The sequence below is a fragment of the Dunckerocampus dactyliophorus genome, chromosome 6 (genome assembly GCF_027744805.1).
Source record: "Dunckerocampus dactyliophorus isolate RoL2022-P2 chromosome 6, RoL_Ddac_1.1, whole genome shotgun sequence".
NCBI lineage: Eukaryota > Metazoa > Chordata > Actinopteri > Syngnathiformes > Syngnathidae > Dunckerocampus > Dunckerocampus dactyliophorus.
This window is the reverse complement of record NC_072824.1, coordinates 1,788,571-1,932,749: the sequence shown is the minus strand read 5'-3', so window position 1 is coordinate 1,932,749 and position 144,179 is coordinate 1,788,571. Positions and strand designations below refer to the sequence as shown.

Sequence of the window (144,179 nt, the reverse complement as noted above, 5' to 3'; positions counted from 1 at the left end):
TCAAAGCTCACTTCGTGACGGGTCGGCGATGTCACTGTTTTCCGAAAGAAGCGCGTTGCTTGTCTACACAAAAACAACAAGCCGGTGTTTTCAGATTTTCCCAGTGTGGAAACCATTTTCAAAAAATACAATTTCGGGTCACCCAGGCCACCCACGCCGTTTCTGTGTGGATGAAAGGCTGAAACCATAAATACTTTGTTTCCGTGTGGATAGCCCCTCGTTGTCAGTGGTGTAGTGCTACTACTCATGTTTGGCCTCTACTTGCTAGCTTAGCAGACAGACATGTTGTCAATAAAGATTCCATTTCAGAGCCTTTACTTTGAAACGTCAACAGAGAGAACTAAAGCATGTCAATCATGACCAACATACAAATCATTTCATCAATGAAATGTGCTCTAATCTTGACTGACGTAGTAGCAGTGGGTTTATGCTAATCATCACAGTAGTGGAGTTCAGTCTTCCTCCTTGAAATGTAACGCGTGTCGCAGACCAACTCGTGCCGGTGGCTGCGTGGGCCGACCGTTGGCACCTTTTTGCAGCCTCATTGTTATCACCTGGAAATGTGCACTCATCCATGGCTCATCGGCGTTCCTCAGATCTGGCCAGCATCCTGGTCTGAGCACTCTGACAAGGACGTGCCAAATGTGGCACCTCTTTTCAACTGCTCCTCCCCAGCCTCCTCCCAGCATCCCGCCATCGTTTCTTCATCCTCATCGTGCCTTCTTCAGATTGGACTTGACAATAACATGACTGCAGATCTCATGAATAAACAATACAGTGGTACCTTGGTTAACATCCGCCTCCGGTTAGTACGTTTTTCGGTTAACATCCCATATTTTTTTATCAAATTTTGCCTCGGCTTGCGTTGCTTCCTCCGCGTCCAAAATACCGTCCGGTTTGTTTACGCCTCCATCTTGGATCACTCACCCAAGACGAAATCTCGGAGACTTCCAATCGTGGGCCGCAGGCACCACTTTAGGGCAGCAGCATTTGTTTCTATCAGAGTTGTGGAGATACACGCGATGGAACTGGATCGTACCGAGGCAGGGGTGCAAGACCTCCCAATTTTACGCCTCAGAAGAGAAGAGCGTCATCAGTTCAGAGGGATGTAAATGTGACGGGTGCGGCTCATTTCTGCTTCCAACAACAAGTAAAGGCATCATTAATTATTGGCGTTTTCAGGTCAAAACAACAAAGTATTTTATCCTTTCAGCCTCTCATCCACACGGAAACGCCGTTCTGGCGGACCTGAACCTATTTTTTGAAAACTGCTTCCAGAGTGGGAAAAACTGAAAAGACTGGCTCGTTGTTTCTGTATAGACGAGCAATCTGCTACTCTTTTAAAACGATGACGTCAGCGGCCCGTCGCCATCACAGCGCCACACGTACTGTAGTATGGATGCAACTATTTACTAATGCAACACTGTGTGGACACCATTGTTTTTCCAGAAAATAATCTCTGGAGCGTTCCCATGTGGACATGCCTTAAATGGGACGTATCCATACTCGAGTGTTGTCTTTCCTTTAAAAGCAGTGTTGGTCTTTGGTAGCCTTGTCTTTAGTAGTAAGACTAGTGGAGGTGCGTAATTCCTGCCAGGCAGGAATAGTCGAAGTGAAAGGTGCCTGATCAGTCTATTGTGTTAAAGGGCCCTCTCACACAACACAAGTGTTTACACACATTGAGGGCTTCATTATGCAGGAATGCGCAGCATTTCTTTGTGTGGAGGTGCTGCCATGGAGCAGAGCAAAGATTTGTCCTCTTTAGAATCTCCCGGACATTTTCCTCTGACTAATGACACTGGAGTCTTCCCAGTACCCCCTGATAACCACTGACACCACCCAGTCAGTCTTCCATGTTCATCTGCGTCCCTCAGACAGCAGGTGAGCAGTGATGTACTGTAGGTAGCACACTACATTACACTACAATCCATTATTGTTTGGGTGAGACACACACTTTTTAGCCTTCTGTCAGTTTCTGCGTTGTGTCACGTCTGTGTTGCGTAAGTACTGGAATGAAACAAAACCAAAAGCACAATCTAATAAATTGTTGAAGTATAATGTCATGATGCAGCGCTGTACTGGGTCCTGTGTGTCTTGCAATATTGAAATAGCTGATGGCGCTTCATCAGGGTTTACCTATCAGAACTGAGCACCACCGCAGGCGACTTTGCACTTGATCTATAACCATCCCAAATATGCCTGTGAATACTGTCATTCATCCGGGCCGTTGTATTCTCAGGACATTGAATCTATTGCAACGTGACTGTTCAGGTTGTCTTAGAAGACATTTGGCCTCTCATCTGAACAGGCTTCATCCGTTCCTGCTCAAAGACCAGGTGGGACACACACTAGTCAGACTAGATAGGATACCTCGTTCCAGTCTGACGGGTGTGTGTGATGAAGCTTGCTTGGATGAAAGGACAAACGTCTTCTAAGACAACGTGAACAGTCCATTTGTGATGGATTCATTGCCCTAAGGATCCCAAATATGGAAACAAGCTAGTTTTCTGCAGAGTACTAATGATTTAGCGAGGGCACACGGCACTGTTATTCCTGTTCCAATGGACATGCACGCTATCTGCTTTCTACTTATAATTTGCCATGTTCTTCCTGGTGTATCAGACTTCTTCTTCAGGAATACACAGTGCACTTGAACGCCTCATTAGCGTAAAGCGCTTATTAGGAGGTCCGAACACACATAATGAATTTGTCTTTCGCACATGTGTCAATGGAGAGCTGAGACACTGCAGGTTTTCTCTCCAACCAGTTCCTCCAGCAGGTGATTTCATTGAGCTCCTTCCCTCAAATTTGATGGAGGTGTTGATCATTAAAATCACCTGTTTTAGTGGCTGGTTGGAAAGAAGACCTGCAGCGTCTCGGCCCTTCATGGCACGAGTTTGACACCCCTGGTCTATTGTCTCCCAACTCTAAAAGAAGCACTATCCATTCTTCAGAGACTGAGTCACCAACGTGTGGATACTTTGTTTGGGCACTGTTTGGCTGTACAATAACTGAAACATCCCCCAATACATCCATCTTCTTCCGCTTTTCCGCGATGGGGTTGTGAGGGCAGCAGCCTCGGCTCCTCCCGGCAGATCCCTCGGCATTCCCAGGCCAGTTGGGAGACATGGTCTCCCCAATGTGTCCTGGGTCTTCCCCGAGGCCTCCTACCAGTCGGATGTGCCCAGGGGGGCGTCCAGGAGGCATGCTGGCCAGATGCTTTGTTTGAATACTGTTTGGCTGTACGATAACGGAGCCATATTTTTGTCAAAAACTGGGCTGTACAAACAGTATCGGTATAGGTGATACTGGCCCTGCATTCACTTGATATTACATTGATACCAAAAATTGTAGTAAAGTCGTCCCTCGTATATAGCAGTTAATTGGTTCCAGGCTCGACTGCGTTAAGAGTTTCCACAGTATAGGATTCAATGTTAACAAACAAAATATTTCTGTAGTTACTACTTTCTAAATAAATTTTTTTAACATTATTAGAGCCCTGTGGACATGAAATAACACCCCATAGTCACTTTTACACTCCTATTAGAAGCCAGAAACTTACCACTTCCACACGGAATGGGAGGATAACTTTTTTCCGGTCTGTGATGTGGGACATACCATGGCTGACTTCATGCAGTGTTATGGTAATGTCATGTAAGCTATCGTGTCATTACTGCCACCTAGTGACCACAATCCTACATATCACTTGTATTTACATGACCAATAATAATAGACCATAGTCAATTGGATATACTGTAGTATTGCCATGCCTGTGGAGTGACACACGTGGACTCCTGCGCTCACAGTACGCTCCACACCTTGACGCTAGGCCCGCCCCTGCCCCCCTTGAGTAAAGGTGTATGTTTAGGGCGTGAGAATTAGAGCTTTAAGTGCAGGATATTGCAGCCCGTAACAACTAAGTGTGGGTTATAACAGCCCGTGTGTGTGTTTTTAGAAGAAGGTGAGGTTTGGAGAAGTGTAAAAAGTCATTAGGCAGTGCAGGCAACTCTCGCTGCTCGTTGGTGTGCTGATTTGAAAAGGTTTCATTTCATTTCACCAGTCATAGTCATGCGCTTCAACGCCGACCGAGCCACGCCTGACGTCAGCCAGGAGGAACACTCGCACAACTTCAGTGTCAGCAGCCTGCCCACGGAGACCGGCTTCAGGTAGGTAGATATGCCCCTCCACCTCCCACCCCCCCAACACACACACACATGATTGCAGCTGTAAAAGCGTCTGGGCCGTGCTTGTTTACACAGAAGTTAACAGGGCAGCTAACAGTGCTAAAGGCTGCATGGGACTTTTTACTTGGCTTTTATTGCCATCACTGCTCGCTCACACCGACTTGGTTCCATGCCGGCTACCCAAAAATGAAGGCACAAGTATAACTGTATAGACGTACACCTCCAAAGAAAACCTTGGAGCCAACAAGCCGAGGTGTAGTTTGTTCAAAGTGCCCACGCCACAAGCTTGACCCTGATGAAGAACCACAAAAAAAAATATATAAAAAATGTTTAAAAAAAACCAGCAAAAATGGTAAAAAAAAAAAAAAAAAATAGAGCAAAAGACACAATGAGGAAAAAGCTGAAATGTTGATGCCAGCAACCAATAACACAAAGCTTTGTACTTAAAGACAAAGCTTGACATAACATCACTTATATTTACTACAAAATAAATACACACACACACACATATGTATATATATATATACATATATGTGTGTGGTCACCAACACACACACATATATATGTGTGTGTGTGTGTTGGTGACCACTGTGCTACAGAATACGGCAAGAGACTTTCGTGCCAACCTTAACGAAAGCCAACATTGCCGCATGTCACATAGTAATTGTGCCTTTCAATGTAACTTTTCAAAGAATACGATTAACATGCGCTTCACTTTAACTTACGGTTTGCTTTCTCTGCTCCCGTTCATTTGACGCTGATCCTGTTCCCACAGTACTTCCAAGCGCACCAAAATGCATCACATCCCCTTATAAATGCCACAGGATGTCAGCAGCTGCATTTTGAAGTATCACCAGTAGGGATTGTTCATAAATAATGGCCTTGTGGTCAAACGAGAGCTGGCTTTCTCCTTGACACTTTCTCATGCACTCCAAATCCTGATTTATTTAAGCGTGTGTGTGCGTGTGTTGCAGAGATATCTCCAGCCTGGAGGAGGTGGTGGAGAAGCAAGCGGACCTGATAGAATACCTGAAGCAGCACAACCGCTCGCTAAGCAGGAGGCTTCTCAACCTTAGCGCTCAGCACTGACTGACCACTTTTTAAAGACCACTTCAGGGAACAATGTGAACGCGTACAACGCGCCCTCGCCTGAGATGGACTCATAAGGCTGGAGGGGGAGGAGCTGCACTGAAAGTGGCGGACTGTTAAAGAGAGGAGGAGGACGAGTCGCGGGTCACAGATCAGAGGTGAGGTGGGGTGGGGGGTGGACAGGGTGGGTGTCCCATGGATGCTGCTGCTTGCTACCGGGAGAAACACACCCCCAAATCCCCATTTAAAAAATAAAAAAGAGAAGACATGATCTGCACTGAGAAGGATGCCATCTGACTGAAAGATGACATGGAAATAATGCTGACATAGCACAAACATCCTTTTATTTCTATCAATATGTTTTTGTATTGTTGTTTTTGACATTGATGCTAATAAATATTTTCTCTCTGGCGTTTGTACAAAGCAGCAAAATCGGACTTCTGACATTTAAATCGATGCCAGCTGGTTGGGGTTGCATTTGTTTTTTTAACATTTATATCGGCTTTGACCGCGTGTCACGCAGGAAACACCATTGATCAGTCTTTACTTTTACTGGCCCTCCCATGAGCTCACCACTCACGGGAGGGGCCCAAGGCGTCGGGTGCAGAGTGAGCTGGGTGGCGGCCGAAGGAGGGAACCTTGGCGGTCCGATCCTGGGCTGCAGAAGCTAGCTCTCGGCACGTGGAATGTCACCTCTCTAGTGGGGAAGGAGCCTGAGCAGTCAGGCCCTGTAAGTAAGATAAATGACATGACAGGATTATATATGCAGCATATTTGGATGCATTAACAGCTCCAAATCAACTGAAAATGTCAATCCAGCTAAAATGTGGCACACATCTGAAATTCTAATGACCTAAAACTAGTTTAACAGTAGCACAACATTGGAATGACACCTGAACCATGTTACTATGAGCAATGATGGGTTGCATTCAGACACTACGACACCACGTCATTTTTTAAGTTGCATGTGAAGTGTGTTTCCCTGGATGTGCCAGCATACCGAAATGCAGCAAATTGTACTCGTGCAGTAAGAGTTAGCTAGTGAGCGATAAGAATATCCACTTAATGGTTTTCTTTCGTCTTTCTGGTTATTTAGACCACACATAATAAAGATGTCGTGATATTTGGAGTGTCTCATAAATTTACGACTTGTATTCTCGAAATCTGATTATTTTAACACTCGGTCCTAACAGGCATTTTCTCGTAAATGTGCGACTTTTATTCTCCCAAATGTACAACTTTCATTCTGGAAATCTCTGATTTTTTAATTTTTTTTTTTCAATGTGGCCCGAATACTCGCAGCCCGTCGTAGCTCCGTCCATCTGTCAGCCATTAGAAGACAGGAAGTAGCCTGCTAGCTAATGATTGTTTTCCCACATTGACGTTGTACTTACATTATGGCAGCGTTTACTGTAAGTATTGATAGCCTACGATATATCGAGCATTGGCCATTTATGTTTTATTAAACACGCTAAAGCCACAGGTTAGGTAAGTGGTAATTATTATTGTTAGTGTGCTATCTTGGTCAAACATTTCACCTTTTGCTCTTTGCAACGTGGCTTAATCATTGAGTCATTTTTCTAATTTGCCACATATGGAGAAATGGTGTAATATGGTGGAATATCTAATACCTCAGGCTGTGAATAGAAACACATTAATGGCGGTAACTCATTTATGTTGTGACTTAGGTTACATTTTTGTAGTGTAATTTACACATGCGCACCAGAGCTAGCACGCTTCCCTGTTATGATGGCAGCGTCCCACACGGTCACACTTTTCTAACCTCACTGTGACCTGGACACGTCGACAGCAGTGCGATTCCAACACCACATACTGGTTGTATCTCCAACTCGCACACGTCTCTAGCCCCTTCATCCTGGGAAGCACACGTCCTCATTCTCATTGCAAGAACGCCAGATGCATTCAGGGACACTACGAACATCACAGAAACGGCTTTATAATGCGTGTGTGCGTGTAAACAGGAAGATAAAGAAAAAGATGAAGTGGATATTCTTATCATTCACTTTGTAACTCTTAATTGGGATGTACAATTTGCCACATTTAAGTATGCTGCAAAATACACTGAAAACAAGTACATTTACCCTAAATTACGTGAAGTCTTTCAACGCAACCCCCTCATGACGCATAATAACACGGGTTAAATTGTGGTTTAAATGTTCTGCTGCGGCCACACGGTGGTCTAGTGGTTAGCATGTTGGCCACACAGTCACAGTCTGGAGATGGGGAAGACCTGGGTTCAAATCTCCCTTTGGCATCTGTGTGGAGTTTGCATGTTTTCCCCGTGTGTGCGTGGGTTTCCTCCCACATTCCAAAACATGCATGTTAGCTTCATTGGAGACTCTAAATTGTCCATAGGTGTGAATGTGAGTGTTTGTCTATATGTGCTATAGGGTGCCACCAGTTCAGGGTGTACCCCGCCTGTCGCCCAAAGTCAGCTGGGATAGGCTCCAGCATGCCCCCGACACTAATGAGGAGAAGCGGTATAGAAAATGGATGGATGTTCTGCTGCTATGAAAGAGACTAGTGTTAGACAAGCAGATGTTTAGGCTTGTGTGCTATCTTTTAGGCTGATGGACATATTGGGTTGGTTTGGAGCTGTTAATGCATACAAACATACTGTATATCATCCTGTCCTGTCTTGTAGCTTTCTCTTCATTAAATACAGAACAAATGGCCATGTTTCACACAGTTGCCAGATAGTCTTGCCTTTGGAACCCCAAAGACTTGTTGGACAGAATCATTAGTCTTTAAAATGTAGTAGTGGTCTTTGGAGCAGAGGGTGCCGGTCTTTAAACCGGAGGGAGGGTTAGTCTTTGGACCATACGGGTCGGTTGCTGGGCCAATCTGTTCAATCGATTGGATTTTGAACAAAATAGCTTTGGTCTGTAGGATTTGTCTTTAGAGGATGACTCTTTGGGTGCAACGATTGCTTTTTGGACAAAATGATTTGTTTTTAAAACGTAGAGTCAGTCTTTGGACCAGGTAATCTCTCGTTGGATGATTAATCATGATTAATTCATTCAAAAAAACTGTGATTAATCTGATTTAAAATTAGACAGCCCTACTAATAACATATCGTGGAAATAATGAATAATATTTTTTAACATGCTGAGGGCCAATAAAAAATGAGCTGTGAGCTAATTTAGCCGGGGCTGCATGGCTGAAGACATTGCCGTCTTGTGTAAAATATCCAATAACCCATCACAGCACCGAGGGCCCAAAATGGCCCCCGAGGCCGCACTTTGGACACCAGATTGGGACAGAAGACACGTAAAGATTTTTAATTAAAAGGTATTGAATAAAGATTACAAGTGCATGGAATGCATGATGTATGAAGACTGGCAGGAATACATGAGGTCGACGGGGCGGCGAGCAAGCCTTTTTGGTCCGTGGCTTTGTCATAAGTGGACTCCTTGTTTCTTTGGAGTTCCGATTGCTTTTTGTCTTATCGAGGAGGAAGCTGAGGTGCTGGGATCAAACCCATGAAGAACATGATTGTCTCTTTGTGGCACCGGTGTCATGCAACGCCCCCCCCAGCACTCCTTCTTCTTCTTCTTCTTCCATCCGTCCGTCCATGTGTGATGTTTGGATCTCCTCTCTGCTGCAACACAGGAAGGAGGGATCAGGTGGTAAGTGACTGACAACAATGGAGGTCAAATGTGCACAGAAATGAGGCCTCCCCCTGCGTTGTTAGCCAGATTTATGTCCGAGGGAGGGGGCGTGCTGCTCTGTGCAAAGGCGCACCTCTGCCCCTAATCTCACACACACCTACTTAAGCACCACCTGCTTCTTCATTCCTGCAACACATGTGAGCAACATGTCTGGCCTTACCGGGTCAGGGGAAGGGGACCCTGGAGTGGAGCGGCAGGCAGCGTCTATGCAGGCAAAAGTGTCTGTGGTACTTTCTCCTCAGGTTCAGGAAATCTGCAGGAAGGAGCGTGGAAGCGTGAATGACGTGGGTAGAAATAAGTAGCTTAGTCACCCCCTCCCACAAGGACCAGCGTTTTCCCACCTAACACCTGATTATTTCTCAACGTCCCTAATAAATCCACTTTGTGCTTCACAAGCTGCCGGCCAAACCCAGGAAGAGCATAAAGTGCCAGATGACTTTATGACTCCTTCCTCCTCCTCCTCCTCCTCGCCTTTAGGGGAGGGGGAGGGGGAGAACCCCATGCCTGGAGGTATGTATGCGTCGCGCTTTACATTAGGCAGCGCTGCTCCATGTCATGTTAATAAAGGCTAGGCTATTTGCAAGGCATCTTTAACACCCCCCATTCACAAAAGCACCTTCTAGCTTGCAGACAAAGGGGGGGGGATCACTGGGGCCTCTGCGCGTGTGTGTGTGATCCCTTGGCAGCCTCCTCCCTCCCTTCCGTCCATCCTAACATGAACCTAAACACGACCTCAAGGCTGCAAGGTGGCATCAAAAATGGAATATCACACCTGTTCAGGTACTGCAGGTGTGTCATTAAACCCAAATGCACACACACGCACACACACACACTGCTTCCCACTGTTTCCCACCTGCTTCATTCTCATGTTGACTTATTTACACTTTGGTATGAGGCTCATCTTCAAACCAAGCACATTTGCCGTAATAATTTGCTTTATCGCTTTGACGGGGAGGCAACCGATTCACCTTTCATATTTACGTAAAGCTTGAACGCAGCGATACTTCTCAGCAGTCGCACATACAGTATACGTGTAAGCAGCACGACGAGCGATGGGAATTCCGGCTCTTTTTAGAGAGCTCCGTTCACTAAAAACAGCAGGCTCTTTAGGCTCCAAAGTGGCTCCTCAGATTTGTGTTGTCTTCTGTCTGGTGTAAAAAAGAGTTACTAATATGAAACATACATCATATCAAACGTTTATTATTTAAATGCATTAGGTTTACAATCAAATAACACAACATCAACAAAACAATTAAAAAGTGCAAAACAAAAAGAAAAAGCAGAATCCAGGTGACAGTCGTGTCCTGACTGAAGACTGGCAGCCAAAGATACGACTCGTGTGTGCGTGTTTAACCCTGCACTGGCTACGGCGACACACTTTAGCAGAAAACAAGATGAGGGAAAAAATAATCGCCTCTCAATTGGCTCCCAACGGCGCGAGCCGGCTCCTGTCGTTCGTTTCAAGGAGCCGATTCGTTCGCGAGTGACACATGAGAGGACGCGTGAATGCAGCGATATGACTGGCAGCCTGTCGCGTATGCGTGTAAGCAACTTCCAAATAAGCCATTTGAAAGATAGTATTTGCTGGTGTATTATATTTGTCTTCATATGATAGCCTATTCTACGTGTTATTTAGCAAAAACGTCCATCCTTTTGGTTCCCCACCCCCTTCCTGATTGGATCGGATTATTTACAACGTTAGCGGTGGAGTTTGAATGCATCCAAACACTTGGCAAGTTTGAACACCTACCTTTTGTTATATAAACACATAAAAGGCCAAGTGTTAAATAATGTTCTTTCGTGTTGTGGTCCTAAAACAGGCGGCGTTGAGCAAACTTGGCTTTATGTAAACTCTGGGCAGTGAGTAAGCTACAGGAACATCACATTGCTAGCCAGCAGACTGTGTTCTGCGCATGCGTAGACCTACGGTACACCTGTAGGGTCAATACTATCATTAGTGTCCACAGTCCAAATGTTCCAAGTATTGGACTTATTTAGCCTTTGTATTACATTGGTCCCTCGTTTATAGCGGCTAGTTTGTTCCAGACCCGACTGCTTTCAAGGATTCATTGTTAATAAGTAGAATATTTTTGTGGTTGGAGCATAGAAAGCCTGTTTATGACTTTGTAAATCTGACTTTTAAACATCATTAGAGCCTGGTAGACATGAAATAACACCCCTATAGTCACATTTACACTCCTATTATTCATTGTTTACACCACATTGCAAGCGAGCTAACCGGTTAGCCTCAAATGTAGTTTTTCTAAACTTAAGAAGCCAAAAACAGAATACCACCAAATACCCATCATTTATTAATAGCGGCGTCAAGATGAGACGATTCACGAGAACGAGACAAGCTTCGCATGTTAGCTAATTTATAAATACCGACTTGGCATGATTTAGGGACACTTTTGTTGCTGCTATCTTGCAAGGTGATAGCATGCCAACTGTTAGCATTTTAGCTAATTACCTCATGTTTAAATGCCAATACACACATGGCATGATGTAGGGACACTATAGAATTGCTTGGGCACTTTCTGTACAGAGTGCTATCTTGCTAGGTGCTGGCATGCTAACTGTTAGAATTTTAGCTAATTTTCTCATGACTAAATACATGTACTGGTAGAGACAAGGCATGACGGGCCGACACTATAGGACAGCCTCGGTGCTTTTGATACAGTGTGGTATCTTGGTAGAATGCTAACTGTTAGCATGTTACAATTTTAGCTAATTTCCTCATGCTTAAATGCACATATAGACAAGGTATGATGTATGGACACCAGAGGACCGCCTTGGTGCTTTTGGTACAGAGCGCTGTCTTGCTAGGTACTAGCATGCTAACTGTGAACATTTTAGCATTTTAGCTCATTTCTAACTGCAAATAGACTTGGCAGGATACAGGGACACTATAGGACTGCCTGGGCACTTTTGGTACTGAGTGCTGTTTTGCAAGGTGCTGGCATGCTCACTGTTAGCGTTTTGGATCATTTTCTCATGTCTACATGGCAGTGCTTGCTGGCATGGCACAGCATGCTAGCAAACACCGGGTCAGTGGCTTAAAAAAGCGTTTTTAAAAAGTGATTTTGTTCCTGCTGGTCGTGGTCAGCTGAGCCGTAAAAGTGGTTAAGCCGAGCGGAAGTAGCTTTTTGTTGTGTGTTTTGGGGCTTTCGCGTCACAGGGAGCTGAGTTTACACCTGCAGAAGCCCCCCGCCCCCATGGGGAAGAAGATGCTTACCTGGCCTGGCGGAGGAGGCTGGGACCACCACGGTCGCTAGCAAAAGCAGGAGCAAGGTGAGCAGGTAGAAGATCCTCATGATGCTGCTTTTGATGATGATGATGATGATGATGATGATGGTTCTTCGTGGCTGCAGATGCTCTCTGCTCTTTCTCCTGGGTATGAATCCAGGGCGGCCCCCTCCCCACCAAAGCTGTGCAGTGTGTCCCAGGAGCGTCCACGGTGTTGTCCAGTGGGGATCGTCTCCGTGACTTGAGAGCAAAGTGACAAAGGTGACTCTTCCCCCCACCGTCTTTATACTGGCTTTTGGGGGGGAGGGATAGGGGTGGGCACTCCTCAGCAACCCCCCACCCTCCACCTCAACCCCTTAAAACACACACACACAAACATTGCACATGTTGACCCCACATGTAGAGGGTAATTCAACCGACAGGAAGCCCCCTCCTGACCCTGCCACTACCCCTTCAACACACACCCCATACGTGTGTGTGTGTGTGTGTGTGCGCGCGTCTATGAGTGATTGATGTACAGTATTTGAAGAAGCTACCGTGGATTTATTTGTTTGTATGTATATACCACCCCTGCCCCCCCACTGCAGACACACGCATCTGGGCGTGTGGGTGGTTTTTCAAGAGGGGTGGGGGACAAATGGATGGTGCATAGTTGCACATTTGCATAGTTTAAACTCTTTTTTTTTTAATTTAACCATTTTTGTGTGTAGTGGTTACATACTGTGCACTATTCTGCGTAGATTTTTTGTTTCTTTTTTGGTGCTTTGTTTTTTTTTACAATTTGTATGTGTAGTAGTTACATATATTTTTTCTACTGTTAAATTTTTATTTAAATTTTTATTTAAATATTATTCTGTATAGTTAAAAAAAACAAAAAACTTTTATGTCTAGTAGTTACATAGTTTATTTTGTTTTTTTACTATAGGTTAATTTTTAGTTTTTTGGGTAGTATTCTGCATTTTTATGTGTAGTAGTTACACATTTGTTTTTGGGTAGTATTCTGCATAGATTTTTTTTATTTTATATTTTTAATTTTTATGTGTAGTGTCGTAGTTACATTTATACCTTTTTTTTTTTTTTTACAATTTTTATATTTAGAGATTTCTTTTTTTTTACTGTTAAATTTTTAGTTTTTGGGTAGTATTATAGTCTAGTTTAGAATTTTTAATGGTCTGGAGTACCTTGTACGTAGTGTTTTTGTTGTTTTTTTGAAGGAAAAAAGTAATTTCCAGGTAGTATTTTGCATAGTTTTGAGCATTTTGTAAACATTTTGTGTGTGAAGAAGATGCATCGCTGTTGGTGTACAATCTTTGAAGACGCTACCGTTGATTTACATGGTGCCTTTCTTTTTTTGGGACGTTGTGGTACCCGTTGTGGGTGTGTGGGTGGGTTTTCAAGAGGGGTGGGGGTTGAATCCTATCCAAAAAGGTGTGTGTGTGTCTTCTGTCTGTGCACAAACGTGTGCGTGTTGCTTTTTATGCATCTACGCTATTTCTCATTTAGGGATGAGAACCCCAGCAACCAAACGGGGGTGCGGGGTCACTAACGATATACTATTTTTAGTTCCTGTGTGTCTGAGCTGTAGGAGCCATGTTTTTAGTAAGATTTCAGCACATTTACAAGTGTAAAAGTAAGTGTAGCGCGGTGTTGGAGTGCATGTGACAGTAGGTCTGTCACCGCAACAAATGCTACTGGACCATAATTGTCCTACAAATTGTTGCTGGTTAACAATATCATTGTCAACTTGCCAAGTGTGTCATTGCCACTCTCACCATGTTGTGCCTCCCTGCCGCTTTTGCTGCTGCTGCGCTGCCAAAAAGGTTTGCTCATTCCTGTGGTGGTGAGCGCCTGTACCTGTGCCCGTGCGCGCTGGCGCAAAAACACATTTTTGTGTGACTTTGGAGGCTATTTTTGGTCCATATTTACACCCTATAAAGGATGTGTAAGTATTGCTATGGAAACCACATTTTAGTCATCCTTTGACACAAAACTTCATGCTACATACGACGAATTAGCGTAGATGAAATATGAAATGCTGAACTAGATGATGGCAATGTCAGAAGACGTGTGTGAATCCTGACGGGCTGAAGACAAAATGAGGTGAAAAGGCATGAATGTGGAAATGCACAATGAATTTAAGATTAGTTTGTGATGAAATGTAAAATGATACCTAGCATGATTAGTTTCTACTTATAAACATGGCTACTATGCTAATATTCGCATGCTAACATTAGCATGCAACATGTTACGTGGTAGCATAAAGTGTCTGCGTATGTTAATACTTACGAAAATGCTACTGTGGGTAGCATGGTAGGTGTTAGCATAGTAGCAAAGCATAGCATTTTGTTGAGTGCTTCATAGCTGAAGAATACATTGAAACGAAGTGGAAGGGCATGAATGTGGAAATGCACAATGAATTTTAAGAGTAGTTTGTAAGCCCAAGAGCTGAAGCTGTGCTGAAATGTAAAATGAATGTATGAACCATACGTAGCATGATAACTTTCTACTTACGATGCTAATGTTAGCATGCTAACATTAGCATGTAGCGTGGTAACAAAGTGTCCGCGTATGTTAGTACTTACGAAAATGTCTAAAAATGATACTATGGGTAGCATAGTAGCATTCTGTTGAGTGCTTCATAGCTGAAGAATACATTGAAACGAAGTGGAAGGGCATGAATGTGGAAATGCAGAATGAATTTGGAAGCGGAAGAGCTGAAGCAGTGCTGAAATGTAAAATGAATGCATGAATGATACCTAGCATGATCGTGTTTATATAGGTTTCTACTTATGAAAATGACTAGCATGCTAATATTAGCATGCTAACATTTGCATGCAACATGTGGCATTGTAGCACAAAGGGTATGTGTAATGTAAATGTCTAAAAAAAGCTACTATGCTAATGTTAGTTGCTATAATATATATATATATATATATATACTGTGTATATATATATATATATATATATATATATATATATATATATATAATTGTTGTTTGTTTTTTTTACTGTCAGCCTATTGAAAGTGTGTCCAATTAGAAAAAGAAATGGTTTGTGTTGAATAATTGTGCGCGTTAAGTGTAAATAGCATGTGATTAAAAAAAAAAAGCCTGTAGCTGGAGGCGGCGAGGCTTTAGCTCGGTGTCGCACGAGAGGGCCTCATTAGCGCGTCTGCTCGCGGCCGGCCGTCTCTCCGCCGCGGACCCGACCCTCCCGGCCCTCCATTGAGCGGGGGCCACCGCTAATTAATGAAGACATTAAGATGAAATGTCAGCCGTTGCATGTGAATGAGGATTAAGGGAAGCAGCGGGGCGCTAATGGGGGGCGAGGGCTTCTGAGACTTTGAACAAGCATCTGCACCCGTAGTAGAAACACACGCCATGCCTTCTTCCTACTCTTGTCCCTCAGTGTGTGTGTGTGTGTGTGTGTGTGTGTGTGTGTGTCTACAAACATGAATGACTTTATAGTATTTGCAGAAATGTCAGAGATTTCCTGGCAGGTTGGGGACACCTGGCAAAAAAACCCCACTCTTTCCAAGCCCTGTAGTAGTCATGTTTGCATATCAGCTGCCTTTGTCTTTTAAAAAACTTTTATTTTGTCCGTTTGAATATGCTAATGGGGCACCAATTGTCATTCAGAAGCACCCGGTGTCTAATAATGAAGCAAGCGGCTGCTTCTGCTTTGTGGATCTTCTCTCCATCCGTGAAAACCCAAAGGCTTGTTTTTGGGGTTTTTTGTTTTTTGCTGTGAGTAAGGAGAGCGTGTTGTAATATTTGCTCTTCCTGGGGGATTAAACGTCTTCAGCCGGCTCAAATACACACACACACACGCACACACACCTGATATGTGTGACGTGCGAGAGAGTCCAACCAAACCTGCAGGGAAAAGCAGGTAATAATAATAATACTAATAATGTAATAATAATTAATAATAAGCGGTTTTCCTTAAAGTCCGAGCCCTGTGGAGACAAACTAATAAGATTCAATCAAATGGCTGCTGGACCAGCGCAAGGCGTCCCATCCCGCTGGGCACCCTAAGGTTGTCTATGGTCGTGTAGATCAGGGGTGTCCAAAGTGCGGCCCGTGGCTGTTTTTTTTTTAATTGGCCCACATCACAAAAATATCATTTAATAACAAAACTTACTTAAGTAAATTTCATAAAAAATAAAAAAATACAGCAAAAAACGAAAAAATCAGCAATCATTTTACAGAAATAAAGCAAAATAAAATATTATGTAACAAGAAAAAGTCCTAATATTTTGAGGAAAATACTGTTATTTTAATAGCATAAAGTTGAAAGTAAACTTTTTTTTTAAGTCGTTAAATTAGAGAAACAAAAACAAAATAACAAAGTTGTAATTTTTGGGAAATTAGGCCGTGGGAAAAGTTATGTTACCAGAATAAAGTCAAAATTATGAGAAGAAAATTTCCAAGAAGAAAGTTGGAATAGATGGAAAAAACTCACAATAATAATAAACTCATAATATTCTCAGGAAAAATGTCATTTTAGGAGCATAAAGTGAAAATGTTCAAGAAAAACAAGTTTAAGTCATGAGATGAGAAACAAAGAATAACAAATGAAGTTGTCATTTTTGGGAAGTTACACTTTGAAACTTAGAGTATGTTATGTTATGTTATATACATGTACACACATGATTGATGATTAGTTGTATTAGTTCACGTATACATGTACACACATGATTGATGATTAGTTGTATTAGTTCACGTATACATGTACACACATGATTGATGATTAGTTGTATTAGTCCAAGTATACATGTACACACATGATTGATGATTAGTTGTATTAGTTAAAGTATACATGTACACACATGATTGATGATTAGTTGTATTAGTTCACGTATACATGTACACACATGATTGATGATTAGTTGCATTAGTTCAAGTATGCATGTACACACATGATTGATGATTAGTTGTATTAGTTAAAGTATACATGTACACACATGATTGATGATTAGTTGTATTAGTTCACGTATACATGTACACACATGATTGATGATTAGTTGTATTAGTCCAAGTATACATGTACACACATGATTGATGATTAGTTGTATTAGTCCAAGTATACATGTACACACATGATTGATGATTAGTTGCATTAGTTAAAGTATGCATGTACACACATGATTGATGATTAGTTGTATTAGTTAAAGTATGCATGTACACACATGATTGATGATTAGTTGTATTAGTTCAAGTATACATGTACACACATGATTGGTGGTTAGTTGTATTAGTTAAAGTATGCATGTACACACATGATTGATGATTAGTTGTATTAGTCCAAGTATACATGTACACACATGATTGATGATTAGTTGTATTAGTTCACGTATACATGTACACACATGATTGATGATTAGTTGTATTAGTTCAAGTATACATGTACACACATGATTGATGATTAGTTGTATTAGTTAAAGTATGCATGTACACACATGATTGATGATTAGTTGTATTAGTTCAAGTATACATGTACACACATGATTGGTGGTTAGTTGTATTAGTTAAAGTATGCATGTACACACATGATTGATGATTAGTTGTATTAGTTAAAGTATACATGTACACACATGATTGATGATTAGTTGTATTAGTTCAAGTATACATGTACACACATGATTGATGATTAGTTGTATTAGTTCAAGTATACATGTACACACATGATTGATGATTAGTTGTATTAGTTCAAGTATACATGTACACACATGATTGATGATTAGTTGTATTAGTTAAAGTATACATGTACACACATGATTGATGGTTAGTTGTATTAGTTCAAGTATACATGTACACACATGATTGATGATTAGTTGTATTAGTTAAAGTATACATGTACACACATGATTGATGGTTAGTTGTATTAGTTCAAGTATACATGTACACACATGATTGGTGGTTAGTTGTATTAGTTAAAGTATGCATGTACACACATGATTGATGGTTAGTTGTATTAGTTCAAGTATACATGTACACACATGATTGATGGTTAGTTGTATTAGTTCAAGTATACATTAATAACTAATCCTCCTATTGTTGCGAACTATGGTTCATATGAATCATTTTAGTCTTGGCATTCTCTGGCATGGAGTGCCATCCTGCTGGAAGATCTGACCCCTCTGGTGTTCTGGTGTTCTGGAAGGCTGTATTGCAGCACAGAAGCCAGCATTGAAGAAGAAGCAGCTGACTAATCGAGTTGTGTTTGCTAAAGACGACACCCCTGAGAAAGGCTGGACCACCAAAATGTGGGGAAAAGTTGACTTTTCAGATTAATTTTCAGTAGAACTGCACCCTAAGTGTTGCCAGTACTGTCGCAGACCTACAGGAACCTGCCTAAATCCAAGGTACACCCAGAAAACGGTCAAATTCGGAGGCTGAAAAAGATAATGGTGTGGGGGGTCATCCGACATGGAGGAGGAAGGAAGATCTGCAAAGTAGATGGAAACATCGACAGCATCAAATATCAACATATTCTTGCTTCCCACTACATTCCAGAACACCAGAGGGGTCAGATCTTCCAGCAGGATGGCGCTCCATGCCATACATCGGTCTCTACCAAGAAATTTCTGCAGCAGAAGAAGATCAAAGTTCTCGAAAAGTGGCCCGCACAGTCCCCAGACATGAACATTATTGAGCATGTTTGGGCAAAAATGAAGGAAGACACCTGGAAGACAAAGCCAAAGAATGTAGATGACCTGTGGAAGGCATGTGAGGCCGCGTTTTATGCCATCCCAGATGCCTTCATCAACCAATTGTACGAGTCCCTGCCCAGCCGAATGTCCACCGTCATCCAAGCAAAGGAAAGCCACAGCCGATACTGAAATGATCAAATCTCTCATGGTAAAAATGTTCAACATGCTTGTTGCTATGATGCTTTGATGTTGTTCTAAAACAAAGAAATGTTTGTTGAATAAATTTCAATAAAGTGTAAAACGTGACAAGACTTTTGTCCAGCTAATAACCTGTCTATTTCTATTACGTAACTGATTCAAGACTGTTTGAAGACACGTCGTGTCATTTTTACCAGAGAATGCCAAGACTAAAATGATTCATATGAACCATAGTTCTCAACAATAGAAGGATTAGTTAGGGAGTTATGAGGTTTTTACTTCATACTGTCTACCTATAACAAGACTTTTGTCCATGACTGTACATGTACACCACATTATTGATGATTAGTTGTATTAGTTAAAGGGCACCTATGATGCTTCTCCCTTTTTCTGATGTTGTTCCAATGTTGTATTCTGGTGTTAAACGATGCCAACGCGTCAGATAATGAGGTTTGCGCATTTGGAAGGGAGCCCTGAAAGTAGTTTGGACAGAGTTTTTTTTGGTTTTGTTTAGCAGCGAGTTCCATTGACGTCAATGCAACCCAGACTTCCTTATATGGGCATGCCCAGCACCCCTGCTCTGCTGTGTTCACGGTGTTAGCACGTCGAGCAACTGCTCCCCGGAAATGTTTGTTGGGGTGTGCCTAAAGAGGCGGGCGTCAGGCAGAAGTGGTTGGGTCGCCTTTCCAGCGTTACTTGGTGTTGTTGAAGAGCAAGCTGTACGTAACAATTTGACAGCGTCCTAACTGTCTTTATTTTGTCGAAGTAATCGGACAAAAGGGGTTGGGCAGCTGTCCGGAAATCCTCGGGAGCACTCGAGAGTGTGACCGATCACGTTACCTCTTCGGGCCATGCCCGACCGGTCCCCATGGGTGCAGACACGGCCACCAGACGCTCGCCATCGTGCCCCACCTCCAGGCCTGGCCTCAGAGCGGGCCCCCGGTGACCCGGGCGAGATGTCTGGGCTTCCCTGCTTAGGCTGCTGCCCCCGCGACCCGATCTTCAATGAGCGGAAGAAGGTGGATGGATGGATGGATGGATGGATGGATGCATACAAAAGCCTTCCATCCATCAGTTTCTTGATCATTTCACCATCAACCTTTTGTGCAGCAGCAACCGAAGCCTCCCAGACACTGTTCAGAGAAATGTACCTTTTTTTCTTCACTGTAGAGCTTACGTTTAAAGGCCCACAAGTACTCAATAGGTGAGCAAGGAGGTCATGTCTTTATTTTTGAAGACTTTTACTAGCTTGCCATGTGGTGGAGTACTTGGATGCATGAGATGGAGCATTGTCCTGCATACGAATCACGGTCTTCTTAAAGATGCACACCTTCCTTTACCACTGTTGAGTTGAGTTGGAGTCCATCTTCAAGATGAAAAGTCCCAACAAGCTCATCTTTCAATCATTCCAGCCCTTACCAGCACCCCACCTCCAGCTTGCTGGTGTCTGAGTTGGAGTGGAGCTCTCTGCCCATTGCTGATGCAGCCCTCTGGGCCATCAAGACTCACTCTCATGTCATCAGCCCATAAAACCTTTGAAAAATGTGTCTTCAGAAAGATTGGCTATGTAGTATAAATATCATGTATTAAGAAAAAGGTGCATGTTGAAATGGCATCCGTCCATCCATCCATTAACTAGTACTTATCCGGGTCTAGGCTGCAGGGACAGAAGTCTAGACTTCCTGGTCATCAGCCGCCTCTTCCAGTTCCAGGGTCAGCTATGAGACATAATCCTTCCATAAGCCCTCGTTTACAACATGTAAAAAAAACAAAAACAAAACAAAAAACAGACTGGCCTACAAATCAAAATGTCAATTTTACAGCAAATGTTGCATGGGTCCTTGGGCGCATATGGGTCCATATGGATCCTTGGGTGCATATGGGTCCTTGGGCGCATATGGGTCCATATGGGTCCTTGGGTGCACATGGGTCCCTGGGTGCATATGGGTCCTTGGGCGCATATAGGTCCATATGGGTCCTCGGGTGCATATGGGTCCATATGGGTCCTTGCGTCCATATGGGTCCCTGGGTGCATATGGGTCCCTTGGCGCATATGGGTCCATATGGGTCCTCGGGTGTATATGGGTCCATGGGCGCTTATGGGTCCATATGGGTCCCTGGGCGCATATGGGTCCTTGGGTGCATATGGGTCCTCAGGTGCATATGGGTTCATATGGGTCTTTGGGAGCATATGGGTCCATATGGGTCCCTGGGCGCATATTGGTCCCTGGGCGCATATGGGTCTTTGGGCGCATATGGGTCCATATGGGTCCTCGGGTGCATATGGGTCCATATGGGTCTTTGGGCACACATGGGTCCATATGGGTCCTTGGGTCCATATGGGTCCCTGGGTGCATATGGGTCCCTGGGCGCATATGGGTCCTTGGGTGCATATGGGTCCTCAGGTGCATATGGGTTCATATGGGTCTTTGGGAGCATATGGGTCCATATGGGTCCCTGGGCGCATATTGGTCCCTGGGCGCATATGGGTCTTTGGGCGCATATGGGTCCATATGGGTCCTCGGGTGCATATGGGTCCATATGGGTCTTTGGGCACACATGGGTCCATATGGGTCCTTGGGTCCATATGGGTCCCTGGGTGCATATGGGTCCTTGGGCGCATATGGGTCCATATGGGTCCTCGGGTGCATATGGGTCCATATGGGTCCATGGAGGCATATGGGTCCTTGGGCGCATATGGGTCCATATGGGTCCCTGGGCGCACATGGGTTCTTGGGTGCATATGGGTCCTCGGGTGCATATGGGTCCATATGGGTCCCTGGGCACATATGGGTCCTTGGGTTCATATGGGTGTTTGGGAGCATATGGGTCCATATGGGTCCCTGGGCGCATATGGGTCTTTGGGCGCATATGGATCCATATGGGTCCTCGGGTGCATATGGGTCCATATGGGTCCCTGGGCGCATATTGGTCCCTGGGCAACATATAGGTCCTTGGGCGCATATGGGTCCTTGGGTTCATATGGGTCCATATAGGTCCTTGGGCGCATATGGGTCCATATGGGTCCTTGGGCGCATATGGGTCCATATGGGTCCCTGGGCGCATATGGGTCCTTGGGTTCATATGGGTCCATACGGGTCCTTGGGCGCATATGGGTCCATGGGCACATGAGTCTATGGTCGCATGGGCCCCTGGGCGCATGGGTGCACGGGCCAGTGTCATGTCGTTGTTGTTTACATATTAGAAAGAGGTGGCGTGTGGTGATGTGGATTCTTCTATGGCAGGAGATGGTGCAGGTGTACCTAATGTAGTGTCCACTGTTCTGTGCAGCATGTTGCATGGCTTGCCATGTTTGCGGGTCGCCTAAGATGGTTACAAAAAAAAACAAAGTTGATTGAGAGATCCTTTTTCAGCAGGTCTACAGTAGTTGACAGTAGTTTAGTGTCTTCTTCCTCCTCAGATATCTTTCTGCTGCTGTAACATCTACATTTCCCCGTTGTGGGATAAATAAAGTACAATCTAATCTAATCTAATCTTCAGAAAAGATAGTTCCTCTCTGATAAAAGTCTGCAAGAACAGTGCGTCATAAAACACTTCTCTTGCCTCCCCCCAATAAAAACACACTGAAAGAGCACATGTTTTTGTAGTTTGATTTCAAATACAAATAACCTGAAACCACTTGATTTGATATCTTGTGTTGGGTTTACATACATTCATTGATTTACTTGATTTCTTTACTGTAAAACCAAAAAGAATCACTAGAAGTGCCTTTGAAATCAGATCGAAATACTGAAAAAACACCATTTTTATTTGATTTGGATTTGTTGTTTATTTTGTCAGGTTTTATTTCAGGTTTTTGCATACATGAATTTATTTAGTTTGTTTTATAAGAAAATGAAACAGCGCATATGAAATCAGAAATGAAAGAACGCTTTATTTTATTGTATTTTGTGCTTGCATGCCTGAGGTTTTTTAGTAGTTGATTTCACATGAAAATCACCTTAAATGTGTGTGGAGCACATAGAAAGACTGAAATGATATTCATTTGAAAAAAGTCAGAGATCCAGATATAAAATACTGTAATTGGCATTGCAGTATCAATCATCTTTTTTTTTTTTTTTTTTTTTAATTTCATTTTATTATTTTATTTTTCATTTTATTAAGCATGGAGAAAAAAGGAAAAACGTATTTTTGTTGGTTATATTTTTTACATTGGGCATTTAAAAAAAAAACCGAAAAAAACAACCAAATTGCTCTTTGATTCTCCCCCCTCCCTAAAATGTTTGCCCTATACACCACCTCCGCCCACCACCACCATCATCACCATTGTCATCGTGTGCGTTTGGTTGGTTGTGGGCCCCGGCTGCTCAGTACAACATGGCTAGTGTCAACTAAAACAAGACCAGCAATAAAGAAAATACAAAGAGCCGGACCTCAGTGCTAAATAAGCTGTATTGAGTGTTAATGAAGGGAAGAGACTTGGCCCCCAGGCACACATTGTCATATATATATATATATGCTAAGATAGATATATATATATATATATATATATATATATATATATATATATATATATATATATATATATATATATATATATATATATATATATATATATATATATCTATCTTAGCATACAGCAAGCTCACTTGGATATCGACACTCCCAGTTGACAAAAAGCCCCATGAAGTCCACTTGAAGGGAAGGTTACACTTATGTGACATTTAAGGGCATTTAAAAGTGACTTAAAATTGACTTCACTGCGGCAAATGCCATCGGAGGTTGGCTGTGGAACGTGCCATCAGTGTGGCAAACGCCATCAGAGGTTGGCTTATAACTTTTTTTTTAACACTTGTATAAAAGTGAAGGCTGCTTAAAGGTGCACTGAAGTCGACTTGACTGCGGCATACGCCATCAGAGGTTTGCTGCAGCAAACGCCACCAGAGGTAGGCATTTAGCTTCTTTTTACGCTTGTATAACGCTAAAGAGTGTTTCAAGTTGTGATGTGGTTGACTTGACTGCGGCAAATGCCATCAGGGTAGGCGGTTCACTTCTTTTTCCACCTGTATGACAGTTAAGAGTGTTGAAATGTGACTTGGAACATTGTCTGCACACTTAGTAAAAGTAGTAAGATGGCCACGGTTTGACCCTGGAACAGACTATTTCCACTTGCATTATTTCCTAAGGGGGAAAATGTTCTTTGGAGTATTTTTTTCAGTACTTTTGAGCGAGTAGTACTTTATTTGGAATGATGAATATACAGGAGGTAGGCTAGTGGCATTTGCTGAGATGCAGCAGTGTCGTGTGTGTGTGTGTGTGTGTGTGTGTGTGTTTCAGGGCGTGGTGGGCTGTGTCGCTTGTGCGTGGTTAGCAAGTGTATTGTCACAACATGAGCTCGTCAGTCTTAATGAGGCCAGCCACAGCCTAATGACTCTTAAGACCACTTATCTCCAATTGGCCAATCCCAGAACCCAATGGATGCATATGCACATCAACAGCAGCAACACACACACACACACACACACACGACACACACACACACACAGTGGAGTGAATAGCTAGAAGAATCTGGCGCCGCGAGTGGAAGCCGTTGGTCTTTACTCAGCCTCCCTGACATCTAGACGCCCGACTGTGGAGGAATGACGCAGGGCTCAGGGGTCAAGGGTCTTCTCAACAGGGAGCAGCCCTACACCCCTGTCCCCCTCCCCCGTTGTCAGGATGTCACCCCAGAGGCCAAAAGTCAGCCCAACTCAGACACAGCGGCCACTGTGGACCCACTAAATGCTTTGGAGGGACATCTTTAAATGATACACCACGTGCTGATCATATCTTGAAATGGTGTCATGAAAGCAGAACCAGTATTACAAATATTTCATTTTTAGAGCATCCGCTAGTCTTATGTGATTCATCCAAATCAAACATTTTATAAGAACGTAAAGGTTGCAAAGTCTAGCTGATGCGTATGTTGGCTGTGCATTATTGTGCTAGGAAAATGAGATGATCATTTAGTTTCAGGGTGAGGTTGTGTTTCTTTGCTTTGCTTTTCTGTGTACTGGAGGTATTTAATATAGATGCAACTAAGCATGCCTTGACTCTACATTTGATATTTCTCTATCGTTTCCACTCAATGCACCATATGATGAGGTCCAATACTAAATCAAAAACTCTGCCTTTGCAAAGACACTAAGGCACGCTTCTTTTGCAAAAGCAAAATATCAGAAACAATTTTATGTCTAGCAGGGGTGTCCAAAGGGGCTGGTTCTCTACTGCCCCCAAGGCACATTCTGGAAATATCATCTAGTAAGAAAACTAAAAACAACAACAGCAAAAATGGAAAAATCAGCAGTCATTTGAAGAAGAATAAGGTCAGAATATTAAGAGCAAATAGTTGTAATCTAACAAGGTAGTAATATCATCATTTTAGTAGCAGAAAGACGACATTCTTTTAAAAAGTGGTAACCACAGCGACGCAGCAGCGGCAGCCGTCCGCCTCCCATGCAGCCCACCACCACAGCTTCAAAACATCCTAGGGGAATAAATGCTCCCCTACCCCCCGCTGTGTTGCTATTATTTTTAGGATCAATCCACCACATGGTGGCGTTGCTGTGACGTTACGGTGTTTTTCCAAACGTGGTGCACATCTTTACGGGACCAACAAGCACAAGTGTGTTGAGTTTGAGCAAGATTGGTTGGAGAACATGGCCGCTGTCAAGCTAAACGTCTTCGCAGGGACGCCTATTAACTAATTGTCCATAAGTCAGTGGTTCTCAGTTATTTTCTGTCATGCCCCCTCGCCCCAGCAGACAGAGACTGATGATGGTGATGATGTGTCTGCTTGCAGGCCAGCAGAGGAACCGTCAAAGCCAGCGCCAACTTCAACGCCAGCACGGATGCTGAAAGCCTGTACAAGTCCATGAAAGGCCTCGGTAAGAAGTATTCAAACTGTCATGTGACCTGCGGCAGCCCGGGAACACGATGAGAGCAAACATGCGCTCTGGTCTGAGATGATGAAGATGATAGTAAAATCATCAGCAGACAGCAGGCCCGTTGTTACGGCGCCAGTCATGACTTGTGCTCGTCGTAGGCACCGACGAGGACGCCATCCTGCAGCTGCTGACCTCCCGCAGCAACGCCCAGCGCCAGGAGATCTCCTCGGCCTACAAGACTCTCTTTGGAAAGGTGGCTCGAGTTGGGCTGGAAAGCAAAGACGGGAAGGAGCGGGCGCTAATTAACAAACACTCACTTGGTCTGGATTCCAGGATCTGATCCACGACCTCAAGGGGGAGCTGGGGGGCAACTTCGAGACGCTCATCGTGGCGCTGATGACCCCGCCCGTCGCCTATGATGTGACGTCGCTCCGCAACGCCGTCAAGGTAGGTTGTGGGTTTTTAATATCATTTAATCTTTGATTGACACCATGCGTCGTCCGCATATTCCTACATTTCTCTTCTCAGTTTTAAATTGTACATATTTATTTGATGGTAAACCTCCAAAGTCACTGACACTGCACACAGAACACATGTAAGGATAGAAAACACAAATAAAACACTAAATGCAAGAATAAATGAAACAGTAATAATAAATATATACAAGCTGAAGCACTGGCGAACTTTCCTTGGCAATATTAAGAGCGCTACACCTAGCTACACTAGCTAGATTCCTGCCATGGTTCATCAGCTTTGCTTAAATGTGTTATATGTTGTTTGTAGTTATGTTCTACATTGTTTCATTTTCAAAGCCAATGGTGAATTTGCAAAAATGAAATCTATAGTTGGTGGCGCCAGCTATGACGAGCAAGCTCTCTCTGTTCAGCCTCGTTCCTGAAGTGACGTCATCGGGGTGACACGTCTCAGCTAAAGCAGAGTAAACACACGCTTCTCGTGGTGGACTTGGTTCAGTTTATTTTTCATCCAAATAGTAGTCAGGCCAAAATGTTGTGTTGCTGCTGGATGTTCACAGTATCCCAGTGATGCTGTAAGTTTGTTTTCTTTTCCAAAAGAGGAAGTTTAAGACAACAATTGAAGAGGCAAATGCAGAGAATGAGAGACGGATGGACACCCACCTCGACTTCTGTTCTTTGCAGCGATCATTTCACTGGTGACTGCGGTGAAGGAACACCTTTACAAGAAGCATTTAGCTTGAAAGTACGCTATAAACACATTTTGGAAAAGGGTGCTATTCCGCCGGTACACAGGAAAAAAAAAAAGACAAGAAGAACGACGTCAAAGTTGCCACAGAACAGAGCAAGTCATGTCTTGTTTACATAATGTCTTCTAAACCCTATTCCATGATAGCGACAAGGCTGCAAAGCATTATACATGTTGTATAAACATCTTGTCATACCAATTTAAAAGAATAACTGAAGTTATAAGCAACTCCAGAGTAACTGACACTTACCTTTCTGTGTTTTGAAGGTGACCAGTCTTCATCTCATGTCTTAAGGCTTAAGTCCATGTTCTGCAAGTTCTCTATTTCATCTCCAAATGTTTCTCCCTTCTTTTCTCCTCAAAAACGATTGACACATGGCTCAAATCTCAGCTATAATCACTGTAAACATCCTCTATCTTGAACGCCGCCAATTCTGTTGACCTGTACTCCGGTGGTGTCATTTCTGCAAATTTACCATTGGCTTTCAAAAATGGAACACTGTAGAACACAATTGCAAACAACATAAAACATTTAAGCAAAGTTGATGAATCATGTCAGGGACCCTTTAAGCCATCTGTCTTGGTACAGAACCCCTGTGATGAGCGTGGATCTACTGAATTTGTTGTAGAACTGCACTGTCTGCATCATACTGAGAGCTGTTTCTAACCAAACTACAATAAACTATGACTAGGCCTGTCATGATAACACATTTTGCTGGTCGATAATTGATATCATCGGCATTGTCGAGCCCATTTTTTCATGAACTATATGGCATAATAAAAGCCGGTGTGTCTGGCTCGCCGCTTCCCTCAGCTCACTGTAATCGGTTTTATCTTTGTTTTATCGTTTGTTGCAAAGACCATCACTTCTGTGCCATCATTCATTTTAGCACATATGCTTCTTCACGAGGCTAGCACCCTGGGAGAGGACAGGAGGGTTCACTCTCTGCGTTCATTCCACCATAGAACCAATGCACACAGACACGTGCAGAGTGAACCCTCTTGTCATCCAGCGTGTTTGGTAGCGAGAGGACATGTCGATATATCCACGCCAACAACATGATCCACTTCCTTTTTATTAACTGTGTGCTTAATTGATGTATTGGTGATGGTGACAGGCCGACCTCTGACAAAAGTCAAAATAAGAGTCATTTAGCGTTGTAGAAAAACCCTGACAAAGCCATCTATGACCACCAGGGGGCAGGAACCAACAAGAAGGTGCTGGTGGAGATCCTGGCCTCTAGAACCGCCCAGCAGGTGAAGAACATCGTCGCTGCCTATAGGCAAGGTAACACACACACACACACAAACACACACGCTTGTCCAACATAATAGATGCCGCATATGGCATACAGGCCATGTAAGTGACCGACAGATAGTTGGCAGAGCTTTAGGATGTGTAGTGAAGCCTGCTTTTTTTCTTAGCAAAGTGGTGGGTGTGCAGCGAGGGGCGGGTCAGAGGAAGGAGGTTTATCCTTCATGACGTCATGAAAAGTTTAAAAAACAACAACTTCACAACAACGTGAACGCGTCTTCTCTCAAAAGTGGAGCAAACAAATCAAGGAGATGAAGGATTTTTCTCATGTTTGTCATGTTTTCCACATATTACCTCATATTAATATTACTATTATTGTTATTATTATGTTGCTGTGTTGCCCTTGCCCAGAGTATGATGACGACCTGGAAGAGGACGTTGCAGGAGACACCTCAGGTCACTTCAAGAGACTTCTGGTCATCCTGCTCCAGGTCGGCTTCCTCCGCTATCATCCTGTAGTGCCTTTCCAGCCATGAGCTTCTGTGTTGGAATTGTTTTGTCTTGAATCATGCAGACAAGTGGAAATATTGGTCCATGTTGTCTTTGCCTTGGTGCGCTATTCAGTGATTGAAAGATGGAACCAATGCAGGTTCTCCTCTCAACAGGCCAACAGGCAGACTGGGATCCAGGAGGGAAACATCCAGACTGACGCTCAGGTGGGTGTGTCCTTCATTCATCAGTAAAAATATTTATGAGAGAATTAAGAGGTATGATCATGCTAATTCAGGAGTCCTGCTCCATCGGTGGGTCAAATCTCTGAATCGTTCTTTAAAAAGAAAAAGAAAAAAGATCAAATGTGCAAAAGAAAGGGTTGCAAGCTGGTGTGCTAGACATGCAATGCCTGTTTGCGCCGCTAGAGGGAGCTTGAGCATCCTTCTGTTTGGAGTCTACTTCAAGCCTCTCACTAAAGCCCCCTCTGGTTGTTTCATGGAACCACAGCCACCATTTGTGGTTGAGAATCATGTCAACAAGTCATTATTAAACGATGCCACCTTGTCGTTATTTCTATCCCGTATTTGATATGTCTATGGCTGATTGGCTGGGTGGAATCACATGGTTCCACTGAGGCATGTGATGTCTATTTTCACCTCAGTAGAAATGTACATGTGCAGAGTGCATCATTAGGGACAAATAGCATATGGAACTTTAGAAGTGCATCCAATCCTGTGAAAAAACGGGTACATCCGCCAGCACGCTTTTATTTTGCCGTGACCGGAAATGGCGGTAGTGGCGCCCCTTACGGGGCGTAGTTAAAATGCTTTGGAAGTCACATCAGCATACACGTCACCCAGATATCCTCAAAGTTTTATCATCATTACACAAATGATCAATGACTTCCGAACAAGTAGTTGCCGAGCCCCGCCCCCTTGTTGAGGGCGTGGAGCTTTTTGAGAAATTTCCTGATGGCGTCAAACCTTGGGGTTTAAGAACAGCACCGCCATGCGGTGGGTTTGTCCGAAGCGTCATCGCACAGGAAACACAGTGGGGGTGCACTTTTTGACACATCTTCTGTTGCGTGCAGCGCTTGAGGAGTAGAAGCTCGTTGTTTCACACGACTGCACATGAAAGTGGCGTTGTTGTCGGCGTAGGTCCTCTTCAAGGCCGGCGAGCAGAAGTATGGCACCGATGAGCAAACGTTCGTCACCATCCTGGGAAACCGCAGCGCCGAGCATCTCCGGAAAGGTGTGTGTGTGTGTGTGTGTGTGTGTGTGTGTGTGTGTAAGGGAAAGGTGCAGCCTGACTTGTGTTGTGTTGCTTTGCAGTGTTTGAGGCGTACATGAAGCTGTCCGGCTACGAGATGGAGGAGAGCATCAAGAGGGAGACGTCCGGAAGCCTCAGAGCATTGCTGCTGGCCGTCGGTACCGACGCACACCCTAAACAACGAGCGCTTCGTCCATAACGATCCTTGTTGACTATCGTCCGTTTGTTTGTCCTTTTTCAAGTCAAGTGTGCCAGGAGCGTTCCAGCCTATTTTGCTGAGACTCTCTACTACGCCATGAAGGTAACACTGCAGTATATGCTTGGGATGCTCCCATCAGGGTTTTATGCTGCCCATACGATGCCCATCATCCATGAGTGATATCGCTCACATAGATGAAATGTAAACGTTTAAATGTAAAAAAAATGTGTCTTTGGGGTCGGGCGTTGGGGTTCCTTAAAAGGTATAAATATGTCTTTGGTATAGAATGAGTTAAGGAGGTTCAAAGCAGAGCTTCAACATGCAAAAAGAAGAAATGGGAGTGAGACAAAAAAGAAGCATTCAAGTGCAATAGGCTGTTCATCAAAAGCCTTTCAAAGACAAAATGTTGGCATAAATGTGGCTTGAATGTGATTTAGTGTCAGGTATTCACACTGTCATGACCTCTTGATGGCAAAGGCAGAAAAAGACGCAGCAAGACAGTCATTCCAAACATCTTCACACATCCTGAAGCTCATGGAACAAAGAAGTCGAGCGGTAGACCCAAAAAACGAGCCGGAGGATCCCATTGGCTGTCCATCAAGACACGGGACCATCCTGGGCCCAAATGAAGGTTGTTAGTGGTGCCGAGTGCCGTCCAATAACCATCAGAAAAGGCTTTTAAGAAAAACCCATCTTCATTTGGCCGTTTCAAGAGAGCACCAAACATGGGACATTGAAAGGTGGAAGAAAGTTTTATTCTCCCTTGACGGTCCTGATGGCTTCCAGCGTTACTAGCATGACAAGGAGATCCCACCTGAGATGTTTTCCACCATCATGATCCTTCAATGGAACAATGGAGCTTCAGGTTGCGCAGGGGCGTCAAACGGCAGCCGTCTATGTGGAGGTGTTGCAGGGGGCATCCCTCATGACTGAAGGCCCTCGTCTGTGTGGTGATGACTGGCTTTTCAACAGGACAACGCTGCACTTCACAAAGAGGAATAAGCTCACTCTTGGGGATGGATTTCCAAACATGGACATGAGTTCCAGACAGTGAAGCCATCTTTAGCACCTGGAGCAACATTCCCACCAGCCTCCTGGAAACACTGGCATCAAGCATGCCCAAAGCCATTTCTCACCTCATCAACAAGAATGGCACAGCTACTCATTACTCACTCCTTTTTTCATCATTTTATTTCTATTTTAGGCTTTTTTGAGCTGCGCTCTTCAACGTTTGATCAGCTGATGAACAGCCTATTTCACGTGAAAGCTTCTTTTTTGCCTCACTCCCATTTCTCCTTTTTGCATGTTGGAGCTCTACGTAGAACCTCCTTAAGATCCAGCATGTACATTCTTGGCATCTTCCAACCGTTCTTAACGTGTTGATCCGTGGTGTGTAGATTGGAGCAGATCATGCTTGGCTTAAAGTCATGATGTTGGTTTGTCTCCAGGGTGCAGGAACGGACGACAACACTCTGATCCGTGTGATGGCCACTCGTAGTGAGGTGGACATGTTGGACATCAGAGCTGAGTTCAGGAGGATGTTTGCATGCTCCCTCCACTCAATGATCAAGGTATACACACACACACACACACACACACACACATACAGGTGCTGTGTAACTATCAGTGTCACAATAAACATAAATGTAAACATAACAATCCTAATCATTGATATTTATTTGTATTATTGTTACAAGTACAAACTTTTCCCACCAACTCTCGAACCTTTTTTCACCGGAAAGACGTCACGGTTGCCCTTTTTTCGCCCCCAAACAATCAAGCACCCCCTAGTGACCCAGCAAAGTAGTGAAAGTAAAAGAGATGAGCATCATTTCCCATTCAAATGTTGTGGTTTTTGTTGCAGGGTGACACCGGTGGTGACTACCGCAAGGCCTTACTGCTTCTCTGTGGCGGGGATGACACGTAACCACGACAACAGCGGAGCCTCCACCCCCCCACAGCGTCGGGAGACCGGCGCCATTATCTCGTACGAAGTCAATTACCGCAACAGAAGTTTGTTTTTGAAACCAGGATCCCAATTAACGTCTTTGAGAGGTAGCTAACATTTCACTCTTTGCTCCACTAATCATGTCTTTAATGATTCCATCACACGTTTGTCTTTGCACGGAGCCAATTAACTCAATAATAAACATTTCAATGGATGAAGTACAAATCTACTTTCTTTGTTGGACACGTGAACGTGCAGGGTCCAGTTTGGGCCTCTAGGGGGAGACAGAGCAGCTTCATTTTATTCCAGCTAAGTTCGCGCCAAGCACTGAATAGCATCAACAAAAACATTCACATACACAGAATACATGCAATGGCGTATGAAAACAGATATAGATCAATTATGAAATAGCATGACAAGCAAGTACCAACAAATAATAAATAGGGAGGTCCCAAAAGGAGGGTGTGGGGGTCAGCTTGGGCCACAGGGGTTCCTCATCAAGTACGCTGCTCTGACTTCGTGCCAAAACGACAAAGACTTGGTGTGGCGGGGCTGGAATGCGTCCTTGAGCTTTAAGACAAACGCACTGGTGTCCAAAGTAGAGGTTTTTGTCCCACAGGAAGACGGGAAGCGGCACGTCCCGCCTTGCCAACCTTTGTTCACCTTTCATCTGTGTCGACTCGGTAAATGTTGAAGGAGCGGCCCTTGGAATCGGATGCTTTGCCATCGTGCTTTTCGTATTGGTGGAAAAGAATTACGGAAGGAAAACATTTCTTATCATTTGGTGAGTCATAAGCTGGTGACGTGTCCCGTCTTGTCCAAATCTGTCCAAACATTCCGAGACGCATCCGCTTTTACTCCTCTGTCTGAAGTACAACAACATCCCTGATTGATGTGCTTGATACTCCTCGTGGGTCCGTACACTTATTGTATGTGTGTGCGTGTGGGGGTGTGTTTTAAGCTAAGGGAGACGCAGCAAGGAAGCCGCTTGTTGCTAGGCAGAATTCATAGGGCTCAATCGCAACTGCCCCATAAGCCCATGATAACGTTTGTTGCAGTGTTATGAACTAGCACATTTTTAACTCATTGTTTTTCTTCCAACACTAGTCAACACAGCAAAGAAATAAATGTAAAAATAAAATAATAACTAAAGTCATTTAAAAAAAATTAAAATCTAGTCAAGGCAGCCATGAAAAAAAGTTGGTTGCCATCTTGATAGAGGCTGCAACAGTAGCCCGTCTCTTTATTAGAGATTTTTATGAGGGATTATTGTTCCTGTTGTGAGATCATTCAACGCTGTGCTTTATTGCTACAACGCTTTATTGCAGCGTTGTATTATATGTACAAATACATATAATACAACGCTGGAATAAAAGCCATCAAGTCTGGTGCTTGAACAAACGATGTGATTGTTTTTGTACAGTGTGTTGTTTTTGGTTCCTAACTGTTTCCCAAGTATATTAGTGCATGTGTGAATGTTTAAACGAGAGGAATTCACTTACATTTCTTTGTAGAAAGGCGCTTTATGAAAGTAAGTACACTGGCTTGTATTCATTTACAGCGCAGCCTGACCCATCCAATATGGCGACGACGTTGACGTATCTCGCAGCAGTGGACAAACCACTGATCTGTATAATATATCTGGATAGCTCATTGGCGCTATACGCGGCCGCCATATTGCTACTCGCAAGAAACACTTCTCGACAAGCTTTTGCATTCGTGGTGAACTTATTTTATTAATTCGAATTGCCTTAAGATGCCTGCATGTGCAGCTATTAACTGAACAAATCTCCAGTTCAAAGGCTGTGAACGAACATTTCACCTGTAAGTATGATTGAAATGTAGATTTATGATCGATAATTTAAGGGTTTTGCACTGTCGATCTCTCAGATATTTTCGATCGTGTAAAATTCCTCTGATTAGATGTATGTCCAGAATTGATACGTTTATATAGCTCTATAATAGCTAAATAGCAGAAATGTACGTACTTTTTTGTTATATCATGATATATGTATTTCTTTAAGGGACGAAGGTGGCGTTACTTGAAGGAATGGGAGAATCTCCCCGCTTTTTAATTTAAAATATAAATGTTCTGCGAGCCTCTTCATCTGCTTTGTACACTATGAACGCTGTGCGAATGTAGTCGAGATGTGAGTAGTAAGATACGCCATCTTACTACTCTGTGGCTTCAGCGGCTTGCACGGGCGGGTGTGACGTACGAGCTATCCAGATATATAATACAGATCAGTGGGACAAACCCACTCCATGCGGCGTATGTCTATGTACACACTCCCTTGTATCCACAATGAGGTCCCTCTGGTGGCCCGGCAGCGGTCAGCCCATCGGCCAATGAACGTCTCTGCTTGAAGCAATGGATTGTGGGTTCGACTTAAAATAGCATTTATTTCTTATTTTAAACTCGTATTGGTATTTGTCTTGCATATTTGAAAGCTACCTTTGAGTGTTGGTTGTTGTGTGATAAAGTTTGTAAGGTAAGGTTGTTAAATGAACCCGTGAGTCAAACTTAGCCTCATGAGTGTACTGACTCGTCTTCCCGACAATGGCGACGTTTGTCTCCAAAACTCCACAGACAGCTGTTGCTACACTGACCTAACTCTCTACGAACCTCTCCGGCTCGGAGAAAACAGTTGGCTGGATAGGTGATAACTATGTAAAAGTTCGTCTCTGCTATTTGTGACCAGCGGAGAAGCAATATGAAGTTTTTTTTTAAGTGTAAAAAACACACACAAGCGAGCGAGTTGCCGAGACTGCCATCTAAAGCGCCATGTTTCTCACGACACTGGTACAAGCATGGTTGCCATCTTTTCAGTAAGAAAAGTAGCTATTGGCTGTCGAGAAGGCGCTAGTTGACGTCATATTTTGATTTACATATCATTTGCATGATGTAAAATGCTGTAGGAAAAAAGCATTTCTACTTAGGAGAGACAAAAATGTAGAGTAAAACCACCTTAATTACTTTTTAGAATTACAAATAAACTTGATTATTGGCTTGTCAATTTAAAATTGGCCATAATTTCATCAAAATATAATAATATTTTATCTCGGCCAGCGGCTCTCAAAGTTTTCCCATCACACGTTGGCTATTTGACTTTTTTACATGAGCACAACTGAACAGCTAATAACAGATTATTTGTGTTTATTTGATGGCTCGCATTACATGACTCCGTGTGCTTCGAGAGTAGCACCCTCTTCTGGTGAATATATGTAATAGCAACTGGGCAATTGGGTTGGAATGTTGCCAGGTTGGCGTCAAAATCTCCAAGTTGGCAACACGAAGTATAAGTCTTGTGTGTGTCATGTTCTTATTGTTGGAAGAATTTATACCGGTATAGAAAAATGACGGCCCAGCCTGACTGATGACAAATTCATACATGCTGGCAGGTTTGCACTAATATTAAAGTCCTCCCCGCCTCTCACGTCCCCCCGGACAGTACACCGCGCCTACCCGGGGGGCCCCGCCTCACTACAGCCATGACGGACGCACGTGTCACCCGCATCACTCCCGTAGCCTCAAAGTAGTGACGGGCAGTATCAATAAGATCGATACTCCATACACGAGGAGCAGCGTAGCCACTTGTTGCTAGGCAGAATTTAAAGGGCTCAATCACCAACTGCCCCCGAGGCCAATGAAAATGTGTTGCGGCGTTCTTAACCAGACAAACCCCAAAATGGGATTTATTATGAAACCTGAAAACAACAGACATGACGTTTTAGCGAGCAAGCAGACCACGTGGCCGCCTGTTGTGAGGCAGACTTCCGAACAATCAGACACATGCGTGAGAAATGAGCCCAAAAACAGCGTTTGGGATTATGAGAAGTTTATTGATACACTTTGACGTACAATAGAAATTCTACTCTGTATTAAATATCAAATCCATATTGGAAAGAAAGACTGCTGTGTGTTTCCAAGAAAGCAAGCAGAGAAACATCATCAAGCAGCGAGTGTCCTAACAGGCGTCCTTCTGCAGGACAGACATGAAGAAGGTGCACAGGTTGGCCCAGGTGCTGCCGCAGTACTCCTCTGCCCGCCTCTGGGTCTCGGGGCAGGGCGTGGGTCCGAGCGGGCCTGCCGTCACGGAGCCGGGGCGAGTCGGGCCCGGCGGGAGATCGATCCCTCCGGACTGTGCGGCGCTGACGGAGCTGCTGATGTCCAGCCTGAAGTGAGCGTCACGGGGGGCTCGCTTGCACGCGCTGGCCCTCACCGGCGCCGTCTCATCCAGGCACACGCTCGCCTTCAGCCTCTTGAAGGAGCGCCCCACCTGCTTCCAGAAGCTCTTGGGGTCGGAGCGGTAGGCCGGGCAGCTCTGCGGCCTCCCCTCGTAGGCGCACTCCATGTCGGTCACCCCGCCGTGGATGCGCGCCACCGGGTCCTCGCACTTCACCGACACCCTCACCTTGTCTTGGTCTCGGTTGCGCTCTCGAGCCACCCAGGTGCACTTCATGGTGCCTTGGAGGCGGAACTTCCCCCGGCCGCCCGCCGCCGTAGCCGCACCGGAGGCGAGCGCCAGGAGGGACGCGAGCAGCAGAGTTTGTTGAAGCATTTTCAACATGTGGAGCAAGTAAGCGAGCGTGGAGATGATCAGCACGATGTCCCAGGCGTGTTGTGGGGCCCCTCTGTGGGGCTCACACGCTGCTTTTCATAGGCTGCCGCACGTTACACGCCCACACAAGACTCACCCACGCCTTCCCGGCGCTTGTTATTTCCACATGAATGCATAAGAGTGGGGGGCGTGGCTTTGCAGGGACATGACGGGACAAAGAACCAGAGAACCCGCGGGGTTCCGTGTGTGGGAAACAGCTTCCTGGGTCCTCGTGAGTCACAGTGACGGAAGAAGAGACAAAGCGGACGTGTTTCCGCACATCCGTGTCATCTTACTTACAGTATTTCATTATCTCCAAACATGACACTACATGCTGTACATATATTTGACCTTGTGTCCTTCTTGTATATGCTGTGTGGGGGCCATGACACCTTTGGCCCTCAGTTTGGAAGGACAGAGCGTTGGCTGGCGTGTGCCCATGAATCCTGCCTAGCAACAAGGGTGTCACGTGATGGATTATTATGGGGGGGGTGTTTGAAAAAAGACCTTTTGATGTGCCCGCTGCAGTTGTGTGTTCTCACCATCGGAACTTTGTCGTACAGCCTCAATGAAAGATGCTAGTTTTCCTGAGGCGGGCGGAGCTACTGGACGAGAGCGGCTGCGTTCCATCAGCACTTCCATTTATTCACCTCAGCTGCTTCAGGAAGGTTTAGGAGTATTCCTGCGTTTGGACGCTTCTAGCCTTCCCACTCACCTGTCTCTCTGGTACTTGTTAGTGCCCTTTTTGCCGCGGTGCATTCGGACTCTTATTTTCGCACCGTACCGGCGTGACAGAATACTCCTACCCAGTCCATGGATCCCGCAGAGCAGGAGCAACCTCAGTTTGCCCTCAGGCCCACAAAAAAAATCTTAAATGTATCACAATAAAGTGGTACATTTATGAGAAAAAAAGTTGTTGTAAATTTATTAGAATCAAGTTGTAACTGTATGGAAAAAAGTTGTAAATTTACAAGAAAAAGGGTCGTACATTTCCGATAACAAAATTCATGCATTTACCAGAAAAAAGTTGTACATGTATGGAAAAAAGTTGTAAATGTATGAGGTGCGAGAAAAAAAGTTGTAAATTTACTAGAAAAGAGTCGTATATTTATGAGAATAAAGTCCTATATTTATGAGAATAAAAGTAGGAAATTTACAAAAAAAAGTTGTACATTTATGAGAAAAAAAAGTCATCAATTTATGAGGTACGAGAAAAAAGTTATACATTTACAAGAAAAAGGGTTGTACATTTACGAGAATAAAATTCATACATTTACAAGAAAGAAGTCGTACATTTACATTAAAAAAATCACAAATTTGCAAAAAGTTGTAATTTACAAGAATAAAGTTGTAAATTTGTACAACTGTTCCTTAGTATTTACATATACATATACATATACATATTTAATGTATTGTGTGGAGATATGGGAAATAATTACAAAAGCAATCTTCACTCACTCACTGTACTGCAAAAAAGATGGTGAGGATCATTCATAATACCAAGTATAGACAACATACAAACCTTTATTTTTAATATCACATATTAGTGAGGATCATTCATAATACCAAGTATAGACAACATACAAACCTTTATTTTTAATATCACATATTAGTGATGATCATTCATAATACCAAGTATAGACAACATACAAACCTTTATTTTTAATATCACATATTAGTGATGATCATTCATAATACCAAGTATAGACAACATACAAACCTTTATTTTTAATATCACATATTAGTGAGGATCATTCATAATACCAAGTATAGACAACATACAAACCTTTATTTTTAATATCACATATTAGTGATGATCATTCATAATACCAAGTATAGACAACATACAAACCTTTATTTTTAATATCACATATTAGTGAGGATCATTCATGATACCAAGTATAGACAACATACAAACCTTTATTTTTAAAATCACAGATATTAAAATTAGCAGATTTTGTATTCTTTCAAACCGCTAGAATAATGCATAAAGTTAATAATAACTTGTTACCCAAAAACCTCATACAGTATTTCTCAATCAGAGAGGAGAAATATGATGTTAGAGGAAAATGAAAATTAAAACATTTATATGCCAGAACTACGCTGAAAAGCCACAGCATTTCTGTATGTGGAATTAAATGATGGAAGGGATTGAGTAAGGAACTCAAACAATGTACAGAGATGAGCACATTCAAAAACAATACAATATACACATTCAAATAACTATATATATATATATATTTTTTTTTGGGGGGGGGGGGGGGGGGAGAGATATCTTACCGATATCTATTATGTATTATTCTGACTATCACAGAAAACATGACATGGAAAGCAGGAAGTGAATAATATGTACTGTAATAGATGTAGAATAGTTGGGGGGTAGGATTAAATAAGCTTTGCTTCTTCCTGCTCCTTTTGGACATGTGGAAGTGTGAAAGAATGTTTCATGAGATGTATTCCATTGGAACCTTCATGTTCAAATAAACGAAACCAAACCAAACATTACTGAGAAAAAAGTTGTAAATTTATGAAAATAAAGTTGTAAATCTACGAGAATAAAGTCTTACATGTACAGTCAAACTTGTCTATAGCGGCCACTAGAGGGAGTCTGCAAAAGTGGCCCCTATAGACAGGTGGCCTCTATAGACAGGTTGACGTCCTGTTTGAATGTTGACCAGTGGAGGAAAAAAGGGAAAAAAAATAATAATAATAATAATGTTGACCAGTAGAGGGCACTGCGGACTGCTGATAAAAGTTGTACAGCACTACTACACAGCAAATTCAGCAGGACTAAATTGACACTGTAGGAGTTAATCTCAACACTTTCAAAGTGTCCCATGGGGTCCACTCTACAAAGTGTTATTGTTCAGTCTCCTGAGCAGAGCCTATGTTTTCTTGTGTAATGGCACCCCCTTGTGGACGTATTAAGCAATGGTCCCTATTGTACATACGGGTCATTTTCTCTTTTTTCTCAACATTACGTTAACGTGACTCGTCAGTTGTCTATTCCTATCGCTGCTCTCATTGACTTTTTCTCAGTGAATACTTCCACTCCTGCCCTTCATGTTCGGTTTCCAGTTACACTACCCTGTCTTTCCTTGTTCCTACAGCTAAAGCAACGTCTGTAAGTGCAGTTTGTGTTTTTTCATATTAAGTAGTCTTGTGCAATGGTAGCTGGTGTACCCCTAGTAGGCTAAGCCAGCTTTCCCTTTGGTATTTTTGCCTATGGAGCTTTAACTTTATTCTTGTTGTTAATTCTACATGTGGCCAACCTTTGTGATTCAAGATTCAAGAGAGTTTTATTGTTCTGTTCTTATTTAAGTTCTGTATTGTATTACAGTTTCACAAAATCCTATAAAGGCTAAAGAAGAAAGACCTGCCTCTTTCATCTCCTTTCGGGAACTGTTTAACTGGTTGGCTAGCAAGGCCTGCACAGTTATTTTAACACTTTTGAAAGTGTAGCCATTTTTACACCATTGTAGAGTCAATATTAACTATTTATATAGTTAAAATTTAACACTCCTCGACACCAACCGGTGTTGAATTTTTTTAACACTAGTGTGAGGTGTCACAAATTAATTCTCTTAAGAGTCATTTAGTGACTCTTATAGTGTCATTTTACTCTCAAAAGGAGTTGCAACATTAACACTATAAAAGTGTTAATATACTACTTCAAAATAAAATTTAAATTTTTTTTAAAAATGACTAGTTGACTGCTTCATACATTTTATTCAAAAACGTTTCATTTCCAACAGACAGTAGCTTAAATAACAGCAGGCACTACAGTATGTATGCTCCTTGACACTTGTCATTAGAGCACTGCTTGTCAAATGGTCTGAAATGAGTCAGTTCATTTAAACATGACAGAAAACTCAAGCATTTGGTCTTCTATGCAGTACGCGTTAAACAGGTCATCATAGTACATTGTTTCTACATTACAGCTATTATGAAAGCACATTCTTTGTGTTTTATTATATCACAGATCTTCTTGAACACAGGTAGATCAAAGCTACATCCAGTACATATGAACACACCAACATGGTACTCTATACCGTAACTTCTCACCCAGTTGGTACTTGACACATTTGGAGGATGCTTGCAGACATACCTGACCACGCTCCTCCCCTCCTTTCAAGTTGCAGATTGTTTTTGATGTAGGGCCAAATTCAAATCTTCTAAAATAATAATTTTCATAGTGAAAGGCCACGACAAACGGCTGAGATTTTTAAAAATTTTAACCACGCCTTTTGAAAAAATTGTGTTTGGCTTCAAAAACGCATTCACCACGTCTGGAAAAGAGGGCCAATTTTTTGTATGCGTCTTGGATAGTGTATCATCAAGCCGTGCTTGGGAATCAACTTCTTACCAGGCAGCAATGCTTTGTACCGAGTGTGGTGGTCACTTATCAGATGTTTCAAGTAAAGGATCATTCCATCAGTTATGGTGTAGGAGAACACTACAGGTATGTTGACAATCTGCATCAAAAGGAGGAGGAAGTTCCAGTGATCATTCTTCCTTTCAATGACATCACCAAATATAAGTGGAGTGTTACATAGAAGACACCATGACTGGGCAGCATTCAGACCCAAATGTTTGCTCTTATCCATTTTTAACCATATGAGAGACTGAAGACATAGTGAGCTTTGAACAGTTCATCAAAAGCTGCAATAAATGTATGTGCCTTGCATGTAATCGGCTTTTGGTCAATCATGCAAACCCTCTGGATGTCACCTTCGCTCACTGATGCAGAGGAGAAATGGTTGTCTTGTGTCAACAGTCATGGAAGGGGGTCACACTGGCTCCTTCCTGTGGGTGAAAAGGGCAACAACAACAATTAAAACCCCTTTGCATGGTTTCCATTTCTCAGGCGTTTAGCACACCTTATTACGAATACGACATTGAATCAACGCAATTAGCCGATTCAAGAACATCTGCAACCTAAAATGAATGCTTTTAGACAGAAATCATATTTTGATATGTAAAAATGGACCTTTGCATACCTTAAGATGTCTGAGAAGATGGTTGGCTGCTTGACAAACTGATCTTTGCTGGGTTTTTTTCCTGGCCTCTAGAGGTCAGAGGGAGCAGATGCAGGAGTAGAATGATGGAGGATGTATCACTGCCCCAGCCTAAAAGGAAAAAAATCATTTTTAAAACAGCTGGGAAAAAATATTTGAAGTTATTTGCGTAATACAGAACTGTTTCTACTGACCACAGCTGTCATCAGGTTGAGGTTCAGTTCCTGACAGCAACTCATCGATGTTCCGCTTTTGCGGGAGAGTCTTGAAGTCTGCAATGACTTTTGCTTTGAAGACAGTTGACCACTTAGCCAGGAACCTCTGAGATACTTCATCAGCAAACATCATTGAGAAATCCTGGTCAATCTAGAAACAAGACATGAATATTTCATATCCTGTAGGCCTACAGGTTTACAAATGGTTGATGTAATGGGTAATCTAATACTGAACTAGTCTAAATACTAAAGATTTCCTTACCAATCCTGGAACATCAAGGAAGCGAGTGAACACATCAAGGACAGACGATGATACATCTTCCGCTTGGATCATATTCTGTCGATACTGGAAAGTTGCTCTCATCTTCTTTGACCATGGATTCATCGGTTGAATGTCTTATTGTAGATAGTGCCTCCTTGCACTCCTCACCAAACAGCTGTTGACCAGTTAACAGATATTCTCCTCTGGTTTTTGGACCATCATGAAGAAACAGTCTTGGAACGGCTTTGAGAGCCATGTAGGACACAACAGTGACTGGGCGCAAGGATCGAACCAACCTTACGATTTCTGGACGACCTGCTCTACCTCTTGAGCCACTGCGGCTAAGCTAAGCATCCTATGAACATATTTGAAACAAGATTTGAATACAAACACACCTAAAGGAAAAACAAAAACAGTACTTTGGGTTTTACATTGAAAAGACACTTGCATATCCAGGTTTGGAAAATGGATCTTTGAGGTATGGAAAACAAGTCACAATTCTCAGGGCGTAATTTCTCATCACACATGATGGCGGAACTCTCCTTTCAAAACAAATCATAGTTAATGATCACAGATAGAACCATTCCCACAGTACATGGTCTTACATGGAATGACTGTTCTAATGGAAAGGGGGAAGTTCTTCTTACCCATGCAGCTCCATCATATCTGCAACCAGGATGTTCACCATCTGTTTACACCTTGCATCGGTTAGTGTTTCAGTCTTGGTGCACTCCTTGAAGATTTCCTCACCTTTCGGATTGGCCCTCAAAACACCACGGACTTTGTTCCAAAAATATTAAAATGATATATAGTGTGTTCATGGGAATTCAAGAGGATTTTTCAATAAAACAATGTCATGCATAAAAACACTATGTATCATTGATAATATTAATTTTACATTTATTTGCTCAAAGCTTACCTGTCATGCTTCATCCTGATCCATTGGTTCTGTTGGGTTCCTCTTGTGGGCTGAAGGATAAATTGTCGAACCTGATGAATGGGATGTAGTTGGCAAGAGTGGAGGCTCGCACCAACTGGCGATAACTGGGGTGAAGGGATAGTGGAGTCTACACATCTCCATCCACCTCTGAGAATAAGAATAAATAAAATAATAATATAAAACATCCTACTAAACCAATAAAATAAATATGGAATTGCCACAGTTGCAGGGCTTATTATGCCTTGATTAAAAAAAAAAAGATATTACTTACCACATTCATGTAAGACTCCAGCAAAGGTTTTCTGTGAATCAAGAAGAAAAATAAAGATGCATCATTCTAAAAAAAAATTGTGTAGTTCACTTCCAACACATGCCTGACAATTATTTTTAAGTTAAAGTAACAATTACAGTTGCCCAACCTTGATATCTTGTATCTTGTACAGCATATCAAGTCCTTTGCTGGGGGCCAGCAGGTCTACATGTGGGGGCTCCTCGTGCCAATTAGCTAGTTAGCCATTAGCTCATTAAAAATGAAGATATAACGTAGCGTTCACTTACTTTGCCAAATGTTGCACAGGCAGTGCCGATTCAGCTCACAGCAACACTAAATAGAAAATATAACTTAGCAAAAACACGAGCTAACATTAGCAAAGGCTTTGGGTGGAAACAGCTGCCTCAGTTTATTAGTCTTAAATATCACATCAAAAACTAACGTTTTTTATGTGTAAACAAGGTACAACACAATTCATTAGTTCATCTACAGTATTTAAACGTTCACTTACCTACTGATGCAAAATGATTCCTAATTGTCAACTTCTTCCATCTGCTTTTCATTTCAGCAACGGGAAGTGAGGGGTGGAGTCTAAATGAAATGTCCGTGGGCGGAGCTTAAGACAGTGAACACTGTTAGGTGTTAAATGGAGTGTGGAAGTGTTGAACGTCTTTATTGTGACACTAACAAGATTTGAACATTTTCAACACTCCATTTTAACTACAACACTTTCATGATCCAGTGTTAAATTTAACATTTGTAAGAAAATGCAGTGTTAGATCAACTCCAAATAGTGTAAAATTCACACTCCAACTTCAAGATTCTCATCAACACCAAAAAATTAACACTCCTCAATTTGCTGTGTAGGCTTGTTATTATCATGGTTCATGGTTTTAATTCATCCTGAACATGCATGAGTCAAACAGTAGCACATCACATAGTACAATTTAGTTTTGCATGTCCAAAAAGGAGTAGGAAGAAGCAAAGCTTATTTAATCCTACCCCTCATCAGTTTCACATCAGTTGCAATACATTTATTCACCTCTTGTTCTTCCAAGTGTACTTTGTAAGTCTACATGACAATGTAGTGCAATCATAGCCAAGGTTTTTACTTACTAAAAGGAAGCTAGAGGCTTAATAACAACTGATAACTGATAAAATACTTCAGTTAAGTACAACGGAACTCAGTTTTGCTCCCGCTGCCACATGCATGCTAGCATATGTTTTTTTTTTATTGTATAGCGTCTCTGGGAGCACGTCTTGTTCCCAGCCTACTTTGCGGTAATGTTTTGGTGCAAATGCTCTTAAAGTTATATGTTTGACCAGGAAGTAGCAAGCTCAAAAGAAGACGGCTTTTTTATGTGGAACAACTGACAGTTTGTGTGGATCTTGTGAATGATTGTGACTGAGCTAGGACTCACTAATTAAAGTCTACACACAACGCCTTCATTGATTGAAAAACGAAACTTTTTTCGTGCATGAAGCTTCTACTTGAGTTGGTAATTTGGCCGCTATATGCAGGCAGATATTGACCAAGGGAGACAAAATGGTTGGCCGCTGGCCGCGTTGGACAGGTGACTGCTATACACAGGGTCTATAACATGTAAATTTGCTGGGGGGGATTTTTCAGTGGCTGCTATAGGCAGGTGGCCGTTCTTTAAAGGTGGCCGCTAAGACAGGTTTGACTGTATTAGAATAAAAGTCGGAAATTTACAAAAGACAGTGGGAAATTTACGAGAATAAAATTAATACATTTCCGAAAAAAAGTCATAAATGTATGAGAATAAAGTTGTAAATTTACAAGAAAAAAATCACTAATTTGCAAGAACAAATCACAAATTAGCAAGAAAAAAAGTTGTACATTTACAAGAATAAAGTTGTACATTTCTGAGAAAAATGTTGTAAATTTACGAGAATAAAGTCATAAATCTATGAGAATAAAGTCCTACATTTACTAGAATAAAAGTCGAAAATGTACGAGAAAAAAAGTTGTACATTTACAAGAATGAAGTCGTAAATCTACGAGAATAAAGTCCTACATTTACTCAAATAAAAGTCGTAAATTGATGTCATACGTTTGCGAGAAAAAAGTTGTAAATTTACAAAAATAAAGTCCTACATTTACTAGAATAAAAGTCAGAAATTCACAAAAAATGTCGAAAATTTACAAGAAAAAAGTTCTACAGTTATGACAATGAAGTCGTAAATCTACGAGAATAAAGTCCTACATTTACTCAAATAAAAGTCGTAAATTGATGTCATACGTTTGCGAGAAAAAAGTTGTAAATTTACAAAAATAAAGTCCTACATTTACTAGAATAAAAGTCAGAAATTCACAAAAAATGTCGAAAATTTACAAGAAAAAAGTTCTACAGTTATGACAATGAAGTCGTAAATCTACGAGAATAAAGTCGGAAATGTACAAAAAAAAAGTGGTAATATGACCTTTGCCCAAAGCCAAAGATCACATAAGTCCCCCTTTTCAAAGCTGTCTCAGGCAATGCCTGTTAGGACGTATTGAAATATGTAAGACACCTAATATTACCTCCTATTTCTCCTAAATGTACTTTTTTACTTTATTCTCAAAATCTCAAAAAGATTTTTGAGATTTTTTTTTCTTTTCAGTGTGGCCCTACTACTCTGTGATATCTTTTTTTTTTCCCAAAATGATACCAACTAACTTTCTGCTTCTCAAGACCGATATGATACCGATGACCGATGAACCTTTTGAAATGTGGATGTAAGTGTGGTTTGTGCACACGCGGAGGTAAGAAGGGCTGGAAGAAATGAGGTGTTGTTGATTTGCCCTAATGAAATATTAATGAAATATGATGACATGACTACAAGCACATCACTACTATCAGGAGAACCAGAGAAAGGAGGGGGAGGAGCCACCTGGCGTGGCCCAGCATCTCGCCGGATTGCAGCGTTTTTTTTTTTAAATTAAGGTGAATCGGAGCCATTTTTAATGCTGTGGGATTTATCGGTATGACGTCATAATTCCCTCACATCGGCCCAATTTTCCAAAAGCAGACATGAAGATGATAGGTGACTTTATCAAAAGTGTGTTCATTTCCAGTGTTTGTTTTTATTGGAGCGGCAGAGAAGGCGTCTAGTCTTCTAATGCTTGATTTCCATCTCGGCCGTGGCCTGCCTGCTGATGGCTCCCTGCGTCCCGGTCCACTTCACAGCCTTGCCGACGCGCACCTCTGGAAGAAAGTGCACACATACGGTAAGGGCGTGTCGTTGCAGGAGTGGCGTGTTGAACAAACCACAGCAGCTGTACCTGGCCGAGCTCTGTCTGGCCGGATGCAGACGGAAGCGATGCTGAAGAGGGAGAAGATGACGAAGGCGGCGACGATGAAGGTCAGCTCAAAGCCGGTGAAGGGCAATTCCATGGACGCAAGTGTACAAATGCAGCTGTAAGGTATGTATTTTATTATTTATATTTAGCATTTAACCACATGGGACACTGGAGTCCTATTTTGTTACTTCAGAACTTTTCTTAAGCTTTCACACAGTCAACGCGTCCGAATGGGCGACAGCACATTAGAGCTTGCAGTACCGAACCCTTCCACCAGAGGGAGACATGGCCTCATACATTATAGCAGGTTTTAATTGCCCTTCGCACCTTCTAAAAATACAATGAAACATGAAAAAAGGACCTGTACTGTTTTCAAAACTAATTCATTCATTTCTATTGTGCTTAATTTGTTTAAAAAAAAGAGTAACAAATATTTCAGTGGGGTCTTTCATTGTTTGTTTTTGTGCGGAAGGACATCCAACATGAACATATTGCATAGCTGCTCCACTTCCAAATATTCCTCCACTGAAATAAAGCACTTTTATAGAACACGTGAGTGCTGGTGGAAAACATGGTAGAACACTGCAGAAGCGTCTGCGTTCTGCATGAACACGTTTCAAAAAGCGTGAAAGCTCTCCATTAGTATCAGCTATGTTCCACTTGAGGCTGCCATCGTTGCCCATCATCCACAATCCTTATGTGAGACATGAACACACACGTCTTTCTCTTTTCTGTGTGTTCTAAAGATATAAAAACAGCTAAAAAGAGGCAGCTAAGAATGCACGTAATGGGGCGCACCTAAAAAAAGGGCACTTTTCCTTAAAAGCCATAAGCGGTGTTTACACTTGCCCGTCATTTGCCATGGCAACGCATGTCATTTATTTTATTTCATCATTTATTTATTTATGGCACGCCTAAAAAGTGCGTTCTGTTTACACACAAATTACACACTTGGCAAGCAATTTGTGACCGAAAATGGTGCGCATTGTCACGAACTGACATATTTACACCTTATCTCGTAGTGTTTATGTGCCGTGCACGACAATAACATGCGTGACGCGCAGTGTTCCCACGTGGGTCTGCATTGTCACCACCACTTCCCACATGATTTGGTCCCGCCGCGTCCTGCGTGACGCCGTAGAACAGCAGGCATCAGCCCTATGGCTTCATGAATTCCCATGTTTGCAAGGAACCTACAAGATGTTCAACTCCAGAGAAGAAGCAATACATGTGCAGTGCAAGCGAAAGACGAGGAATATACTGGACTCACCTGTTGCAAAGCAAAACTGTTCCAGCAAAGCAGCGGTAAAGTTCACCCACACTGCACGACTCGGCTGCCGAACAGGACGGCTTAGAAAAAATAAAAAATGTCGTTTTTCCAGAGTAGCAACACCGGCACTCACTTCGTACCGCCTCCAGGACACAAACGGTAGCGGATCCTAGTGCGAGGCACACGCACTTCCTTTATGTCACCGTGTGGACTTTGGTATGGAATAAAGCAAACGTGACTTCTGCTCCCTTCCTGGTCTTTCCCACCAGCCTCAGACAATCAGCTCCTCACTTTGGACGTCAGCTCCTAAACAAGATGGAAACACTGCAATGGGAAAATGAAGGGAAAAAAAGATTCCCAACTACTGTGCAGCGAGCCATCGTCGGGTGTACCGGGGAATGATACAAACGGGGGGTGTATTTAGTCATCTGGGGGCCCAAAGGGGCCCTCCACATCCCATTACTGTCTCATTCTGAGAATCAGTTTGTACAAAAGGTGACTACAATCGTCTATCGTTAATACTTGTGGTAGTTAGAGCATAGAAAAGCTGTTTATGACTTTGTAAATACAGTTTTTTAACATTATTACAGCCCTGTGGACATAAAATACCACCCCTATAGTCACTTTTGCACTCCTATTATTCTTTCTTTACGCCACATTGCTCAAACGTAACGTGCAGGCCACGGGATCACCGCAGGGACACAAAGAGCCGGCCACGGATTTAAACATTAGCAAGCTAGCGAGCTAACAGGTTAGGCTCCAATTCATTCACTGCATTCTAAACATAAGAAAAGGTTTAACACGGAGTGGGGGGAAGAAAGACAAAGTACGAAGCCAAAAACGTACCACTTCCACACAAAACGGGAGGAGAACTTTTTTTCTTCTTCAATCTATCATGTGGGACATGCCATGGCAGTCAGAATACTACATGTACCTTCGTCGTCAAATGCCTTTTGACATTTTTGACTAATAATACACCACAGCCAACCACGAAACAGCAATCATTTATTCATTAATTTCTGAAAAACCTGTATTCTAAATATGCCTCACTGTTACGAAAGGCATTTTAAATGGAGTTTTACACGTGAAGAAACCACTGCAGGCAGACAGTGTACAGTCCTGGAGTTCCAAAACGTGCAGTTACGCAACGTCAAAGCATCGGGAGTGAACGCCAAACGAACGGTCCACTTGCCATCAATTCAATGCCCTGAGAATACAAAGACGCGGAATAATGAGAATGTCTACGACTGTGTGAGTATGTTGCCTTGTGACTCATGAAAATCAACAAACTCCCACATTTTTGTGATTTATCCACAAACAAACACTATTTGTGTTTTGGATAAAATGGAGACGTGTGAAAATTCATGCTTTTCACTGTACAGCGATTAATTCAACTCTTACATACTTGTATGTCTTTTGCTGTCATAATATGAATGTGAATCGCGGGTTCGCTGTTTTGCGGGTTTTTTTAGTGCTTCGTTTTTAATTACAGCGTATGAAATGTTACAGGCGAGCCTGGCCCTTTAAAAATGATTGCATTGTGGGAAGTTGAGTATTCCCTCTGTCATCTGTCTGGTCCGCCCATTGTTTTCTCCGTTCCGATTGGCTGTCGACCTTTGTCAATCAATCTCCTTCCTGATGTGCTGTAGCTAGCTAGCTGGCTTGCTTGCTTGATAGCTTGTAATGGAATCTTCGGTTCATCTGCAGCAATATGTTTTAACAAGGATACAAAAACGCTACAGGAGTGAAATATGCGTGAGTGACTTCATTTCTTGTGTTGATCATTAAAATTCAAACGAAGGTTTGAACTTTTTTGGGTGTTTAAACGAGATAAATGTCAGAAAATGTTCTTGCCTTTCTGAGAAACGTGTATAAAGTGTTTGGTGAGGGGTTTTACAGCCTTAACACATATGTAGTCATTGTAAAAAATATAAAGTTGGCTACTTGGCGAATTTCACTTATTGCAGGCTATTTTGGGAACCTATCCCCCACCATAAACGAGTGAACACTGTAATCATTTTATTAGCTACACCATAATTATGGGGGCTATATGAGGGGATTTATGGCGTAATACCGAGAAACAACATAACATTAAAAATAGCTCAGATAACCGATCAATTTAAAAAAAAATGCTAATAGATGCTCCAAAAGCAGTGGCTGTGCTTAATCCCCGCGACCCTAATAAGGATGAGCGGCATAGAAAATGGTTGGATGGATGGATGTTGCAAATTTCACAAAACATTTTTTCCTAGAATAACATACATTTAGCAGAAATGTATGTGAATAAAGTCGTAAATTTATGAGAAAAAAGTTGTAAATTTACGAGAATAAAGTCTTAAATCTACGGGAATAAAGTCCTCCATTTACTAGAATAAAAGTCGGAAATTTACGGGAAAAAAGTGAAAAGTGCAAAAGGTTTGCCAGAGGCCTCCATGGTGTCACACCGGCTGCTCAGAGCGTGTGCCCGAATACAGTGCACCGTGCTGGGCCACAGCAGGTGGCTCCCTCCCTCCCTCTACTCTAGTTCTCCTGATAGTAGTGATGTGGTAGCAGTCATGTCATGATGTTTGATTAGGACAAATCAACAAATCCTCATTTCTTCGAGTCCTTCTTACCTCCAGGTGTGCACAAACTACACTTACCTCCACATAGTATATAGTAATAGTGGAAGTTATCGGTATCATATCGATCTTGAGAAGCAGAAAGTTATCAGTATGGGTTTGGACAGGAAAAGATACCGTGCATCTCTAATTGTAATTTCCAATGGAAAGCAGTGTTTTTGCTGGTTTGTTTTTTTTAATCCCAATCGAGTTTTGCAGCAGGAGTCCTACCGGTTTCCTCACTGACCATCCCGGCAAGGGTGAAGAGGCCAAAAACCACCAGGGACAAGACGACGATCAGCTCCTCCAGTTGGCCAAACATAGATGCCATGGTCAGCCCCCCCAAAAAAGGAGCTTTCTTCTCTCTTTCTTGTGATGTAAGCGCTCCACCATCTCTCACTTGGGAAGGCAGTGAAGTGCAGACTTACACCTGTCAAGGTGGAGCCAGATCATGTTAACCCAAATAATTCATGGCCTGTGCGCCTGTGTAAGGCCTCCAGTGCATCAAGTACAAGCGCAAGAGCAAACATGGTCTTTATAAAATACCTCACTCACGGTGTCAAAACGCAGCCTTACCATAAAGCAGCGGTGTCCAGATTGCAGCAGTCCGTGGCACGTTCTAAAAATGGAAAAAACTGTCATTTTCCAAGAATACAGTATAGTCAAAATGTTAAGGGAACAAAGTCGTAATCTAACAAGAAAAAACTCTGCTAGTATTAGAAAAATTAATGTAATTTTAGTAGCACATTATGTTTTTAAAGTCTAAATTTCAAAAAATAATAATTTGGGGAAAATTTGGTTATTATCTCTGCCAAGGTGGTTATGTTTTTGCCAGCGTTTATGTGTTTGTTTATTTGTTTGTGTTCCAAATAACTTGAAAAGTTCTCAATGGATTTGGGTGAAATGTTCAGGAATTGTGGGAAATGGGATAAGAAAGAACTGTTTAAATTTTGGGGGTGATCCAGGAATTTTTTTAGAGGATTCTTTAACATTGCGAAATGGGACTTTTCGGCATTTGTGCATACAACTCCACAAAAAATGTTCAGAGCACTTGGAAAAACTTACTGTATATACGGGGTTAGGGTAGTGTGCTTTCTTCGTGCTTTTCCTTACGTTTGTTGAAAAATACATTTCCAATCACTCTGGTTGGCTGAAGTGGCTTGGTATTGAAGGAGTTAAGAATAAGGTCAAACAAAGTCTTAATCTAATGAGAAGATTCTATGGGAATGGATGCACGCATCCATCTCTAATGATACATCTATTTACCCGGTCTGGGAAAAGTCTGGAATGTTGAAATGTGAAACCTGTGGGAAGCCTGTGGTGATTGGGGACGGTTGTAAAATGAAATAAAATAGGATTACACCCTCACCATCTCATCCTCCCACCTACCTGCTGTTTTTTGCACTCCAAGCAACAACAAGGCTCCATTTCATTTGTCATCTGTGTGTGTGTGTGTGTTTGGTCCATGTGCACAGGTTGTGTAATCTCATTAGCAGCACCCTTGCTCAGAGGGGGCGGGAGGGGGATTGAGGTTAGTCTAAGCCCTAAATCCTTGCTGTGGACCGCATGCCTATTACCCAGCATGCACGGCGGAATCCTGCCCATCCCTCTGAGAAAGATGCTTGCACACCAACACACCTTCCTTCCTTCTTTCCTTCCTTCCTCCGTGTTTACTGCTGCTCTGCATACAAACCCCTCCTCTCCCCCCTCTCAGCAGGAAGAAGAGGAGGAGGAGGAGGGAGCGACTGAGTAGTTTTCCCCCGTCACCAAGACAACCGCACTCCCCGCTATCTCCGCGGCTGTCCTCCTGTTGCCACGGAGACCTGATCCCGCTCCGACCGCGCTCGCTCGTCTCTGCAAGATCCTGAATTGGGAAGGAAGGAAGCGGGGGATCGGCGCTCTCTTCGGATGGGGCAGAGGACGCTCGCCGATCGGAGGACGGGGGGAGCGCTGTGGGAGTAACGCGTCAGCGCGTGTCGCCCGGAAACACCGCTGGCATGCCTGTACACCAGATCACTGTGGTCCCGGCCAGAGAGAGCGCCGGCAACGGCAGGAGCGCCCCGCGGCCCAAAGACAGGAATGAGGTGAGGCTGTGACCCGCTTCATAGGAATTCGATTTAGGATTAGTCGGGATGACGGTGCTGCGACACAATGTGAAGCAATAACACTGTGTCCACCTGGGGGGGTCCACATGAGGCAAATTGTAAGATATCACATTTATCACACAGCTGAGTAGATGTTTCAGATAGTTTCGCACACACAAATGAAAAAATCAGCAGTCATTTTACAAGAATAAAGTCAAAATATGGAGAAAAAATAGTTGTAACTTTACAAGAACTTTACAAGAATAACCTAATACTACAGTAGTGTGTGTTAAAAAATGTCTTTAGAAGTTGTCATACAGTATTATGAGAAACACACAAAACAACACATAGACTAGTCAGTTTTGGAAAATAAAAAGTTATGTTACACAAACGAAGTGAAAATATAATGGGAACAAAGTCATAATTACAGGAAGAAAGTTCAATGAGTTATGAAATAAAAAACAGCAGAAATGGAAAAAAGTTGTAATTTTACAAGAATAATGTCTAAATATGGAGAGAAACAGAAGAAAAAGAAAGGAAGTCACAGTTTGATGAGAATAAACTTGTAATGTAGTACAAATCATCTCATTTTAGTAGCGTAGAAGTGAAATATTTTAACAAAAAATTTTGGGGATCTAATAAGAAACAAAGAAAGGAAAATAAAGTTGTCGTTTTTGGAAAACTAGGTTGGGGAAAATGTCATCATATTATGGGAATAAAGTCATCATATTATGGGAATAAAAATTTGCAAGTTTTTCTCATTAGAATGCAACTTTTTTCTCATAATATTTGGACTTTGTTCTTGTAAAATGACAGCTGTTTCTTCTAGTTTTTATTTATATATTATTCCCATAGCAAATTTTCCCAAAATTACAACTATATTGTTGGGTTTCTCATCAAATTAAACTTAAAAAAAAAAGTTTTTTTGTCGTTAATGTTCCAAGTCTATGCTACTAAAATGACATTATTTTTCCTTGGAATATTACAAGTTATTCTCATAAAATTTCAACTTTTTTTTGGTTAATATTTTTGACTTTATTCTTGTACGTTTCTTGTGTTTTTACAAACATATTAGAACTTTCTTCTTGCAAATTTTCTTCTCATAATATTTTGACTTTATTTCCATGACATTATATTATTCCCATATTATTATAACTTTTCCCCAACCTAATTTCCCAAAAATCACAACTTCATGTTTTGTCATAATATTATAAGTCAATAACAATTAAGAACTTAATAAAATCACTTATTTTTTCATTAATATTTCAACTTCATGCTACGAAAATAATTTTTTCCTTATAATTCTTGTGAAATTACAGTATGTCTTTTTTTTGGTTGGATTACAACTTTTTCCTCTCAATATTATGTCTTTATTTTGCAGGGTTTTTTTCTTTGTAATTTCATGTTAAATTATAGTTTTAGAATGTGCCGCGAACACCCCTGAGTGTTTTTGTATTTATTTGGAAGCGGCTCTCCTATTGGCTATGATCAGAGTGTGCAGATGTACCTAATGTTACGGCCGCTTAGCTTCTATTGCGTCACAAAGCGCCACTTTGTAGAAGAAGCTTGGATTCATTTGAACTGTGGCTAAAAGTGGCTGTGTGTACTTTTGGCTCTCAAGCCAGCAGTCAAAAATATCCCCTTCACGCCACGCGACTTAATCCCTCCCTCCCACTAGCGCCCACAAGCAAGAAGCATGCACATGTGCACCCACTGGTGCTCTCACCTGTCCTCACCTGCATCACAGCCAACAGGGAGTCAGCAGAGGGCTGCACGGCTCATCTTAGTTTCATTAGTTCCCTTCACCGTGCTTTGACGCACGGCGAGGAAAGACATGGTACCTGTGGATGACATGATGCTCAGCATTTTGCCTTAAAACTGGAAAAAGAATTCCATTTAAGTTGCCGATTTGTAAGCAGGTAGTGCTGGGATCTTTAAAAAAAATCCTCAAAAAGTCCAATAATTTGAATTTCAGGCCTTAAAAAAATCTCTTAAAGCGTCTTAAACAGGATTTGAAAGGTCTTAAAAATGTATTCATGTTCCTTTTATTTCAAACAAATGCATGAACTACAGTGTGGCTTTCAAATGTTTCCATTTGTGACAACATAACTGCACACCCGAGGTAAATTAGGATCCAGCGACAGCAGCTAGTGCATGGGTGTCCAAAGTGTGGCCTGAGGGCTGTTTTTTTAATAGCCCGCGGCACATTCTAAACATATCATTTCACGTAAAAAAAAAAAAAAAGAAAAAATCAGCCATAATTTTACAAGAACAAAGTCAAGATATTAAGAGAAAAAGAATTTATGAAAAAGTCATAATTTACAACAATAACATAATATTATAAGGAGAATAATGCCATTTTAGTTACATAACGTTGAAATATTAAAGAAAAAAAACAGTTGTTTTGTTTTAAATCATAATATTATGAAAAATAAAACCAAATTAAGTTGTAGTTTTTGGAAAATTAGGTTGCGAGGGAAAAATATTTTGGAAAAATGGGCTAAACGAAGAAGTTGATATTAGTAGTATGATTTAGCACTTACTGTATATGAGAAAGCTGAGATTTAAATACAGTGTTCCCTCGTTTATGGCGGGGGATAGGTTCCCAAAATAGCCCATGATAAGTGAACTCCGCTCATAGCCAACTTTATTTTTGTACAATGATTATACAGTATATGTTTTAAGGCTGCAACACCCCTCACTGTACACTTTATACACTTTTGTCAGACAGGCGTTAACATTTTCTCACATTTTTAGTGATTAACCTATAAGGTTGGACACATGAAATGATGAAGTGACTCATGCCTATTTTACTTTTCTGACCATGCCTCTTCATCCTGGCGCCGCTCCGCTGAAGCATTTTTGTATCCTTGTTAAAACTTATTGCTGCAGTCCTCCTCCTCCTCCACGAACTGAAGATTTGTTTGTTCCGTAATGGCGCCCGACGGCCGCGTAATGTCTGCCTTCCTTCAGCATGTCCAGAAGTCCAACTTTTTGTGCGACGGTTAGCATCTTCCTCTGCCTTTTGGGTGGAGAACGTTTTGTCGACATTTTGGGTGTTTGTCGGGGAGAAAGCTTGCAAGTCACACTGCAAGGCAAGATGTTTTCTAGCAATAAACACAACAGGAGACACGACGTGTGGGCCAGCACAAAGGAGATTGATTGACAATGGTCTACAGCCAATGGGCGGGTTCTCCCTTAGCCAATAATAATAATGGATTCGATTTTCATAGCGCTTTTCAAGGTACACAAAGCGTTTCACAATGAAGTGAACCCATTTTTCATTCACTCCTCAGTCACACACTGGTGGTGGTGTGCTGCCCTGGCGTAGTCTGACAGAAACGTGGCTATGGCTAGCACTGGGGGCAAGGTGGGTGAAGTGTCTTTGTGTCCAAGGACACAAGGACAGTGACTAGGATGAAGGGAGTGAGGATCGACCCGCCTAACTTCTGGCAGCTCCTCCACGCCCTCTCACTTCCTCCTTCCTGTCATGTGTGATTCTTCCGTTGAATGATCTCCATGGAGCTCTTATCAAATACACTTCTGCCACCTTGTGGCCGTTTTTATGGCTTAAAAGTGTTCTGAAATGTTAAGACATTAACATAATGCGTTAATGAATAATTAGTGCAAAGTTGCATCATCACCTCTTCTTGCCTCTCGCGCAAAAAAACGTAAAAGACGTATAAATACTTTGCTGGGTTTGGGCGTTCTGGTTTATAAAAACGTATAAATGTGTCTCTGGTGTTGAAAGAGTTAAAGTGCTCATGACACCAAAAGACGTTTGACTAAATGAGACAACGAAAGCACTCACTGAATAAAACATTCATGTCATACTGCTGTCATAGATAAATAAACAACTATGAAATAGGAATGAAATGAAGTGAAATGATTTTGACACAATTTTCACACACCCCCAGTTAGTTTTCTGAACCAACGCCATCTTGGTTGTGACGTTGCGACCAGAACACGTTCCAGGAAGTAGATTCAAACAAATGCAACCATGAACTCGCACCAAAGCCATGAAAGTCACATGTTCACAACACTAGGACAATAATATTATTCATCGATATTGTGTTGTGATAACTATGATGTAACACAAAAAAAAAAAGTTTTTTGACTGCCAGTAACTGACACTGACAGCTCAATGCACACTGCAAAATAAAAGAGCAGTCATCAGCAGTCGCTGCTTATATAGCCCTGGCATGAAACTCCATACTATGATTCTAAAATTCCGACAATAGATCTAGTCCAAAAATATGGATTTACTTACTGAAACTGACAGATGGACTGTCAGATTCTCTGTTGTCCCCTTGGAGTGGGTGGGGTTGTCCACGATGGAGAGCAGTTTGTCCAGTGTCCTCCTGTCTCTCACTGTTACAAACGCCTACTTGTAGTGGTCCACTACTGCCCCCTCCCGGCCATGAATGGTAATGGGCTCCACTGGAGTCACCACCGTTAGCCGCCATGAGCACTTGGGTGGCTGCTACGGAGAACATTAGCAGAAGAAATGTAGATTGACTTCCTGCCACCTTGGCATGCGTTTCCACGCTCCGACGTCTTGTAGCTTTTGGAATTTTTATTTCCATCTGCGGGAAAATACGGAACCATTTGTCCCACGAAGTTTGCCGGCGCATCTGACGAGACGAATGTTGTCCTTGGTGAATGTCAACAAGCTTACTCCGTCTCCTGGAGTGTTCCAGAAAAAGCCTTCAACATGAGGAGCGATCATAATATAAATAAATATGTAACAAATGTCTTGTAGTGGATCAGAAGTTCTGGGTGGGACTGTCCGGATCTGATGTCACTTGCTCCGCCTCCTCCTAACATGGAAGAAGTGACGGAAATGATAAAAATAAATAAATATTTCAACATTGTAGTACACATCTAACACAGGAAGTATGCCTTTTAATGTTATTTTTCATGGCGGAAATAACAAGATGACCATGTGCTTTGGTGTCATGAACACTTCAAAAGCTACAGTGGTGTGAAAAAGTGTTTGCCCCCTTCCTGATTTTTCTTTTTTTTGCATGTTTGTCACATTTAAATGTTTCACATTATTAAACAAATGTAAATATTAGTCAATGACAACACAACTCAACACTTTATGCACTTTTTAAATGGGAGAAAAAACATCCAAAGCTACATGGGCCTGTGTGAAAAAGTGATTGATTATGATTATGTCAAAACATAACATAAATTAGATGAATTGAGATCTATCAGTGTGGAAAAGGTTATAAAACCATTTCTAAAGCTTTGGGACTCCAGCCAACCACAGTGAGAGCCATTATCCACAATTGGACAAAACATGTAACAGTGGTGAACCTTCCCAGGAGTGGTTGGCCAACCAAAATGACCCCAAGAGCACAGCCACGACTCATGCGAGAGGTCACAAAAGACCTCACAACAACATCCAAAGAAGTGCAGGCCTCACTTGCCTCAGTTAAGGTCAGTGTTCATGACTCCAACATAAGAAAGACACTGGGCAAAAACGGCCTGCATGGCAGAGTTCCAAGACCAAAACCACTGCTGAACAAAAACAACATTAAGGCTTGTCTCAATTTTGCCAGAAAGCATCCTGATGATCGCCAGGACCTTTGGGAAAATACTCAAAAGTTGAACGTTCTGGAAGGTGTGTGTCCCATTACATCTGGCATTTCAGAAAAAGAACATGATAGCAACAGTAAACTACGGTGGTGGTAGTGTGATGGTCTTCAGGACCTGGAAGACTTGCTGTGACAAATGGAAGCATGAATTCTGCTGAAGGAGAATGTTGGTGACCTCAAGCTGAAAGCAACTTGGGTTCTGCAGCAGGACAATGATCCAAAACACACCAGCAAGTCCACCTCTGAATGGCTGAAGACTTTGGAGCGGCCTAGTCCAAGTCCTGACCTGAATCCTATTGAGATGCTGTGGCATGACCTTCAAAAGGAAAAGCCTCCAATGTGGCTGAATGACAACAATTGTGCAAAATTCCTCCCCAGAGCTGTAAGAGACTCATTGCAAGTTATCACAAACGCTTGATTGCAGTTGTTGCTGCTAAGGGGGCCCAACCACTTATTAGCTTTAGGGGGCAATCACTTTTTCACACCACTGTCGTTGAAGCCGTTTAAATCTTAATTATTTGCTGTGTTGAACAATTGTGCATGTAAAGAATATTAAGAGCCATGATGATCACACATGTGCACCCCAGAGCCACTAATAGCCAATCAGTGCCCGCAGGAAATCCCTTTATCAGCTTACACCAGTCCCAGCCTCTCTCTCTGTCTCTCTCGCTCACTCTCTTTTTAGTTTTATTTACTCGCCATTGTGTGTGTGGTTGTGCGGGGTTTGCTGCAAACGCTGCCCTGCTTGTTAGGAAGACAAGGAAGCCGCCTACAGGATGTATTTCAAGCGTGTGTCATGTCACTTTGAAGTCAACGTACTAAAAGAAAAAACTTGTAATCTAACAACAAAAAGGCATAATTTTACAAGAATAACATTGTAATATTAAGAAAAATAAGATCATTTTAGTAGGGTAAAGTTTAAATGTTAAATATTTTTTTAAAAATGATAATATTACGAACAAAAAAACAACACAACAGATAAAGTTGTAAATTTTGGAAATTAAATTAGGGAAAAAGTTATGTTACGTGAATAAAGTCAAAATATTATGGGAATAAAGTCAAATATTATGTGAATAAAGTCATATTATGAGAATAAAGTCATCATATTCTGGGAATACAGTCATCGTATTATGGGAATAAAGTCATCATATTCTGGGAATAAAGACAAAATATTATGGGAATAAAGTCATACTATGGGAATAAAGTTAGATTCTGGGAATAAAGTCATCATATTATGGGAATAAAGTCAACATATGGGAATAAAGTCATTATGGGAATAAAGTCATCATATTATGGGAATAAAGTCAACATATGGGAATAAAGTCATTATGGGAATAAAGTCAACATATTATGGGAATAAAGTCGTCATATTCTGGGAATAAAGTCATATTATGGGAATAAAGCCATCATATTCTGGGAATAAAGTCATATTATGATGTCATCTATGGCCTTCCAGGACAGCAAATAGATGCTTGTCTTACTGAGGAGTAGGCAACATTGATGCCAAACGCCATAATACAGAAGAAAAAGAAGACATTTGTAGACGGTCCCTGCGCTCCGGTCTCGCTGCCGGCTTCTCCTAGAGGTCAATAGAAGTCAGACTGCACAGAAGACGGCTTGTTTTGATAAAAACTGGGTAGCTGTTTGTCTGTGTTGCACGGTTGGAAAGAGGTGTGTTTTACTGTGTTAGAAACATTCACTTGGGACTTATTCATCCCGGAAGTTTGAATACCTGTATGTGAATATGTTTCCAGCTTTACCACAGTCTCTTTTGCGTTATCTCGCAAAAGTTTTGTGAGGGAAGGTTCTTTTTTTTTTTTTAACCTATCATTTTTTTCTTCTCTATGTCCCCTCCCGGGCTCCGTAAGAAACAAACAAAACGAAAAAGCTACTGGGAAAATTAAGCTGGGGAAAATGTAGAATATTACAGGAATGAAGTCACAATATCGTGGGAATAAAGTCAAAATATTACGAGAAGTAACTTACAAAGATGATTTAAATGTAAATGTGAAAAAAAGAGTGAAGTTGATATTAACAGCAGTCTTTTTCACAAAGCCGAAATGAACTATATATAAATTGCATTAGAAAACATCAAAGAATGCCAAGTGGCATCCTTCCATTTTTCACTATGTGGCCCTCTGTGGTTTAGAGTTCCAAGTTTAGAGTTCCAATTTGGCCAGGGGTGGCTCTGTATACAGTATAAAATGATGTGGTACATTGTGCCTTTTAGCCTTGATTCCAGCGATGCACGATGGTGGCGGGGAGGTCAATAGAAAGTGAAATAGAAATAGAAAGACATGACACAGCACCATCTTCTTACCAGCTGGCCGGGGGGGGCATCCAGCTAGTAAGAGGATTGGCTGGCTTTACTGTTGCTCCATCGTACAGCAGAATGTCTCATAGGCCAACGGGACTCTTCATGGAGGTTTTGAACGCGCCACCAGAAGGGGTTGGCAAGCTTTACTGTTTACAGAAATTATGATCCGCTAAATCAACATTCTAAGAAATAGATCATGATTCACTTTATTTTTCTTCAATCAGGCAGAAATGGAAAACATTCTCTATTTTTTAACTTAAGTGATTTAACTTCAGACTTAGTCGCAGGTGAACACCTTTCTTCATGTTTTGGGTGAATTTTCTGGGATTTCCCAGCATCCTTAAATGCAGCAAATTGCATGAAGAGTGATAAGTTAAGTTCCTCACCTTTATAGACGCACACTGTTAGTTGAACATCAGAAACAAGGTCCGTGTTACCACAGCAACTCTCAAAGCTGCACTGGTGCATTCAGGTGCCCATCTAGTGTTGTAATTGGGAGCTACGTTTAATCACATGTCACACGTGTTTTTTTTAATATATATTGTAATTTCCAGTGGACAAGTAAGCGTAATTTAAACAAGAATAGCAACCCAAAAAAATGTGATGCCGCTCGCAGGTAAGTGGCGCCATTTGAGATATTTTTTAGAACAGGCTGGAGGGGAACTCATGCTCCTTAGGGGGGACCTGGTGCCCGCGGGCATCGTGTTGGTGACCCCTAATTTAGACCACACATACACGCAAAGTTTAAAAAAAAGTGAATGTTTGTTTCCAAGTGAGCTCAGGGACGTCACAGGCAGGAGAACAAAGGAGCGTTTGATTCGCTCACCCGCACAGGATTGGAGCGTTTTTTTTTTTTTTAATTAGAAGTTATCGGAGATATTTTTGATGTTATGGGATTTATCGGTCTGACGTCATGATTCCCTCATATCGGCCCGATAATTATCGGGCACCCCTAATGTACTCTAGAATAACATTATACTGCAAATAATAACCTTGGGTTATCCATACCATGTCGCTCATTTTCCTGGGATTTGGATTTGAAATGTAAAATATTTGACTGTAGGTGACTGGACTCTTTTGCTTATTGATTATTTGATTGGATTGTACTTGATTTATTATAAGCAGCCTAGAAGACGGATGGATGGATTTGATTAGTTTGGCCATCAGTTGGTTCATCAGCTGATCTTGTCCTGATTGATGTTAAGGACTGTGAGAAAAGAGCCTTATGGTATGGAATATTAAGAGCATCATTTCACCCTCACGATTTCCTGTCTCTCCTCCTCGCTTCCAGGGTCAGGCCAAGGCCCCCGGCCGCTCAGGGAGTCGATCCAGCAACATCTCCAAGGTAACTGCGGGATGGCAAAGGTGGAGGTCAGGGATGGAGTTTGATACATGACGTGATGCCACGCAGTTGTACAACCACAGGAAGAACGCTCTCGTTAAATGGAAAAAAAATACCCAAAATACCGTAGGTAATAAAAGGCACAAAAATACAAAAACACAACTAAGAAGCTCAGGGCTAAGGCCAAAAAGTCTAACAAAAAAACACTGCAAGGCAGGAAGAAAAAACACATGCGATAAATAAGGAAGCTGCAGCAAAAACGGCATGCAGAGCAGGAAAAATACATAATGCTGGGAATCACAATGGTAACAAGGCAAATAGGAATAAAGACCAGTTGGGCGCCAAGGAAGGAAGGTGCAGGTAGCAGGTAGCAGGTAGCAGGTAGCAGGTAGCAGGTAGCAGGTAGCAGGTAGCAGGTAGCAGGTAGCAGGTAGCAGGTAGCAGGTAGCAGGTAGCAGGGTTGGCAAAGGACTAACTGGCAACCGGCAGAGGTATGGCAGCAGCTGATAAAGGTGCAGGTAATTGGTCACAGGTGATACAGATGAGTAATCAGGGTATGGAGAGCACTGCAACAGAGGACAGATAGGCGGCAGCAAAGCGACAACACTGAACTTGACACATTTATCATATCAGTGTCAAACATGTATCGTATCTCCATGACAGTAGCAATCATGTATCATACCTCTCTGACAGTATCAATCATGTATCATATCTCCCTGACGGTATTGATACCTGATGGTATCGATTGTGTATCATATCCCTGACATCGATCTTGTATCATATCTGTATCAGTCTGACTGTATCAGTCGTGTATCATATCTCCCTGACGGCATCAATCGTGTATCCTATCTTCCTGATGGTATCGATTGTGTATCATATCTCCCTGACTGTATCAGTCGTGTATCATATCTCCCTGACGGTATTGATCGTGTATCATAGCTCCCCGACGATATTGATTGCGTATCACATCTGCCTGACTGTATCGATCGTGCGTCATATCTTCCTGACGGTATCAATCCTGTATCATACAGTATCAATCGTGTATCATATCTCCCTGACGGTATCAATCATGTATCATATCTCTCTGACAGTATCGATCATGTATCATATCTCCCTGACGGTATCAATCATGTGTCATATCTCCCTCGCGGTATCAGTCAGGTATCATATCTCCCTGACGGTATCGATCGTGTACCATATCTGCCTGACGGTAACAACGGGTATCATATCTCCCTGACGGTATCAATTGTGTATCAAATGTCCCTGACAGTATCAATCATGTATCATATCTCTTTGACAGTATCAATGAAATGACTTATGAGTGACTTATAAGTGATATTTTTTTAAGGCTAGCTCCACAGCAAGACAAACAAGCGCCTCAAAGACGTCCATCACCCCGTCTTCTCAGGACATTTGCAGGTAATGTCTCTTTGAGTGTCTCCGGTGGGTTTTCTAGCAGCCGGGAGGGGGGGCATCAAGCTGGTGGAAATGTGGGCAAACATCCTCATCACGCTGAGCTCTCTTCCACTGACATGCAAAACACTTTAAAATTCAAGGATGACAACACGGCGGCTTGATTTGTCCTCCAGACCCCTGGGCGTGTGCCCTCTGGCCTTTTTATTTAGTGCGTGTGCGTGCGTGCGTGTGTGTGTGTGTGCGTGTGTGTGTCATGCCACTGTCGCCCATGAATTCATTTGATTCCAGTCATTCAGGAGCAGATGATTTGAGATGCTGGACGATTAAAGTCAGACAGACATCAAGCAAAGCTTTATCATTTGTCACCTGTTCAAGGAAACAGTAAACAGTTCTATGGGAGAGCATTTCTCCCAGAGAAGCCCTTATGATGCCACATAAGCACAACTAAAGGAACCCAAGCATACTCGCTAACTCAAACTGTTGGAGGCAGTATTTAGGTGTGATGAAGTATGCAAATGTGGTCAAATATCCATCCATCCATTTTCTATACCACTTCATCCTCATTAGGGTCGCGGGGGCATGCTGGAGCCAATCCCAGCTGACTTCGGGCGACAGGCGGGGTACACCCTGGACTGGTCGCCAGCCAATCGCAGGGCACATATAGACAAACAACCATTCACACTCACATTCACACCCATGGACAATTTAGAGTCGCCAATTAACCTCACCTGCATGTTTTTGGGAATGTGGGAGGAAGCCGGAGAAAACCCACGCGCACAGGGGGAGAACATGCAAACTCCACACAGAAATGCCCAGGGGAGAATCGAACCCAGGTCTTCCCGATCTCCAGGCTGTTCCTGTATTGACCACTAGACCACCGTGTGGCCCGTGGTCAGATATAATAATAAAAAATTCACTGTCTGTGGCCTGAAGGGGTCCCTGACATGCTTGATCCACTTTGCTAAAATATGTTACACATTGTTGGTAATTATCTTCTACATTTTTGACAGCGAACGGTTAATTTGCAAAAATGAGCTAGCTCTCGCTGTTCAGCCTCATGACATCATCAGAGTAGTATCACTCAGGTAAACAAACATAGCGCTGTACGAGACGGAGGATGTTTACAGTGATTACAGCCAAGATATGAGCCATGTGTCAATCGTTTTTGAGGAGGGACAAACAGGAGGGTCTTTATAGCCTGATTTATTTTGTATTTAGTCACCGTCTCAGCCGCTGCCCCCCACAATATGTCAGTGAAAAGATGTTCATATAAGATGTATAATGCTTTACAGCCTTGTCGCTATCATGGAATAGTGTTTAGAAGGCAGTATGTAAACGGAGAGCGGAGAGTGCAGACCTCTGCCAAGCGCTGTAGTTCCCCCCCATATTGTGATTTACAGCATAAATATTAGTCCTACATTTATTTTATCCACATATTTAGATTCCTTCACCATGAAAACATAGCATTAGCAATTGCATTCATAATGATATCAATATTAGTTCAGTAGTTAATCACAAAAATGGCGGTTTTCTTCTGAATCTAGCTCCATAGCCTTTGAAGATACAACAAATCCAGGTTCCACAGTGTCTTGGCTATATACAGTATAATATACTGTATATAATTTATAGCTTCATTTGTTGTCTTCCAAAGGTCCAATTGCAAAGGTCCCCTATTTTTACCTATTCTGGATCATAGTATCCGGAATCATTCCATTATCTGAATCAGTCTTTGATATTTTGTACAACCTGTTGGAAACTTGTCCGGTATTTTTTTTTCCAAGTGCTCTGACCATTTTTTGTGGAGTTATACGCACAAATGACGAAAACGGTCCTATCTCAGCCGCACGGTGGTCTAGTGGTTAGCATGTTGGCCACACAGTCACAGCCTGGAGATGGGAAGACTTGGGTTGGATTCTCCCCTGGGCATTTCTGTGTGGAGTTTGCATGTTCTCCCCGTGTGTGTGTTGGTTTTCTCCGGGTACTCCGGTTTCCTCCCACATTCCAAAAACATGCATGTTAGCTTCATTGGCGACTCTAAATTGTCCATAGGTATGAATGTGAGGTTGAATGGTTGTTTGTCTATATGTGCCCTGCCATTGGCTGGACACCAGTCCAGGGTGTACCCTGCCTGTCGCCCAAAGTCAGCTGGGATAGGCTCCAGCATGCCCCCGCAACCCTAATGAGGAGAAGCGATATAGAAAATGGATGGGTGGTACTATCTCACAATGTGAAAGAATCCTTTAAAAAAAATTGTGGATTGTGGATGATGCAGATCACCCCCAAAAGGTAATCAGTTCTTCCATATCCCATTTCCGACAATTCCTGAACATTTCATCCAAATCCATTTAGAACTTTTCAAGTTTTCAAACCAACAGATAAGCGCCGGCAAAAACATAACCTCTATAATGGTGGTAACAAGACATGACTTACTCACTTGTTTGGTACTTGTTCTGTGGCAACTTTGACGTCGTTCTTCTTGTCTTTTTTTTTCCTGTGTACCGGCGGAATAGTATCCTTTTTCAAGCTGCGTTTGTAGCGTACTTTCAAGCCAAATGCTTCTTGTAAAGGTGTTCCTTCACACAGTCATCAGTGAAATGATCACTGCAAAGAACAGAACTCAGGGTGGGCGTCCATCTGTCTTCCGTTCTCTGCACTTGGCTCGTCCACTGTTGTCTTAAACCTTCCTCTTTTGAAAAAAAAAAACAAACTTACAGTATCACTGGGATACTGTGAACATCCAGCAGCAACACAATGTTTTGGCACAACTACTATTTGGATTAAATATATGCTGAACCAAGTCCAACATGTACCTCGAGAAGCGTTTCTTTTCTCTGTTTTCGCTAGAGGTGTCATCCCGATGAGGCTGAACTGCGAGAGCTAGCTCATCATGGCTGGTGCCATCAACTATAAATGTCAATTTGCCAATTTTGCCAATTATATACCGTTGGCTTTCAACAAATGGAACAATGTAGAACATAATTCCAAGCAATATTTAACATATTTAAGCAAAGTTGATGAATCATGCCAGGGACCCTTTAAAGCTGAACACCACATGTGATATAAGCGTCTGAAGATGTTTAAATGAGATGTTCCGTGCTAAATTGAAACTGCTGCGTCCTCAAGATCAGCTCATTTTGATGTAATTTCATACAATATGACCAAATATCATTTTTCTCCTGAAAAGTAAGGAAAATAAAATGTTAAAATATCTTATTTAATTTAAAATTAAATATGAAGAAAATGAAGAACATGGTATCTTTGTCCAAATAGCGCAAACATTAATATATAAATTGACAAACATCTGTTTTTTTGTGTCAAATTCAGTCAGATTCGGCCCACCATAAAGTCTGATGTGGCCCATGAAAGCTTGTAAATAATGCACATCAAAAAGACACTTGTTCCACAAAGACACAGAAATGGACAAAAATATACTGCTCAAAAAAATTAAAGGAACACTTCGAAAACACATCAGATCTAAACTGGGGGAAAAATGATCTTGAATATCTTTCCTGATAATAAGTGGGTGATGTATTAGTAACAAAATGATGCCACATAATTTGATAGAAATGAAAATGATCACCCTATAGAGGGGGGAAATCAAAGACACCCCAAAAATCAAAGTGAAAAAATGATGCAGCAGACTGGTCCATTTTGCTAAAATATCATTGTAGCAACTCAAAATGATTCTCAGTAGTTTGTGTGGCCCCCACGTGCTTGTACGCATGCCTGACAACATCGGGGCATGATCCTAATGAGACTACGGATGGTGTCCTGGGGGATCTCCTCCCAGATCTGGACCAGGGCATCCATGAGCTCCTGGACAGTCTGAGGAGCAACCTGGCGGCGCCGGATGGACCTAAGCATAATGTCCCAGAGGTGTTCTATTGGGTTTAGGTCAGGTGAATGTGGGGGCCAGTCAATGGTATCATTTCCTTCATCCTCCAGGAACTACCTGCATACACTAGCCACATGAGGTCGGGCATTGTCGTGGACCAGAAGGAACCCAGGTCCCACTGCACCAGCATAGGTTCTGACAATGGGTCCAAGGATTTCATCCCGATACCTAATAGCAGTCAGGGTGCCGTTATCTAACCTGTGGAGGTCTGTGCGTCCTTCCAGGGATATGCCTCCCCAGACCATCACTGACCCACCACCAAAGCGGTCATGCTGAATGATGTTGCAGGCAACATAACGTTCTCCACGGCATCTCCAGACCCTTTCACGTCTGGCGCATGTGCTCAGGTTGAACTTGCTCTCATCAGGGAAGAGCACAGAGCACCAGTGGTGTAGTTGCCAATTCTGGTGGTCTATGGCAAATGCCAATCGAGCTCTACGGTGCTGGGCAGTGAGCACAGGGCCCACTACAGGACGTCGGGCCCTCAGGCCACCCTTATGGAGCCTGTTTCTGATTGTTTGGTCAGAAACATTCACACCAGTGGCCTGCTGGAGGTCATTTTGTAGGGCTCTGGCAGTGCTCATCCTGTTCCTCCTTGCACAAAGGAGCAGATACCGATCCTGCTGAGGGTTGAAGGACCTTCTACGGCCCTGTCCAGCTCTCCTAGAGTAACTACCTGTCTCCTGGAATCTCCTCCATGCGTCCAGGTTCCGCAGTGATGCCCTGGTCCAGATCTGGGAGGAGATCCCCCAGGACACCATCCGTAGTCTCATTAGGAGCATGCCCCGATGTTGTCAGGCATGCGTACAAGCACGTGGGGGCCACACAAACTACTGAGAATCATTTTGAGTTGCTACAATGACATTTTAGCAAAATGGACAAAGCAAAAGATAGCAAAAGATTTTTTTTTTTTTTTTTTTAGCATTTGTGTACCTGTATACTGTATATGTGTATACTGTATATGTATATATATGCATACTTGTGTAGGTGCAGATGTAAGTGTACTGTATATATATGTATGTGCGTGTTTGTATGTGTATGTACACACATGTATGTATTAGCAATTGATGTGCTACAAAAAGGGGATAGGATTAAATAAGCTCTGCTTCGTCCTACTCCTTTTCGGACATATGCATGTTCGAAATAAATAAAACCAATACCAATACCAATACCAAATTATGTGGCATCATTTTGTTACTAATACATCACCCACTTATATCAGGAAAGATATTCAAGATCATTTTTCCCCCAGTTTAGATCTGATGTGTTTTCGAAGTGTTCCTTCAATTTTTTTGAGCAGTGTACATGATGTACAATACCGCTCAAAAGTGTGGAGACGCCTTTGCATTCATTAGCATGAGGAAGTGTCTCCAAACTTTTGAGCGGTACTGTACATCTTACGTGACGGTAGAAATGAATATTTGACGATATTACAACAAGCATGAATCAAAAAGGTATTTGCTCGCTTGACAAGTGGAAAAAATTGCTTGCCGCATTTAACAATTTGACCATTTAAATGAAATAAATGAAAAAGAATAATAAACCTGTGGGATACATGGTGCTGCCTTTACTGTGGCGTCAATGTGTATCATAAAAACCATGACGTCATCTCATTCATGTTCATGTTAACGTCTCATCCATCTGTGTGTGTGCGTGTGTGTGTGTTTAGTGTTGGTCAGCTGACCTGCGTCGAGGAGAATGTTGCCGCTGAATTGCCCAAACGAAGCACCGAAAGCACGCGTCCCGCCGTCTCCAGCCCGAGCCGGGGCCCCTCAGCCCAGGCCCCCAAGAAGCAGGTGAAGCGCCGCCACCGCCGCAAGAGGAACAACTTCACCGCCTTCCACTGTGTGGAGGCCAACGCCGCATGCGAGCCCGCTGACCGCAGCGAGCGCAGCCTCAGCTCCGACCGCAGCGAGTTGAGCGAGAGGCGGGAGCGGCCCTGGCGGGATCGCCGGGAGCTGGCACCCCGCCTCCGCTGCTCGGCTGCCGCCCGCTCGGACTCCACCTCCTCGGAGGACGTGCCGCCCCGGTACCTCCGCAGCTGGAGCAAGGAGAAGTCGCGGCGCCGCAGCCGGAGCAAAGGCAGGGAGGATGTGACGGAGGTCATGGAGCTGCAGTCGGTGGACTCGGACGAGGGGAAGGAGAACCATCCCCTGGTGGAGGGCGGCGGCGGCGGTCTGAAGAAGCGGTGCAGCAGCAGCAGCAGGTGCTCCATGACCAGAGACAGCCGCCGTTCGCTGAAGGACAGCTTGCAGAGTGAAGACAAAGATGTCCGAGGTCGTAAGTCAAGCAGCTTGGTGGACAGCTCCTCCCCAGTGGAGGACGGCGAGGAGCTCATCACCAAGAAATATCAGGAAAAGGGATCGGGGGGCGGGGACATGTCTGTGCCCACGCCTCAGAAGTGGTGCGGCAGGCCTCAGTTGTGCTCTGATGATTCTGAGATGGAGGTGTGCAGGTCAGTGTGTGTGCGTGTGTGTGTGTGTGTGCGTGTGTGTGCGTGTGTGTGCGGGTGGGTGTGCGTGTGTGCGACATACAAGAAGCTCCTAACAAGGCCACAGACACGCGTACACACAAGGTGTTTGCTGAATATGTGTGTGTGTGTGTGTGCAGGATCTGCCACTGCGAGGGTGATGAGGAGTGTCCTCTCATCATGCCGTGTCGCTGCACGGGCAGCCTCAGCTTCGTCCACCACGCGTGTCTCTACCAGTGGATCAAGTCATCAGATACGCGCTGCTGTGAACTCTGCAAGTTCGACTTCATCATGGAGACCAAACTCAAACCACTGCGCAAGGTACACACACACACACACACGTACATCCCATTACCTTCCAAGACTCCCACCCAGCAAATGGTGCAAAACCGCAAAGAAGGGACGCAACCATTAAAAAAAACCTTTCAAAATGCTCATATTTTCATACACTATGCAATGACTCATCCATCCATCCTCTCGGCGGATCCCGAGCTGTTCCCAGGCCAGTTGAGAGACATAGTCTATCCAGTGTGTCTTGGGCCTTCCCTGAAGCCTTCTACGGGTGCCCAGGACACCTCCCCAGGGAGGCGTTCTGGAGGCATCCTGACCAGATGCCCGAGCCACCTCATCTGGCTGCTCTCAATGCGGAGGAGCAGCGGTTCTACTCCGAGTTTCTCCGGGATGACAGTGCTTCTCACCTTATCTCTAAGGGAGAACCCAGCCACCCTACGAAGAAAACTCATTTTGGCCGCCAACTTGTCCTTTGGGTCACTACCCAAAGCTCATGACCATAGGTGAGGGTAGGAACGTAGATGGACCGCTAAATTGAGAGCTTAGCTCCTTCTTCACCACAGTGGACCCATGCAGAGTGTGCACACAACTGTACACAACTATTGAGGAATTACAGTATTTGTCATTATCTTTATTGCCATATTGATTTGAATTGGGAATTGCTGAAGGATTTCATGACCTGTAAACTTTGAAACTGTGAATGTGAAATACTAATCCTTAGTATTGAGTATAATAGTTGATATATGCTACTGTATATCTTTTATAGCAAGAGGTAGATCATTTTGATTGTGTGGACCCCTGACATACATGTACAATGTACATAAATACTAATATTTATGAATACAATACAGTAAAGTATAGATATACAGTGTATACAGTATTCTCTATGTCTATAGTAGGAAGGTAGATCTGTCAGGGCTGGGAGTAGCCACTAGCAAAAGGGGCGGATCCCAACGCAGAGAGATAAGTCCAAAAGATGATAACAAAGGTGTTTAATAACAAAAGGTGTCCCAGGAGGGGAAAAAGTACAACACAAGCCAAAAGGTACTAAGAAGAAGGCACAAACAGAAAACGCTGTCAGCAGAAGGCTGACAGGGAAATAACTAGAACTAAACTAAAGACACTGCAGGCAAACCTGAGCAGGAACAATGTCAGTGTAGCTGAGAGTAGCACTGTAGCAGATAACAAGGGTGAGCCATAAAGCCAGGGATCTGGTCAGGGAGCCGGACGAAGTGGTGCATGTAGCAAAGAGTACAATCTGGCGACCAGTTCCTGCTGCTGCTGGGTCTATAAAGGCACCCGGTGGAATTAGCTGCAGGTGTGTGCTGGAGACTCAACCCACGCCGTCTGAGGATGCACTGCAGACAGAAGCACACAAGCGGCAGCAGAGCGACAACACCATCGTAACAGTCCTCCCCCCTCTTATAAGGCATCCCCTGGCGGCCTACCTGGCTTACTAGGGTGGAGACGGTGGAAGTCGCTAATGAGGGACTGGTCGAGGATACAGCAGCGGGAGACCCAGGAACGTTCCTCAGGACCGTACCCCTCCCAGTCGACCAGGTACTGAAACCCTCTAACCCTCTTGCGGGAGTCCAAAAGAGCCTTCACTGGGTAAGCTGGCCATCGATCATGCGCGGCAGGGGCGGCGCCTCGGCCGGCGGGCACAGCTGGCTGGAGGAAACTGGCTTGAGGCAGGAGACGTGGAATACTGGGTGTACCTTGAGTGATGATGGAAGCTTGAGCCTGACGGAGGAGGAGCTGATGATGGCGTCGATTGGAAAAGGTCGGGTTAAGTGCAGCTATAGTCTCTCTCCAGACTCTTTGGGCGCGGCCTGCACGGATGGTACGGCTACATCCGACTCCTGTGAGGGAAACAGCAGGGGCTGGTAACCGTAGGCAACTTTAAATGGTGACATACGTGTGGCTGAGCTGGGAAGGGTGTTGTGGGCGTATTCCACCCAGGGGAGGTGGGAGGACCACGACAACGGGTGCTGGTGGCAAACAAAGCGTAGCGCCGCTCCGAGGTCCTAGTTGGCCCGCTCTGTCTGGCGTTGGTCTGTGGGTGATGGCCTGAGGATAGGCTGACAGATGCTCCCAAAGTCTTGCAAAAGGCTCTCCACACACGGGAGGTGAATTGAGGCCCCCTGTCGGATACAATATCACGTGCAATGCCGTGAATTCGAAACACATGTCTCACCAATAAGCGTGCAGTTTCCAGAGACGAAGGTAGTCTTGGCAGGGCAATGAAGTGGACCATTTTAGAGAAGCGGTCCACGATGGTCAAGTCGACGGTGTTGCCTCGGGAGGATGGTAATCCAGTGACGAAGTCGAGGCCGATGTGGGACCACGGGCGAGACGGGATGGGTAGTGGTTGAAGAAATCCAGCGGGTGGTCGATGAGACGTCTTGCTTCTGGCGCAGACAGAGCAGGCCGCGACGAATTCCTTGATGTCCGCCGTCATAGAAGGCCACCAAAACCTCTGTGCCACCGCCGACTGTGTGCGTCTGACCCCGGGGTGACAGGTCATCTTAGAGGAGTGTCCCCATTGTATTACTTCCGACCTAAGGCCTTGTGGCATGAATAGCCTTCCAGGTGGACAGTCCTCCGGTGGTTCCACTCCGCTAGTTGCTTTGGACACCCTTCTCTCCACCTCCCACTGGACGGCCCCCAACACCCGAGCCACAGGTACAATACTTTCTGGAGCCGTCTCCTCCTCCGTGGTACCAAACGTCCTGGACAGCGCATCAGGCTTGGTATTGCGTGAGCCGGGTCTGTAAGTAATGGAGAAGTTGAAGCGAGTGAGAAAAAGAGACCAACGAGCCTGGCGAGCGTTGAGCCTTTGAGCAGTCCTGATGTAGGCGAGGTTCTTGTGGTCGGTGATGACCATGACGGGAAGGGCTGTGCCCTCCAAACAATGACGCCAGTCCCGCAGCGCGAGAACGATGGCCAGAAGCTCCCTATTGCCCACATCGTAATAGCCCTCTGCTTGTGTGAGGCGACGCGAGAAGAATGCGCACGGGTGAAGTTTCTGGTCGACTGGGGACCGCTGAGATAGGACGGCTCCCACTCCTGTATCCGATGCGTCGACCTCAACGAGAAACTGTAAGGCAGGATTAGGGTGAATTAATACAGGCGCGGTGGTAAAAAGTCTTTTAAGCAAATTGAATGCTTCCTCCGCCTTGGGGGTCCAAGTAAATGGTATTTTGGAGGATGTGAGCATGGTCAGAGGTTCAACTTTGCTGCTGAAATTACGAATAAATCGTCTGTAAAAGTTAGCAAAGCCCAAAAATCTCTGCAAACGCTTCCTTGTTTTAGGAGTTGGCCAATCGACCACCACCTGAACCTTAGTGGGATCGGCACGTAGCTGGCCCTTTTCCACTATATACCCCAAAAAGGACACGGAAGTGGCGTGGAAGTCGCATTTATCAGCCTTGACATATAACCTGTTCTCAAGTAGTCGCTGGAGGACTAGTCTTACATGGCGGGTATGTTCCTGTAAATTCCTAGAAGAAATAAGAATGTCGTCAAGATAGACAAAACAAAAACGGTTTATCATATCTCTAAGCACATCATTAATCAGGTTTTGGAAAACCGCCGGGGCGTTGGTGAGCCCAAACGGCATGACAAGATATTCGAAATGCCCCAACGGGGTATTGAATGCGGCCTTCCACTCGTGTCCCCTTTTAATGCGCACCAGGTGATAAGCGTTACGGAGATCCAATTTGGAAAATATTTGGGCCGAATGCAGAGTGGAGAAGGCGGAGTCCATAAGCGGGAGGGGATAACGGTTGCGGAGAGTAATGCTGTTGAGCCCCCTATAATCAATACAAGGTCTTAATGATTTATCCTTCTTGGTAACAAAAAAAAATCCCGCCCCAAGGGGAGATGAAGATGGGCGGATGAATCCCGTCGCGAGGGAAGAGGAAATGTAATCTCTAAGAGCTTGCTGCTCTGGGGCGGAAACATTATAATGTTTGGCATTAGGTAGTGTAACATCCGGTAAAGTTCTATAGCACAATCATACGGACGGTGTGGGGGTAAGGTTTGGGTGCGGTCCTTGCTAAAAACCTGTTTAAGGTCATGGTAAACCCCGGGTACCCCCGTTAAGTTTATCTCTTCCTCAACAGCTGTTGAGGCGGATGGCGGAGCTGTTGATGGCGGAGCGCAAACAATTTGCGTGGCAAAACAGACTCCAGTTAATAATGCGCATCTTATTCCAGTCAATAGATGGGTTGTGTAATTTGAGCCATGTGATGCCTAATACAACCGGGGCAGAGCGGGACGGAATTATATAGAAGCGAATGCTTTCAAAATGGTTGCCCGACAACTGGAGCGACAAGGGTTCGGTCTGGTGAGAAACCGCCGTCAAGAGACGACCGTCCAAGGAGTGCACCTCCGTAGGGGACGGGAGCTCCACTACCTTAATATTAAATTTCTTCACAAATACAGAGTCCACAAAACAGTCGTCCGAACCAGAATCAATGAGTGCAGTGATCTGAATGTTACTCCCTCCTCCCATGATAGTTCCACGGACTTGTAGTCTGTGTGGGGGTGTGTCACTCTGCGAGGAGCTAGTGTTGGTCACAAACTCACAGTCACTGGCCGAAGGACGACCCCCGGCTATGGGTTGATCGATCCCTGATACCGACGACAAGCTTTCGGCCGATCCCGAGGTCGATCCTCATCTGTGTGTTGGTCTGGCGGGACACCGTTGAAGCCGGTGATCCAGGCAATACTGTACAAACGTAAATCCAACCTGCGGCGACAAGCCCTTTCCACTGGCGTGAGACGGCGTGTTCCCAGTTGCATCGGGACTTCTGTCGATGCTGAGTCGATATCCATGGGCGTGAACGGAGCGCAGGTCCTCTCCATCGGTAGAATTGATGCTGGTCGCGGTGTAGGAGGGCGAGTATCAAACCTCCTCTCCTCGGCGTGTTCCTTCTCACGGTCTCTGATGCGATTGTCCAATCTTATGGTCGTCAAGTGACGCTGTGTCGTCCTTAACCGCTAACTCGTCTTTGATACGGGGATTGAGGGCCTTACGGAAGATGTCCCAGAGGATGACAGTATCAGTGTAACCACTTTCAACCGCCATGACCTGGAAGTCGATGGCAAAATCCACCACGGTGCGCCCCCTCTGTCTGAGTTCTAACAGGCGGCCCCCTGTCTCTCTTCCGTGTACTGGGTGATGGAAGACCCTTCTCATTTCAGCCAAAAAGGTGGGCATGGAGGTGCATGCGACTGGTATCGACCTGCCAATTGCCATGGCCCGTGCAGCGACTCTGCCGGCGAGTAGGCTCATGATGAAAGCTATTCTTGCTTGGTCCGAACTGTAAGTGGTTGGCTGTTGATTGAACACTAGGGATCACTGGTGCAGGAATTGTTTGCAAGACTGGGACTCACCAGAAAAACGAGGAGGGTGGGGAATACTTGGCTCTCGACTAGGGTTGGAAGTCAGCGTCGGCAGAGGGGTAGAGCTAGCGGTAATTGCTGCAGCCTCGTCCTCATGCGGCAGGTGTGGGCACACTCTGGCCAAACGTTGGTCCATTGTTCCTACAGCCAGGGTTAGGGCAGAAACAGTCTCCATGAGATCATGCAACTTCTTATCATGGCTGCCGACTAATTGCCCTAATTGTCTAATTGGTGAGATAGGGCGCTACGAAAATTCTCCATCTCCGCGGGATCCACTGTGGCCAGATTGTTCTGTCAGGGCTGGGAGTAGCCATTAGCAAAAGAGGCGGATCCCAACGCAGTGAGATAAGTCCAAAAGATGATAACAAAGGTGTTTAATAACAAAATGTGTCCCAGGAGGGGAAAAAGTACAACACAAGTCAAAAGGTACTAAGAAGAAGGCACAAACAGAAAACGCTGTCAGCAGAAGGCTGACAGGGAAATAACTAGAATTAAACTAAAGACACTGCAGGCAAACCTGAGCAGGAACAATGTCAGTGTAGCTGAGAGTAGCACTGTAGCAGATAACAACAATGGTGAGCCAGAAAGCCAGGGATCTGGTTAGGGAGCCGGACGAAGCGGTGCCTGTAGAAAAGAGTACAATCTGGCGACCAGTTCCTGCTGCCGCTGGGTCTATATAGGCACCCGGTGGAATTAGCTGCAGGTGTGTGCTGGAGACTCCACCCACGCCCTTTGAGGATGCACTGCAGACAGAAGCACACAAGCGGCAGCAGAGCGACAACACCATCGTAACAAGATCTAAGTAAAGTAACCCACAGACTGAAAAAGTGTGAACACCCCTGTGCTGTACGGATACATGTATATATATTTACATATTGACCACAATTAGTTTGAAATAAAGTATCTCTAAAATATCCTAAAAATGTTTCACTACAATTTATTTTGAAAAACATGTACCGGAATCACCTGTCTGCCCTGTTGGCACTTGACAGATAAGGAGTGGAAGAAAAGGCAGAGAGAAAGGCATTAAAAGTGAACTAATGCATTTGTTGTTCAAGCCTGTGAAAACGACCCTGATTATTACATTATTACTGACAGTAAATTTAAACATAAAAAAAAAAATCCTCCCACAGCGACGCAGCAGCGGTGGCAGTCCGCTTCACGTTTAGCCCACCACCACAGCTTCAAAAAAATCCTAGGGGAAACCCTGGAGGCCCAATCCATTTCTTCCAGTCCTTCTTACCTCCAGGTGTGCACAAACTACACAAAAAGTAGATATAAAAAAGTTATCGGTACCATATCGATCTTTAGAAGCACAAAGTCAGTTGAGCACAAAGTCGGTTTGAAAAAACAACATATGAAAGGATCTGCTCCTATGAAATGGAAAGTGATAACGAAGGAGTGACGCTTCCTTCTCCCTACAAACCTGTCTCTCCCTCCCTTGCAACGCCCCTTACAGTATCCGCGTAAATTGGTTGTTCTTTTTTCATGAGTTTCATTTAATTTTGTATGTCATCATTTTATGGCCTTATTTGATACGTCCTTCAGTTCTTCTTCAGAAAAAAAAAACTCATAGGCACCAGGCCTGGGATGACAATCAATAAATTAATTAATCACACAATAAATGAAAATGAAGGGTCGCACGGTGGCCCAGTGGTTAGTGGTCGGCTCCCAGCTTTTTATAGGTGTTTTCCCAGGCGGCTGACGTATGCTCTCGTGCCAAGATACCTTATCTGAGTGCGTGTGTGGCAGCAACAGCTGAGATTCGTGTTTTTTTCTGACGTCGTGGTCTCACATCCGCATCTTTTTCTGTACAAAATGGAACACACACTCCCAGCATAGCACATCCCACCTTTGGCCCAGTTGCCCCATTCTGTGACCATATCTGACTGCTGATTATGTGAATGCACTTTATCTTTATGTTTCTATAATATAATGAAATAAATGTTCCTCCATTCAGTTAACAAATTAATTAAACAGTATTTCTATAATCTACTTTTAATAAATATTTACTCACTCAGCTAACAGGTTCATAAGACAATATTATCCTACACCTCCAAAGAGGCAGGAAGAGGGACCCAACCTCATGTGTCGTCTCTCGTGAGTGTCAGGTGACACCCCTCATGACTTCCTGTTTACACTAAAAGTCCATGTACATTGACATCATTGGATAACAACTCGTTGGTAATCTGAGGACCTGCTGGACCTCCAAAGCATCTTCCTGCTGGAAAATGTTGTTTGCATTGGCTTGTGAGCCAGCGCCCTCTGCTAAATTAATGGCTGTGGCACTCTTTTCCCTCGTGGACAGTGAGGGTCCTTGAGGGTACATGGGAGTTTGCCCAACCAGTCTACATGTGTTTTGTGGACTTGGAGAAGGCATTGGACCGTGTTCCTCGAGGAATTTTGTGGGAAGTACTCCGGGAGTATGGGGCATCGGACCAGCTAATACAGGCAGTTCGTTCCCTGTATGACCGGTGTCAGAGTTTGGTTGGCATTGCCGGCAATAAGTCGGACCCGTTTCCACTGATAGGTTGGACTCCGCCAGGGCTGCCCTTTGTCACCAATTCTGTTCATTATTTTTATGGACAGAATTTCTAGGCGCAGCCAGGGCGTTGAGAGGTTCCGGTTTGGTGTCTGCAGGATTGGGTCGCTGCTTTTTGCAGATGTGGTCCTGCTGGCTTCATCGAGCCGTGAACTTCAACTTTCACTGGATCGGTTCGCAGCCGAGTGTGAAGCACCCGGGTTGAGAATCAGCACCTCCTGGTTCTGGCCCGGAAAAGGGTGGAGTGCCATCTCCGGGTCGGGGATGAGATCCTGCCCCAAGTGGAGGAGTTTAGGTACCTCGGGGTCTTGTTCACGAGTGAAGGAAGGATGGAACGCGAGATTGACAGGCGGATTGGTGCGGGTCTGCAGTGATGCGGACTCTGCATCGGTCCATAGTGGTGAAGAGAGAGCTGAGCCCAAAGGCAAAGCTCTCAATTTACAGGTCCATCTACGTTCCTACCCTCACCTATGGTCATGAGCTTTGGGTCGTGACCCAAAGGACAAGATGGCAGCTACAAGCATACGAAATGAGTTTTCTCCATAGGGTGGCTGGGCTCTCCCTTAGAGATAAGGTGAGAAGCACTGTCATCTGGGACTCAGAGTAGAACTCAGAGTAGAACCGCTGCTCCTCCGCATTGAGAGGAGCCAGATGAGGAGGTCAGGATGCCTCCCGGACGCCTCCCTGGGGAGGTGTTCAGGGCTCGTCCGACCGGTAGAAGGTCTCAGGGAAGACCCAGGACACGTTGGCAAGTGATGTCTCCCAACTGGCCTGGGAACGCCTCAGGATCCGCTGGGAGGAGCTGGACGAAGCAGCTGGGGAGAGGGAAGTCTGGGCCTCCCTGCTTGGGCTGCTGCCCCCGCGACCAGACCTCAGATAAGCGGAAGAAGATGGGTGGATGGATAGATGGACAGTGCCACCCAACCGCCTTCTCTTTTAATTATTTACCATTTCAGCAGAGAAAAAGAAGTTAACGTTAACGTCATTTCTCTTCCCCGTGTGGCGCCACCTGCTGGCCAGTGGGAGAAGCTGCACATGTCCAAGAGCGAGAGGAGAAAGATCTTCTGTTCCGTGTTGTTCCACCTGATAGCCATCGTGTGCATGCTGTGGTCCGTCTACATTCTGGTCAAGAGAACCACAGAGGAGATCAAACTCGGGAAGAACGGTAAAAAGTACTAGTCAGTCTCTCCGCCACCCGCCAACCCACCCAACACCACCACAACCAACCCTCCCACCGCACAGCTTTCTTCCCATTCTCTCAAAAATGTACCTTTTTTGTCGTAAATCACAAGTTTTTTTCCCACATATAATTATAACATTTTCTGGTAACATGGTACAACTGTATTTAGGTGATGTCATCATAATTCTCCTAATATTTTATTTTTATGACATTTTCCATGCTAAATGTTTTCATTCCACGTATTTCCCATTTAATTCTCGTAACCTTTCGAGTTTTTTCTCATAACCTCAAGTTTTAGATTTATTTACGTAATGGCACAACATTGTTCTTGTACCATTTAGGCGTCTGTGTAGGCTCTCAGTTGTACAGGAGTTGTCCATCGAGGAAAAGGCTTCTTGAGACGTCATCTGTACTTCTGTGAAGAAGGTGTCGGGCGTTTCGCTCCTCATCCGAAGAGCTTCGTCAGCGAACTAATAAGTGCTGGTAGCCTAGGCCTTAACTACAGTAAGAGTGGGCGGAATTGGTGTGCCAACACCCTCCTACTATTGGTTCCTTACTATTGGTTCCTTGTACCATTTAGGGTTTTTTTTTCAACAGTTTCTTTTTTATTAGTTTTTAGGAACTTTATGACTTTTGTCCCACGTAATATTTGGGATCGACTGATAATTGGCGCCGATATTCGTCATTTTTACACCTTTTTTTTTAATCCGACGGCCGATAAGAGATGAAAAGCGGAACTATGCGACGCAAAGTTCAACAAACCTACACGGGTAAATTAGAGCGGCGCACCCAAACACCGCAGCCGATGTTTCTCCTGCTAGACGACCTCGTTGAGACAAGGGCGGCATAGCATCCTTTTTGCTCCAGTGATGCAAACAAATAGGAGTGTGACAAAATATCCATCTAACTCATGAACAAGGATTGGGAAATAAACTCGTATGTGCTGCTAAGCCTGGAGACTTGCCGCTACGGAGCTAGTTGTGCTAGCACGTAGCGCTGGAGCTAAAAAGCTCCCAGCAAGTACGCCAGTGCAGTAATTACACACACACACACACACACACTAAAAAACACTAACGACAGGATGTTGTCAAGTTCTTTTGTTTCTTTTCATTCAAAAGTTATGCAATTACACGTGATGATCTCGTGACATTGTCCCTTTAAGACACCAATAACGTCCTACTTCTGTCCATGAAGGATCGTGGGAAATATATTTAAACATAATAAAATATGTGTAAAATGATTGCTAATCTATTTATCCGTGTTCATGTCAAACTATTAAATGTCACCGTGCAAAATACACACGTACACCTGCAAGTACTATAAAATGAATGAATGGACCAATGCATTCTGTTGAGTGGATGAAGATACAGTAAAAAGGTTTGTGTTTGTGAAGTGTGTAGGAGTAGGGGGTACATGTCAGAAGGGGTACACCCCTGCAAAGGGCTTGGGACCACTGAGTTAAAGTAAGTCAACTTTTGGAGAGTGTATTATTTAAAATTGTGTCACCAATATTTTCACTTTTACTCCAAATGAATATCGGCTGCAAATATCGGTTATCAGCCTCCTTGACGACAAAAATCGGTATCGGCCCTGAAAGAAGCACATTGGTCGATCTCTAGTTCCTACAGTCACCATTTTACCCTTCGATCATTACAGCTTTTTTCCTGTAATATTACAACTTTTTCTTCACACTTTTACTTCTTGCAAATCACGACTAGCATTCCAAACTTTGTCTTACAGCTTTTCAACTCTTTTTTTCTTCTATATTCTCTTTTGAAATGTATTCTTTGAACCAGGGACGCACGATGATTATGGGGATGATATGAGGGAATTATGATGTCGTACCGATAAATGCCATAACATTAAAAATAATTCAGATAACCGATCTTTTAAAAAAAATGCTCCAGTGAGGCGAGATTACCCATCCTGTGCGGGTGAGCAAATCAAGCGCTCCTTTCCCCCTGAACTCCCTTGTAAACAAACATTCACTTTAAGAGGAAGGACGTACCAAATGATACGCGATGAGAGGGAAACAGTCATCGAGCACACAACGAACTTTATCTGCCACGTGGAACGCCAGCACCGCAGCGTTTGAAAAGTGCAATATGTTTGGCGTCACAAGGGCTGCTCGGCGCGTGTGCATGAATACAGTGCACCTTGCTGTGCCGCGCTCGTATGGAGCCTCCCTCTCTGTACTCTGGTTCTCCTGATCTCTGTAGACACTTTTTTTTCAATACAATTAAGCAAGAAAAATAGCAGAAATTGGAAAACCCCCAGTAATTTTACCAGAATAAAGTAGAAATATTACAGTGAAGTCACAATATTAATATTAAAACTTTTTACCATGATGACAAAAAATATGTATATTACAATTTTGCAATATAATAGCGAGTTCCGCAATATTAGTAACGAAACAAAAAGTAAAGTTGGAAAATTCGGTCAGGTGATATCACACGTCAAAACATTATGGGAATAATTTCACAGTGTTATGAAAAAAATAAATAAATAATAGCTCTTCCCACACGATACTCCGCTTCTCCTGACCTCCGTGGCGTCACACCGCCTGCTCGGAGCGTGTGCCCAAACACAGTACACCTTGCTGGGCCACAGAAGGTGGCTCCCTACCCCTCTATACTCTGGTTCTCCTGATAGTAGTGATGTGGTAGCAGTAATGTCATCATATTTCATTAGGACAAACCAACAGGTACACTTGGTCAAATCCTAATTTCTTCAAGTTCTTCGTACGTCCTGGTGTGCACAAACTACACTTGGAAAAACCCAAGATGTCGTGCAGCTCTACTTTTAACTCTTGAGCTTCTTTGAGCATAATATTCCGACCATATTCTGTGACCATTGGCCTTTTGTCACAATATCACGAGTGTGTTGTTTGTTTGTTTTTTCTAGTAATGTTTTTTGCTAGTTTGCTGTTTTAGGGTTGCTCTGTGTGTTGTGATGCCATGTTGATTGATTGCGTGTTGTGCTGTGCCTTTCATAGACGCATAGAAATGAATTGCAAGTGATGCGAGTTCCATGATTGAAAAGGATGATTTGTCCCTGTGGTGTCCTAGGTAGTCTGTATCACTCAATATGTACAGTATGTACCCTGTATGTATCACGGTCATATACGGTATCGTAACCAATTGGGATCCATGGTGATACATTTGTAGCTCTTGTAGGTGGGTTGGAAAATTCGCTTTGTTTGCACGAGTTGATTAGAATCAGATGCCAGTTTGAGCCAATCCAGGGGGCGTGGCCGTGATATATGTACAGTATATGTGATATACTGCATGACCATAAAGAGAAATGAATGCTGTTGATTGCAGAGGAGTTATGGAGGGTTTCTCTTCTGAAGTACTATACTCCAGAGGGTAAGCACAGCTTTGCACCAGCCGAGGCGGTTGACGGCGCCCCCCGCAGGCTGCCCTAAAGAGCGCGTCTGTGCTTGCAGGCGTGCTGGAGTGGCCGTTCTGGACCAAGCTGATCGTGGTGGCCATCGGCTTCACGGGGGGGCTGATCTTCATGTACATCCAGTGCAAAGTCTACCTGCAGCTGTGGCGCCGCCTCAAGGCCTTCAACCGCATCATCACCGTGCAGAACTGCCCCGACAAGAACCCCCACGGCCGCCCGCCCACCGCCCCCCGCCTGGCCAACGGCAAGCGCGAGGCGGTGGAGGTTCCCGTCGGCCCGGCCCCGGGGACCCACCTGGACTCTGATGCCTCCCTGGAGGCGGCGGTGGCGCCCATGCAGAACCCCGTGTGACACAAACGGAGTTGAAGCTGGACTCACATCAACTGTGCGTGTGCGTGTGTGTGGCCAGCAGCACCAATGGGGCTCTTGCGCCACAGAGGCTGGAGATGAAGAGCGAGGAAGAGCAGGCCTCCAACGGTTCCAGCAAGGCTGGTGATGACCATTTTTGGCTGACTTTTTCCACACTTTGACACCATCTTTGCACTTTTCAAACTGCACTAACACACCTTGAATGTGTTTTTAAAGCCTCTTTCACACAGCCAGTCTGGCATTTTGTATAAACAGTACGGACACCGCATGGGGGCACTTCTGAGATAGTATGGGACCAGAGACGGTGGCAGGATGATGCCTGTGTGAAAGGTAATGCCGTAAAGGCGGGACACTCACTCCTTCCGCCCTGTTGTGGTGAAAGAGATTGTAGAGAGAGATTGATTGAAGCACTGCCGGTATTTTTTAAATTGCCATTTATACAGTGGTACCTTGGCATACGAGTATCCCAAAGTGTTTTTTTAGATGCGAGCCGTCTTTCGGCTGAGTTGTTTGCAGCTAAAATTTGGGTTATGAGCTGCTAGTTACCGGCATGACTGAAGACGAGGATGGATGGAAATAGCATTAGCAGCGCGCTAGCTAGTCACCGGGAAAGATTTTCAACACATCAGCAAAACATACGTACATGATAGCCATCTCATTGATCTTATTTATGATGTATTGTGTAAAACATCAAATTAAAAGCACTAAATGAATACAGAGCCACCATCCACCAGTACCAGCCTGGACTTTGTTTTTCAGAGAACAAATATGCATGTCAGCACTCAGTTAGCTCATCACATCTTACCTTGATGCATTCCTACATAGTATCAGCACTTGGGAGCAAATATGAGTTGAAAGAAAAAGGCTGAAAATACAGTATAGTAGTCCATCTGTGCAGCGTGGGACAAAGTTTGATGGCGCGTTCAAGGACCGCTCGCATTAAACATGCAAAAACTCTGGGATTTCTTACTGTATATTATTTTTGGAATAAAACAATGGCCCATATTTCCAAAATTTATATCCCTTTACATGAAATTTGATGTAGTTATTTACAAATTCATTTTTTGCACTTACAGCATACTTGGGGATACGATGTGTTCTTTTACACATTTGAAAATACTCTAAGAATGACACTTGGCAATTGGCTTCTTTATTTTGTAATGGAAGATTCATTGATGGAGCATCTGGGGCCGTCTGATAGCGTCTTAGCCTGCCCGAAGAGGCGCTTAAATCGTCCTTTAAGTTTCTTATCGAGTTGTTCCATTTTGTAAAAAATATCAGTAATTTTCTTCACAAATGATAGAAGTCCAAATAAAAGGTTCCTCTGGAAGAAACTAGAAGTTTTCTCTAAGAAACGTCCGCAAGCGAAGTCCCACAATCTAAGTCCAATAAGATTTCAGCAGTGTTGCAAGCCAAATAAAATCCAAAGTCCAAATGAGGCGCTGAAAGGTTCCAGGTGGAATCCAAAAAGTTTATTCCAAATCCGAGTTGTTCCAGCCAGACAACTGAGCTCTTTCCAGCCAGACATCACCTTTTATACTCTTTTCGTGGGGAGGCGCTGTCCTTTTCAGCTATTCTGATTGGCCATAACATTCTAAAGGCCTTATAGTGCAAAGTGTGGGCTTTTCCGTGAAATGTGTTCAGAGTACCACAACCGCTTTCGTTCCAGTTATTTCTCCAGTGCAATACACGCACACTACAGTGTGACTGAGGCCCGCTTAGTCAGCATAAATCTTGTCCTGGAGCGTAACACTCCTTTCCTCACCCGTGCACCCTGGCGGCCTCTAATGTACAGAAAGGGTACTGACTTAAATTGTTTTCCAAGGGGTCATTTAAAGGACCGCACAAAGGGTTATAATTCCGTTGTGTCTACTGCAATGAAAAGTTTTAACATACACCATTACAAAAGATTATACAGTGCACCCTTTGCAGAACTTTTATAGCGCTTCTTTTTTTATTACAGCACGAGCGCTGTTCCCTTTAAGAACAATTGCATCGTGTGAAGTTGAGTGTCTCTCTCTCTTCCCTGTTTTGTCTACACCGCCCATTGTTTTGTGCGTCCTGATTGGCTGTAGACGATTGTCAATCAATCTCCGTGCCGCCCGCTTCGTCTCCTGTGTCATTGCTAGCTGGCTAGCTTGTAAAAGAATCTTGTTTGAATGAGGACTGCAACAGGAGTGGAATACGCGTGGTAACTTCATCATTTCTTCTGTCCTACCTGAAGGTTGATCATTAAGATCCAAACGAAGGTTTGAAACTTCTTTGAGAGTGTTTAAACGAGAGAAAAGTATGATGAGGGTGTTTACAGGCTTAAAACATATATAATCATTGTAAAAAAAATAAAAAAAAGAAGTTGGCTACCTCGGGGATTTCACTTATTGAGGGCTATTTTGGGAACCCACCCCACGATAAACAAGGGAACTATAATGTGAATATAACAAAGAAAAACAGGAAAATACTCTTACCCTAAAAAGGACAGCACATCATGTCTACATCAACAAACGTAAGCATTGAATCATATCAGATTGTTGTTCTGAAAAGATATGCTGTTTGAATGGTGTCGTAACCTGTGTGTATAGATGCGTATCCAATCGTCTACCAGAGATTTACATCCCTGCATCGTATTGGTAAAAAGGTCTGTCTGCGATTAACTCTGATTAATTCTGACTTAACTATGGACAAAGTGCCGTTAATCGTGATTAAATAGTTCAATCAATTGACAGCCATAAAAAAGTATATATTTTATGATAAATGTATAAAAGTGGCGGCTCCACCCGCTTGTAAACGCCTGGTACTCTCTGCAGTTAGGTAACAAACCCCACTATATGAGGAAATGCAAAAGAAAAGGTCATTTGCTGCTCCATAAAGATAACGTAAGGTTTATTTGTGGTTTCTTCTGGACAATCCAACACCAAAGAAGAGTCTAGAAGCATGATTGTGGCGTTGTGAAATCTTTTAAAAGGTGAAGGCCAGATGTAGTCTTTCATGACGACCACTTTGGTATCTACTAAGGATACTTTTCCTGTCTAGGAAGGAATATGAATGCAATGTAGAAGCTTCCACCTGAAATATACGGCACCACTTTTTCTACATCTGGCGCCATCTGCTGGTGAAAGGTTTGGAGACACCCCCACCCCCTACCCCAGCTAATCAATGTGAAGGTGTCTCCAACCTGTGACTGCTACTGTATTTGCAATAAATGTACACAAAATCAACTGGAGTCAGACATCTTTTCCTTTTCATCCAACTCTTCTTTCTCTTCTTCAGCAGCATCGTTCTTCTCCTCTCCCGTGTCCATCACTTCCACACCTTTGTTTGAGACCTTTCTCAGTTTAATATTTGGAAGTTTCTTCAAGTCCCCTGTCCATTCCCTGCAGAACGGAAGAAGGAAAAGCTGCGTCACCCCAGCGCCCCCTCAAGGCTCATTAGGAGAACTGCTCCACTTGCACACAGCAGAAAATAACCTTTTTTAATCACCTTTTCCCCCCAAATAAATGATATAATACCAGCAAAATACAGTAATCCCTTGCTATATCCCGGTTCAAATATCGCTCCGTCACTATATCGCTGTTTTTCAAACAAACATTAATAAATGATGGCTGGTGGTTGACTATGGCCTATTATTAGTCAAAAATATTGAAAGACAAGTCATATGTAGTACTGTGCTGACTAGGCATCAGTAATGTTATGATTACATTAACTTTACTGCTTGGAGACTGGCTACTGGCCGAGACGGACATGCCACGGATGTACTAAGCTTTTGTGTCTTTTGTCCTTGTTTCCCACTCCGTTTGAAACACTTTAAGTTCAGAATAAGTAAATTGGAGAAGCTAACTAGTTAGCTCGGTATGTTGCTATGCTAGCGCCACATGTCATGTCCCTGCAGTGATTCCGTAGCCTGAGCAAACAAAGGATAATAGGAACGTAAAGGTGTTATTTCATGTCTGCAGGGCTCTAAGAATGTTAAAACTTGACAGGTTTTTTATACTCTACCTACCAACATATTCCATTTATTAACTTTGACTCTTATATCGTGGAAATTCATTTAACGCGTTAATTGGTCTGGGACCAATTAACTGCCATAATGAGGGATTACTGCTAGTTTGAATGAATAGAAAAGTGAAGACAGAGATGCCACCAACAAATAAATGTCTTCATGATGGGTTAGGGTTAGTGTGCACACTATCAAGTAGACACATTCCGAGTGTCATTGAACGCACCTGAAGGTTTTCAGGTGTTTTGTGTTGATGAAGTCTGGGATCTCTGAAGCAGATGAGAAGCACATCAGACACAACATGGAGTATTGATGAAGCATTTCCATCCTACAAGAGGACACACTGACCCAATCCCACGCCCTCGTACTGCGCTCGCTCCCGCTCGATATTCTGCTTGATGGTGCTCTCTCTGGCACAGTGGAGACGACCTTGACGACCTTTGATGCTGTTCACCAGCTCAATCTGCTCCAGCTCCGAATCAAACCTCTGAAGGTACCTGCACACACACAAATTATACACAGTAAATTGAATATTTCGGGAGTTATGACATAGAAAACCTGTTTACGATCTTCTACATATGCTTTTTAATGTTATTAGAGCCCTCCAGACATGAAATAACACCCCTATAGTCACCTTTACACTCCTATTACCCAATATAGTAGACATAAGAGAAAATAAGACATAAAAAACCTGCTTACAACTGTCTAAATATATTTTTTAACATTATTAGAGTGTCTAGACATGAAATAACACACCTATAGTCACCTTTATACTCCTACTACCTAATATAGTAGTAGTAGTAGTATAAGGTATAATAGTAGACATAAGACAAAATAAGACATTAAGCAGAAAAACTGTTTACTAAATATGCTTTTCAACATTATTAGAGCCCACTAGACATGAAATAACACCCCTCGAGTCACCTTTACACTCCTATTACCCAATATAGTAGACATAATAAGAGAAAATAAGACATTTAAGACATAAATAAGACTGATGTTTGTGTGTGTTGCTGCAAATATTTTCGTTTCAGTTGAATTACGGCCACAACAGTAGCCCGTGCTGTTATTTCATGATGATTATTATTGTTATGTTATTATTATTGTGCCTGTTGTTGGATTATTTAAACCTGCAATAAAAGCCTGTTGTTACGATGATCAAGTCTTGTGCTTGTTTCATCAAACAATCACTGACACCTAGTGGCCAACGTAGTATACTACATTTAGAGTACACAGTTTTAATGTGGCTTCTTAATTCCTTGTACAGTTTTAGTTCACTGAGCCAAAAATACACAACATTTGCTTCAATATGCATATTTTTGGACTAATAATTCATTGAAGGTTACATTACAAAGTAAATATTCAAATTTCCTCTCATTTTCACGGAATTTCTGCTCAATACTCAAACAACAAATGGCAACTGTCCTCTCTACCCACCCTGTTTCTGTCTGCAATTGACTCCACCTTTCACAAACTATTTTTCATTCTCACGGCAATAAGAGAGGTCACTTGTCCACTCAATACATGATGCGTACTTTCATCTGTTCGCACATGCGCGAGCAGATGAAAAATTCACTCGCAATATGTCATATTTTCATGGCAAAATGCGCGCATTTAGTGGCAGTCTGGTTATAGGTCATGTTTTGATGTCCTGCTCACCTTTCAATTATGTCACAAGCATCCTTTTTGGTGTAACTGGTCTTTTGCGGGTCCAGCTGCGCCTGGAACCACAGCAGCTTCTCCCCTACGTTTGACAAGATAACACCATAACATAATGCATTGCAAGAAATAACAATATACTTTATTATACTACCAGCTTACCAATGGTGTTCAGACGTGCTGCCTTCTCAATTTTCTGTCTGCAGCAACAGAAAACAATTTAGCATTTTTAACAGCACTTAAAATAAAATAAATATACTTCTTTGGAAGAACCTTTCTTTCTTCTTTAGTCGTATTTCCTCGCTGGCCAAGTAGGCAGCTTTCCTGCTGTACGGATGGACAACCTTCTCCGCAGGTTTGCCCTTCTGTTTCCGATTCTTCGGCTGAAAATGCAATCACTTATTAAAGTCAAATTAAATATATTCGTCTTATTTTTATAATTACATAGTTTTTAAATGCATGTTAACGCCGCATTACCATTTTTTCTGATGGGTAACTCGTGCTGCCCACTGTTGACAAAACCGACCGGAAGCGGAAGCTGTACGTCTAGAAAATGTGATCGGGTAAAATAAAGGTCAATATAGAAAAGTCCTACTGTAAAGACGTCGTAAAGACGCAAACCGTTTGCTTTAAGTTGTGTTTTCTTTTAATAACAAGGACTAAAATGATGTTGCGTGCGATACAATGGACGCAATATTAAAATGCCATTATCATTTTGATTCACGTGATACAAATATGCAACGGCGAACCAGTACAAGCACATTAAACAGCACACTTTTGCCATTAATGTTTATTTTTTTAACTTGAATGTAAAATAACGCCGAAAATAATCAATACAATATCCGCCTCATCATGAAATGATGATAAAATATTTATCATCACGACCAAGTAGCTGATCTCAACCTTACGGAGAGAAATTGATGGGTAAAAAAAGGACGAATGTTTGCAAGAGAACGCAAAACTATTTCTATACAAAAACTGAACTCTATACAAAGCATTGTACTTCCGTGTTTAGAGCGGATGTTGAAACTTGAGATGAAATTTCAAGTTAAGAGCAGAGGATTCATTAAGTTTGTGATATGAGTGTTTCCTTACAAGACAAACAGTGCACACAAGTGGAAGAATCCCATGTCTGGCTAATCAATGTATCTCCTTTGGAGTGCCAGTACTGAAAGAGATGTGTTTCCAGGAACATTAGCTCGGACCGGATGTTAGCATTTTATTTTCAAAAGAGAAGTCGAATAACCATCACGGAATTGAAAACGTGTTCCTGTTGTTACAGTATCACTTTATATCTCTACAGTTGTGCAGTTAGGGATGCGGAAATGCTGATGTTGGAAATTAAATTATGCATTTCCAGCCGATTTTCGCTATGTGGAGGCAAGCGATGACCGAAAGTGTATCCTGTAGCTTCACAACTTTTGGCCAGATAACACAAAACCTTTGCAAGCTCAAGCAAACATCTGACCTTTTTTTTTTTTATTTGTTTTTTTTACCCATCAATTTTTGGGACTTTGTAAAACCTTGATTTGTGTTTTGTTTCTTTGTTTTAATCTTAAAAAAAAAACAAAAAAAACTTGCAATTGGGCACAAATAATTGAGCCCTGTGATTTCTGCCTAGCAACAACGTCCTATGCCAGGACTCACCAAAGTTAGTTTAATAAAATTAAAACACAAAACTTTATCCATCACAATGACTGTCTTTAAATATATATATGTCATAACAATATATTTTTTACCATTGAAAAAAAGTTTTTAAAAAAATAAATAAAAAAAGATTGTCCTGACGCCTCAGCCCCCACCCCCTGCATACCTGCAGCAGGAATGTGCATGCGCATGCATCAGACTTGTGGTGACACGTACAAGTGTGTTGCGTCACACCCGAGTGACTCGTCTTTTTTCCTGTCAAGCAGCGTCAGGAAGTGCGATGCTGTGACGGCGGCGGTGTGAGACGCGTACACACAACACAAGCGCACACGATGGCATCATGTCCGCCTCGCGGCCTTCTACCATGAGAGGCCCCCGGGGGAACACCCCTCCTCTGGTGTTCCTGCTGCTCTTGTGGCTCCTGTATGGGACCTGGACTGGGACAGGTAAGCATGCTGGACGTTTTTTTTGTTGTTGTTGTTGTTTTTGCTGTGTCAGCAAAGACACGGACCGCACATCAGTTGGTGTGCCTGACAGTGACTACTTTCATCAAGATCTATATCTGATAGAGTAGACGAGGACATTTAAGCTCAATCTTTCAGCTTTATTGTTTTTAGCCCCGAGGACAAAATGTTCCCTGTGGTGAGCACCTCCACTTCACGCTTTTGCAACCGTTTTGATTTTTGTGGCAGCAGCTACAAGCAGAAGTGGTAACTTCCTGTAAGCGCTGACTGTCACACACCACTCGGCAGAATCCCACGGCAAAACCAGGCTGTCATGTGCATGCCAGGCCCCTAGATGGCGATGTCGCCTTGCAAGCTCCCAGCCAACATGTTTCCAGCATCTTTCCAATACAGCACTTCAGTCCTGATACGTGAATTTCCCCAAAGTAGGATTCAACGTTAATAAATAGAATATTTTTGTAGTTTGAGCATAGAAAACCTGTTTATGACTGCGGGTTTTACCTCTCGACATGAAATAACACCCCTATAGTCACCTTTACACTCCTATTATTCTTTGTTTACACCACATTGCTAATGCACAGGCTTCGGGATCGCTGCAGGGACACAAGAGGTGGCCACGGCTTTAAACGTTAGCAAGCTAGCAAGGTAACTAGTTTGCCTCCAATTTATTCATTCTAAACTTAAAGAAAAAGTGCACTTTTTTTTAAAGAATGTTGCCCATCATCCACAATCCTCGTGTGAGACATGAACACACGTCTTTCTCTTTTCTGTGCCTTTCAAAGATATAAAAACAGGTAAAAAGAGGCAGCTCATTAATGCACGTAATGGGACGCACCTACTCCGTTATGAACATTGTTACGCCCAAGAACTACGTTACTGGTGTAGTGACACCTCGCCACACCACAGCGGCTAACTACTAGCCGGCTAGCAGCTAGCTTCACCACACACTCACTCACAATGCCTCAGGCCAGCCGAAGGTAACGCTACATATTGGAGCTGCAATTCTACAATCAAAGTGTATTAACAAGTCATTCAGCTAGAAAAACTGAAGAATTAGCTTCACTGCTGTGCTCCTTCCAGAGGCCTCATGTACCTTTTTTCTTTCTTTTTTCTTTAACAAGCCAACTTTTTTTTTTCATTTTTGGCTTCAGTTCTTTTTTTCATTGTCTCATGGGGCAGTCGTGGGCGTTGGCCTGTGAATTCTGCCTAGCAACAAGTGGTCTCGCCACCAAGCCACGCGAGCAGGAAAAAACATGTAGCTAAAAAAAGCCTCATAATCCTTACACAGTCGTCCTTAACCACTTCACAGCTTCACTCTGTCACGGTTTTCCAAATAAGTATATATCAATTAATAAATCATTGCTGTTTCTAAATGAAGCGTTACCAGCATAAATGACTAAATTAGCTAAAATTAGCTAAAATATATCTCTCTCTGTATTTAGAAGGCCGTCACAGGTGTTTTATATGTCTTATTTTCTCTTATTATGTCTACTATATTGGGCAATAGGAGTGTAAAGGTGACTCTAGGGGTGTTATTTCATGTCTAGAGGGCTCTAATCATGTTCAAAGTGTATTTAGAAGGAGGTCAACAGGGCTCCTGTGCTCTAACTAGCAGAATATTCCACGGAGGAAGCTTACTTTGTGGAAACTGCCTTATCACCAATGGACGGCCATAAACGAGGACTTACTGAAGCGTGGTGTTTGGAATAATCAGCCCAACCTCACGTTGCTGTACTCTGTCTAGGGGCACATAGCTGTCTGCCCCTAGTTAACAGCCTCGTGTGTGTGACATATAACTGTACCTTTTTGTCTTTTTGCATGATGAACGCAGAAATAAAAAATGACAAACTTTTTTTTTAGTTGAGTTATTTCATTGGCCTATTTCATTGGTCGTCATGATGGTGTATTCTGCCCAGCAACAAGCGGTTTGGCCAACAGCTGGCAATGTTTGCTAGCTATCTAAAAGGCGCTAAGAAAGTCTGCATGTGAACTGAAACCACGCCAAGACAATGTGAGCTGAGTGCAGCTGTGTTGTCGTCGTTCTTGTCGTGTCATGCCAAGATGGCGCTGCTGACCAAGAAAGCGAGATGCCTGCCGAAGAGACGGAAGACGCGGAAAAAGTTGTGGAAGGCGACACGGACGTCCTCGCAGGTCAGACGTTTTATGCTTGAGAAATGTTCACATGACCAACAAACAGGAAGTCGTCCGCACCCAGAGGATGCATTAGCACCCCCTAGCGGCCGTGTGGTATTAGCACATGAGCATGTGTGACAACTAAGCTCTTGGATGCCCGCTTCTAGAGCCCACGTTATCTCCTCCAGACGTGCCCCCGACGCTAGACCCACCCCCCACCCAGGAGGGTGGCACAGATTCAGGTAAGACTGGGCTTAACTTCTTTTGACACTTGCATGAATGTTGTTAAAACATTGCATGTGCCCGTAATGAAGCGCTTTACGATGGCCCTGGTTTGACCTCGGAACACATTCTTCCTATTTTCCTGATTTCTTTGCAGAGTGGATTGGAACTCAAGACAAAGCAGAAGATCTTGGTTCTGGGGAGGACAGTCCAGGTAGAAAGAAGACTTTATTCAATATTATTTGCAGTTTAGTTTCATTTCGTTTCTATGTATCTATTTTATTTGACTTATTTTATTTTGTTTTATTTTGTTTTATTTGATGTTTTTATTTCATTTTTTATTTGATTTGATTTTAGTTTTGTTTCATTTTGTTTCTATTTATCTATTTTATCTTTATATAATTAATTTTATTTAATGTTATTTTTTAAATGTTTTTTTATTTGGTTTTATTTTTATTTAATTAATATTTTATTTTTATTCAATTCATATTTTAATTTAATTACGTTTTCCAGAAGCAAGCACAGAGGATATGAACTATGCGGACTCCACCCTCAGTCCTCTGGAAGACGAGGGCCTGAGTCTCCCCATCATCGTCATCCCGGTGGCGCTGGTGGTCTTCATCATTGCCACCATCGTTTTGGGCCTCTTCCTCAAACGCAGGTTGAGTAAAGAGGCTGCCAATCAGGGTAAAGTGCTTTCAATCCAACTTTATTGCACATTGCACAGGTTGCCATTGGCGTGTATTTCGGTCGTTAGCTAGCATTTATGCAGCATATGAGTAAAACAGACTTTTTGTGCCTTTTTTTTGGGGTTGTAGATTCAAGAAAAGATGATCCATATCTGGACGGGTCCAGCATGGAGAAAGTGCCAATGTACGTACTGCATTAAAAATCCATCTCTTTCGATGTTCTTCCATACAAGTGTAAAAAGAAGTCAACCGCTGTATGCTGACACCAGTCAACCTTTGAAGACACGAACCTAATGCAGAGCAACACTGTCACCTAGTGGCGCTTTATAGGTACCACCGCAGCCTTTTCATACAGGATGAGCATGCGGGGGTCATTTTGAAACAAAGAAGCAATCCAGTGTGGCTCCGATATGTACCGCAAGTGAGCTGCACGGTAAAAACGTACCCCGGGCCGCACTTTGGCGTATCGAGGAGTTAGCATCTGCCATGTACAGTACATGTATGTACTTGATCAAATACAATACAGCGTATGACGAGTTTGTGTGTTGCTGTGTTGTCAGGCCCATGTTTGAAGAAGACGTGCCCTCCGTCTTGGAGCTGGAGATGGACGAGTTGGACCAGTGGATGAAAAATGACGGTAGGCTTTAGCGGAACGGGAAGACCACAAACAGATTAAATGAAGATTAAAGGCACCAAGGACGCTGCTTGACTTTTTTTTTTTTACCCACAATGTACAAATCAAAGCTCTATCAACTATACAGGTAGCTAGCTAGCACCTTCGCAAATAAAAGTCAAATAAAGCCAATGTACTCATCCATACTGCCACAATTCAATGGTTGAAAACAACTCTTTTGACGTTTTGGGCATATTTTTGGTACTGTTCTGTTATTTTATTCATTTAAAAATAAAAAATGTCCAAAAATAACCCCGTAAGAAGTTAAAAAAAAAGGTTGTATTTATTATAACTGTTTGCAACATGCGGTGCCTTATGGACACAATGCGTCCGCGGTTTTCTGTCGCCCCCTGGTGGTCAAAATTACAAACGACTTTGTGTGTCATGTGTCTTTCATCCAGCAGAGGTCGCTGATTCCAGCCGTTTACAGTGAGTTGCACAGATGACAAAGCACGTGATCGGTTGAAATGTTTTTTGTCTGTAAAAGGCAATCCTTTCTTTGCATAACATTGGGCACACAAATCACTTGAGTAGGTACACGTGCACTGTACTAATGACGTGGCAGGCATAATAATAGTCACTTTTTTACGTGGACTCAATCAATGGTATGTTTATTTATGCAGTCTGCAAAAATGTAACTTCATATTTTGTAAAAATGCAACTTTCTTCTTATAAAATTACAACTTTTTGTTTTTAAAATTACAACTTTATTCCTGTAAATAAATTACAACTTTAGTTTTGTAAAATTTTGTAAAACTGAATTATTGTACAATTGTAACTTTACATAAAAATACTACTTAAAATGTGTAAAGTTTTGACTTCACGATTGTAAAATAATTACATCTTTTTGCAAAATTGTAACTTCATTATTTTGTGTGTAAAATTACAAATTTCTTCCTCTAAAGAAATTACAACTTTATTCTTGTAAAATTATAACTTAATGTTTGTGAAATGTCACCTTTATTATTCCAATTATAACTCTGTGTTTGTCAAATTAAAACCTTATTTTTGTAAAATTGTAACTTTATTTTTTGTAAAATTACAACTTTATTTCTTTAAATAAAGTCCAAATTTATGATTGTAAATAAATTACGAATTGACTCTTGTACAATTCTAACTTTATTTTTGTAAAATTACTTCTTTATTCCTGTAAGTAAATCACAAATTTATTCTTGTAAAATTAAAAGTTTATTTTTGTAAATACTTAATTTTTTCCCCTGTTTTCTAACATTGTTGTTGTAAAATTCCTCCTTGATTTGTGTACTAGAGTATTAGAACCTTGTAAAATGATAATGTTATGTTTGTAAAACCACAGATTAATTATAGCAAAAGTATCATTTTATTTTTGTAAGAATATGACGTGTTCCTGCACCATTCTGCTTTATTTGTGTAACATTAGAACTTCATTGTTGTACTGTTGGAATGCTGTGTTTGTACGGTTTATTGGTGTCAAAAGCAAACTTTATTTGTGTACGATTGCGTGACCCTTCTTTGTTGAAACGTGTGTCGGTCGTTGCGAGAGCGTGACCCGTGTGGAGCAACCGAAACTCCGCCCTCACTACCCCCGCAACATGACCTGCTTCCACGATGTGCTGAGGAGGCCGAGGTCCACACGCACACACACGCAACGCACACCCACTCACACACGCACACACGCACACACGCGCTGACGTTACTCAACCTTTTCTCAGGCTTTTAAAGAATTTCCCAATGATGGCGAGAGGGTGCATTCATTCAGCTCTGTGTACACAATAGATTACACAAGCGTGTGTGTGTGTGTGTGTGTGTGTGTGCAATATCAGCGCTTGTTGTGCTTGTTGTGCTTGTTGTGTTGTGTCACATACGTGGTGAGATGCGTTGCTGCAATCAGAACTAGGCAGGAGTCAACGATAAAAGAAATTCATGGCTGGAGTAGAATCATTCTGCAATCTTTCCAAAGTCTTCTTGGTGCCTTTTAGTGGCTTAGAAGGTGTTTGCTTGTAAATAGAAGATTCCTCACCGCTTTTCATCGCTTTCACCGCAGGATGACACAACACAGCAACACGGGACTGCCATGCCACCATCACCTTCATCAGCTTCTTCTTTCTTGGACTTGACTGGGATGAAGGCGACCAAGTCTAGTGACTATTTGGATTGTAATCAATTGTAATACAAATACTCACCACAACACCTTACAACATACTTTTGTACATACTACAGCAATAAAAATGTCCCACATGTCCCACACTTTGTCTTTACACTGTCACCCTGCTTCATTCCATTCATAGACTAGAATTACACCTTCACAAAACTGTATTTTTGTACAAAAGATCAAAGATGGCGCCCTCCGTGGCAGACGTCTCTGTGACACTCTCCCGTGTTTTTCTATTTTTTGCTATTTTATTGTTCATTTTGGACATTCAACACACTCACGCAGTACATTACAACAGGGAGACACTTTTGAACATCGGCAGGGTTCACCATGAACTTTCATTTAGCCTCTCAGTCTTTGCCTTTCTTCTGCGCCGGGAGAACGCAGCAGCCTGCGGCCCCGGTGAGCTGAATACCCGGCGAGCAAAGCATCCGAGGCGTAAACGAGGCAAGCGAGCCGGCCTGCATGCTAGGCTAAAAGCTAGAGCGACTAGGCCACCGCTACCAAGCTTGCTGCTAGCCAACGTCCGCTCTCTTGAAAACAAGATGGACGAACTACGAGCAAGGATTACAGCTCAACGTGAGATCAGGGAATGCTGTGTCCTCACCTTCACAGAAACCTGGCTGACGGAGGATATACCGGACTCGGCGATCCAGTTGGAATCATTTGCTGCTTACCGGGGAGATCGGACTTTAGCATCTGGTAAACACAGAGGTGGTGGCGTCTGTGTTTACATAAACAAACGGTGGTGCACAGACGTACAGACGATGGAAAAGCACTGCTCGCAGGACATTGAGCTGCTGATGGTGAAATGCAGACCTTTTTATTTACCTCGTGAGTTTAGCGCTGTGTATTTAACTGCTGTTTACATCCCACCACGAGCTAACACTGCTAATGCACTAGGCCTCCTGCATGACATCATTGATAAACACGAGACCAAACACCCAGACGCTGTATTCATTATATCTGGCGATTTCAACCACTGTAACCTCAGGACTGTCCTCCCCAAATATTACCAGCATGTGAGCTTTCCCACAAGGGAAAATAACATCCTGGACCAAGTCTACAGCAACATGAAAGGTGCTTTGAAGGCTGTTCCAAGACCCCACTTTGGAAAGGCTGACCACATCTCCATATTCCTTTATCCAACATACAGACAACTTCTCAAAAAAGCTCCCCCTGTAAGTACAGCAGTTAAAGTGTGGAATGAAGAAACTGATCAAGTACTTCAGGACTGCTTTGGCTGCACAAACTGGGATGTGTTTAAAACTGCAGCGGGGAGGGAAGATTGTACTGTTGATTTGGATGAATATGCTTCTGCTGTTACTGGCTACATTAGCAGATGTATAGAGACTGTTACCACCACCAAGTATACCCTAACCAAAAACAGTGGATGAACTGTGATGTAAGGGCTAAGCTACGTGCTCGTTCGACTGCATTTGTCATGGGCACCGCTGATGACTACAAAAAGGCCAGATATGACCTGAGGAGGTCCATACGGGAGGCCAAAAGACAGTACAGACAGAAGCTGGAGGGCTACTATTCCACCTCAGACCCTCGGCGCATGTGGGCGGGGCTCCAGCACATCACAGACTATCGACAGCGGAGTAGCGTAGCCACGTCCAGCCAAACCACACTTCCAGATGAGCTGAACGAGTTCTATGCCCGCTTTGACACCCAAACTTCTGATGAGCAGAGAGGGTGGCTGAACCTGGGGAGCACACAGGACGCACCTCTCATGGTGACATCAGCTGATGTGCGCAGGGTTCTAAACAAAACAAACCCACGAAAAGCAGCAGGCCCAGACAACATCTCAGGACGTGCACTTCGGGTTTGCTCATCAGAGCTAGCTGATGTGCTTGCTGACATATTTAACCTGTCGCTTGCACAAGCATCTGTACCGACCTGCTTTAAGTCCACCACCATAGTGCCCGTACCCAAGAAGAGCAACGTGACCTGCTTGAATGACTATCGCCCTATAGCACTCACTCCTATTGTTATGAAGTGCTTTGAAAGAATAGTCATGACCCACATCAAAAAGAGCATCCCGGCGGCAACTGTGGACCCTCTACAGTTTGCATATCGCCAGAACCGGTCCACGGATGATGCAGTCAACACTGCCATCCACACAGCCCTTTCTCACCTACAGGGCCAGGACACATACGTCAGAATGCTATTTATAGACTATAGCTCCGCTTTTAATACAGTCAGCCCCCACAAACTCACAAATAAGCTCCTCACACTTGGCCTGTCTCCCTCCCTCTGTAACTGGGTGTTTAACTTTCTCACAGGCAGGCCCCAGTCAGTCAGAGTCCACAATCGCACATCCAGCTCAAGAATTGTGAGCACTGGGACCCCACAGGGGTGTGTGCTGAGTCCACTCCTCTACACGCTCTTCACCTACGATTGCGTGGCCTCCCAGAACAACACCAGCATCATTAAATTTGCGGATGACACTACAGTCATCGGACTGATCACTGGTGGTGTTGAAACATCATACAGAAGAGAGGTGGCGGACCTCATAGCTTGGTGTCGTGATAACAATCTCCTTCTCAATACAGATAAGACTAAAGAGATGATCATCGACCCAAGAACAAGGGAAAAGGAGCCACATAGACCCCTGTTTATTGGTGAGACTGAGCATGGTATAACTGCTGTTTTACCATGCACATGACAATAAAACTCTCTTGAATCTTGAATCTTGAATTGAAAATGCAACTTTGTTATTGTAAAATGGCGTTCTTGCAACTTGATTCTTGTAAAAAAAAAATGGCAACTGTTTTCCTGTCAAAAGCCCAACCATAGTCTTGGGGAAAAAATGACAAATATATACAAATATATATATACAAATATATACACTACATACTGTATATGAGGGCTGGCAAAGATAACGCAGAAGTTTCCTTGAACGGCATTCTTTTTTCTTTTTTATGCGCGCACGTCCTGTTTGATCCTCGGCCGACGCCGTAGTTGTCACGGCGAAGCTACAAGCGGGAACAAATATGGAGCAGAAATGGAGAAAGAAAGGGCGATTTTGATTGGTAAATGTAACTTCAAAGCTCTGGCAGATGTCTCTCACAACAACAGCAAAGTTATTTGTATCTACTGGCGCTGTGATTGGGATTGTCATGGACTACGTCGTGGTCGACTTGCCAGAGAGAAGCGGGAAGGTACTGACACACTGTTGGTATTTTTGGTTTGGTTTGGTTTGGTTTAGTTTATTTGAACATGAAGGTTCCAATGGAATACATCTCGTGAATCATTATTTCACACTTCCACATGTCCAAAAGGAGTAGGAAGAAGCAAAGCTTATTTAATCCTACCCCCCATCCATTCCACATCTAGTACAGTACATGTAGTTCACTTCCTGCTTTCCATGTCATATTTTATATGATAATCAGAATAATATATAATAAATAACAGTAAGAAGACAACAACAAAATTATATATACAGTAGACGCCCCTACAACGTAAATAATCCGTTCCGAGAACCTTTATGTTATAGGGTTTTTATGTTATAGGAAGCGTAAAATACATGTAAATATCCTAGTCCGTTCCAAGATCTTCCCAAACTCACCCCTTTGGGCCTTCAAAATATTCAAAGTACACCAAATATGGTGGGAAAATATAAGAAAACATTAGCATAAACATAGTAGAGTAACATTCCAATATAAAATAAGGTAATAAATAAGATTAGTGTAAATAAATAAAACTGAAAAAACAAAAACAATCTTACCGTTCATGAGATGTCTTGGAGCGCAAGTGGAGGCAGGAAGGAGGAGGAGGACTAGCCTGAGTCGAAACGCGACTCAAAGAGTGTAAGAGTCAGCTGGTCTCACAAATGCACACGCACTACACGATAATGCTGTGTGCAAAATTTTAATTTGTAACTTAACTTAATTGTTTATAAGTTAGTTTCAGGAGGACTATGAAGAGGAAGGGAGGTAGAAACTCACGTATGTGCTGTATAAGTCAGCCAATGAGATGAGAGCGTAGGCGCTGCCCCGATAATCAGCCAATGAGATGAGAGTGTAGGCGGTGCCCCAATAATCAGCCAATGAGATGAGAGCGTAGGTGGTGCCCCAAAAATCAGCCAATGAGAGCGTGAAGCGTGATGCGATCCCCCAGGTCACCATCCGTAGTCTCATTAGGAGCATGCCCCGACGTTGCCAGGCATGCGTACAAGCACGTGGGGGCCACACAAACTATAGAGAATCATTTTGAGTTGCTACAATGACATTTTAGCAAAATGGACCAGTGTGCTGCATCATTTTTTCACTTTCATTTTTGGGGTGTCTTTGATTTCCCCTCTCTATAGGGTGATCATTTTCATTTCTATCAAATTATGTAGCATCATTTTGTTACTAATACATCACCCACTTATTATCAGGAAAGATATTCAACATCATTTTTCCCCCAGTTTGGATCTGATGTGTTTTCAAAGTGTTCCTTTAATTTTTTTGAGCAGTGATAGATAAATATATATATATATATACAGTCAAACCTGTCTTAGCGGCCACCTTTATAGAACGGCCACCTGCCTATAGCAGCCACTTGAAAAATCCCCCGCAGCAAATGTACATGTTATAGACCCTGTGTATAGCAGTCACCTGTCCAACGCGGCCAGAGGCCACCCACTTTGTCTCCCTTGGTCAATATCTGACTGCATATAGCGGCCAAATTACCAACTCAAGTAGAAGCTTCATGCACGAAAAAGTTTTGTTTTTCAATCAATGAAGCTGTCGTGTGTAGACTTTAATGAGTGAGTCCTAGCTCAGTCACAATCATTCACAAGATCCACACAAACTGTCAGTTGTTCCACATAAAAAAGCCGTCTTCTTTTGAGCTTGCTATTTCCTGGTCAAACATGTAACTTTAAGAGCATTTGCACCAAAACATTACCGCAAAGTAGGCTGGGAACAGGACGTGCTCCCAGCGACGCTACAATAAAAAAAAAACATACGCTAGCATGCATGCGGCAGCGGGAGCAAAACTGAGTTGGGTTGTACTTAATTGAAGTATTTTAGAATGTACTCACGTTATTTTTCATCAATCCTCATCCACAAATCCATCAAAGTCCTCATCTTCTGTATTCGACACAAACAAAGCCGTCTTCTTTTCCGTTCGCTACTAGTCTGTTAACTTGTCAGTGTTATTCAGCTCCGAAGCAAAGAAGGAAACTTCTCCTGTTTCTTCTGCCAACTTTATTTACTGAACGCGGCCACCAGACAGCAGCTCAGAACACACACACATCTCTCAGCATCGTCTCTCCTTCCTGCTTGCCCACAAGGCAAAGGTTAAACAAGCCCCACTACATAGCTGTCCAGCCAATGCCTGTAAGAAATGACACCGTTTATTTCCTGGTGTGCACTGGTCAATACTGTAATGCCGCTTGTTGTGGGGAAGGAGAGACTCACGTCGCCGATGCACTTTAATGGCTTTATTAACAGCGGAGAACACTGCAGGACTTTACATCCACGCCAAACATAAACACACTTCCCAACTCTCTCCAAACTCACAGCTAGCACTGAGCTTAGCTCTCCTGCTCGGGACGCCCACCGTCACTTCCCGTCACTTCCTGATGAACTAAAGCTGTAATGACACTCTGCCGTATAAAAAGTAAAATATTAAAAACAAGCGTAAGACATTACTAGCACAGCTTTGTTCTGTGGGTGGTGGATATATTCTATCAGTTATTATTAAGCCTCTAGCTTCCTTTTAGTAAGTAAAAACCTTGGCTATGATTGCACTACATTGTCATGTAGACCTACAAAGTACACTTGGAAGAACAAGAGGTGAATAAATGTATTGCAACTGATGTGAAACTGATGAGGGGTAGGATTAAATAAGCTTTGCTTCTTCCTACTCCTTTTTGGACATGCAAAATTGTGAATTGTACTATGTGATGTGCTACTGTTTGACTCATGCATGTTCAGGATTAAAACCATGAACCATGATAATAACAAGCCTAGTAGTGCTGTACAACTTTTATCCGCAGTCCGCAGTGCCCTCTACTGGTCAACATTATTATTAATTCCCCAATCCCCCCCCCCCCCCCCCTTTTTTTTCTTTTTTTTTTCCCCTCTACTGGTCAACATTCAAACTGGACGCCAACCTGTCTATAGAGGCCACCTGTCTATAGCGGCCACTTTCCACAGACTCCCTCTAGTGGCCGCTATAGACAAGTTTGACTATATAATAAATATAAATTAAAAAAACAAAACTTAAAAAAAACGAACCTGACAGAACAATCATTGTGATGATCAAGACTCTTCTGCCTTGTATTTAGCAAACATCAACTGCTTGTATTGTTTTTGAATGTGCTCATCTCTGTACATTGTTTGAGTTCCTGACACAATCCCTTCCATCATTTAATTCCACATACAGAAATGCTGTGGCTTTTCAGCGTAGTTGTGGCATATAAATGTTTTAAGTTTAATTCTCCTCTAAGATCATATTTCTCCTCTCTGATTGAGAAATACTGTATGAGGTTTTTGACTAACAAGTTATTATTAACTTTATGCATTATTCTAGCGGTTTGAAAGAATACTAAATCTGCTCATTTGAATATGTGTGATATTAAAAATAAAGGTTTGTATGTTGTCTATACTTGGTATTATGAATGATCCTCACTAATATGTGATATTAAAAATAAAGGTTTGTATGTTGTCTATACTTGGTATTATGAATGATCCTCACCATCTTTTTTGCAGTACAGTGAGTGAGTGAAGATTACTTTTGTAATTATTTCCCCATATCTCCACACAATACATTAAATATGCTAATACTAAGGAACAGTACAGAGTGTGGAGTGATTTATGATCAAGAACATATTTTGCTTTATTCAATATAGAGATATTTCTCATCACCTTTTGTTGTGTATGTTTAATATGAGATTTCCAACTCATTTTTCCGTCTATTATGATCCCCAGGAATTTATATTCTTCCACTTTTTCAATGTCCACTCCGTTTATTTGTATTTGGTTGTACGTCCCTTCTGCTATTTCCACATAGCATTATTTTAGTTTTACTTAAGTTCGGGGATAATCTGTTCCTGTCAAAGCATGACTTTAATGTGACCTTTTCATCCTTGACCTTTTTAATGAGTTCTTGTGTGCTTCCACCAGAACAAAAAGCAGTAGTATCATCTGCAAATAAGACCAACTTAAAGTGCTTTGTTACTTTACAAATGTCGTTGATATACAAATTGAACAGTTTTGGTCCCAGTATGGACCCCTGGGGTACTCCACACGTGGTGTATAAACTCCCAGATGTGTATTCTCCTAGCTTTACAAATTGTTTCCTCTTTGCTAGGTAGCTTTTTACCCAATTCAAAACTAATCCTCTAATTCTGTACCTTTCTAATTTTGATATTAAAATATTGTGATTTATTGTATGGAAAGCTTTTGTTTTTAATGGACATTTATGCGGTGGTATGGCATACGAGTGTCCCAACTAACGAGTGATTTTTTTTTAGAAGAGAGCCATCTCTGAGCTTATTTTTGCTTGGAACTGCGAGCTACGAGGTGGGTAGAAGGTGCAAGTTAACAGCAGGCATAGCCGAGGACAGCTATGTTGGGGCTACTGTCAATTCAGCACTAGCAGCGCTAGCATTAGCTAGAATTAGCAGTGCACTAGTTAGTCATCAACACATCAGTAAAACATACGTACATGATAGCGATCTAATTTATCTTATCTATTATGTAACACTATGACAGGAACAACATCAAATTAAAAGCACGAAATGTTCCAAAGAGGTTGTGTACCACGAATATGCACATTAGCACTCAGTAAGGTCATCATATCTTACCTTGATGCATTCCCACATAGTATCAGCACTTGGGAACAAATATGAGGTTACAGAAAAAGGCTAAAAATACAATATAGTTGTAGTAGTACTGTGCAGCATGGGACAAAGTTAGAAGGTGTGTACATGGACTGCCAAACAAAGTGGGACAAAATACTGCTCGCATTAAACGTGCAAAAACTGTGAGATTTGTAATTTTATATATTCTTTTTTTGAATAAAATAAGACATTACATTTGATGTAGTTATCGTTGTAGTTGCGTGCGGAATCGTTTACCACAAAGAGATTTACCTCGCTCCTTATGATGGAAAAAAACTTTTTTCGTCCATCCATCCATTTTCCTCCGCTTATCCGCGTCCGGGTCGTGAGGGCAGGAGTTTCAGTAGGGAAGTCCAGACTTCCTGGTCCACGGCCACCTCCTCCAGCTCCACCGGGAGGACACCAAGGCGTTCCCAGGCCAGCTGTGAGACATAATCCCTCCAGCGTGTCCTAGGTCTGCCCCGGGGCCTTCTCCCGACTGGGCATGCCCGAAACACCTCACCGGGGAGGCGTCCGGACTAGATGCCCGAGCCACCTCAGCTGGCTCCTCTCCATGTGAAGGAGCAGCGGCTCTACTCTGAGCTCCTCCCGGATGACCGAGCTCCTCACCCTATCTCTTAGGGTGAGTCCAGCCACCCTACGGAGGAAACTCATTTCAGCCGCTTGTATCCACCATCTCCTTCTTTCAATCTCGACCCAAAGCTCATGACCATAGGTGAGGGTGGGAACATAGATGGGGGGGTGTAAATTGAGAGCTTTGCCTTCTGGCTCAGCTCTCTCTTCACCACGACGGTCCGGTACAGTGACCGCATTACTGCAGACGCTGCACCAATCCACCTATCGACTTCACGCTCCAACCTTCCCTCACTCGTGAACAAGACCCCGAGATACTTGAACTCCTCCACCTGGGGCGGGACCTCATTCCCAACCCGGAGGGAGCAATCTACCATTTTCCCACTGAGAACCATGCCCTTGGATTTGGAGGTGCTGAGTGTCATCCCAGAAGCTTCACACATGCAAACCGTCCCAGTAAACACTGAAGGTCCCAGCCCGATGAGGCCATCAGGACCACATTGTCTGCAAATAACAGAGACGAGACCCTAAGGCCACCAAACTGGACTCCCTCGACGCCTTGGCTGCCTCTAGAAATTGTGTCCAAAAAATTATGAACAGAATGGGTGACAAAGGGCAGCCTTGACGGAGGCCAACGTTCACCGGAAACAGGCTTGACTTACTACTGGCAATGCTAACCAGGCTCCTGCTCCGGTTGTACAAGGAACCAATGGCACGTAATAGCGCCACCAATCCCATACTCCCGAAGCACCCCCCACAGGACACTGAGAGGGTCACGGTCCCATGCCTTTTCGAAGTCCACAAAGCACATGTAGACCGGTTGGGCAAACTCCCACGTACCCTCCAGTACCCTTGCAAGGGTGTAGAGCTGGTCCAGTGTTCCGCGACCAGGACAAAAACCACATTGCAACTCCTGTAGCCGAGGTTGGACTAACGGTGGTACCCTTCTCTCCAGCACCCTGGGACAGACTTTACCAGGGAGGCTGAGGAGTGTGATCCCCCTGTAGTTGGAACACACCCTCCAGTCACCATTCTTGAAAAGGGGGACCACCACCCGGTCTGCCAATCCAGAGGTACTGTTTCTGACTTCCACTTCCAGAGACGCGTTAGCCAAGGCAGTCCCTCAACATCCAAATCCTTTAGGAACTCTGGGTGAAACTCGTCCACTCCTGGAGATTTGCCAGTGGGGAGCGTTTTGACTACCCCAGATACCTCAGCCACGGTGATGGAACTGTCCACCTTCCTGTCCTCAGACTGTGTTTCCTCTATGGAAGGTATGTCAGTGGGATTGAGAAGGGCCTCAAAGTATTCTTTCCACTGTCCGACTACGTATATCCTCACTCGAGGTCAGCAGGCCCCCGTCCCCACAGTAAACAGTGTGGACCGGCACTGCTTCCCCTTTCTTAGGCCCCGGACTGTTTGCCAGAATGTCTTCAAGGCCGACTGAAAGTCTTGCTCCATGGCCTCACCGAACTCCTCCCACACCCAAGTTTTTTCCTCGACCACCACCGAAGCCACGTGCCGCTTGGCCTGCCGGTACCTATTAGCTGCTTCAGGAGTCCCACAAGCCATCCATACCCGATAGGACTGCTCAGCCCGTCTCTTCACCCGCATGTCCAGAACATGCGGACGCAGGTCTGATGATACGACTACAAAGTCCATCATAGACCTGCGGCCTAGGGTGTCCTGGTGCCATGTGTACTTATGGACATCCTTATGTTCGAACATGGTGTTTGTGATGGACAAACTGAGGTTCGCACAGAAGTCCAACAACATCACACCACACGTGTTCATATCGGGAAGGACGTTCCTCCCAGTCGCGCCTCTTCAGGTCAAACTGTCATTGTCACCAGTTGGGGTGCTCTCCAGCACCCCTCTGATGGACTCCAAGAAGGCTGGGCACTCTGAACTGCTGTTCGGCGCGTACGCACAAACGACAGTCAGGACCCTTTCCCCAACCTGAAGGCGTAGGGAAACGACCCTCTCGTTAACTGGGGATGACTCCAACACAGAGGCACCAAGCCAGGGGGCTATTAATAAGCCCACACCAGCTCACCGCCTCTCCCCTGCAGCAACTCCAGAGTAGAACACAGAAGACCAGGTCGCCCAGACGCCCGCCCTCGACTGACACTCAAAGCACAATACACCAAACCATTATGCTTGCCCCGGAGGTGGTGGCTCCAGGGGGGTAGAACCCGTGCGGCTTGTTCGGGTTGGTTGGTGAAGACCTATAGCCCCAGACAACATAGCTCCTAGGATCACTCAGGCACACAAAGCCCTCCACCACGATAAAGTAGTGATTCACGGTGGCAACTTTTTTCTTTAGCGATTAAATGCGATTAATTATGAATTAACTATGGACAAAATATCATCGACAACCTTAATATATATATGTAATAAATGCTCAACCGATACTGATACTGATAACTTTCTGCTTGGCATGACCAATATGGCACCAATAACTTTTTTACATCTACTATTTTAAAATTTTGATTTACTGGAAGTGTAGTTTGTGCACACATGGAAGTAAGGAGTGGAAGAAATTAGGATTTGACCAAGTCTCCCTGTTGATTTTTCCTAATGAAATATGATGACATGACTACTATACTTTTTTGTGTGCGCCCCCCCCCCCCCACACACACACAATCAAGATTCAAGATTCAAGATTCAAGAGAGTTTTATTGTCATGTGCATAGTAAAACAGCAGTAATACCATGCAATGAAAATCTTATTCTGTTCATTCTCCCAAGAAAAGAAAGAAAACACAAGAAAGAATAAGAACATAAGAAACATAAACACATAAACATAAATACCAATAAATTAAGCAACAACAACAGAAGAGACATTAATACAAGTAAATAATACAAATAAATAAATAAATAAATAAATAAATAAATAAAGTGCTATGAGTGTGTGCGTGTGTTGCGTGCGGCGTGTGTGAGTGCTTCGTTGAGAAGCCTGATGGCCTGTGGGTAAAAGCTGTTTGCCAGCCTTGTGGTCCTGGACTTCAAACTCCTGTAGCGTCTGCCTGACGGTAGGAGTGTGAATAATGAGTGTTGTGGATGTGTGCTGTCCTTGATGAGGTTGTGTGTTCTGCGTAGGACTCTAGATTTATAAATGTCTTGCAGTGAGGGGAGGGCTGCCCCAACAATGTTCTGTGAGGTCTTGATCACCCGCTGGAGTGCCTTCCTATCACGTGTAGTACAGTTACCGTACCAAACAGTGATGGAGGCGGTAAGGACACTTTCGACAGTGCATCTGTAGAAGCAACTCAGGATGTCAGCTCTGTTTTCACAACATTGGAATTATTATTATATTTGTTTTGCCTTTTTCGTCTTTTGGGTAGGATGTTACGACCGAGTACCAGGGCGACATTGAAAAAAACTCAGAGATTTCTCTAATAAAACTGTAAATTGTAAATTAAATTCAGAAAAAAAGTCGTAAATGTATGACAATAAAGTTAAATTTACAACTTTTTTTCTTGTAAATTTACTAGAAAAGGGGGGGAATTTTAATGATCAACTTATGAGATCCAGCACAAGAAATGACGTGACCCACGCGTATTCACTCCTCTGATCGTGGCTTGTCCTGGCGCTGTTAGACTGTTGCGTTTCTGTATGCTTGTTAAAACATTCAAACATCTTCCTCCTCCTCGTCCTCCATGAGCTGAAGATTCAATTACAGCAGCGGTCTCAAACACACGGGCCGCGGGCCACTTGTGGCCCGCCGGGTCATATTTTGTGGCCTGCAACTAGACATGGAGGAGTAGTGTAAATGCTATAAAAAATATTTCTTTTGGATATGATTCTACTTTATAGCATTGATCTACTTGAGAGACATGAGATGTTGTGTTGTCTGAATGAGTTTAAAATAGCTTTACTGTTTTTCAGACACCGAAACTAAAATCCTGTTTACACTTATGTTGCTAAACATCCTCATTCTTTTTATACCATTGCTGCTTGTAGTCTGGTTAAAATATGCTGCAAAAATTCCACCCCTTTTGTATCGCTTGTCTTCATTAGGGTCACAAGTAAGCTGGAGCCTATCCCAGCTGAATGCAGCAAAATACAAACTATGAAATGTATTTATTTTTTTGTTTCACCCTATCACTGTATTGAGATGTTATCATTATTGGGAGCCATGCATCGCGTGTCATACCGTATAGTGGGGTACCCTGAGATTCCCAGCCCTATTCCCAATACTTCATGCGGCCCAGCCACAACCAGACCCTATCTCCAGCGGCCCTCAGTGAAATTGAGTTTGAGACTCCTGATTTACAGTGTTCAACACAGCCTACGTAACTTCTGCCTTCATACCAGCACGTATGATCACACAACAGGAAACAGGCAGTCCTGCATGAAGGAGATTGATTGACAATGGTCTACAGCCAATCAGAACACAGAACACAATGGGCGGTCAGTTAGTCAATCAGGACTGTTGTGACTCAATATTTACTCTCACATGAGTATATAACACCCTCTACTGGTAGCAGTAGTAAATACAACAACAGACACATACAGCAGAGCACTGATAGATCACTCTAATACACCACAAGGACGCAGAACACAATGCGCGTTCATGCGCTGTTCAAAAAAACAGCGAATCCACGGAAGGTGAACCGCGATGGAACGAAGGAACACTGTATTACATCTTTATTTTCCTACATTTGCCACTTTTTTTTCTTGTAAAGTTACAACTTTATTCTCGAAATCTTGCATTTGTTTTTCAATGTGGCCCTAATCCGTGGTAGGATGTTGATCAAATCCTGCCAATTGTTTATTTTGATGCCTTTGATTTTGCTGACTTACTTTTCGATGCTAATGAGATAGCGTTGGCATGCTAACTGGCAAAATGTTAGCGACATTAGCGGGGTTAGCATGAGTCTTTAAAGTGACAAGCAGCTAGTAAATGTGCATGGGGAACATATTTTGAGATGAAAGTTAACAGCGTCTAATTGATTCTGCTCCACATGAATAGCTTCTCGCTTTCTTTTCATTCATCAACAGAGTCATTTTTGACAACATGCCTCGCAGAGACCATTTAACAAAAAAAAGAAAATGTGTTTCCAATCGTGTGAAACTGTCTTTGGGCATCTCATCAATGAGAGCTTGAGCAGGAAGTCCACTCTTCGTGGAAATACTTTCAACTTGATGTGCATGACCAGTCAGATAAGATCAGCGTTTAGCATCCATACTGCCTTTTTTTTTTTTTTTACAACTCATTCGTGGCAGGAGCACTGCAGCGTCCAAAAAATATCATATCATCATTTTTCTCCTCCATCACAACCCTTTTCCAAAAGACAACCCCTTCAGTAGCCGTTTTCGACGATTTTGACAGATATTTCAAGGCACACAGAATGCAATATAAACATGGAACCTACCAAAAGAGAGATTAGACTCTCGTCTTTCATCAGAACAAAAAAAAAGTCTGTTTCTACCTTTTTGCACTCTTTACTAATCAGCAGAAAAACATAGGTACGTTTCAGGAAAATATCACTTCCCGACTAAAACAGGGAAAAGATACATTTCAAGCATAAGCACAAGCTTTTGTGACAGCTCAAATATGTACACAACTATACAACACAAACAACACAAAAAGGGTTGTTTTACATCAAAATAACAATTTATTTCCAAATATGACACCATGAACTATTTACAATTTTCGCATTTGGAGCTGAACTGTGTCTGCACGCGTGCATGTGCATGGGTTGAAATGTTCCTACAATGCGTCACCTTCTGCACGCTACACTCCTCCACGCTCTTCCACTTCCTCCTTCCTGTCATGTATGATTTTCCCCATTCCAATTCACATGCCCAGCTCCAATCAAATGCACTTCTGCCACCCTGCGGCCGTTTTTACAGCTTAAAACTGCTCTAAAAGTGGCATCCACGGGTGTGCAATTGCATCATCGTCTCTTTTAGCCTCTCGCACAAAAAAACGTAAAATACGTATAAATACGTCTTTGGGATCGGGCGTTTGGGTTTATAAAAAAGTAAAAATACATCTTTGGTATTGGATGAGTTAATGAGATGTAGCAGTAGCCACAAAAACAATGACAAACTCTGTCCTGGCTGCTCAGCACAATATGGCTAAAGCGGCAATAATATTCATAATAATAACAGCAGAATAACAAAACTTTCAGCTTTGTTTAGTCTTAGTGTGAAGTGACTCCCCTCCCAAGACACACAATAATCTTCAGCCACAATTTAATGTACTGTGCTTAACTTCTTTTTACACTCGTATGACCATTAATAATATTATAATGTTACTAAAACCCTTGCCTGCACGGTTAATACAGGTTTTTTTGTGACACTTTGACTGTGGAACAAACCTTTTTATTTGCCATTGTTTCCCATTTACGGGGATTAAAAAAAAAAAAATCAATTTCCAAACAAATTCCGGATTGTTCTGCTAAGGTTCCTGTCAAGTAGAGTGGCACCACAAAGTTAAAATGTCCTGAATGTTCTGCACTTATTATTTTTTAATAATGGAACCACAGACGATAACCATAGAAACACAAACAAAAATGGAATTTACTGAGACACATTCCATTCCAGGTGCATTGTATCCATTCAATTTAGCAATATCTTGCAGAATTGCTATTGTACTTTCATACATTTGTGGATAGTCTTGACATTTATATGCAGACTATAGACTTAATGTGTTGCGGACTTACTGTTTGTTTGACTGTGTTCTATATGTAATGTTTTGTGTTATGTTGATGGCAAGTACCATTATTAAATAATAATAAATAAAAATGGCTAATATATATGTATAATATGAGGAATAATCATGATAATATAATGCATGAATACCATGATATAATATAACATAATATAGCATGATATGATGTGATTTGATACATGATGTGCTGTAATATAATATAATATAATTTAATATAATGTAATATAATATATATAGATATAGTATAATATAATATTTAAATGTTTTCTGAAAACTGTACTGTCAATCATGCCGCTTGCAAGAAAATGACGTTAAACTCAATGGCCGCCGGGAAGCAACTCATTACGTCACATTCCCGCGACAGCCATTTGTCAAGAGGCGAGCAAATCTATCCGCAGCGGTGGCGGCAGTCAACGCCAGATTACCCCCGTTTCACAAGCGGTTTGCTGCCGTTAGGCGCCTTCCCTTCCTGTCACAAACAGAGGCCGTTAAAGTGGGCTAGGTAAAGGGACATAATCGACGACTTTCCGGAATCTTACCGGACTGCTTTGACCGGAGCGGCTAATGCTAGCGGCGTCTTACTAGATACCCGCTACCATCACACGTAGCGATGCTAGTTAGCCGGAGCTGCTAACGTGGTCGCCGTGCAGCGCACACTGTCTGCAAGCGGGGGAAGTAGACACCAACAAGGGAGAGGCTCCGGCGTTAGCTCCCGCAAGCTCAAGAGGATATTATCTGTCTTTGGATAGACTACCACGAGGAGTTACCGGAGAGGCCCGTCGTTCCTGCGCATCCTTTCATCTGTGAGGTAAACACAGCATCTACATGCACCAACTGGGCAACCGTACAGCGGGCCTAGCATTAGCCGGCTAAGCTCCTTAGCATTACGCTAGCCGCTAGCAGCTCATCGGACTCGTGTTGATGTCTCCTATGTTTACTTTTCATTGAAGATCAGTTAACTTTGAATAGTTTCGTTTGCTACTGTTGGTGTGTGCTGCTGTGAAAGGAACTTCTACTTGTAAATGCTGCGCTCAACACTCAACATGTCCATGAAGTGGGATAAACTTTACTAGTGTGTGTTTTGTCCCTTTTCTTGTGGTATTTGATAGGCTAAAAGTTATGTTTTAGCAGCCGGGGAAGCTTTGAAACTTGGCTCATGTTTGCTCCAGACTTTCTTCAGGGAGAGATTTACTGATGACACTTTTACACTTGGATGACAGTTAGCAATGTTTCAACTCAAGTTTGGATGTAGTCTCACAGTAGAAGTAATCATCCAAACGTTCTCTGTACTGCTTGGCCTCATTGGGGTCGGGTGCGAGCTGGAGCCTATCCCAGCTGACTTTGAGCGAGAGGCGAATTGCAGGACACAGAGATCAAATCAAGCATTCATACCTATAGACAGTTAGCCTAACAATTTTAAGACGTGGGCGGAAGCCGGAGCACCCGGTGAAAACCCACAGGGACTTGAAACGTCCAGACGGAGATGTTCCCACAGAGATTCCAACCCTTGAGCTCCAGATTATGATGCTGATATGCTAACCACTAGTGCCACCGTGCGGCCTGCAAAGCACTCTGTGGTAAAACTGCCTTTTTTGCTTTTAATGCATATTTATTTACATTGTTTTGCTAATTAATGGATTCCATTTAGCATGTAGCGAATCTGTTCAAGTAAAAGTGCATTTACAAAATTAAAAAGTAGATGTGAAAAAACAATACTCTGCTGGGGTAGCTTAAGGTAATGTCGTTATACTTAAGAGCATTGCATGTAAAGTGCTGTGATGGTGATAGTTTGACCCTGGAACGGACTATTTCAGTTGCCATTGTTTCCTGTGGGATTGTTTTTTTCCCAAATCTGGAAGAAGGTGCAGGTCAGCCAGCGTTCCAGTGTGTCAGTCTGCAATGGCGGTGTAGTTCTCTGCACACAACTTACGATGATGATGAGAGATTTTAGGCCTTATTCGGGATTTTCTTCTGCCTCAGTAGAGAAGCCCAGACTTCCTGGTGTCCGGCCACCTTTTCCATTTCCACCGGGAGGACACCAGGGCATCCCCGGGCAGACTGTGAGACATAATCCCTCCATATTCCCTGTACTGTAGGTCTGCCCCGGGGCCTCCTCCCGGCTGGGCACACCCGGAACGCCTCACCACGGAGGTGTCCGGGAGGCATCGGGACTAGATGCCTGATCCACCTCAGCTGGCTCTTCTCCATGTGAAGGAGCAGCGGCTCTACTCTGAGCTCCTCCTGGATGACCGAGCTCCTCACCCTATCTTTTAGGGTGAGTCCATTTGTGACATTATTATACCCTTAGCTAGGTCAATAGTTGATAACGGCTTACTCATAAAACACTTTTCCCTTAGGTCACAAAATCATGATCCCTCTCATAAAAGTCTCATGGATAAAACAGAGTAAGTAATGTGTGTATATACAGTATAACGTTGGGCAAGGGTGTCCAAAGTACGGCCCGCCGTTAAGTTTTTATTAGTGGTCAGCCGATAATCGGGGCCGGTATTTGGAGTTTTGATGTATATCGGAATTGGCCTTTATTTAAATCCGACAGGCCGATATCAAGAAATCAATTTTAACTGTGTTAGTTCGGCTCAGCCGCGAACCTCTCTCTCTCCTGCTGTCTGTGACTTCTGTCTCCAGCATTGCTCCACCTACTGCGCCATCTCATTGGTTAAGCATGCCACAGCACGCGTCGTTGGCAAAGCCAATCTAAAGCGGACGCGGTCCTCACACACACACACACACACACACACACACACACACACACACAGCTGAGAGGGAAGTTTTCTCGTGTACAGAACGTCCTGAGAGCAAACACACATGTCAAGGTAAACGCAGAAAACTCTCGAAATTGTAATAAACATCCCAGTGCTGTACGTCTCACAACTACTACTAACGTTACCGTGAGCAGCAGAATGAAGCAAGAGCGGAGTAAACATTAGTGGCAGCTCTGCTCGCTCGTAGTACCTCCCGACATGTCTGTGAATTACTTGAAAGAAGTCCGTGATAGTAAAAGCATGTGTGTGATTGAGAGAGAGTGAGAGCATGTAAAAAAAATCAAATCACTTGTTTTATGGAGGGAAGCACTTCAAGCTGGGAGCTGGTTAGCACACCATAAGATTAGTTAGCCAGTCTGGCTCTAAAGGCTCAGCAGACTATGTATTAGCAATAGTGTGTGTTTGCGTGAAAGTCGCATGAAAAACTCTACAGATCTCGACTGCAACAATAACGTACAGGGTTTCCCCTAGGATTTCTGAAGCTGTGGTGGTGGGCTGCATGGGGCTGCTGCCGCTGTGTCATGCCGTGGCTGTGTCTGCAATATTTTATTGTTATGACAAGTAACTTAATTATTTATTTATTAGCTTCTTCAACGTATTTCAACAACCAGCAGAATATGAACCGAGAACAAAGGCAAAGTTGCTGAGACCACTTAAAGTTACCGATTGCCAAAATGTAATTGTACTTTATTTACAAAGTACATCTCCACTCAGTGTGCTCATTTGTCATTAAATACAGGTGTCATGTTTGGATAGAACACTTATAAAACTGCTAAGAGATGAAGCAAATACCGTATTGTTTGGTGAACTCCTCGACATCAGTTGGTGAGCTACTGCAAGCATATGATCTACAGTACCTGTGGGAGACCCCTGTGATAGCATCACTGTCTAAAGCTGGACACACTGTGTTTGTTGAACAACTCAGACACACAGCTAGCATTTGGAAGACAAGCCGTAAGTATTATAATGATACCAAGAGAGCAAGATTGTTAAGTGACACTTGAAAAAGTAAGTTAGCAGGAGCTTCATAGCTTGACCGTAATCTCGCTCGCCACTGCCTCAGTGCAAATGAGTAAAAGACGGCAGAAAGTGGAATGAGACTGAAACGTGAGCGATCACACACACTGGAATAGATAGGATTTGCATGTGACACGCTGTCATCAATCGACTACACCTTCTATTTTTTATTTGCACGATAGTAAGGAATGCAGTGAACGTCAACACAAGACGATAGTGCTGCATTGTGCCGCGACATGAGTAAGTGCCGATTCCGTTGGAAGTTTTTCAAAATAAAGCGCAGTGAAACATTTTTATGATATCTTAAATTGTTTTCAAACTAATTGTGGTCATATGTGCGTAAATAATAATCCATATATGTATCTATATAGCATATGCAGTGTATACATTCATACAATGTATTACTTAACATTGTTTTCAAGTTAAGTTTGTAGTGGCGGGCCACTACGATCAATTACGTGTAGCGGAAACCCTGACGTAACGTCAAGAGTGGAGTAAACGCAAGTGGCAGCTTTGCTGGCTCGTAGTATCTCCTGATATGTGCGTGAATCACTTAATAAATCACTTATTTATTTAGTATTGTTATTATTATTTTATATATATATATATATATATATAATATTTTTTATTTTTTTTGGGAGGGCTGTCTTACCGTTATCTATTATCCTGACTATCACAGAAAACATGACATGGAATGCAGGAAGTGAACTACATGTACTGTACTAGATGTAGGTTTGGAGGGGGGGTAGGATTAAATAAGCTTTGCTTCTTCCTACTCCTTTTGGACATGTGGAACTGTGAAATATTGATTCATGAGATGTATTCCATTGGAACCTTCATGTTCAAATAAACTAAACTAAACCAAACCAAACCAAACCAAACAATGCCGTTGGTAATATCAACGTGGAAGCAGTCGGTGATTGTAGAAGCTTGTGTGTGATTGTGAGAGAGTAAGAAATTCAATTATCTTGTTTGTTGCAGGGAAGTACGCTAAGATGAAGGCTGAAAACATTATAGAAGTTTTTATTTAACTTGCAAGAGTTGCTGCTGTGCTTGTTAGCTCCCTGTACTTTGTTGTGTTTGAACTTAAAACAAAGATAAGTTCTATATAATGTGACTTTATTTACTGTGGAAACATTTCAGGGAGCTATTTATTCACGTTTTTATTCAACTTCTAAGAGATGCGTCTGAGTGTAGGAACTCCGTGCTCTTCTGGAGCTATTTTTCTATTTGTTTGGGGAAATAAACATGCTTTAGGCAGTTAACCCAAGTCAAGTGTTTGTATTATTCAACATTTTTACAGCAATTTTTACACTTGTACTGCAAACCAATATCGGCTACAAATATCGGCTATCGGCCTCCGTAACTACGAATGATCTGTATCGTGCCGATCCTGGAAAACCCATATCGGTCGATCTCTAGTTTTTATGGGCCCGTGGCACATTGTAGAATAAAATGATTAGGGATGCTCTGATCAGGGTTTTATTCTCAAAAACTCGCCATAGTTCGTCAAGTGTTCTTTAAGTGCTGGCTTAAATGAAAGCTTTTTGATGTGCTCCTGCCGTATGTTGCATTGTCCAAACTGTACTTGGTTTGGAGCCGCACACCCCTACACAGTGTGAAGGAAAGGGGGAGGGATATTCTACCTAAGACATGAGAGCAAGACACTACACTACAGCTGACTTCGGGCGAGAGACGGGGCACCCCCGGGCACCAGCCAATGGCAGGGCACATATAGACAAACAAGCATTCACATTCACATTCATACCTATGGACAATTTAGAGTCTCCAATGAAGCTAACATGATTGTTTTTGGAATGTGGCAGGAAACGGAGTACCCGAAGAAAACCTGATTGGCTATTGCGATCGGCATGAAAAAGCATTTACCCAATCACATGCTTTTCCACAGAAATTGGCCGATACTGAATGGTGGCTGATGGATTGGAGCATCCCTAAAAAAATATACAAAACAGTGAAACAGCAAAAATGTTTAGTTAAGTCTGGTTTATTTCAAACATGCATACAAGGTTACATCGGAGTCATCGTACATTTACAGTCCAACACTTGAACACAAGAAAATGAATAAGAACATAAGAAACATTAATACCAATACATTAAACAACAACAACAGAAGAGACATGAATACAAATAAATAAATAAATAAATAAAGTGTTAAGAGTGTGTGCGTGTGGTGAGTGCTTCGTTGAGAAGCCTGATGGCCTGTGGGTAAAAGCTGTTTGCCAGTCTTGTGGTCCTGGACTCCTGTAGCGTCTGCCTGACGGTAGGAGTGTGAATAATGAGTGTTGTGGATGTGTGCTGTCCTTGATGAGGTTGTTTGTTCTTCGTAGGACTCTAGTTTTATAAATGTCTTGCAGTGAGGGGAGGGCTGCCCCAACAATGTTCTGTGAGGTCTTGATCACCCGCTGGAGTGCCTTCCTATCACGTGTTGTACAGTTACCGTACCAAACAGTGATGGAGGCTGTAAGGACACTTTCCATAGTGCATCTGTAGAAGCAACTAAGGATTGTGGTGGACATGCCAAATTTCCTCAGTCTTCTCAGGAAGACTCTCCACCTCAGTCTCATCAATAAACAGGGGTTTATGCAGCTCCTTTTCCCTTGTTCTTGGGTCAATGATCAGCTCTTTAGTCTTATCTGTATTGAGAAGGAGATTGTTATCATGACACCAAGCTATGAGGTCCGCCTCTCTTCTGTATGACGTTTCAACACCACCAGTGATCAGTCCGATGACTGTAGTGTCATCCGCAAATTGAATGATGCTGGTGTTGTTCTGGGAGGCCACGCAATCGTAGGTGAAGAGCGTGTAGAGGAGCGGACTCAGCACACACCCCTGTGGGGTCCCAGTGCTCACAATTCTTGAGCTGGATGTGCGATTTTGGACTCTGACTGACTGGGGCCTGCCTGTGAGAAAGTTAAACACCCAGTTACAGAGGGAGGGTGACAGGCCAAGTGTGAGGAGCTTATTTGTGAGTTTGTGGGGGCTGACTGTGTTAAAAGCAGAGCTATAGTCTATAAATAGCATTGTGACATATGTGTCCTGGCCCTGGAGGTGAGAAAGGGCTGTGTGGATGGCAGTGTTGACTGCATCATCCGTGGACCGGTTCTGGCGGTATGCAAACTGTAGAGGGTCCACAGTGGCCTGGGATGCTCTTTTTGATGTGGGTCATGACTATCCTTTCAAAGCACTTCATTACAATAGGAGTGAGTGCTATAGGTCGTTTAAGCAGGTCACGTTGCTCTTCTTGGGTACGGGCACTATGGTGGTGGACTTAAAGCAGGTCGGTACAGATGCTTGTGCAAGTGACAGGTTAAATATGTCAGCAAGCACATCAGCTAGCTCTGATGAGCAAACCCGAAGTGTACGTCCTGAGATGTTGTCTGGGCCTGCTGCTTTTGGTGGGTTGGTTTTGTTTAGAACCCTGCGCACATCAGCTGATGTCACCATGAGAGGTGAGTCTTGTGTGCTCCTCAAGCCCAGCCACCCTCTCTGGTCATCAGGAGTTTGGGTTTCAAAGCGGGCATAGAACTCATTTAGCTAGTCTGGAAGTGTGGTATGGCTGGAAGTGGCTACGCTACTCCGCTGTCGGTACTCTGTGATGTGTTGAAGTCCCGCCCACATGCGGCGAGGTTCTGAGGTGTAATCGTAGCCCTCCAGCTTCTGTCTGTACTGTCTTTTGGCCTCTCTTATGGATCTCCTCAGGTCATATCTGGCCTTTCTCTGCTATGAATGTGAAAAACTCCCCATCTTCAAGTGCCGTATTCAGTTTGTGTAGAAGCTTTTTAACGTGCTCCCCCCATGTGATGTTTTTTTTGTGGCATGCATTGCACGATGCAAACTTTCCATCACTCTCACAAATGGCATAAGCGTTCACCACAGCGGACATATTTGTTTGGGGTTTTGCCGCCGTAAGCCTGCTCAGTGTGATGGACAGGCGACAGGCGACATGGGACACTACACAGCAGCCTGTGTACCACAAGTGATGGGCTTCCAAAGGCATTGATCAGCATATACCGATCACGTATCGATCGACCCATTACTAGTCAATCACATTTGTATTTCTTTCAGATGGAACACTTGTTTGTGTGAGCATGCTGATAAAGCAGCAGTGTGTTCTTTCTCAACAATAGGTTTGGAAATATTACAATCTTGTTACCTCCATTTATTGGCCAAATTGCAAAAAAGCTGCAGCAGGAGGAGGAGGAGGAGGAAGGACGGACGGACGGGCGGCCATAAATAAATTCCCAGAGCAGCCTCCCAAAAAAAGTAAGAAACGCAGCCCAGCCTCCAGCGTGGTGTGTCGGCAGCGTGAGATCAAGGAAGGAGGAAATTAAAGGGCTTTTCTGTCAGGATGTCTTATTAAGCCCTGTTTCTGTCGTCCCGCGGCAGCTTCAACACGCATGCGTGCCAAGGAAGCTCACTCTCGCATGTGGAACCAACAAGCAAACACGCTGTGCTCTTCATGACTAATGTACCTACACAATGGAGCGTAATAATAATAATAATAATAATAATAATAATATTAATAGCTAATCAAACACCACCACATCTTCCCGAAAAGTCACTACGTTACTCAGAAGCTGAAAGGGTGCATAGCGCCATCTCTGGTCATGGAAGCAGTGAAGATGGAAGTCCGTGTGTGTGTGTGTGTGTGTGTGTGTGTGTGTGGCTTTAATGCTTAAAGAGCTGTGCTTGTCACCAACAGAATATACTGTGTACTTGTGTACGTGGTCCACTTTTTATACAGCACCCTGTGTTCCAAATGATTATGCAAATAGGATTTCAGTATCATAAACATCAAATGTTTAGTTTTTCAATGAAACTCATGGATGGCATTGTGTCTTGGTGCTCTTTGGATGACTGATATCAATCAATTAGTTTGCCAGGTGAGCCCAATTAAAAGAAAACGACTTCCAAATGATGTTCCACATTATTAAGCATGCCACAGGTTTCAAGCAATAGGATTTCTGCTGACAAAAAAGCCTTATATATTGCAAGGCCTTGGACAAGGCATGAAGACATTCAATCATTCACAAAAACACTCGTACAGTGAAGAAATTGGTGGCTGATTCACATGGCAGCCGAGGTTGTGCTGATAAAGGCATCATGAGAAAGGTTCCTGCCAGACAAACGTATGGAATCCAGAGCACACCTGCTAAAAAGCCATCACAAAGCAGCAAACTCTGAAGTCCCATGGACCTCAAGGTGGAGGATCCCCCACAGGCTTGCAGTTCTGCATGAAGCTACTATTTGGCCACCCTGAACCAATACTCACAAGCAGAAACGCTTGCAGCGGGCCAACAAATACATGAAGATTTGTTTTCAAACAATCCTGTTTATCCTGTATGTTGCTATGTGAAATCAATGCACCCAGGAAGCAAGTTGCGCTAATGCTTCAAAAGACCATCCATCTATCCATCTTCTACCGCTTATCCGAGTTGCAGCAGCCTAAGCAGGGAAAGCTACTTCGTCCAGCTCCTCCCTCTGGATCCCGAGGTGTTCCCAGGCCAGATGAGAGACATATTTCTCCAACGTGTCCCGGGTCTTCTCCAAGCCTCCTACCGCTCGGATGTGCCTTGAACACCTCCCCATGGAGACATCCGGGAGGCATCCTGACCAGATGCCCGAGCCACCTCATCTGTCTCTTCTCAATGCAAAGCAGCACTTCTACTCTGAGTTTCTTCCGAATGACAGGGCTTCTCACCTTATCTCTAAGGGAGAGTCCAGCCACCCTACGGTGAAAACTCATTTCGGCCGCTTGTACCTGCGAAAGTTTCAAATGACCAAAATGGGGCAAAATGTGTGGCAAATAGTGAATTTCCCCGCTGTGGGATAAATAAAGTACAAATACAAAATACTGTAAGTATTATATGTTGCTATGATTGTACCTATTACTACATGCTCCCAGCATGGATAGAAAACCATAACACCTTGTTGGAGCTTTATGGAGGTGCTTTAATAGCGACCTTTCTAGGTGCATTAATTCCCTGCCTCTAGATGTGTGTTCATGTCTCAAATAATGATTGTGGATGATGGGTAAAATAAAAAAAGCACACTTTGCCTTTTAAGATGTGTAGCAAAGCCTGCATTGTGAATTGTTTTTACAAAGCTGTTCTTTGTGAAGTGGTGGGTGTATCCACGGGGCGGGTTCATCTAGCTCAGGGGATCAGAGGTGGTATCATTTCCATAAGTTAGGAGGCTCTTCCTTTACGAAGTCACAAAAAGTCACAGACACAAGCAAGCATTTGAGCGCCTCTACTGTGGTGCTCTCGAGACGAGTCGAAGATCGGTGATAAAAACATTGCTGTTGCAAGACCCAATATGCAAACATCCTTGTCACGTATAAGATGTTAAACCAGACCTGATATGAACAAAATCGCGTGACGTTTTCATATGATTCCACAGCGACGTTCTTCCGCTGATCTGGGTCCGGGTCGCGGGGGCAGCAGTCCCAGTCCCGGATCTACCCCCTCCAGTGCCACCGTGAGGACCCCTAGGCATGGTGAGACATAATCCCTGCAGCATGTCCTAGGTCTGCCCCGGGGCCTTCTCCCGGCCGGGCATGCCCGGAACACCTCTCACCAGGAAGACGTCCGGGAGGCATCCGGACTACATGCCGGAGCCACCTCAGCTGGCTCCTCTCCACGTGAAGGAGCAGCGGCTCTACTCTGAGCCCCTCCCAGATGAGCGAGTTCCTCACCCTGTCTCTTAGGGTGAGTCCAGCCATCCTATGGCTGCCTGTATCCGCGACCAAAGGTGAGGATGGGAACATAGATCGACAATCTATCTCCTCACCATGACGGTCCGGTACAGCAACCACATTACTGCAGATGCTGCGCCGATCCGGCTGTCAACTTCACGCTCCATCCTTCCCTCATTCTATGAATAAGACCCCGAGATACTTGAACTCCTCCACCTGGGGCAAGACCTCGCTCCCAACCCAAAGGGTGCAATGCACCCTTTTCCGACTGAGAACCATGGCCTCAGATTTGGAGGTGTTGAATCTCATCCCAGAAGCTTCACATTCAGCTGCCATCCGCCTCAGTAAACGGTGGAGGTCACAGCCTGATGAGGCCATCAGGACCACATCGTCTGTGAGTAGCAGAGAAGCGATATTAAAGCCCCTGAACTGTACCCTCTTGACGCCTTGGCTGTGCCTAGAAATTCTGTCCATGAAAATGATGAAAAGAAATGGTGACAAAGGGCAGCCAGTGTTCACCGGAAACAGGATGGACTTACTGCTGGCAATGCCAAATGGGCTTCTGCTCTCGTTGTATAAGTAGTAGTGCGCCACCAATCCTGTACTCCCGGAGCACCCCCCACAGGACACCGCGAGGGACACGGTCGATTGCCTTTTCCAAGTCTGCAAAGCACATGTAGACCGGTTGGGCAAACTACCATGTGCCCTAGTTAAGTGAAATGATCTTGCTACGATGTCAGCTGGATGGTGTTGTCCAACCCAAGATACATCAATAAGTATTTGTGTATTTTATGTGCTGAACAATATTAGGATGATATTTGGACTCATAAGCCTGCATGAACATTCAGTCGGATGGTTTCGGAGTCTGAGGCACTTTTAAAATGCGGCCAGCAATATCAGACACCGGCGGTGTCTGATATATTTTTCCTGAGACCTGACCTGGATGCCTTCCTGCTGGGGAGGCAGACATCTGGGAGATGAGTTAAAGTACCTTTAAGTCTATTAGCGGGGGTAATCCTTTGGTCAGCCAGTTGCAACAAGCAGAGGCAGCAAAGGGGGGAAAAAATCAGACGATTCACTTTCTTTCTTTTTGTCATTCTATTACGCCCCCCCCACCTTGCTTGCCTGAGGCGTTGTGGAAGCAGTCTCTGTCAAACATACGTGTTGACAACTTCACCTATAGCAGGGGTCTCACAGTCAACTTACCCGTCTGGGTGATGCTGAGCCGCATCAGGTGGACGTAATAAAGAGACTAACTTGTCAACAAGCTGTCTTGAGCCTGAGCCATGGAAGGCCGTATGTGATCAAATCTATAGAACATATGTGAATACAGTCGTCTCTTGTTTATGGTTATTCATTGGTTCCAGACCCCACCGTGATAAGTGAATTTCCACCAAGTAGGAATCCTTATATATATCCTTATATATACTTTTATATACTTCTAGATATGCTTTTAACCTTATTAGAGCCCTGTAGACCTGAAATAGAACCCATATAATCACCTTTTCACTGCTATTACCCACAATAGTATATTATACAGTATATAGTATATTATTGAGCAATTCATTTCCCATGTATTCGTTTTACTCAAATTAACTTTAGGTTTGTGTCAAATAGTACAAAATGTTGTACTTTTGGACTAGTCACATAATACTATTGCACTAAATAGTTCAGGCAACAAAAGGAGGCTCAACAGTTTAGACTCTATAAGTGCTCTCAGCAACTTTGCCATTAAATTTACAGCTTTGCAATGTTCTCAGTTCATGTTCAAGCTGGTTGTCATAAACATAAAAAAAAAAATTGGGGACACGGCAGAGGCATGACAAAGCAGGGGCAGTCCCATGCAGCCCAACACCACAGTTTCCGAAATTCCTGAATGTACATAGTTAGGGATATCTGATATTGGCTTTTTTGCCAATAACCGACATTGTCCACAAAAGCTTTCGTGGCCCGTGGGGCTCAATTTTGAGACCACTGATCTAGGGGGTTATGTCATCTTACGCAGAACCCTCCACCCCAGCTTTTCATGCATGTACAGTATAACCTCTCATGTACACCAAAGACAGACAATTGGCTTTGCACTTCTCCTTGCACCTGTGCGTCCTTTCCAGACAGGCAAAAGCAAATTTCAAGGTCAGGAAATTACCATGCTGTCGGAACTGCCTCTGCCAGCCGTTTGGCTTGCAGGAGTTTCCATGGCAGCAGCAGCAGCTCAGATCAGCCGTGCTTCCTTTCCCTCAGGGTTTAGACATCCCCCTCTTCATCTGTGGGGTCTGTGGCTCGTCGGGTGATGCGAGCCCATCATGCAAGCAGGTTTTCTGTACAAGAGAAGCATGCGGCTATGCCATCCAAATAGCTTTTGGTGGATGATAAACGGTTGCATGGCTGTCATCCCTGTCCAAGCACATTAGCGTTTAGTCGGCGGTAAGTATGTGAAGCATACTTTATCCCAAATGTATCTCAATATGTTTGGAACAATGTGTTACTATTCTAAACGCTCGCACAGGCCTGTTTTGCTGGTTGATAATTGTACTATAAATTATTGTCGATAATCTATACCAACCTTTTTAGACCATTTTTTCATTCATTTTTCTTTAAGTGTCATGCCACAAGTGAACCACTAGATGGTACTCAAGTATAATGTACCTGTGTGAAGTTGCTTATTGTGGCAACTTCACACAGGTACACGGTGAGGAAGCGATAACTCTTTGTTTTACAAGCAGACTAAATGGCCAAGAAAACTTCAACACGATCACAGGGGGTCGGAGGATCGAACCCACAACCTTCAGGTTGGGAGACGACCAGTCTACCAGCTGAAAAAACAGACAAGACACTACCAACAAATAATGCAGAATAACCAGCAGCTATGTGAGCTCTCAGCATGTACATAGCAGCCATTTACAAAAACAGTACAGCAAAGCGCAGTGGGAAACAGGAAGTGCTCCTGGCGACGCTACACTATATAAACCGTCTCTGTTAAGAAAAAAAACACTCCAATAAAACCTACACACACGCGCAGTTATGTAGTTTATTGTTGAACTAATGTAGGGGGTGGTATTTGAGCTGGACCACAGCTGAGGTGTGGTGTGAAATGCAATGTTGCTGATATGTCTATGGCTATACATTCAATGATAGCTAATGTGAGCAGCTAAACTGATCAAACATAGCTAATGTGTGTGTCTGTGGTTTGAAATGGGATACAATGCTTGCAAGCACATTCAAAAGTTAGCGCACGCACATGCGTACACAAGAGTTGGTCTTTCATGACATTTCATGAAATGCTGATCCGTCATCCTCACTCTGTCTTCCCAGCAAAGTTGAAATTCCTCAGATTTGTCAATCCCTCCTCGCTTAGCCCCCCCCCCCCAACCACCGCCACCACCACCACCAATTTCGTCTCACAGTTATCAAGTGTCCCACAGCTGGATTGCCTGTATGCACATCTGTTCTTTTCCCAGAACTCCATGTCCAAATCCTCTATCTGTTTACGTCAACTTAGAAATAGCATTCTCGCTGTCTCTCTCTAAAACTTTGTGGTGCTGCTGGGGAACTCTATGGGCTTCATATTGTTGTTGGGCAGCTGCTCAGTTTCACACTTGGAAACACTCCCGTCTCATATTGACCTGTGCTTGAGAAAGCAGGGGGAAATGACGAGGTTTTATTGGAGAATTGAAGTGCTTAAGATTGCAGAGTGTGAAACGGTGCGGCGTCTCGTCCAAAGGGCAACAGAAGAATATCTCAATAAAACTTTGAAGAAAGACTTTGTTTTTGCATACGCATTCACTTTTCCGCAGGACTGCAGTCTGTTTGTGGTGTTGGGTTGGGGGGGCATCAGCCATCACCTAATTAGCATAATTGGCCATGACTTACAGTATGTACATGTCATTAAAAAAAGCTTAAAAAGTTGTACTTAAAGTACATCTTAGTAATGATTAGCTATTACAAGCAACTGGGGTTGTCACAAGAATTGGTACTTTGATACCAATTTGATATAACCACACAAAATATACATCCATACTTGCTTTTTTCATAATCAGTATTGACTCTACAGTCTCCCTCTGTAAACCGCATGGACAGTATGCGCATATGAGCATTGAGGCGACTGAGCAGCATTATTATTGGCTATATGATATGAAAAGGAAGTATAAAATCACCTTCATTTAGACAAAACCATATTTGACTTACTTTTTCAAGAGAACACATATCACTGGTGAAACTTGCAGAGAATGAGCCACCTGCTTTAAGGAGACTTTGGATGTGAGAGTACATTGGCGGAGCTTTAGCAGGACTTCCAGGTAGCACGTAGGTGGGCTCCGAGGGAAAGAGCAGTCGGCGAACCCGGTGTATTCCTCCGCTGACAAAGGCTGCTCATCTCGTGCGACGAATTCAATTATTTTTCGAGTTATTAGCTTAGCAGTCTGACTCTCAGGTACATCCGGGCGAGTGTTGTCTGCCGTTTGACTGGTGACCACACCGTGAGCCTCCCTAACTCACCATACTCCATCAAGTGTTTGTTCTTCAAATGCCATGTTTGGTTTTGTTTTGGCATGCCTGCGCAGTGTGAAGAAAAGTGGGAGGATGCTACCCAAGATGCTACACTGCATGTTGTGATGGCTGCAGGCTGCAGTAGCACGAACCACAGGTGATTGAAAGCATTGAAAGGCATTTATTGGCATATGCTGATCAAGAAAGTTTTCATGGAAATTGGACGATAACCCTCTTCCTTCCTGTTTGGAGGAAAACATACACGCATGCACATGGCAATATATTGATAGTCTCTTTGTCTTGGTGGGTGGAGGCGGGGCCTCTAGCATACACACAGAGTGTAGAAAAGTATACATTAAATGAGTAGATGGCAATATATTGTCATATATAATTGAAAAATAAATGTTCCTTGTACTTTTCTTGAAAATCATTTTAAAATCTCTCCTCGTCTCGTTCTCGTAGAGCTCGTGTGTCGTCTTGCCTTGTGAGCAGGTCACACTACTCATGCTGTACTGTTGTTTACAATCAATTCTATTAATGCTGGCTGAGCGGTCGGTTCCTTAGTGCTAGTACAACATTGGTTGTGTTAGTGCTGTGTTGTGCAATATGCTTGTTCATGAATGATCATGCTGGCAAAAGAGTGCAAAGTTTTCCATTCCACTGTCTCATGCACTCTAAACCATTATTAAGGTTAAAAAAACATAACTTAATCACAGATTCTCTCCAATTATTGTCTGCTTCCAATTAACGCCGCCTTCACTTATGGTATTACTAATTCATAGCCTAAATACAAAGTTAGCTTAGTGGAGCAGCTTGCCAGCCAGCGCTTTCTCATGGTTGAAGTACTGACACAGCTACGGTGGGGAGGTGGGGCTTGGGGTGTGCTCTTATGTGTCGGCGCAGGTGTTGCGCATGCTGTGAATGGTTCCCACGTAGCTCCTGTGGAGGGTTCCCGGCCAAACCTTGTATTTTCTTTTGGGGGGTACACGGCAAAGCTCTTGTCATCCCACCCCTGAGGCTCTTCTTCTTTCTCTTTCTCTCATCTCCCAGGCGCCATCACGGCGCTATGACCCTCTGATGACCTCTGGAACGAGCACACTGACAGGGCTTTGTGCACGGGAGGAGGATTGGACGCAGAGAGTGGCATCGGCAGTGGAGAGCAGCGCTTGTGGCCGAAGCAAACACAGGCAGAGAGAACTGTAAGTCTACACTGCACCAGTGTTTACCACAGAGGTTTACCCACATGGGACACAAGCGGAGTTGGTGGTTGTTTGCAGTGGACTAAAGCATCTCATTTGTGTAACATTACACACAGGTTCCCTCTTCCAATCATCCTCTCTGAGAAGTGCATTGTGTTGGCACACTGTCATGACTGTAAAACATCCCTTCTGTCTGCCATGATCTTCTCATTACAGATAGCACATGAGAGCGGGAATCAGATAATAGGATCAAGTCAAACATCAAATAAGGCCTTCTTGTGTAAAGCATCCCTTTGTTGGTTGGCTTTAGCAAAATGCAAAAATATTCACTGTAAAAGTTTGATCCCAGCTAGATTGTTGAATGCATGTTGTTGCCCCCTTGGAGGCGGGGATGGATGGGGTGTGACGGTATGCTGTCATCATGGCTCAGCAGGTACATTTGTGAGGTGACGGTTCACTTCATTTTTAGTTACCGTAAGAGACCCAAATGCAAAACAGCAAACTAAATGCCAGGAGTGTGGCATCAATCGCTGAATAATTCATCCCAGAATGTGCTGTTGAAGGTAAAACGATAGCGTCATGCTTGCCGTGGCATTTTTATAGTGCGGACAGCGCACTTAAATGTCAAAGTGTTAACATTGTCTCGCCCCAAAACGGAAGAGCCAGGGAAGTGGAGTGTGTGACATGCATGTCTCAAATATGCATCATCATCCGCCGTAATATTGAACATTGATTCAGCAGGCGGGGAATTTAGTCAACGAAGAAAGTAGTGTTGTACATCACGAGGTGTGCATACTCCTGCTTGTTGCACAGACATCGCTAGCTAATAAGGGCTGAGCAGTTGGTCTATGAATGGCAGCTGGAAGTCCCCGTTGTTCTTCTCAGGTGTTTCTGTAGGATGACATGCATGAGGAATCTGTCGTACGACCGACGGGTGTGGTTGACACATTGTCATTCATGCTCAGGATACCCTCCTGAAAACAGGAAGTCCCAACAAACACATGGGTGTGTGTGTGTGTGTGTGTGTGTCCGGCACTGTAACTATGCCCTTTTTTCATGTACCTCGCTGATAAGAGATGAGAGAGAGGTCAAATCCGCTTTGATAGGATGTTAACACTCACTGGTCAAAACATTCTGAGCTCTCAATAGTCTTCCTTTGATTTTATGTTATTAATTCAAAAATATGTTACTGGGGCCGCACGGTGGTCTAGTTGTTAGCATGTTGGCCACACAGTCACCGTCTGGAGATCGGGAAGACTTTGGTTTGATTCTCCCTTGGTCATTTCCGTGTTGAGTTTGCATATTCTCTCCAGGTTTCCTCCAGGTACTCCGGTTTCCTCCCAAAAACATGCATGTTAGGTTAATAGGAGACTCTTAATTGTCCGTAGGTATGAATGTGAGTGTGAATGGATCAAGTCTGTCTATCTGTGCCCTGCGATTGGCTGGCGACCAGTGTACCCTGCCTGTCACCCGAAGTCAGCTGGGATAGGCTCCAGCATGCCCCCAGCGACCCTAATGAGGAGAAGCAACATAGAGAATGGATGTTTGTTGCTGTGTTTGCATGCCCCTCTACAAGCCAAAAATGATTTTTTAATGCTGTTCTCAGGGATTTTTTTGAAGCTGTAGTGTTGGGCTGCATGGGAGGGCAGCCTGCCGTGTGTCGGCACTGTGTCGTGCCGCTGCTGCGCCTGCAATTTTTTTTCTAATGACAAATAGCCATTTTTATGACTTAAATTTATTAACTTATCTATTTAACTTTTTCAACTACTAACAGAACATGAACCAAGAACATTGTAAAACTGTTAATTTAATGGCAAAGTTGCTGACCAACATTTAAATTGCACTTTATTTATAAAGCACAACTCCACTCGGTGTGCTCATTTGTCTTTAAATACAGTTCTCATGCCTGAATAGAACACAGGAGACCCATGTGATAGCATCACTGTCTAAAGCTGTACACAGCCACACACAACTTGTGTTTTGAAGACAAGCCCTGAGTATTATAATGATACCAAGATTGTTTAGTGACACTGAAAAAGTAGGATTGTGATGATGATTGTCGCTCGTAGCTTGCATGTGGGACAAACACGAGCTAGGTAGATGCCGCCAGCCAGGCACGTAAACAAAAATGTGAAAGTGGAATGAGACTGAAACGTGAGCGAGCACACGCGCTGGCATAGATAGGCTTAGCATGTGACAAGCTGTCGTCAACTGACTACACATTTTACGGGCTATTGTTCCTTCGCCCGATAATAAGAAAACAAAGTGAAAGTCAACACAAGACGTGTCGCGTATCTAATCACATGCGCAAGTGCCAGCAAGGCAGACTGGCCATTCCGACGCATGCTTATCAAAATAAAGCGCAGTGAAACATTTTTAATGATGTTTGAAATACTTTTCAAACTAATTGTGCGTTGATATGTGCGTACATAATAAGTAACAAATGCATTTATATAGCATACAGCAGGGGGCACCACCGTTTTTCCTTGTGAGAGCTAAATGAAAATGGCCAAGAGCTACTCATTTTTGTAACATTTATTTTCAGAGCTCATTTTAAACCCAAACAAAGTGTCCACAACTCACATTTTGTATTTCAGAATGCATTTCTTTCTAGTGTTCTTTCATTATTAACTGAAAACCTGAATGAAAAGCAGGCCCATGTGGTCGTGGGGGGGCTACCTGGTGCCTGCGGGCATCACGTTGGTGACCGCTGGCATACAGTATATATATCCATTCATGCAATATATTTCTTCAAATAGTTTTTAAGGTGTGGCGGCTTTTATTTTGTAGTGGCGCACCGCCACGATCAATTACATGTAGCGGAAACTCTGGGTCTAATATGTGTCCTTTGAGCCTGTTTATAAGCACAAAATGTGAGAAAATCGATTATATCCCTCACTTTGGTCCTTTTGTTTTTCTCCAGGAAACATTCAAAGTTAGCATGAGGCTGCTGTTAAAAAGCAACGTTAGGACTGTATTGTTCAGTGTGACACACCGTAGCCAAACGTCTCAGGACACAACTATGGTGTGTTCAAGGACTGTCGAACTAAGTTAGCTTGAGGAAAAACCATCATCAGTGAAGCATCAAGACATCAACATGTAAAAATTGCGGCTTTTTAAAACTGTGGTACGTGTGTGCTGTACATTTAACCTCTACTATCCAATTAATACCAATCAAGGGTGAATAAGATGTTTTTGGCGGAAAAAATGGCCTACTTTCGGAGAAATTAAATGATAACTTTTTGACCAGAAATCCACCATTAAGGCTCCAATACACTCTTGTGGCAATTGTTTCAAATAAGTGAAAAAGACTAGAATACAGGTGTTTATAAAAACACGCCCCTCTTGCATAGCTAATGAAGTTCCCTCAAACACAAGAAACGGTATTAGAAGCAGCGTTAACCTTGTGTGCGTGTGGTTGTGTGTCTACCCAATGAAGCAACTACAGATAAAGCCGTGATGAAATGTGACTTTTAGGAGAGACTTTTTCCAGACAAAGTCATCACACAGTGGGGGGCATATTTAAACATGCCAAGCGCTGAGACATCGTCTTGGCTCCAGGAGGCTAATTAATGGGCGTCATGCTGGCCTTTTGCATGTTTGGCCAGCAGAGTGCAGCCAACCCAGAGGAAATATTCTGCAATGCACTGGCTTACTGACCTTCCGTATGGGGAAAAATAAGCCATGTGAACATATTTGATCCCTGAAGGGCTACCACATGATCATGCTTGTCTAAATACAGTCAGTAGTAACATGACTTACGCATCAGATACGTGAGAATAATCACGCTCCTTTGTACTGAATTCTCTGCTGCTTGTTATGGCTTCTTTTCACTTGGAATGCAAGCTTTACTAATGCACACGCAAAATGCACAAAACCCTGCAAACATATAACAAAAGGTGTAATTTCACCAGAATAACATCATATTATGAGGGAACAACATTAACATTTACATTTTTAATCATGAAATTAAATGAAATTAAAGTTGAAATGGTGAGGAAAAAAACATTTTCGAAAGTTAGACACAAAACGTAAAAGGTGCAATTTTGGGCAAATTAGGTTGCAACAAAAGTTACGACAAAAAAGTTCTGAGTATAAAGTGGGGGGTGTCACAAGATCTTGCGAGATTAACATGTGACAAGATACGGGACGATAGTAAATAAATAAATGAATCACATAATAAATGAAGTGAATAATCAATACATTATATTGCCATGTGCATGCGTGTCTGTTTCCCTCAGAACAGGCAGGAACAGGGTTCACCCTGTGCATTGCTTTCAGCACCTTGGCATGTTTGTTCCATAGAACAACGGCATGAGCAGAGTGACCTGGTTTGTCTCCTTATCTTGGTGGATGGAGGGGGGGCTGCTAGCATACACACAGAGTGCAGAAGAGAAATTAAATTAGTAGATTGCAATATATTGTCATATATTGTGTATATTTAACCAGCGTACCTTTCTTAAAAGTAATGGTAAAATCTCGTCTTGTCTCGTTCTTATAGACCCAATCTCATGTATTGTCCCGCCTGGTGACACCTCTAAAGAAAAAAAAAAAAAAAAAAAGAAAAACAAGCAAAAAAAGTTGAATTCAGAAGAAAAAGCTGATACTAATAATATGGTTTTTCACCCACACTATATCACATTTTTCTGAGCATATCCACATTTACAAAATGTGAAATATCAAAGGGGTCCATCTGTTCTTTGATTTTTTTTTCAGTAACTGGCCCTTAATGGAAATACCTGTAGTTTGGACACCCGTGTCCTAAACTCTGTAAAGGCTTCATCTAACAAACCAGCAGCCCCGTAGTAAATACCCTCTTTCAAGGCACACAGAATATTGTGTTGTATGGTTATATAAACATGGAACCTACTAAAAGAAACATTAGACCCTTGCCTTTCATCAGGAAAAAAAAGTTAGTTTCTACCTTTTTCCGTTCTTTAGTAATCAGCAGTAGAACATAGGTAAGTTTCAGGAAAATATCAGTTCCCAACTAAAAAAGGGAGAAAAGCAGCTCTTTGTGAAAAGATACATTTCAAGCAAACTTTCACTTTGACACATTTTTTGCTTTTGTGACAGCTGAAATATCTAAACAACTATACCAACATAAACAACACAAAAAAGGCTTGGTTTACATCAAAATAGCAAAGTATTTACAAATATAACACCATGAACTATTTACAATTTTCAAATCTGGAACTGGACTATGTGTGCGCACGCGCGCGTAGAATTTCGCTACAAATTGTAACCTTCTGAACGCTACGCTCCTCCACTGCTGGAAAAGTGACTTGTAGTCTGCAGTTGTGTCATCACCTCTTCCTAAAACAAATGTAAAAAGGGATCGGGCGTTCGGGTTTATAAAACCGTATAAATACGTCTTTGTTGTTGAATGAGTTAGTAAGGAAGTATTTTTGAGAGGCAGTCTGTCAGGTTATTATTGCATTTTTTTCCTTCCAGCATGGCAGCAGCATGGCTTAGCCTATGCTTTATAAAAGCACTTTTCCTGCGAGTGTGATGTCCCGTCCTCTCTGGTGCAGCAGCTCTCTGCTGTATGGATCAATACCGAGGCACTGAGCTGACACTGTGAAAAGCAATATTCATAAATAATGAACGTTGCACCCTTTCACCCCATTTTTTTGCTGTCTTTGGTAAGAAAAGACCAAACCAGTAAATGTGATTGTATGTCATGCAGTCATGTTGCCATAATGGACCTCCCTGAATCAACTGACTACTTGTTCTATTTACTTCTTTAGCAGTTGTTTTTATTCTTCCCCCGATATGTGCTTCAATTCAAGGAGGTGAAGTTCTAGCTATCACTTTCAGGAGCCCAAAAAAAACAAACTCAATTGAAATAAATCCTGATGTGGCTTCGTCTTTAAGTAGAGCTGCTATCATCAAAGCAAATACATTGTATGAGGGCGGTGTGTGTGTAAGAGTAAGAGCAGCTTTAAGTGTGTGTTTGTATGTGCACACGCAAGCATGACGCTGACCTCACGGCAGATGAATAGAGCAATAATGTTGTCATTTGTGCACTACTGTTGCTTCTACATAGAATGCATTTCTACAATGGTGCATTTTTGTGCAGCAGCGTGCAATAAGTAAGTAAATCATTCAATACTTACAAAATCCATTCAATGTAGAACACGTTGAAATCATAAAAAAAGAAATAAATGAATATGGGTGTCTTAGAATAGTCAACAATTCGATGATTGGACTATCAATGCAACCGTGGAATCACCTAAAAATGACTGTAGCATTGTCACTACATGGGGGGTGCCCGGCTGAGCACGCATTCTTCTTCTTCTTTTTTTTTTTTTTTGTTTTTTGTTTTTTTTTTTTTTGTTTTTTACTAAGAATGCTATCAGAACCTCATTTTCATTCAGAAACAGCCTAATTTGCGCTCATAAAGAATTAAAATGAGGTGTGTGTTTAACAAGACCTATACTTACTTAGCGCCATTTGATTTCCGCATTAACGGAATTGCGGAATTGGCCATTAAAAACGGAATTTGCTGTTAAACAGGGTGTCTGTGGGTGATTATCTTTAGTGCATGTGTGTTATGAAGCACATTTCAGCACAGCCTTGAAGGACATCGGTTGATCTGCGATTGCAGCCTCGGTCGTCAACAGACCCAGTGGCGCCACAAGTCGCCACCTCCTCTGTTGCTGGGTCACAGCTGTATTCCTAAAACAGACATTTCTAAAGGGCAAGCACACGTTATCACTACTAAGACATATGAGTGATAATTATATTGCTTGTTAATTTATATACAGTTCCAACACTTACCAAAGCATGCTGAAATGGCTGTGTGTGTGCACGACTCAGAAGACCGTACGAGTTGTTTTCTTGCATTTTACGATGCCCCTCGACAACTTGCAAGCTTTGAGCGTAAAAAAGACGTTCGTTCTTCTACCTAGCTCGCTTTAACTGTTCACGGACATTCTCAACACACACACAACGCACATCTGGCCTTCAAAATAAGAGTGCTCTTTGCCCAGTCTTGTCTAATTGCGTAAACAAAATAAGGGCGTTGTAAAAATATCTTGTGTTAATAATGCAATTGGAGTTGTATGGATGACAACATCTTCCTTAATGCGGTCATTAGGGATGTCCCGATCCGAACTCCACAATCGGATTCGGCTTCCGTGCCGCTGTATTTTGAAGATCTGATAATATCGGCCAAGGAATCAGGCCAATCCGGTTGCCGTGTAACGTTTGGAACTCTGAGCCACACTCCAACACGGTAGCGTTGTGCCTCAAAGCCGGCGGCCACTCGACTCCTGCCACCTGCAAGAGGAAGAAAAGGCAACACCACCATGCAGACATGTTTGCAGTGTACCGTGGTGAAGTTGGTTTCACGTAGGACGTGGGATGTTTGGCTCTGTAGCTACAGCGGTAGTTCCCCCTCACTGTGCTCGGACTGCTGTGTCGTGGTACGGGGAGCTCGTACGGGGAGCTCACACGGGAAGTGCCGCTCTAACTGCTGGTTGTTTATACTAGGGGCCGTCAGTAAATCACTATTGCGTTGAGTTTGTTTAAAAGTCATATATTCACACCGCAAATGGATCTATAACCATGCCAAATGATTAGTCCTACCCTACCAATTGTTTTGCAGGCCCATTCTTTTCCACAATTTTATCTCTTTTTGGATCTTTTATTGGATTAGGAACCTGACTCAGAGGTTTGTTACAAAAGCCAAACAATATTATTGGTCATGCTCTGTAATAAAAATAATTTTCCTGCATTATTTGTAATGCTTTGAAGAGCTATTTTCAAAACCATATTTAATTCCACAAATTCATATTTGTAACAAAAGCTTCTTATAAAAAAAAAAAAAGGATCGGGATTTGATCTGATTGGCAAGACGATAAAAACAATCGGATCGTAAGCCAAAAAATGTGGATTGGGACACCCCATGTGGACATGTTTGGATTTTGCGCAGCCAAGCATGATAAGGCGCACCGCCGTCTGACGCTACAATCATGTCACCATGTTGGAGTCATGGCACAACAAAATCCCTTCATCACATTAGCGCTTATAGCTTATGAGCCTCATTGTTTGGGTATTTAGGTCACACAGATTTGGAGTTCATTTTAGAAGGCAAATGTACATTCAGTCAAGTTTGCCAGCTGTTTTACTTGGCTTATTTTACCCCGCGTCTGTTAGTCCTGTAAGAGAACCTGACCAACACCGCCGTGTCGTTGCATTGTTTGTGTTGTGTCCAACGTCAAGACATAAATCTTGTTCTTGTTGTGGCTTGTTTTCATGACTTTTTCCCTCCCGACATAATGGTGGCACGAGGGGGAGACGGTGAATCAATCAACGTAATGGCAGGGCTATTCATATCACACTGCTGCTATTCCTTTGAGATGAGGGACTCATCCTGTCTCCAGTAACCCACCCCAGCCTTCAATGGCTCTGGTTACTTACTGTGGATCAAAAAGACTCATAGTGTTCATTACCTGCAGCAGCCACACATGCACGCCATATGCACCATGCTCCACTTCAGGACCGTATATCTTCTCAAGGGACAACAGTGTAGAAATGAAATTTGGATATACTTTCAAGTAGTCAGTGTACAGCTTGTATAGACATAGTATCCACTGAAAATGAGTCAACACGCAGCCGTTATTGTCTAAATAGCGGGCCGCACAAGTGAGATGACTGCGCCTCGCCAACAGTCAAGCATGGTGGTGGTAGCCTCACGGTCTGGGGCTGCATGAGTGCTGCTGGCAATGTATTAGGGCATTGTGAAGCACATGTCAGTTTTCCAACATCATGCGGAGTTCAAAGACACCTCCAAGGTTACACGTGTTTATTGAAAAGGATGAAGGTGAAGATGGGGGAGTGGACCCAATTGAACACCTGTGGGGCATCCAAACAGAAGGAATGAAGTTTGTGATGTCATCATGGACGGAAGAGGATTCCAGTACCAACCTGTGCAGCTCTGCTCAATTTCATGCCCAAGAGGATTAAGGCACTACTAGTTAACAATGGTGCTCACATGAAACGTTCACACCAGCCACACATTTGGAGATATTCACTGTGGACTTCCCAGTGCTGGCAGAACTCATGCAGCCCCAGACCATGACTCCACCATGCATGACTGTAGACAAGACACGCTCCTCTTGCAATGATCTATCTCTTAATGTAAAACGGATAACATATACGGTGGTGTGAAAAAGTGTTTACCTCCTTCCTGATTATTTTTTTTTTGCATGTTTGTCACACTTCAATGTTTCAGATCATCAAACTAAATATTAGTGAATGTTAACACAACTGAATACTTTATGCACTTTTAAAAGGAAACTTTTTATTATTAAGGGAGGAAAAAAAAATCCTGACCTACATGGCCCTGTTCAACCAAAATGACTCAAGAGCACAACGGTGACTCATCCAGGAGGTCACAAAAGACCCCACAACAACATCCATAGAACTGCAGGCCTCACTTACTTCAGTTAATAACGGCCTGCATAGCAGAGTTCCAAGACCAAAACCACTGCTGAACAAAAACAACATTAAGGCTTGTCTAAATTTTGCCAGAAAACATCTTGATGATCCCCAAGACCTTTGGGAAAATACTCAAAAGTTGAACGTTCTGGAAGGTGTGTGTCCCATTACATCTGGCATTTCAGAAAAAGAACACGATAGCAACAGTAAACTACAGTGGTGGTAGTGTGATGGTCTTCAGGACCTGGAAGACTTGCTGTGATAAATGGAAGCATGAATTCTGCTGAAGGAGAATGTTGGTGACCTCAAGCTGAAAGCAACTTGGGTTCTGCAGCAGGACAATGATCCAAAACACACCAGCAAGTCCACCTCTGAATGGCTGAAGACTTTGGAGCGGCCTAGTCCAAGTCCTGACCTGAATCCTATTGAGATGCTGTGGCATGATCTTCAAAAGGAAAAGCCTCCAATGTGGCTGAATGACAACAATTGTGCAAAATTCCTCCCCAGCGCTGTAAGAGACTCATTGCAAGTTATCACAAACGCTTGATTGCAGTTGTTGCTGCTAAGGGGGCCCAACCACTTATTAGCTTTACTTTTTCACACAGGCCCATGTAGCTTTGGATGTTTTTTTCTCCCATTTAAAAAGTGCATAAAGTGTTGAGTTGTGTTGTCATTGACTAATATTTACATTTGTTTGATGAGCTGAAACATTTAAGTGTCACAAACATGCAAAAAAATAAGTAATCAGGAATGGGGCAAACACTTTTTTTTTTTTACACCACTGATTCACACCACTGTAAATCAAATATAACTGGTAAATTTTTTTAATTACTATTTGAAATACTACTGATCACTATTTCACATTCACACTTTCAAAGTTTACAGGTCATCAAAGTAGTTTATCATTCACAAATAATTACTATTTGCAACTATGGTACAGTGTTTCCTCGTTAATTGCGGGGGATAGGTTCCAAAAATAGGCGGCAATAAGCGAAATCCGTCAAGCAGCCAACAAGCATACAGCGTTCAGAGTCACACACGGTTAGCTTCTTCTGTTTCTTCTATTGTTTACAGTATTTGAGGTTAGCAAACAGCGCACACGGTTAGCTAGTTTGCTAGCCGTGACCGCACCAAGGAGACTGATGACAGTGTTCTACAACCAATCAGGACGCAGAAGACAGTGGGCGGTGCAGACAGAAGAGAGACAATAGAGAAACTGACGCCTTGTGCTAAAGCACAGAACTGCAACACTCAACTTCCCACAATGCAGTTCATCTTAAAGGGCCGGGCTCAGCCTGTAACAATGTTCATATGCTGGTTAAAAAAAGGTACTAAAATTGCACAAAAAAATCTGGGAAACAGCGAGGCCACGAAAGGTGAGCCGCGATGGAGCGAGGGAACACTGTATTGCAACGTCACATGTCAAAGCATGTGGCCACGATAGAGTCAGCGACTATGCTAGGCCTTTTGTTTTGAAGGCTAACACTTGATGACTGCACAATGGTGAGGATATTGTGGCCTTTTTAAAAGCGTCCTCATTTGTTGTTGTGTAGAGATTACAGCGGTCATCCGCAGCATTGTGTCCGCAGCAACAGATTATCATTGTAATCTTGCCCGCTGTGTTGTTGTCCGCTTCCCAAATACTTACCTCGGACCCCTCCTCCTGCTCCTCCACGCTCTGGTGCACGCAAACCAAAGTGGCGTTGGATTTCTCGTATGATGATGAGTCTACCCGCCCTCCGATTAATGGAAGTGAAAGGAGCTCAAATGTCATTTTGAGGGGAAGCACTTTTATTGGCAAGTTGGAGCGCAGTCTGAGTGGAGCTACCGTTGTGTGTGTGTGTGTGTGTGTGTGTGTGTGTACGTGTGTGTGTACGTGTGTGTGAGAGCGTGTGTACACAGTGGTGGCAGCCTCATTGACGAGGAGAGCATCCTCGGTGCACAGCAAGTGAAGCGGGCGGAGGGAGGGCCAGCCAAGCAGATGGAAGTTGGTGGAGGCAGGAGCGAGTTGTGGCAGACGTCTTCTTCTTTTGTCGTCTCTGCAACATCAGGTGGACGTGTTTAGTGGAATCATTCACATGGGAAAGGGAGCAAGGAACCACTTCATAAGTGTGGACATAAGTGGAAGTCTGTGGCCTGAAGAGCATGTCAAGGATTTCCTGTGGGATGTAATGCAACAAAGGTGTCAGCAGTGTGGACAACCGGCACAGAACAGGAAGCGTTCAGTCATTTTTTTGTAGCCCCTCAACCCTTGATGAGCAAGTGGATGTGTGGCTGTGGCTGCAGCATCATCTCCTCTCTGATGAAGAGACTGGGCCGCACAGCATGCTGCTCAGACCTCCTCTCCTGCAGCCACACTTCAGAGCAGCTGCAGCGGCTCGCTGGCACCGGCCGGCCCCAGACGAAGGTAACCACGCGAGTCCCGTACGTCCCCACCAGAACGCAAATGTACTGGTTGTGTGTGGTGAGGAAGCGAGTGCCGGCCCTGATGGCACACTGCACAAAGCAGCAGTGGCCTTGTGCTTCTCGTCTGTGTGCTTGAAGCGGTTCCTCAAGTATAGGAAGTGTTGCATCAGGGAGGAGCGCAGTCATTGATTCCTTAATGCTTGCTGCCTTGACAACAGTGGACTTCAAATCAGTCATTTCAAATGGATGACTTCAGCCTGGCTGCAGTTTCTGTCCTCAAGTGGTGAAACAAAGCAACAAAGAATGTGCTAAAGAAGATGGCACGTGTTTGTGTCGATGTGGACGTAGCTTCTCCACTTGCCTTTGTCTTGCCATGCGCGTGCCACGGGAGGGCCCCAACATGTCATTTAGCCGCAAGCCAGTTTGCTTCTGGCTGAAGGCGGCTGTCACGATGGATAATATCAATTCTTGTAGTTTCCAAGACAATTTATGCTCTCAGAATTAACAAGAGAAATGCCGAGGAGAGAAATATGTTGTGTCACAGCGTGGTTGCGTGGCAACTGTGCAGGGAGGGTCGTACTTTTTGCTGTCACATAAGAATACTTCTGTTATCACTTTGATTCACACAAGTATGTCCACTTGAACATTTGAAATACCGCATCGACTCCAATATAAGACCTGCTACAACAGGGATGTCCAAAGTGCGGCCTAAGGGCCATTTGCGGTCTACAGTTTTACTTTTTATGGGCTCGTGGCACAAAAACACACTTTTTTGGGGGAATTTTGCCCATCATCCACAATCCTTATGTGAAACATGAACACACATTTCTTTCCCTTTTCTGTGCATTCTAAAAACGTCATCAAAAGGAGTTAGAATGTTCCTGTCATGGGAGGTATCTATTGCGACTATAAAGCTCTCCAAAACAAACCTCTAACAACATTTTATGGTTTTATATACATGCAGTTAACAGGTACATTGATGATAACATGTAATATTTATGCTATCTTGCCGTAGTTTGATGATTTGAAACATTACCGAAAGCCAACCTTCTGAGGTTCTCCAGAAGTCCCTGCTGCCGCCCATTCCACCGCTGAGACTCCGGGTTCTGATGCTGCAACTTGCAGAATTTGTGTTTAGCGCTCATCATGTCGTGATGTGTGTCAGATGGGCACCCTCTACAGGCGGGTTACTCGCGCCCCCGTGCTGCTCACACGCCATCAAATGTCCACCAAATGACCAGTGTAGCCTTATCTGTCGGCTCGACGCAGTGAAAGTTCCTCCTACACTAAAAGTGCTAGGTCGTGTGTACGTGCTCCCACATCCGCACTGAGGCTGTACTCGCCGCACACGGATCCCCAAATTTTGCCCGCATCTTTGCAAGTAGACAGCACGCACTTGAAAGTATGACGGGTCGGGACCGCCACTTTACACATACAACATCATTTTCTGCTTGGAAATCTGTCTGGTTGGGATTTTGATCTTTTACCAGAATACTACTTTTTATGGCACAGTGACGCTATGTTACATCAGTCATCGCATTCCTTCCTCTGAGACGACACAAGGGATGCACTCGAAATAGAAGAATCAATTAAGAGCCTGTGCGTGGAACTGGAGAACCAAAGGGAACACATACAGATGCTGCACACATCCTGCCTCATTCAGCTTTGTCTCTCAGTCCTTTTTCATTTGTTTGAATATCTGATCATTAGCTGCCAGTCATGCACACAACTGTAATGTGAATGTGTTGGTAAAGAAGTGCTGTCACTTTCCCCCCCATCCAGAGCATGTGGCGTTAGGTTAATTGTGCGGAAAGTGCAAATGTGAGGTTCCAGTGGCGGGTAGACGGTCTCTAAAAGCCCCGTCAGTGACTGTCGGCGGCAATCACTTCCACGCCTTTGATCAAAGTCTACAGAATAAGTGGTATCGGTCATGGTTGGCTGTGCATCATAATGAAACATTGTCACAAGGACCTCTTTAAATCTTCTTTCTTTTCAGGTGTTTTGTCTTTGAGTGGTTAGCGTCTGGTCTTGAAAGTGTTGTTTGCCAACTACCCAAACAAAGAGAAAGCATCTGTCCAAAGCCACACAAGGCCGGCATGCTGTCGCTGAAGAGCACCATTACGAGTCTGTGCACAAGTGATGAGTGTCGGCTGTGGCCTGTTTGTGTGTGTGAAGTGTTAACTTGGCACCGTGCGCCATCGGCAGTTCGCCCCATGATACGACTTGTCTAAGCTGTTTACGCAACATTGGTTTTTAGCTGAAAATCTATCCAAACGCTGTCATTTTGCCTGTTTCTTTACATGACATGCCCGAAAATAAGGAATACATTTGTCAGATCAACCCACATAGATGTTGGGACTCGTCTGCCCCCTTAATCACAGTGCGCTTCTTTTGATGCTCATTACATTTGGTTAAGCACCTGCATTCAAGCGCTGGCGATCACTGGTTCCATTTCATAACACACCCAATACATTGAAGAGATCTCTGTTGACAATTTAGCCGCATTGTCGCTATGTATATTTGGCATGTAAGGGTGCACAAATACAAAATAGAAGTGTTTCTTGCCTCACGCGCTTATTGGGTAATCAAATACAAGCCATCAACAAAGGTGGGGAATCCGCTGGGCATGTGCACAGGAGTGAGCTGCAAAGCACGTCTGAAAGCTGTCAAAACCCCTCCACAGTGCAGCCCAGCCACTGACCAACAGAGCCAAGAAACTAGTTTGGACACAATCCTCTGTCGCCTTGCTTCACCACGCCTTCCCGGCAAAACATGCATGGGTGCCCAAAGTGTGGAACACGGCTCCTTATTATTATAGTTGTTATTATCAGGGATGTCCCGAGCCGATCTTCAGGATTGGGATCGGCTGCTGATCCGCTGTATTTTGAAGATCAGATAATATCGGCTTTCGCCACGAGATCGGGCCGATCCGGTTACTGTAAAGCGATTGTAACTCTGGGCCACACTCCAACATGGTAAATGTGGTAATGCGCCTCAAAGCTGGTTGCCACTCGACTCCCGCCACCCGCAAGAAGAAGAAAAGGCAACACCACCATGCAGACATGTGGTGTTGTAGTTTCCCCTCACTGTGCCCGGACTGCCGTGTCATGGTGTGGGGAGCTTGCACAGGAAGTGCCGCTGTACAGTGGTGGATCTACATGGTGGCCACCCTTGGTCAATCCCCTGCAACCCCACTGGCCATCTAGACATTTCAGGTATCAACTTATTGCCACCCCTGTGTGAGTAATGGTCTCACCTTGGCCCCCCCAATCAAACATTTCTGGCTCTACCACTTCCGCTGATACTAGGGACCGTCAATACATTACAATTGCGTTGAAGAGTTTGTTTAAAAAAAAAAAAGTCATATTCTAAATGACACCACAAATGGATCTATAACCGTGTCAAATGATTAGTCCTACTTGAAAAGTATTTTGCACGCCCATTTTTTTTCCAATTTGATCTTTTATTGTATGTTTTATTGGATTAGGGACCTCCCTCACAGAGAGGTTTGTTACAAAAGGTCGGTCATGCTGTGGAATAAAAAAGCACTTTCAGCAATACTTGGCTTGCATTATTTTTAATGCTTTGAAGTGCTATTTTCATAACCATATTCAATTCCACAAACTCACGTTTGTAAGAAAAGCTTATTATTAAAAACGAAAAATGTGTCTTGGGATATCCCTAATTATTCTTATTTATTACTGTTATTATTATTATGCGGTATATTATCATAAGAGTGGTTTATTTGGGCTCTCAAAATGTTGACAAGAATATTTTTGAGAGGCAAACATTTCAAAACGCACGTGCATTGCTTTGTGGCTCGGTTAAAAAATAAAGTCTGGGGCTTTTCTTAAAATTCATGTCAGAGTCCCACTTCGTCTCATTCTTGTGGACCCAATCTCGTGTCTCGTGTCGTGAGTTGGGCGTCTGGTGACACCCCTACCTGTAAGGGATTTGATGGAACATTTAGTTGAACGGCCACGTATGCAAAGCTCACGTGCAGTGTAGCAGTCAAACGTGAGCTCACCTAAAGACTCTTCCATTACCAAGATGGTGAGACTGTAAGTGTGCTTGTGTTGCCAATGAATGAATGTCTGTGCACTCTTATGCGGCGCTTCATATGTTGAGCAACAACAACAGCAACAAACACATTCAAGCCCTCCTTCGAATCCAAAGCGCTGAACCTCGGTCATTGCTGTAGAAGGCCGTAGAAAATGTTAACTATTCATAGCCCTTCCTCCTCCAGAGCTCCCAGCCACGGAGC

General features: G+C 43.3%; 7 protein-coding genes across 18 annotated transcripts in view; 4 read left to right on the top strand and 3 right to left on the bottom strand.

The window, feature by feature from the left end:
• The window catches only part of tmem192 (transmembrane protein 192), an 11,391-nt gene extending 5,707 nt beyond the window's left edge, over window positions 1–5,684 (top strand). Inside the window, exons 5-6 of one of the 2 annotated variants that reach the window (XM_054780090.1) lie at window positions 4,061–4,166; window positions 5,159–5,684. In XM_054780090.1, the coding sequence (XP_054636065.1) occupies window positions 4,061–4,166; window positions 5,159–5,273 (221 nt within the window). In that variant the 3' untranslated portion in view covers window positions 5,274–5,684. Of the gene's footprint in view, window positions 4,167–5,158 lie in introns of those variants that run through there. The other variant, XM_054780089.1, reaches the window with a different exon arrangement.
• Window positions 5,685–8,570: 2,886 nt separating this feature from the next.
• On the bottom strand, window positions 8,571–12,279 carry apela (apelin receptor early endogenous ligand). Its single transcript, XM_054780235.1, has 3 exons — window positions 12,193–12,279; window positions 9,126–9,219; window positions 8,571–8,895 (listed from the first exon to the last, which is right to left on the bottom strand). The coding sequence occupies exons 1-2, from the start codon at window positions 12,277–12,279 to the stop codon at window positions 9,130–9,132; spliced, it is 177 nt and encodes a 58-aa protein (XP_054636210.1). The 3' UTR covers window positions 8,571–8,895; window positions 9,126–9,129.
• Window positions 10,455–32,578, top strand: LOC129183224 (annexin A5-like). Of its 2 annotated transcripts, none has more exons than XM_054780233.1 (13): window positions 10,455–12,256; window positions 12,337–12,472; window positions 25,867–25,951; window positions 26,110–26,204; window positions 26,285–26,398; window positions 28,370–28,460; window positions 28,839–28,918; window positions 29,093–29,143; window positions 30,077–30,170; window positions 30,251–30,346; window positions 30,431–30,489; window positions 31,836–31,958; window positions 32,252–32,578. In XM_054780233.1, the coding sequence occupies exons 3-13, from the start codon at window positions 25,939–25,941 to the stop codon at window positions 32,312–32,314; spliced, it is 879 nt and encodes a 292-aa protein (XP_054636208.1). In that variant the 5' UTR covers window positions 10,455–12,256; window positions 12,337–12,472; window positions 25,867–25,938; the 3' UTR covers window positions 32,315–32,578. The 2 variants fall into 2 exon arrangements, with proteins under 2 accessions (XP_054636208.1, XP_054636209.1); XM_054780234.1 differs by having other exon boundaries at window positions 10,461–12,256; window positions 12,372–12,472.
• A 3,596-nt stretch (window positions 32,579–36,174) lies between these two features.
• LOC129182595 (fibroblast growth factor-binding protein 1-like) lies at window positions 36,175–37,695 on the bottom strand. The gene is made up of 2 exons (XM_054778937.1): window positions 37,652–37,695; window positions 36,175–36,970 (listed from the first exon to the last, which is right to left on the bottom strand). The coding sequence occupies exons 1-2, from the start codon at window positions 37,693–37,695 to the stop codon at window positions 36,304–36,306; spliced, it is 711 nt and encodes a 236-aa protein (XP_054634912.1). The 3' UTR covers window positions 36,175–36,303.
• Window positions 37,696–47,113: 9,418 nt separating this feature from the next.
• On the top strand, window positions 47,114–86,356 carry marchf1 (membrane-associated ring finger (C3HC4) 1). Of its 9 annotated transcripts, none has more exons than XM_054778466.1 (9): window positions 47,114–49,971; window positions 52,534–52,900; window positions 62,112–62,165; window positions 63,511–63,581; window positions 69,143–69,928; window positions 70,084–70,264; window positions 79,209–79,353; window positions 82,692–82,736; window positions 82,817–86,356. In XM_054778466.1, the coding sequence occupies exons 2-9, from the start codon at window positions 52,814–52,816 to the stop codon at window positions 83,125–83,127; spliced, it is 1,680 nt and encodes a 559-aa protein (XP_054634441.1). In that variant the 5' UTR covers window positions 47,114–49,971; window positions 52,534–52,813; the 3' UTR covers window positions 83,128–86,356. The 9 variants fall into 9 exon arrangements, 8 of the variants coding, with proteins under 8 accessions (XP_054634441.1, XP_054634436.1, XP_054634439.1 ...); XM_054778461.1 differs by having other exon boundaries at window positions 52,531–52,900; XM_054778464.1 differs by lacking the exon at window positions 47,114–49,971 and adding an exon at window positions 51,028–51,148 and having other exon boundaries at window positions 52,531–52,900.
• tma16 (translation machinery associated 16 homolog) lies at window positions 85,988–89,425 on the bottom strand. The gene is made up of 7 exons (XM_054778469.1): window positions 89,276–89,425; window positions 89,072–89,181; window positions 88,961–88,998; window positions 88,799–88,883; window positions 87,488–87,636; window positions 87,366–87,408; window positions 85,988–86,516 (listed from the first exon to the last, which is right to left on the bottom strand). Exons 1-7 carry the CDS (start codon window positions 89,276–89,278, stop codon window positions 86,357–86,359), a joined length of 588 nt encoding a protein of 195 aa, XP_054634444.1. The 5' UTR covers window positions 89,279–89,425; the 3' UTR covers window positions 85,988–86,356.
• Window positions 89,426–90,685: 1,260 nt separating this feature from the next.
• Window positions 90,686–96,845, top strand: tmem154 (transmembrane protein 154). 2 transcript variants are annotated; one of them, XM_054779243.1, is made up of 8 exons: window positions 90,686–90,891; window positions 92,971–93,060; window positions 93,210–93,284; window positions 93,422–93,478; window positions 93,781–93,951; window positions 94,083–94,137; window positions 94,514–94,590; window positions 96,650–96,845. In XM_054779243.1, the coding sequence occupies exons 1-8, from the start codon at window positions 90,786–90,788 to the stop codon at window positions 96,652–96,654; spliced, it is 636 nt and encodes a 211-aa protein (XP_054635218.1). In that variant the 5' UTR covers window positions 90,686–90,785; the 3' UTR covers window positions 96,655–96,845. The 2 variants fall into 2 exon arrangements, with proteins under 2 accessions (XP_054635218.1, XP_054635217.1); XM_054779242.1 differs by having other exon boundaries at window positions 90,692–90,891; window positions 93,778–93,951.
• The last annotated feature ends 47,334 nt before the right edge of the window (window positions 96,846–144,179 follow it).

Excerpts from the sequence above, each read along its gene's own strand:
- tma16 (XM_054778469.1), bottom strand. Across the intron at positions 88,999-89,071 it reads CGACTAAAGAAGAAAGAAAG|ACAGAAAATTGAGAAGGCAG; the intron begins GTTCTTCCAAAG and ends CTGTTGCTGCAG. Across the intron at positions 87,637-88,798 it reads GCTTGTGACATAATTGAAAG|GTACCTTCAGAGGTTTGATT; the intron begins GTGAGCAGGACA and ends GTGTGTGTGCAG.
- tmem154 (XM_054779242.1), top strand. The coding sequence starts at position 90,786 with ATGTCCGCCTCGCGGCCTTCTACCATGAGAGGCCCCCGGGGGAACACC. Across the intron at positions 93,285-93,421 it reads GGAGGGTGGCACAGATTCAG|AGTGGATTGGAACTCAAGAC; the intron begins GTAAGACTGGGC and ends ATTTCTTTGCAG. Across the intron at positions 94,138-94,513 it reads AGCATGGAGAAAGTGCCAAT|GCCCATGTTTGAAGAAGACG; the intron begins GTACGTACTGCA and ends CTGTGTTGTCAG.
- LOC129183224 (XM_054780233.1), top strand. Across the intron at positions 30,347-30,430 it reads AGCATTGCTGCTGGCCGTCG|TCAAGTGTGCCAGGAGCGTT; the intron begins GTACCGACGCAC and ends TCCTTTTTCAAG. Across the intron at positions 31,959-32,251 it reads CCCTCCACTCAATGATCAAG|GGTGACACCGGTGGTGACTA; the intron begins GTATACACACAC and ends TTTTTGTTGCAG.
- LOC129182595 (XM_054778937.1), bottom strand. The coding sequence starts at position 37,695 with ATGCACCGCGGCAAAAAGGGCACTAACAAGTACCAGAGAGACAG. Across the intron at positions 36,971-37,651 it reads AACAAGTACCAGAGAGACAG|AGGGGCCCCACAACACGCCT; the intron begins GTGAGTGGGAAG and ends TGAGCCCCACAG.
- marchf1 (XM_054778466.1), top strand. The coding sequence starts at position 52,814 with ATGCCTGTACACCAGATCACTGTGGTCCCGGCCAGAGAGAGCGCCGGC. Across the intron at positions 69,929-70,083 it reads TCTGAGATGGAGGTGTGCAG|GATCTGCCACTGCGAGGGTG; the intron begins GTCAGTGTGTGT and ends GTGTGTGTGCAG. Across the intron at positions 70,265-79,208 it reads AACTCAAACCACTGCGCAAG|TGGGAGAAGCTGCACATGTC; the intron begins GTACACACACAC and ends CCTGCTGGCCAG.
- apela (XM_054780235.1), bottom strand. The coding sequence starts at position 12,279 with ATGAGGATCTTCTACCTGCTCACCTTGCTCCTGCTTTTGCTAGCGACC. Across the intron at positions 9,220-12,192 it reads CCGCCAGGCCAGGTAAGCAT|GATTTCCTGAACCTGAGGAG; the intron begins CTTCTTCCCCAT and ends CTCCTTCCTGCA.